At 43.3% G+C, this 144,179-nt stretch overlaps 2 protein-coding genes across 3 annotated transcripts; both read right to left on the reverse strand.

Moving 5' to 3' along the window:
* Positions 1-1,509: 1,509 nt before the first annotated feature.
* Positions 1,510-114,870, reverse strand: PIK3C2A (phosphatidylinositol-4-phosphate 3-kinase catalytic subunit type 2 alpha). Of its 2 annotated transcripts, none has more exons than XM_075928066.2 (33): positions 114,714-114,870; positions 96,002-97,178; positions 80,351-80,451; positions 78,632-78,789; positions 76,917-77,037; positions 74,768-74,879; positions 72,119-72,198; positions 71,936-71,999; positions 59,001-59,144; positions 55,645-55,687; positions 55,348-55,558; positions 55,137-55,259; positions 53,520-53,687; positions 45,761-45,872; positions 45,357-45,499; positions 44,584-44,772; positions 43,856-43,949; positions 41,968-42,062; positions 41,406-41,586; positions 40,762-40,866; positions 37,439-37,531; positions 24,271-24,400; positions 22,127-22,263; positions 20,749-20,918; positions 19,072-19,228; positions 18,438-18,547; positions 16,332-16,539; positions 11,550-11,674; positions 8,696-8,813; positions 8,522-8,603; positions 7,941-8,050; positions 7,585-7,710; positions 1,510-3,646 (listed from the first exon to the last, which is right to left on the reverse strand). In XM_075928066.2, the coding sequence occupies exons 2-33, from the start codon at positions 97,115-97,117 to the stop codon at positions 3,497-3,499; spliced, it is 5,076 nt and encodes a 1,691-aa protein (XP_075784181.1). In that variant the 5' UTR covers positions 97,118-97,178; positions 114,714-114,870; the 3' UTR covers positions 1,510-3,496. The 2 variants fall into 2 exon arrangements, with proteins under 2 accessions (XP_075784181.1, XP_075784180.1); XM_075928065.2 differs by lacking the exon at positions 1,510-3,646 and adding an exon at positions 6,712-6,930.
* LOC149524366 (uncharacterized) lies at positions 31,435-37,424 on the reverse strand. Its single transcript, XM_089778657.1, is given in 1 exon segment — positions 31,435-37,424. A coding segment is annotated over 1 exon segment (2,298 nt). The 5' UTR covers positions 36,278-37,424; the 3' UTR covers positions 31,435-33,979.
* Positions 114,871-144,179: the final 29,309 nt, after the last annotated feature.

The raw sequence follows: 144,179 nt of genomic DNA on the forward strand, positions 1-144,179 counted from the left end.
GGTGAGGAAAGGATGTTGGGTTGAGGCAGGAGCTCCAGGTGAAGAAAGGGGATGCTGGGTTGAGGCAGGAGCTCCAGTCTGGGGAGTGTTGGGGTCAGATGAAGGGTTGCAGTACTAAGCAGGCATTTGGGTTGGGGTCTGTGAGGGGCTCAGGGCAGGGGGTTTCAGCGTATGATAGGCTCAGGTCTAGAGTTTGGAGGAGTGTGACAATGCTGTGGCCAGATGGGGGGTTGGCCACAACTGGTATTTTTTTTGGCCAGCCTTCATTTTTAAATAAAATACTATGTTAAACACAAAAAGTTTCTACATTGTCTTTATTTATGAGAAGGGCAGGGAACCTGTTTTGGGCCAGGGGCTCACCGTCCCACAGAAAAGTCAGTTGGGAAAACACAGGAGATGCAAAAAAAAAAATAAAAAAAATAATAAATAAAAACTTCTCCCAAAAAGCTCCCAAGTCTCACTAATGTGGCCCCAACTGTGCTGGAGGGAGCAGGAGACATGGTACTGGGGAAGGGTGCTAGTGGGTGCTGGGGCAGGGGACAAGAATGCTGGGGTGGGAGCAGGGTTCTGCAGCTGGGGGGAGGGCAGAGGGTTCTGCAGCAGGGGACAGGGTGCCAGTGGGGGCAGGGAATCCCCACCCCCAGCCTCCTCTTAGGACTCTCCCCCACCCCACCCGGGAGAGGAGGAAAGCCCCCGCACATGCCTCCTCCAGGGCCAACTACCCAGCCTGCGGCGCAGAGAAGCCCCCGCACGCGCCCCCTCTGGGGCCAAATTCCCCCTCCCGTGGTGCAGGGAAGCCACCACGTGCCTCCTCCGGGGACTCCCCCCAGGCAAGTTCCCGGCCTGCCAAAGAACTTAGGGAAGGGAGCATTCAGCACACTTCCGGAACACCCAGAAGTGGCGTGAAGCTGCAGGACTTCCGTCCATCCCGCAGGAAGCCAGCATTACCTCCATTTTCGCTGGAGGTAGGTAGTGGGGCTTCTCGGGGTGAAGAGGTTATGGGGGTTTGAACACCTCACGATCGACTGATTGAGGCCTTGCGATCGACCAGTCGATCACGATTGACCGGTTGGTGACCACGGAGCTAGGGTAAGATGCAATAGTTGAGTAAACAGCCTACAAGAGAGGAATATCACAGCAAAAATGAGGTCATGTGCATATGTAACCTCTCTGCTCAAGAGTAGGCACAGGTGAGGGTACAGGTTTTTCTCACCTAATAAAAAGTAGCACAACTGTCCTAACCTGTGAAGCAATGTTTTCCTTACCATTAATGTATGTTCTAGAGCAGAGCAACTCAACACACAGCTCGCGGGTCGCATGAAGCCCATTTGGGGTTTACATGGGGCTTAACACATGGCCCACAGATGGGGTCCTTTGAACCACTGGGAACATGCTCTACAATGGCGAGTCAATAGAACAGTCTTCTGTTGATATGCGTTTTAGTAGTACAATTCCTGGAGTGTCATTGCTCATTAAAAGTACTGTCATATGGGTGGGAATCAGGTAACACTTGCATTTTATTAATATCAGCAGACTTAAATGGGGTCTGCGTGGTGTGTAGTCTTGCCTTAATCTTTGTATTGATGGCTGTCAGTGTGAAAAGCTATTTGCATATATATCTGCATGTTATATGCAACCACACTTCAGTTGCAGCCCTTCACATGTGCAGTGAGTATCATTGTGGCCTCCGGGGCTTTCAAGGTTGAGTACCCTGCTCTAGAGAAGTATCGCACATGCCTTGTTATTTGATGTATAAAAGTGGCTATTTTATCCTAAGATTTTGTCTAGGGATGTAAAAGCTTAACCAGTAATCCCTACCCTTAATGAGTGAGGCTTACTGGTTCCCATTAACCAATATGAGCTGGAGCAACTCCCCACTGACCCTGGAAGGAGTCTTCACTGCCAGCTCTGTAACATAAAGTTAAGCGTTATAGTGCAGAGTCCACAACGCAGGTAACCACTTAGTTACTTTTAAAAATTACTTTCTACATCCCTTATTTTGTCCTGGTGACATTGTTACAGGCATTGACTAAACTCTTTGAATCTTGATCCTTTCCAACAATTTGTAAGTTTCATATGCCGAAGGATAGAGTATGTGACATGGTTCATTTTTTCCTTGTAAGGCACTGAGCTTTGTCGTTAACAGTGCACTATCCTCATGACAGGAAGGAACCTTTTCCCATCAAATGCAGCATCAGATAGGCTATGCACAACTTACTCATGGTATTCCAGCAGGTGCTTTGCTCAGAACATCTCAGCATGTTCACCAGGTTGCAGTGCTCCATTTGGTATGGGTAGTTGAGACTGACAGCTGCATCTGTACTATCTTATTCCTATTATCCCCATCTAAAAAAGCATTGGCACTTTAAAAATTGTGTTATTGCAGTTCTAACTCCTGGAGATAAGTCCTTGAATAGTTTAATTTGTGTATCTGCTTGAAAATTGTACTTTAGTCCTACAACGTTAAGGTTGTATCCTAGGATACTAGGATTCTTTCAGAAAAAACTTGGTGCAAATGTGACTTTCAAAAGGAGGCACGTACTGAAAAAGATGAAGCCTTCAGAGGAAAGTCATTAATGCTACAAGCTAGACCTCCCAAAACCTGGACTCTGGTCCAGCAATGGACCATAGATGTTCCTGGACCAGGGAGTCCTGGCTGGGAGCCCCAGTGGCAAAAGGCCTGACAGCTGTGGCAGCACAGTCTAGCAGTGGGCTAGGGGGCCAGTGGAAGGGGACATCTCTGGCCTGGCAAATTCCGTTTTTGGGACCAGTCAGCTCCTGAGGGTGCCAGGTCAGAGAGGTCCAACCTGTAGTTATTTTCTTCATTATTTGCTGAATGTCTAATCTAGTAAGGATAAATCATAATTAACCACATTCCATTGATCTGAGTGGCTAATTGGATATGGGTTTAAAAAAACCTCTCCCTAAAAGCAAGCCTTAAAGCTAGGATTTCTTTAAGAGCGTTAGGTTGAAGGGAGAAGAAACATTAAGAATCACACTTTCATATGTAAAAAATGGAAAATTCATTCCTGAATTAAGTGATATTGATTATATGAGATATATAAATACACCATTTCTAACTATTTCTGTAGTCTCTGGTTTTTGCTAGTGATTGCCAGTGCATTATCTCAAGATTTAATAGCTGTGGCTAGAGTTTAGGTTTTTCAGTATCCTGAGGAAAGCTAATATTTTTGTTGACCACAAAGCTGCTACTTCAGCACTTTTCTATATTATCTTTTTCTTAAGGGCTTCTTCTAAGTATGATTCCAGCCCTGCCTCCATCTACAGCAGTAAGTGTTTTGGATTATACTTGGACACAAATATGATAATTTGATGGGATTATCATTGTGCTGATGTTTCAAAGTGAGGGAAGGAACTTTACCCCTCAATTTGACAGAATATGAATAGGGGAACCATAGGCCATGAAAAATATCTGGCTTAAATCCTATACATTGAAAGGATGTTTACAAAGTTCACTATTAGGCTTAAATACTAATCATATGCTGACTTTTAGCTTTATATTCAAACATGCATGATGCAGCACTGGAAATTTTGAATACTTAAGTTCTATCTTGACACACGTAGACTTTTCGGCTTTCAAATGAAGTTGTACACATCTTATGGTAGAGTTTGGCTTCAGAGATTTCTGTTTTGAGTAGAGGTGGAAGAGAAGAGAGACAGCAGAAGTTCTTTATCCCAGAATAGTATTTAATGTAATTGTAGGACAGTTATGGAGTCATGTTTAACCCATTAATTACAGGCAGGGTTTTGATGGCAATATTGTACATTTTTATTAGCTATCAGTATAATAATTGAAATATTTGGTTCTTACAGATGTGTGGACAGTGTGAGGCAAACAACCATATCTGCTCCCCATGAGCGTTACCATCTGAAATATTTACACTAGTTTGATCACAGTTTGAGAGTAAATACAAGGACATTAATTTCCCGTGGATTACAAGAATGGTGCAATATTGCTCAAACATTTTCCCCTTCTATGTAACATGCATATCCTGCAATACCAGAAATAAGATTAATTTGAAAAAAAATCATTAGAATCCTAGAAAGAGCAATTACTTTAAGGCAAAATACTGAGATATCAACACAACCTTTTTTAAAAATAGAGAAATGAGAACTTTTTATCAAAGATTGCACATGCCTCTGCATATAGGTACTCATAGATCATAAAAAGGCAGTAATAAAAACATCAGTGCAACCTAGGTTAGGTTATTTAGTAGAGAAAATGAGGTGGTAACTGTTCTTATAGCAAGCTGTTATTTTCAAATATCAAAACATATGCTCCTTAGAGACAATTCTATTTCTGGCTGCAGGCCACATATGTTGCATAAAATGCAATCTTTTTACTAGATCCAATAAGGTATAAAACTCTGTTGAGACTATATTTGTTTTGGAACACCAAATGAGTGTACTGGCAAATTTCCCAATTTTAATATGTTCCCCTTTCACACTTTTATTTCTCCTTTAATAAAAGATTAACAATTTATCAAAAATATTGACCACTGATTTTTTTATAACCCACCAAGAATAGTGCAAAGAGCTGCAAACTCAGTGCTGTTCCTCTTAATATTTTGGTGAGGACCCAAGACTAGATTTTACAGACAAAATTATGAGCCTAAAAAGCTTTAGCTGACGTGAGTTTTGTAAAAGGGAGCGAAAGGCACAGAAATCAGTTGAGCTATGAAGAACGCTATTAACCAGAGGTCAGGACAAATGCAATCATACAGTACGATATATTTTCTAATCAAAGACCAGACAACTGTTACAAAATCATTTAAAAAGAGCATTAGATTTCTACTTACATTTTGTGCTGTAAGACACTGTGCTGTAATAACACTGCAAAAAGGCAGTATGTATTGCTTTCAATTTATTTAACAATGGAACGTTTCACAAAAACAGTAGTCTACTTTCCTGTGTCTAAGTGACTTGTGGTTTTGATGATGGAATGGAATAAGTCTCAAAAGCATCAAGTGAGCAGGAAATAAAATCTAGTTAGTTATATATACTATGTTACTATTTACATGCTATATACCAAATGAAAAATTATGCACAGGATAGCTAATAAAACTGGGATTTTGGATTTTATTTTAACCAGCTCCCATTAGTCACAACTAAGTTTAACATTCAGAAAGACATTCTGAGATGTATTGTAATTTTGCCTAAGAAATTGGACAATGAATGTTTTAGGCACCAAAGATTTAAGTGTTATCTTTCAATTGTACTTTGCTCTTCTGGGTAAGAAAGAGGTGTGCTCATTCTACTTGTGTGCGTGTATGTGGGTGTGTGGAATCTAAAGAGCAAATAAAATAGATTGTCAGTTTTGTGTCCCATCTCTTCTTCACTGCATATTTTACTTTCCTTGCTAGTGACAATCAGTACTGTAGTTTATCACTATCAGCCTTCACTAAAAGTGTGTTTCTAAAATAGTGCTAAAAACTATATTGTGCGATTTACACAGTCTTCACACGGCTTTATTCAAAAAGAAATGACTATGGTCTTCATTAAACTGTTAGGTGAATCAGAAATCTATACATATATAATGCAGCCACACTCAGTAACTACTCTCATATACGAGATAGTCAATTGTATTTGTACCCTATGATATTTTACATACTGTATCATATACATGAATAAAAATTTATCAATAGAGCTATTTTTACAAGAGGTGAGGAACTGACAATACTAGTCTCAGCCAAGTATATCTGCAATGAAATAATTTCTGACCTGGAACGTATCTGCTGTTGCAGTCCTATGTTTTTCAAATAGGGGAAATCAATTACTGAAGTTGTAGGGTAGGGTATTTTCTCATGTGCAAATACCATTTGGGACCTGATAGTTGAATTCAAGTTGCTAGATTAATGGCTAATGCATTTGCTGACTGCACTGCTGAAATCCTTGATATTAAGAAGGGTTTTAAAATTCTGGAAGACCACACATACACATGCTACCAGAAGCAACCTGTCTTCAAAGTTTGTAAATCAATGACTTGCACAGAGGATTTCACTTAAACTGATTGACTAATCTTACTCAGATAGCTGGTATAAAACTCAAACTACATCTAGAAAACAAGAGCTTGTTAAACCTGGCTAACAGGTAAATATTTTTAAATTTCAGAAACGAGGTATAAGTAGTATTTGCATTAAAAGGTAAGGCACCACTATGTACAACTTCCATTATGGGCACTCATTCAGATAAATGTTTCAGAAGTATTTAACGAAACATTTTTCTAGTTGTTCTATCTAATTGCAAATCTGACAGTCTGTGCAACCACTGATATTTTACCGATCACTGCTGCACCAATGAATGGTGAATAGTCGGTATGTCACCATTACCCCCACAATCTTTCCTCTGACATTCTACAGCAACTTGCCATATATAATGTAACACAGATAACAAAAGAATAGTTGTACTACATCCACAGGGCAAGTGATTAAAATGTGGTTGAATTGATACAGTAAAGCCAGAATAAACTATCTGAATATTCCAGGCATGATTTAAAACTTAGTTACCCGCAAGTACTATGATTACAAAATTAATTTACATTAATGCTTGGATATTATCACATACGAATAAAACAGGTGGTTTCTAGAAATCCTGTGATTTCAGCTAGGTGAAGGTTGGTCCAACACATGTCTCATTTAAAAATGTTCCAGTTATTTTCAAGTAAGAAAAAATGCACAAAGCACAAGTGAACAGAGTTGTTTCACTTTGTTATTGTCTGCTGTAGAGGTTAAGATGTGGTACAGCCGTCAGCCGATACCAGTTAACAGTCTCCTTGCTCAAGTTAAAATCCTTTAGGGGCAGTGTAACTCCACCCAGGAAGACGTTCTCACGCAACGATTCTGCGCTGAGTACACTTAGCTGTAGGTCCTTCTGCTTTAATGACTCCTTACTGTATCCACTGTACACAAGCTATGAAAAACAATACATAGCCAATGAAAGCTCAGACAATTTGTTAAATGTCCAAACAAATCATAAGGACTGCTGGTTAAAGCAAGCAGATTTATAGATGGGCTCCTGGGTTGCTCTCCTGGATTTGCTACTAACTTTGTGAGACTAGGCAAGACTGCATCTTAGATATCCTCTGTAAGAAGGGGGTGGTTATATGCTAGACAGCTGTGGTATAACTGCTAAATCCAGTCAGTTCAGAGCAACCAGAAAGAGCAACAAGAGATACGGTTGATGGCCAATGTATTTTGTGAAATCAAATTAGAATATGCCAATCAATATTTGGTTCTATGATTCTCATCTCCCCTCCCCCCCCTGCCAAAAGTTAATGATCTTTTACTTTGAGAAATCTGTTTTACTACATTTAAGCTATTCCTTAATTGTAATGGCTTGATTACATATTCATCTTTATTGGATTATGAGGTAAGAAGCAGGGGAGAATATATCTGGAACAGGAGTGTTCAGATGTGTAATGTATAAAGCTTTTGGGAGGCACAATCAATTTACTATGATGTGTGTGAAAGGAATTATTTACCAGGCTTTCAAATAAACTATATCTACCAGCATGTTTTTAAGAAAAAGTTATGGAATCTTTACCAGTTAACGGATTTTTCTTACCATTTCATTGAATGTTGGGTTCCTTGTTTTTCGTGTGATTCTGGTTTTGCATTTAGATGTTTTGTTTGCATCTGGAAGCAAGTATGTTTTTACATAAGGATTTGGATCTGCACCATCTTCAGTAACCTGCAAACACCGCGTACAATTAGTCTTCATTCTATTTTAATGTGTTTATTTCAGTGTCTTTCCTTCCAAATAAATGGATTTAGTGTCTATTTTCACCTCAATTACCTACCAAGAGCAACTGCTGATAATCAGACTAATTGAATACAAAGTGTTTAAGGAGACCCCCATTCTGTCTCTCATATACACACACCAAAAACATACTGTGTCAGTCACTCACTTTCTTCACTCACCAGGTCTTTTATGTGCATCACCATGATAAACAGAGTGCCATTTCTATATGAGATACACAACTTTACTTCTCCTCCTACTTTGCCCGAGGTAGGACTTGATGGACTTGCATCTGAAAATATGCACACAATTTTCCATCAGTACCACTGTACTAATTAAATGTACCGAAAACTAACAAGACTTATGCCAACATCACTTCCTTTTTTTCTTTTCAGTTTTATCAATGTGCCAGGAAGTTTTTACCTCCAGAATTGGCAAGGTCTGGGATTAGAGAGCGAGAGCACTGCAGTATATTTGATCTGATTAATAAAAGCATTAAAAACCAGTCTCATTTATATGCACACCCTATTTTGATTGCTCTGAAGCTATATGGTGTGTAGGATTTTACCCCAAAGATATTTGCAAAGTAAAGACTTAAATTTGATATGAAGACTGATTTTTTCATGAAGGGAAAATGATTAAACTGGAATAAATTAAAAGATGGATTTTATACTGTGCAGTACTAATGTACTTTTAAGTTTTTCATGTTATATTACAGTCATCCAATTTAGCACTTTGCCCCCCCAAAAATGTGTGTTCCTACCAGTAGGCTTAGCTATTCCATCTATTCCTTCAGCTTTGTCATCACGGAGTAGAGGGTGAAAAAATGTATAAACAAGGTCACACTGCATTTGGGAAAAAGGTTACACATTAGTTTAACATGTACTAAAAAGATGAGAGTTTGAACTAGTTTTCTTTAAATGCTCTGAGCATTCACCTCAGACACCTCTGCTGAACTGTTCATCAAACTCTGTATGTAGCTGTTCAGCTCTACTTTTCTTCTAGCTGCTACATCCTTTATGTGGGTTCTTCCCAAAACCATCTTATTAGGAAAGCTGCAAGAGAATGACAAGATGCATTTTGTTGCTAATTTTACTGATTTAAGTTAAGACTTACATACAACTTAAATCCTACGTTGTGCTAAATGTATTATTGGCAAAGTCGTCATGATTTAAGACAGGGCACACTAGTGGATTTGCCTTATGATCGATCACACCATTACATTTGCTGTATTCAATATTACACACAAAAATACATTCAAACAACAAGGCTGCAAAGCCAGGCACTCTGCTGTGCCAGAATCAAGGCTGCCTTGTGAAAATTTCATTCAGGTCCTGTGGGTATACGAGTTGTGGTGCAGTCTTTGAAGTACAGGTTGAATCTCTCTAGTCCAGCACCCTCAGGATCTGACTGGTGCTGAACCAGAGAATTGCCGAGCCACTGGAGGTTAGTATTGTCTAGCACAGGGGTTCCCAATCTTTTTTTTAAGGCCGCAGATTGGCAAACCCATTCACAAACATTTGGTTGATCAGTAACATTATACAAATAATGAATATGCAAATAAAATGTTCCACATCTGCCTAGCCCCAACACAACCTCTTGCTCCCCAGTGACTAACACCCTTGGACCCCTCACTCCTAACCCCCATGCTCTTTGACCCTTTAACGTGTGACCCCTACAGCCCATGCCAACACCCTCTTGCCCTGTGATTCCACCATGCCCTCACCCATCATCACTTTGCCCCCATCACAATCCTGCATTCCCCAGAGCGAGGCTGCCTCCTCTAGGGAGCGTGGCCATTACCACCATGTGAGCAGGGAGAGTAGCCCTCCTCCTTTGTGCCCCCTCCTTCCCCAAGTACATCTTGCACACCCATGGGTGGAGGCGAGCACAGAGCCCTGACCCTCCACCATTACCAGGGGAGGGAGGCACCTCCTACTCCATCTCCTCCTGTCGCCACCTCAGCCCCAGCGCTGCCACTGACAAAAGTGGCCACCTGGGTGGCGGGGGAGGAGAAACACCTTCTGCTCCGCCGCCTCCTGCTGCTGGCAAAAGCGGCTGCACAGGCAGGGGGAGCAGCGGTTGTGGCACGTGCACCTCCCTCCTTCATGCCCCCTCCCTCCTCAAGCATGAAGTGGGGAGACGGGAGGGAGGCACTTCCTCCTGCTGCCTGCTGAGCCACCAGGGCTGCTGGAACTGCCAGGAAAAGCCAGCTTGAGTTCCAACATCCTAGCAGCCACATCCTAGCAGCACATCCTAGCAGCAAGCCGTGACCTGGCAGTTGGGAACTGCTGGTCTAGCAGCATTATCAACACTTTCTCTGTGTACTGGGCTCTTAAAAGACTTGTAGGGGCAAATTAGAGCTAAGCAGTAGCACAGAACACCAAGAGCCAGGACTGGTGGCTGTAAAACTTTATGGAACTGACAAACTTGGCCACACCCATGATAAGTGGACATCCGGCTACCAAACAATCATACCGGACCACGAATGTTGCCAGACCAGAGTGTGCAAGACTAGAGATTCAACCTGTATGTGATCACACTGTCTCAGATGTACCTTCCACACGACTCCTGATATAGAGGCAGCAGCGCAGGGCAGGCTGGTGACTCCATGGGAGCCATCTCTCCCTGCAGATAAACGTTTAACTGCTGAAATTTTCAGCGGTTACATGTTTACCTAAATAGACACATTTTACATCCCTAATGCATATACCCAAGCCAAGTTAAGGTTACCTAGTCCTCCTTAATTCTAACACAGCCTAACTTTGAATGCTTGACTTTGCAACTTTAACAGTTATACTCTGTAATACGTAGCCACCTATGTTTTTAAAAAAAGCTAACTGAAGACAGAAGTTCCATGATGTGTCATATCAACCCACAGACCATCAGCAGAGTTAGAACCTTGAGATCTCTCACACAAATCACTGTCACTTGAGCTAAGGAAGTAATTAACAGCAGGTTGACTGACAGGTTATCATCTTGTATGTGGACCAGCACCACAGTGGGATGAGACAGTGGCACATTGGGCTTCACAGATAGAGGTCTAGGGAGTTTACGTCAATTTACCACCCACATCTCTTTTCTCAAATCAAATGGCTTCTTCTTCCATGAGGCCTTATTCTAACAAGGGCATCAGAGCACAGGGGAGACAGGCTCCTTGCTCTCATAACCAGCCCTGGTACAGCCCATAGCAGCAATTGCAGCGGAAGTCCTGATCACTTACGGACTGGACAAAGTCTTTGGGGGAATTTAGCTGCCAAAATATAAGTAGTCTCCACTGACCATATACAAACTGATTTTTCAAAAGTTTATACCTTGGCCAAATTAGGGTGGATTTGTAACAGGCAGGGCTCGACAATTAACGTAATCTACTCGCCCGTGGTGAGTAGATTTTAGGCCGACGCAGCGTGGTCAGCGCATGTGCAGCGTGCGGTTCTGCGCAGCTGGTGAGCAGAGCTCGCTGCCACTTGGCGAGCCCTGGTAAGAGGGATGGAAAGAAGTACATCCTTTGCAAATTTTTATTCCAATTCTATCAGGGCATCCTGGAAATGGTTGACACCCAAATGGCAGTAACTCTTTGCAGCAAGCATGATATCTTCAAAGAGAGGGTGGCTATTTTTGCTATCATCCAGGATTAGATACGTTTCTGGATGTGAGCCCAAAAGAATGAAGGGTGATAGCTTCCCCTTTTAACACTTATGACAACACTGGAAAACTCAAGAGAAAGAAAATTTAATATAAAATTCCTTTATTTACATAAAGGACTGGAGGCATCTTAATTAGGAACGTACCCTGGTAACCTCCAAAGAGGAAAGCGAATACTGAGTTTGTTGTGAAGTTCCTGAAACTCATCAAATGTCCGGAAGACAAATGTTGGTTCAACTTGTCCCTCTCTCAAGACTCTGACCGCATAGATCTGCCAATAAAAATAAAATATTTAAAAGCCATTAATCAATAGCAGCTGTGTTTCCACCAAGATTTTTCTGTGCAATATTTACATTCTAAGGCTAATAGTTTTATTAGATATATATTTTAAATGTTCCTCATGTCTTTAAAGGACATTAAATGTGATCAGTTTGTAATATAAAATCTATATATGCTAGCACATACAGACAAAGAGAACAGCATCATTGTGACTCAGTAGTTACTGCACCCTTCTAGACAGGATTCAGATTCCACACCAGGACTTGCTTTGTACACTAAGCCAGTTTTAATATAGCTGTGAGTTTAGTCTTCTATCAGGTGGGCAAAATCTCTTGTATGCAGAGGTCCCGTGGCAGTTTTTAGCAGAATGAAACAAGACAACAGCAGAGTAAACAACACAGCTCAGATTCTCAATGAGTCAACATTTTAAAAACACGTAATTTGGCAAATCTGCAGATTTCCACAGAGCATGTTTTTGGATTGGATGCGAATACAAATTCTGAATCAGCACAGGGCTCTACAAAGGCAGTTTTATCAGTATGCAGCAATAAAACAAGCTAGAGAGTACGTTCTAAAGGAAACCATCATCCAGGCTATTGATGGCAGGAGACAAATCGCTTGATCATTGTCTTCGGTCAACCCTCTCTGGGGTACCTGGTGCTGGCCACTGTCGGTAGACAGGATACTGGGCTAGATAGACCTTTGGTCTGACCCAGTACGGCCGTTCTTATGTTCTTATGTTCATTATGTGAATGCTTATGATCATAAAAATGAAAGAAAGATTACAGGGAGACAAGATAAAAAACAATGAACAGAGACCAGTACAGAGAAAAACCAGTTATTAGATTGTATTAAAAGGATAGGCTACAGCACATGTAGAACAGGATATATAAATATACAAAAAAAACATTCATAACACCATGTGCAATATCATCATCAAGACATAGGATAACAAAGATGACAATAAATAGGTTGTCTAACAGGTTAAGAAAGTTACCTTACATGCTTGCGGAGAAGGGACAGGTAAGAGCAAAAAGAATGGCAGAATTAGGACTGGATTTGTCAATAGGAAGATGTTCATAGTGTCAAGGGTTTGCAGTTTGGAAATCTGGTTGTAATTTAGTAAACTAAAAGAAATAACTCCAAAAGTTTGTCTGGTTAGATCAAAGAATACCAAAAACCCTCACTAATCCAGCAAAATGCAGGACAATGTAGCACTTTAAAGACTAACAAGATGGTTTATTAGATGATGAGCTTTCGTGGGCCAGACCCACTTCCTCAGATCAAATAGTGGAAGAAAGTAGTCACAACCATATATACCAAAGGATACAATTAAAAAAATGAACAAATATGAAAAGGACAAATCACATTGCAGAACAGAAGGGGGATGCGGGGGGGTGGGAAGGGGGAGGAAGGAAGGTAAGTGTCTGTGAATTGCTGATATTAAAGGTAGGGAGAGTGGGATGTTTGTGAGTTAATGGTATTACAGGTGATAATTGGGGAAACTGTCTTGGTAATGGGTGAGAAAGTTCAAAGTCTTGTTAAGTCCCTGGTCGTAAGTGTCGAATTTTAACATGAATGACAGTTCAGAGGATTCCCTTTCAAGTGCAGATGTAAAAGGTCTTTGTAGCAGAATGCAGGTGGCTAAGTCATTTAGAGAGTGTCCTTTCTGGTTAAAGTGGCAAGAAACTGTTTTCTCTTTGTGATCTTGTCTGATATCTGTTTTGTGGGCATTAATCCTTTGGCGAAGTGTCTGAGATGTTTGTCCAATGTACATAGCAGACGGACACTTTCGGCATATGATAGCAGATTATATTTCTGGATGCGCAGGAATATGTGTTCTTGATCTTATAACTCACTTGGTTAGGTCCAATAATGGTATCAGCAGAATGAATATGTGGACAAAGCTGGCAACGGGGTTTGTTGCAAGGGAAGGTACCAGGGTTGGTATTAGTGTGGTATGTCCTGTGGTGGTTGGTAAGAATCATCTTGAGGTTAGGTGGTTGTCTATAGGAGACTATGGGTCTGTCTCCCAGAGCCTCTTTGAGTATGGTATCCTGTTCCAATATAGGCTGTAGTTTATTGATAATGTGTTGGACAGGTTTTAGTTGGGGGTTGTAGGTGATGACAAGTGGTGTTCTATTGTTGGTTTTCTTGGGTCTGTCTTGAAGTAGATGGTTTCTAGGTATTCGTCTGGCTCTTTCAATTTGCTTTTTTATTTCTCTGGGTGGGTAGTTGAGATTTATAAATGCTTGGTAGAGATCCTGAAGCTTCTGGTCTCTGTCAGTGGGGTTAGAGCAGATGCGGTTGTATCGAAGGGCTTGGCTATAGACGATGGATCGTGTGGTGTGTTCTGGATGGGAGCTGGATGCATGTAGGTAACTGTATGAGTCGGTGGGTTTTCTGTAGAGAGTGGTGTCTAATTTTCCATTGTTGATTTGTACGGTGGTGTCCAGGAAGTGGATCTCTCGTGTAGAATGGTCCAGGCTGAGGTTGATGGTGGGGTGTAGGTTGTTGAAATCTCTGTGGAATATCTCCAGTGTTTCTTGGCCATGTGTCCAGATCATAAAGATGTCATCGATGTACCGTAGGTAGAGGAGGGGTGAAAGGGGACGGGAGTTGAGGAAACGTTGTTCTAGGTCAGCCATAAAGATGTTAGCATACTGTGGGGCCATGCGTGTACCCATGGCTGTGCCGCTGATCTGGAGGTATAAGTTGTTCTCAAACTGGAAATAATTGTGGGTGAGAACAAAGTTACATAGGTCTGCTATCAGGTTGGCAGTAGTGTCCTCTGGGATAGTGTTTCTAATTGCTTGTAATCCATCTTCATGTGGGATGTTGGTATATAGAGCTTCTACATCCATGGTGGCAAGGATGGTATTATTGGGGAGGTTATCGATGTTTTGTAGTTTCCTTAGGAAGTCAGTAGTGTCACTAATCCAGCAATTTGATAATTCTTACTGAGACTCTGAAGTTTTACACCACTTTTTGAAGTTTTACTAGTAGTAAGATATACAACAGTGGCTTCATTAGTATATTATAAATGACAGTTTATTTAGACAGTGTGTGTCAAAGTGCTGCAAGATTGATGAAGTAAACTAATATTTTCTCACTTCTTTTCCTAGCTTGAATTAATCAGTCATAAATTAAGGAAGTTCTACTACAAATGAGCCTTTTCCCAGTAAGTTTATCTTTCTTCCTTTTTTGATTTCAGCACTAATCATACGCCGCATGTCACCGCCCCACCCCCTTCACCTCCTGCTGTGGCGCTTGGCTGACTTCTGCGCTGCTCAGCCGGGCCGCCGCAGGGGAGCAAGCGGCCCTCTGGGCCCCGCACTCCCCATGCAGCACGGGCCGCCCAGAGGGAACAGCCAGCATTTCAGCGTTACAGACTCTCAGACACTGGGCTACTATATATATACACATACAGAGACAGAGACTCCAGCCTCACCAGGGGCATATGAGGGGTTAGGTAAGATCCTGAAGGAAGCCACTCCATGAGGAATAGGCCAGAAAAAAGCTACTGGGGGAAAGAGGGGATATTGTACCCACTCCTAGCTTGCTGAAATCTAGAAAGGCCTCTAGTGGCTGGTGCCAAGCATTTTTAATTGCTTTGCTTGATTTGAATCCTTTTGTGATGATAAAGCCAGAAACAAGGTTAAGAGCTTTGCACCAAACCATAGAGTGGGCTTTATTTTATCTTCTCCAGCTGGTGAATCTGCCCCATGGCTTACAGAATAATTCATGTCATTTTGACTAGATGAAATATATGTATTTAGAGGAAATAATTAGGACAACAGCCTAGACCAGTATTCTAAACTAGAGTGCTATACAGAGGTACAAAAATGTAACATTAGCTTTAGAAAGTGAACAATTCTGATGTCAGATTTGCCTAGTTCTACTATTTTCAATTGAAAGTTGCAAATATAAACCTATTTTTTCAGATTGTGGGGTTCTTGACATCATAGCCTGCCCAACATGTTCAAAATCCGTGGCTTGAGTCCACCAATTTTGGAGTGGTAGATTCCAGTGCTTGTTGCCTTTAGACTCAGCCACAAGTGAAAGACTGAGCAGACTGGCAGAGCAGCTATATTCCAAGAGGAACACAGTGATTTTTTACGTATTTTACTATAAACTAGAAATTCAGAGTTAAACACATTAAGGTATGGAAAAGTAGCCAGGGCACTGCAGTACATAACTGTACACACTATCTAATGGTAACAATTTAATCTAATCTGGGTCCACAAATAATAAATGCCATTATCATACTGTTATTGTGAAGTGTTACTACAGCTACCCGGACAGTGACTAACTGTACTTTTTTTGGTTCAACACATTAAATCTTAACTCTTAGTTTCCTGGTGATAATGCTTGGCTAATTATGCATGCTATAATATTACATTTCTATGCTTGGTCGGTGAAGAGACAGCTGAAAGAAACAAATGAATTAAGCCCATTTAGAAATACAGATAAGTTCTGCCTTTTTTTTTTAAACACTTTTGGGGGCACAGACCGCTTGTCTGTTGATAAAAGATTAATTTATTTAGATGAGGGGAATATGGAAATAAAGGGAATGGTGGAGAGGAAGTATGAAGATGGCCGCAAGCCCAGTGAGTTTTTACAAACTGGAATAAAATCTACACACTTACATAATGTTTATCTGGGTTGTACCTCTTTTGGTACGTGAACACAGACACTTCCTTGATTCGACCATCTTGTCTAAGAGAATATGTTTTGGGAGAAAATGAGAGAATGGGCTCATCATTGGAAGGTAGGCCTGAAAAACGTAGGTGAGCCAGACTGTGAATGAAGAAATTAAACTTTGTGGCAACACTTCCCAAACTGGATTCAATCAGCCTATAAAAAAAGAAAGTAATTTCAAATGCTAGAGCACAATTCCATATTCGGCGCACACATTCCAATGTTATTATCCAGCTTAACTTCCAAGTTCTAAAACGTATCAAATCCTTACCAAGGCAAAAGGACACATGCTCACTGGTCCATTGACATAACCAGGGCTTGAAAAATCGCGGCAAAACCTACTTGCCAGCCCTGCACTGTGCATGCACAAAACCCGCATTGTGCATGCGCGCGTCGCCGGTGAACAGGACGACCGGCTGAAATCTACTCGCCCTGGGCGAGTAGATTCACTGATTTGCTGAGCCCTGGACATAACAATGTTTCTGCATTTACTGGGATATTTTGGGTGCTTCTACACTGCAAGGCTTAACTCGAAATAAGCTATGCAAGTTGAGTTGTGTCAACTGCGTAGCTTATTTCAAAATAGGGTGCGTCTACACAGCACTTATTTTGAAAGTAAAACCGCGGTCTAGATGCGGTTCTGTCGAAAACGGAATACAGGATCTTTCGAAAAAGCCTGCTGTTTGAGAGAACCGTGTCTAAACCACGGTTTTACTTTCGAAATGGTGCCTGCTCGAAAGAGCGCCATTATGGGATTATGCAAACGAAGCACGGGATATTTAAATCCCCGCTTCATTTGCAATTTCGAAGTGTGTAATTTACATCCCTCTGTCGAAAGAGGGATATAGTCTAGACACAGCCTTAGTTAATGAATCAATGAATGATACACTGTAAGAGACCGCATAGTTCAGGGATTCTCAATTTTTTTCCCCGAGCCTCATCCCCCCCCTCAATGCTATGAATACTCCACAGCCCAGTTGTACCACAAAAGCTGCTTATCAGAAATATAAAAGCCAGGGCCAGTGTTAGGGGATAACAAGCAAAGCAATTGCCTGCAACCCCCAGTGCCACAGCTACAGTGTTCAGGTTTTGGGTACAGCCTTGGGGGGCTTCAATTCCATGCAGTGGGGGGCTTAGGTTTTGTGCCCTGGGCCCCAGTGAGTGTTAAACTGGTCCTGCTTGCAGCCCATCAGAGGGCCCCAGGCCCCTGGTTGAGAACCACTGCAGTAGTTCACTTCATGAAAACTGTATACAGTAAAAATATTTATAATTAGATTTCTGAGCTGTTTCCAAAATACAAGAAACTGCAGTTCCACTGGAAGTTATTCTTTGAAGATGAGGCTTTACAACAAGAGGGTTCCTACTGTAAACAACTTTATAAGAGCCATATTCGCTATGAAATCAATTTAGGGAATTGTTTCCTGATGAATAAAGCTGTTAAGCTACCACTACACTACCAGCATTTTTTAAAATTTTCAGTGTTATTTAAAAAAAAATATCCAACAGGTTCAACATTTTAGCCCAACATTTAAGCATTTGAGAAACTGAAGTTATGTTCTGATTTCAATTAGTGATAGATAACACTAGCATTTTGCTTAATAAGGACTTGGCTTCACTGTCGTAGAGATTGAGGCTGCTGTGGTCAATCTTCCAGCGTTCGAGTTAGCGGGTCTATCGATTTAACTGCTAAATTCAACACTGATGGTTCCCCCGTCAATCATGGTACTCCTCACAGTCACAAGAAATAAGGGAAATTGATGGGAACGATTATCCCATTGGCCTCCTGCAGTGGGGCCATCCAAGGGGAAAAAAATTCAAAGTAAGGTACGGTCTACTACAGCTACACAATTAGCATAGTTGGCATTGTGAATCTTACATCAATTTTCTCCATCAGTGTAGACCTGACCTAATTAGAGAGGATATCTTCAAAAATACTGAACTTTTATAAGCCATAAATATTTCAGTGGCTCTGTTTTTTTAGTGCCATAGTCCAGAGCTTTCAATGGAAAAAAATGGTGAGTTTATGTATTTTCTTTGTTTCACTTGTCTAGTACCTTGTAAAGAAAATTGTAGCTTCTGCATCTGTAGTTTGGGGCTGAAGAGCATCTTGGACATATTTTAAGTCTTGAACTCCAGTAAGTTCTGGTAATCCGGAAGCAAGCATCTATAGCAGACACAAGTTATTTTCTTTCCAATGTAACAATAGCATCAAACATATTTCTACATTTCAATAATTAAAATACTAAGGCCCAAAATTTCAGCCCAAAATTTGATGGAGCATCTGGGTACTACTATTAAATATTAATACTATTAACAACTACTCCCACCACCACATTTTGTGTTAGTTAATATCAGAGTTGAAGAAAAATTAGTATTTGAATTCTTAATATTTAGCAGTTACTTTAGTTATAGCTCTGTAGTATGAGGAATTTTACACACAATTTTAATTTTCACAATGCAAAAATTAAGGGAAACATGTCAGTAGCAAATGCCCCCAGTATTTTCACAGGAACATTGCTAAATTTCTGGTTTGTAGCTGCACATATTTAGAAGAACTTTTAAAGTATATATGCCAACAATTTATATTTTTATATAAACTGGGTTTGTCACAAGCTGCAACTCCTAGGCATGAACTCACTAAAATGCACAGTTAAATCACAAGAACATTATATGCAATAAAACTATTACCAGTGAAAGCAGGTTAAGGAAAAGGTTTGCTTGTTTTCTGATCAAATTGTAAGCTTGGCAGCAGAGATCCACAAACAACTGAAAACGAATAGTAGATTTTTCACCACCATTAATGACATAGGCCATATCTGATGTTAGCACAAAAGGTGCTCGATCCCTGTTTAAAAAAAGCAAATTATACAGAGTTTATTCCCATGACTGTTTCTTGGACTTTCATGCACTTCCAGTTGCAATTTGCTAAATGCAATTACTACTCTAAAAACAGCATTTTTTCAAGAGCTAGAACTACGTATATTAATCACTGTACTTGCAGGAAGCAGGCCAGTTTCACTCACTGGGTATTAGCCATTTGTGCCAATACTAATGTAACTGTCAGTTTCAAAGGGGAGAATATTCTCTCCAAAGTAATCAAATCCAGTAGTTCATTAATACAAAGTTTTACTTTGACCAGGTAACAGCAGAAAATATTAATTCCCAGCCAAAAAGATCTTTAAACTAGAGTTGAAGTCGTAATTGTAAATCTACTATATTTAAAACATTCACAGGTCAGGGAATTAGAAATTTATTTTTATGGAACCTTAGTTACCAATTTTCAGACTTTCAAACTTAAATACTATCCTGATCAAAATACCACACTAGTATTTAATACCATCCAGCACATAAGAATGATCCATCCATCCATCCAAACATGAATTCTTTTCCCCTTCATCTCATCCATATGCTGACTGCCAGAAAGTTGGATGTTTCAACTCATCCTCTATATCCATTATAGGAAAAAGTTCTCATTCACCATTGGTCTGTGACCTAGACAGAGCCATTTACTTCTTCCATACTCCAAAATGTACAGCAGATAACACCCCTAAGTTCTCACCTTAACTCATTCAACTCCTGATAAAGTTTAAGGTACTCCATCATGCAATATAAAATTGTATGCCTTCCAGAACAGCACAGAGTAGCTATGCCACAAGTTATACAAAGATATTCCTTGGTAATCAGAACTATGATACAGTAGCTGGGGTCACAGTTGAAGTTTCCCAAACCATCTCAACAGTTAAAAGCTACTTTAACCTAATTTTAGAATTTCGTGGTTCCAAAATGTTTAGTGATATTCCTGAACGTATAGAAAGCAGAAAGCCCTGCAGAGAGTGCGGGGCCAGTGGGGGACTCACCTGATGGTCCTGCGCTCCCTGCAGGGCTTCCTTTTGAAATGTACAAGAGCCCACTAGGGCTATTGTATATTTCAAAGGCTTAGGCACAGTAGGGAGCCTGAGGCCAGTCCCCCGCTGGCCCCGCACTCCCTGCAGGGCTTCTGCTTTTGAACTGTAGCATGGCTCTTGATACAGTTCAAAGGTGAAGGCTCCCTTAACTAACTGAATAGTCGATGGAAATCCAACCGACTATCTGATTAGTTAATTAATCTGAATTTAACATCCCTACATGGAACTGGCAGTTTGGGTCACCCCACCCTTTATGCTCGTGTGGGGAAATAGGAGAGCCTGTCTGACCTCCTAGAAAGAACGCTCTGCATCCCACCTGAGAGATCCACACACCCAGGTGCTCGATGAAGACAATGCTAAGTTTGCATAAAGACTACTTATCAGAATGTTTATCAGAATGTGGGGAAAAATGCAAAAAGGAAGTTGCTTGCATTCTCAAATGCAAAGCTGTAGAAAATACCTTTTAAAACTACCAAACATCTGTGCATGGCCCAAAAACTTTCCAAAGTCAATATGAAACATATGTCCCGTGGTTCGAAGCATTATGTTATCATTGTGACGGTCACAGATTCCCAATATGTAAGTGGCTACACAGCATCCTGCACAAGAATAGATGAAGTTTTCTGAAGCCTGAAATCAGCAAAAATAATGATATCAGAACGAATCTACTAATGGGGGGAAAATGTACTTCAATTTATCATTCATTTGGGGTTCACTTCTTACAACAGGGATGTGGCTCTGGGCAGCTGACATCTCTTAAGCTTCCCTCAGACTACTTGAGAAGCTATTCATTTAGGCAACATTCTAATCTATAGGCTGTACTGCTAAGGGGAAAAGAAATTTGTTGGGGTTTTTTTTGGGAGAGGCGGGGTGAGAATAAGGAGGAAGATAAGGTAGAGAAAAGGTCATTCAGAGATAAACATTTTGTCCTTTTCTTCTGCTTTGTTTACCAAATCTGCATATCCCTGCCTGGTAAAACTGAAGTGTTGCTTCTCCTTCAGATGCAATATAAGGGGGCTGTATCTCCTAACCCATGATTAAACCCAAAACCAGGTCTACACTAAAGAGTTAGATCAACCTAATTATGTGAACATGTGCACTACAATGTGCCTCCTACTGGAGTCAGTCATAACTTCACTTCCATGGGAGGCGTGGTACTTACACTGAGGTAGTTAGGGTACTGCATTGTCCATGTAAACACTGCATTGCTTACATTGCCTGTTGGCTGTCAGCCCTATTCAGGGCTGACAGAGCCTTCCCCACACCTCCAGCTCTGACAAATGGAGCCATCAGCCAGGCATCAGGGTACAGCTGTGAATCCCATGCCAAGCTGCCAGTTTGAGCTGCCAGAGCTAGGGTAGTGAGGCCCCAGGAGTGCTGGGATCCAGCTGCCAGTGTCCCACAAAGCCCCACAGCAGTTGGTGGAAGCACTCCTTGTGAGGATGTGCCCCACCAAATCAAGGAGCAAGCATTGCTTTGATTATTGTTGTGGCTGTTTGTTGACTTGTCCACACTACACAATTAAGTCTAAACAAGTCCTGAATATCATGCTTTTCCCTATTTTTAATTTTGGAATGAAAGATTTATTACATTTTAGGAGATACTTCCATAGACATTTCTGAAATGAATTCTAAACATTAAACTCCTGTTTCTAAAAGACTCCTTTTACACTTCTACAGTCAATTTTGATTGTTTTCTGAAATACATACAGTACAGAAAATTCAACTTTCCAAACAGTATAAAACAAAGATTGTTAGAAAACTTAGTGGCAGAATAAGAGTTATATTCTCCTGTAACTTAAAATGTTAATCACGTTAAAAGAAGATTATGGAAATTACCTTTTCATATTCTTCTTCTGTAGGATTATACTTTCGCAGCCATTCTGCAAGTGGCTTGTCTTTAAAAGATCCTGTCACTCCATATTCCACTTGAATTTTCCTAAGAGTATCTGAAGCTGGAACAAGCTCCACCATTCCTTTATATAAAAATTAAATTATGTGTTATATATAGAGGGGGAGTGCACACATGAGAGAAAGAATGCTCTGGTTTACAGGTTTTTTTTACATTATATTCTCCACTACCTCATTTGATATTGAGTTTCTTGAAGACATTTGATTTTAAAATGTAGGATCCAATCCCAGTTACAAGCAGTAAAAAAAAACCTGTGAACTTTGTCACCTATCTCTCTGCAGGCAATTTTACAATGTATACTACAAAATATATATAGCCAAATTAGGCTTGTGTTATTATGATCATCAGTTAAAGTGTGGCAAATAGTTTTTGGAGTCACAATAGGAGTTACCTGCTATCAGCTGCAAATTATGCAATTTGTGTTAAACTAGCATTAGATATAATCATTATCTAATGACTGTATAACATCTCACTGCACCATAAGTAATTTAGGTGATTAGCTCTGTAGTATAAATCGAGTGCTTGAGTAGAAAAGGCTCCAAGTTGACTTATTTCTAAAGAAATACAAAGTTCCCAATGTGTGAAGCTACAAGGGGCTTTATTTAGTAGAAAATGACTATTAAAAAAATAAGAGCTCCTATAGCTAAACCACAAAGTGGGAAATAATCCCTATTTGAATAGCAGGTTGTTTTGTGGAGGAGAGGAAGCAGCAGGCATAAGTCAGTTACAGAGTTTCCATTTTTCTTTCAGGCTAGGTCTACACTACAGGCTTCTTGCGCAAGAAGCTTTTGGCGGAAGAGATCTTCCGCAAAAACTTCTTGCACAAGAGAGAGTCCACGCTGCATGGATACTCTCTCAAACGAAAGCGCTGATAGCTATCCACTGAATGGCTACCAGGGCACCTGTGCTTTTTCCTCTTTCCTGTTTCTGTGCAAAAAAAACCCCGTTACCCATCCACACACACCTTTCTGGGCAAGAACTCTTGCACAAAAAGGAGCCCCGGGTCAGCTGGGGAGTCCTCAGTGAACCCCAGTCTCCATGCAGTGTGCCAGCTTTGAAATGTACAAGTCCCCAGCAGGGGCTCTTGTGCATTTCAGAGCAGCAGTGCAGCATGTAGCCTGGGCTAGCGCAGGACTCGGTGTCTCCCGCTGACCCCAGGCTTTATGCAGGAGCTTCTGCTTTGAAAGGCACAAAAGCCCGTGTAGAGCCCGGGCTCCATGCAGCGTTCCAACTCTGAAATGCACAATGGGGTCTTGTACATTTCAAAGGCGGATCGCGGAAGTACTTATCGACTAGTTGAGTAGTCGATGGAAATTCCATTGACTACTAGACGAGTAAATTAATCGCTACTTAACATCCTGTATTTAAACATCAAGGCATTTACTGTATTGTGAATCGTGGCCAGTCAAAATAAGTGTAGAAGAAAAGGCTGCCTCATTCCTGGGTAAATGTAGTAGAGTATGTGGTGTAAAATTAAATGGATTTTTTTTTAAATCGCTTTTTTAAAAACAAAGTATTCATATAGGTACACAAGTATTGATTTTCATATTTCTTTCAGAGTTAAATTATTCCTTCTGAGGGACTGCCGTGATGACAGTGGCTACAAACATTTTAACAGATCAATTTTGACCTAAATACATCTCTGAAAGTATCAAATAGGGTACCAGAATTAGCATTGCTACTGCTTTCTATCATTTCTTCTCAATTATGTTTTTCTCCACTGTTTTTCCTGCCATAGTGAAGTATCTAATTTGTGTTTGTTTTATTTTGGTTTGTTTTTTGTTCCACTGATCTCTAACTGCAAGGACCACAAGGGACTCAGTGGTCAAGAGCAGAAGTGTATCTCTAGCAAGTGGGAGCAGATTATTCGTGATTTCAGTCAGTTTAGTTGCACAATACAATTAACACTGGTAAAGTAATCTTGCTCTAGTTTTTCTGGGTGCCTATTGCTCGCATTCTTACACATATCTGCCATCCACGAGCAACCTATGGGTTTGCCACTGTGCATAAATGTATCGTACTCCCTTTCTGCAGGGAAAAACACCGAGAAGTGTCTATCTGGCTACTGCACCTCTATCTTTTCCAGTTGAGAGACACTTGAAGAGAACCATCCGCAGGTCCAGTCCCCCCTGCAGCCAGATTTTGTCCATAATCTTTATCATCTGTAAAGCCAACATATCTTGTCGCAGATCTTCTCCAACCTTAAATAAAAGCAAGCAGAGAAAGGATATCATGAACAATGAACTAAAAAAGAAGTTACCCTGTGAAGTAACGATTGTTCTTTGAGATGTGCCCCATGGGTACTCCACTCTAGGTGTTGGGTCCCGTCCCGGCACCGCAGCTCGGAGAATTTTCATAGCCATGTCCCGCCAGCCCGCGCATGCGCGCTCCTTCAAAGCGCCGTTCGCGCCTTTGATCAGCCGCGCGCAGGCTGGCAACCGCCAGTTCCTCTCATCCGCTCATCTGAAAGAGAGAAGAAGAAAACCAGAGCGGGGAGGAAGGGCGGGTCATGGAGCACCCACGGGGCACATCTTGAAGAACAATCGTTACTTCACAGGGTGAGTAACTTCTTTTTCTTCTTTGAGTGGCCCCGTGGGTGCTCCACTCTTGGTGACTCTGGAGCAGTACCTAAAGAGAGTCCAGAGCGCTCCGAAATTAGGCTTTATGATCACGACTAAGTACTGCCGTAGCTACCGAAGAGTCCGAAGCAAACTGATCAACTATAGCATAATGTCTCATAAAAGTGACATTAGAGGACCATGTCGCTGCCCTGCAAATGTCCCGGAACGGAACTCCCTTCAGGAAGGCCGTAGTAGTGGAAACCGCTCTGGTGGAGTGGGCCTTTGGAGGGTTTGGCAGAGGTTTCCCTCGTATAGAATGGCACATAGATATGCATGAAACGATAAGTCTCGAAATACGTTGGGAGGTCAATGGTTGGCCTCTAGAACGGTTTGCCAATGACACTATTAAACGGTCCGTTTTCCTAAAGTCTCGCGTTCTATCGATGTAGAATGCCAAGGCTCTCCTTACATCCAGCGTATGCCATATTGCTTCTTGCACTGAGGCATGGGGTTTAGGGAAGAAGCATGGAAGAAAAGGAAGTTACTCACTTCGTGCAGTAACGATCGTTCTTCGAGGTGTGTCCCCGTGGGTGCTCCACTTCTGGTGTCGGGCTGGTCCCGGCGCCGCAAATCGGAGCTTTACAGAGCTGTGTGTGTGGTCGGGCAGCGCGCGTGCACTCTCGTTTCGCGCCTTTCATCTACCGCGCGCTGCCCGGCTCCCGCCAGTTCGTCTCACCGCCTATCTGAAAGACAGAAAGACAAGATTCCGAAGCAGGGAGGAGGGCGGGTCGTGGAGCACCCACGGGGACACACCTCGAAGAACGATCATTACTGCACGAAGTGAGTAACTTCCTTTTCTTCTTCGGGTAGTCCCCGTGGGTGCTCCACTTCTGGTGACTCCGAAGCAGTAATCTCGGCTAAACGTGTGTTTCGGAATCGGTATTCTGAGCAGCAGGCAACACTGCCAAGGCTACTGCTGAGTCAGAGGCGAAGTGCTGAACAATTGCATAATGTCTTGAGAAGGTAGAATTTGAAGACCAAGTCGCAGCACGGCAGATGTCACGAAGAGGGACACCTTTCACGAAAGCTGTAGACGCAGCAACTGCTCGTGTTGAGTGAGCTCTAGGTTGCGAGGTGAGAGACTTCTTACGAATAGTATAGCACGTCGTAATACAAGAGACAACCAGTTTGGAAATGCGCTGGGCGGATAAGAACTTGCCCCTAGAAGGCCCCGATGTTGAAATGAAGAGGCGGTCTGTCTTACGTAAAGCACGGGTTCTGTCTATATAGAAAGCCAGAGCTCTACGGACATCAAGCGTATGCAGGAGAGCGTCTCGCTGAGATGCATGCGGTTTTGGGTAGAAACATGGCAGAACGATTGGTTCGTTTATGTGAAATTCCGTACAGACTTTAGGTAGAAAGGCTGGATGAGACCTCAGTATCACTGATTCCGGGTTGAAGACTGTATAGGGAGGTGTTGACATTAGTGCGGATAACTCGCTCACCCTGCGTGCTGATGTTATGGCCAGAAGAAAGAGTACCTTCATTGTAAGCATCGGTAGTGGTACCGTGGCCAACGGTTCAAACGGTGGCCTAGTGAGGACATCAAGTACCAGGTCAAGACTCCATGCAGGTGGCGGAGGCCTCCGTGGTGGGTTGAGGTTAGCCAATCCTCTGAGAAATCTAGCCATCATGGGGTGAGAAAAAACTGACTTGCCTTCAACGGGGTAGTGAAAGGCAGCTATCGCCGCTATATGGACCTTAAGTGATGAAATGGCTAGTCCGGTTGCCTGCAGCTGGAGGACATAGTCCAATAATACATGCATCGGCGAAAGCAAGGGATCCAGGAGTTTAGGAGCACACCATCGTACAAATCTGGACCACTTTGACAGGTAAGTTTTCCTGGTGGAATCTCTCCTGCTGTGCAGGAGAACACGCTTCACCTGGTCCGAACAAAGATTCTCGGACTCGCTGAACCATGTACCATCCATGCAGTGAGGTGCAGAGTATCCAGCTTTGGGTGACGCAGGGAGCCTCTCTGTTGTGTCAGCAAGTCCGGTAGGCAAGGTAGTCGGCGCGGTGCTCGTACAGAGAGCTGCCGAAGGGTCGAGTACCATGGCTGCCTGGGCCATGCTGGGGCTATAAGTATCACTCGGGCCCTGTCCATCACAATCTTCTCGAGTACTCTGGGAATGAGTACCACAGGGGGGAATGCATACAAGAGTGATGTGCCCCAGTGAAGGAGGAATGCGTCTCCCAGAGAGTGAGGTCCCACTCCCGCTCTGGAACAGTAAGCTGTGCATTTCGCGTTGGCATGTGTTGCGAAGAGATCTATCACCGGAAACCCCCACTGATGGAAGAGAGTTAAGATGACATCTGTGCGGATCACCCACTCGTGGTCCTGGGGGAAATACCTGCTCAGTGCATCCGCTGTGGTATTGCTCACACCCGGTAAGTATGACGCGACTATAGAGATGTTGTTTCGAATGCACCATTTCCAGAGGCGGATCGCCTCTGCGCAAAGTGAACGGGATCGGGCACCCCCCTGTCTGTTTATGTAGTACATTGCCACTACATTGTCCGTGAGAATTCTGGTGACAGTACCTCTCATGTATACCTTGAAGTGTTTGCAGGCATGAAACACGGCCCGAAGCTCGAGAAGATTGATATGGAGCATCATCTCCATCGTGGACCAACGACCCTGAACTGTTTTTGTGCCCATGTGGGCACCCCAGCCGATGAGAGAAGCGTCTGTGGTTATCTCTCGTGACGGTTGTGGTGCATGGAAGGGGACTCCTGACAGCATGTTCTTGTGATTCGTCCACCATACTAGGGAGTCCTTGACATGTACTGGAAGTACCACAGTCTTGCGGATGCTGTGGTCCATAGGCTTGTAAACCGTGCTTAGCCAATGCTGCAGACACCTGAGGTGTAGCCTTGAATGGCGCACTATGATTGTTGTGGAAGCCATATGTCCCAGAAGCTGTAGACACACGCGTACCGGGAGCATTGGAGCTTGCAAGACTGTTTTTATCAGGTCTTGCATTACTTGAAAACGCTCGAGTGGAAGGTGGACTCTTTCCGACTGGGAGTCGAGACGCGCTCCTATGAAGTTTAAAATCTGTGTTGGTAGTGGGCGTGATTTTTGAGTGTTCACGATAAGGCCGAGGGAGTCGAACAACTCCTGAGTTGCGACTACCATGTGCTGAGCCTCTAACTGGGTGCGTGCCTTGATGAGGCAATCGTCGAGGTAGGGGAAGATAACGACTCCTATCCTTCGAAGATGGGCAGCCACTACCGCTAGTGTCTTGGAGAACACCCTTGGGGCCGAAATGAGGCCGAAAGGCAGGACCCTGTATTGAAAATGATCGTCGCCCACTACGAATCTGAGAAAACGCCTGTGCGCTATGTGAATCGTTACATGGAAATATGCGTCTTGCAAATCCAGGACTGCGAACCAATCTCCTTTGTTTAGAGCTGGCATGATTTTGGCCAGGGTGGTCATTTTGAAGCGCTGCTTTCGGATAAAACGGTTGAGACCCCTCAGATCGAGGATGGGTCTCCACCCGCCGGACTTTTTGGGAACCAGGAAATACCTGGAGTAGAACCCTTTGCCTCGAAATTCGTCGGGTACTCTCTCTATGGCTCCAATCTCGAGTAGGTGAAGAACCTCTTCTCGAAGAGCGGCCCCATGAGACGGGTCCCTGAGAAGGGATGGGGTGGGAGGAGTGGTAGGAGGGATTGATGCGAACGGGATTGTCAGGCCCGATGATATGACCTCTAGAACCCATCGGTCCGAGGTAATGGTGGCCCATTGATGAAGAAATGGCCTCAGGCGGTGGTGGAATAAGGTGGTGGTGGTGATTGCAGGCTTTAGAGTGTTGACCGGTGGAGATATGTTCGCGTCCTCTGCACGGAAGTCAAACCTGCTGCTTCTGGGAAGGCCGAGCAGCAGAGCGGTTCTGTTGTTGACGTTTGCGCTGAGGGCGCTGTCTGAATCTAGGCTGGTCGGATCCACGCTGCTGTTGCTGATGCTGCTGCTGCTGCTTATAGGGGAAAAAATCATATCTCCTCTGGAAGGGGTAGTATCGTCTGCGTTTAAAAGGTGACGTGTACATCCCCAGAGAACGGAGGGTCATACGAGAGTCCTTGCCAGAATGGAGGATCTCATCGGTAGTAGAAGCAAACAACTTCTGGCAATCAAAGGGTAAATCTTCCACTTTGGAGTTCAACTCCTTAGGGGCTCCCGCTGACAATAGCCAGGAAGCTCTCCTCATCGCAATGCCTGTTGCCATCGCTCGAGCGGCTGTGTCGGCAATGTCCGCGGCTATCTGAAGGGCTGTCCTACATGCGGTGAAACCTTCCTGGACAACCGATCTAAGGAGAGACTTCTTACTGTCAGGGAGGTGCTGCATAAGTTCCGGTAACTTAGAGTAATTATCAAAGTTATGGTTCGATAGCAGAGCAGCATAATTGGCGACCCTCAGTAGCAAGGTTGAGGAGGAGTAAGCTTTCCGACCAAAGTGGTCCAATTTCTTTGTCTCCCTATCCGGTAGGGAATTCTTAAATTGGGGCATTTTGTTCTTGTGACGAACCGCATCCACTATCAGGGAATTCGGCTGGGGGTGATTGAAAAGAAAATCCAGACCTTTGGATGAGACAAAATACTTCTTATCAATTTTCTTATTAGTGGGCGGTATCGACGTTGGCGTCTGCCAGATATCCTGTGCCACTTCTAAGATGGCTTCATCTACCGGGAGTGCAATCTTTCTCTGTTGTTTAGGGTGCAGATTCTTAAACAACTTATGCTGTTTAGCTTGAGATTCAGTGAGCTGCACTTCCTGGGATTGCGCCACACGTTTAAACAGGTCTTGGAATTCCCTAAGATCGTCCGGTGGTGACTTCTCGCTCATAGACAACGGTTCATCCCTAGAGGGCTGTGGTGAACTGGTATTAGGGGACATATCCGGATCAGCTTCCGAGAGTTGCCCTTCCTCTAGGTCTGACATTCGTGAACAATGCGTGGGGGAACGAGAAGATACAGGGCGTCGTAGCGGAGAACGTTTGGACATCTCCGAGCGGCCAGAGCGTGGACTAACTGACCTACAGGAACATGGAGACCTGCGATGAGATCGAGAGTGACTGCGATGAGATGATTCAATATAGTCCGGTCTATAACGATGGGTATAGTGCCGGCCAGACCTTGCAGGGGACAAGCGTCTAGAAGATCTAGTGCTGTCATACCTGACGTAATATGCACTTCTAGATGAATGAGTTGGTGATCGTGAGCGTCTCGCAGGAGAAGGAGATCTGGAATATCTCTGGTGTGAACAGCTACGCTCTCTATCATAATAGTGACGAGATGAGAGACTGCGGTGGTAATAACGCCCATGGTCTCTTGCGTGGTGCGTAGAGGCACAACGGTAAGGGGATGGCTCGTGGTGAGACCTTGGCGAGGTACTCTGAGAGATTCCCTGGGCATTTGATCTTTGTGTTGATGCTGCTGGCTGTGTAGAGCCTGGAGAGTGAAGGGTTAAGGGCTGTGAAGCAGACATCTGAGTATGGGCACGCTGATCCCCTGCCGGTGCTGAGGACAGCTCCCTGTGGGGGGCCGTGGTTAAAAGCCCTTCAGCAGCCGGCACCAACTGGAGCCGCTGCGTCTGTCTCTTTAAGAAGCCCCGGTGCCGGGTGAGGATCCCGAGCAGGGGGCTGACGAGACTCTGAAGTGCCGGCCGGCTTATTCACTGACGGAGCACGGGTTACCCTCGAACGAGAAGTGCCCGGCTTGTCACCTGCGCTTGCCCGCGACTGCGGAGCAGCTGGCAGGGAGTGAGCAGGAGAGGCTTTCCTCTTTTTTGATGAGGACAAAGCCTCAGAAGGAGCCTTCCGCTTATCAGTGGTGGGGTCCGAGGCAGAGGATCCTGAGGCAGTGGAAGGCATGAGAGCCTTATCAAACAGGATCTCCTTCAGGCGACGTTCCCGCTCCTTGCGGGCTCTAGTCGTTAGGCTGGCACAGTGGGAGCACTTCTGGGGGATGTGAGTCTCCCCAAGGCAGCGAATGCAAGCCGAGTGACCATCTGACACCGGCATTGGTTCAGCACAGCCTTCACATTTTTTGAAGCCGGGGGAGCCCGGCATTTTGAATTGTGGGGACTGAACGTTACCGCCGGCTAAGTGCAGCCGCTTGTATGCGTCCCCAGCTTCTCTGAGTTAGTTTCCTTCTGTTTACTTTATCCAAATTTTATTTCCTTTGTCTTTTTTTTTTTTTTTTTTTTTTGGTAACCGGAGCAGGCAACAGAAAAAAACGCCAACACTATATATGTAGCACTGCTCTTACTCGGTTTTTTCTTTCTCTTTTCCTTTTTTTTTTTTTTTTTTTAAACCGCGTCTGCCAACGGGGCTAGACGCGCTATGTATTTTAACATTTAAAACTATGAAATTTCCCCACGGCAAGCAGCCGAAGGGAAGAACGGGGAAATTTGAAGAGAAAGTGGGGAAGCTCCGTCTGCGACCCAAGGCGGATGAGAAGAACTGGCGGGAGCCGGGCAGCGCGCGGTAGATGAAAGGCGCGAAACGAGAGTGCACGCGCGCTGCCCGACCACACACACAGCTCTGTAAAGCTCCGATTTGCGGCGCCGGGACCAGCCCGACACCAGAAGTGGAGCACCCACGGGGACTACCCGAAGAAGAACCACTGGTTCATTAATGTGAAACACAGATGAAACCTTTGGAATAAACGCTGGGTGAGCTCTCAAAGTCTTTAGAAAAAACTGTATAGGGAGACGAAGCCATGAACACTGCTATCTCACTGACCCTACGAGCTGAAGTAAGGGCTAGGAGAAACAAAAGCTTGGTGGTAAGTACGTGTAACAGAATAGTGGCTAGAGGCTCAAAGGGAGGATGAGATAGAGCTTCCAATACTAAATCCAGATTACACGACGGTGGAGGGGGTCTGCGGGGTGGGTTGAGGTTCGCAAGCCCCTTTAGGAATCTTTTCGTAGTAGGGTGTGCGAATATAGAGAAGGAGTCGTCCATGTGATGAAAGGCATTAATCGCTGCCAAATGCACCCGTAGGGAAGCTATGGCCAGTCCATTATCCTGGAGTTGCAAAATGTACTCTAATATACGAGGTAAAGGTGTGGAATAGGGGTCCATGTTGTTAACCGCACACCATGCCTGGAATCTGGACCACTTAGCTATATAAATAGCTCGTGTAGAATCTTTCCTGCTATGTATCAACACCTTCTTGACCCGCTGGGAACAACACTGTTTGAAACTGCTAAACCAATGAGCATCCATGCTGTGAGGTGTAGAGTCTCGGGTTTCGGATGGCGCAGAGATCCGTTGTCCTGGGTCAAGAGATTTGGAAGGAGAGGTAGGGGGGTACGGTGCCCTTACCGACATCTGATGGAGCATTGAGAACCAAAGTTGATGAGCCCATGCTGGGGCTATAAGAGTTACTCGAGCCCCCTCTATGCTGATTTTCTCGAGAACCTTGGGTATTAGAACGACTGGGGGAAAAGCATAAAACAGCATCCGTCCCCCGTGGAGAAGGAAGGCGTCTCCTACTGACTGACGTCCTATTCCCGCTCTCGAACAATAGGTGGGGCATTTCATGTTGTTTTCTGTGGCAAACAAGTCTATTGTCAGAAACCCCCACCGCACAAATATATGGTTTAAAACCTCTGTGCAGAGTTCCCACTCGTGGTCGTGGGGAAAACGTCTGCTGAGTGAGTCCGCTACTAAGTTGTCGGTACCCAGAAGGTAGAATGCTACTAGGATGGTGTTGTTGTGAATACACCAATTCCATAACCGGACCACCTCCGCACATAGAGAACGAGATCGGGCACCTCCCTGCCTGTTGACATAGAACATAGTTGCCATGTTGTCCGTCATGATTCTGGTAGCTGTATCCCGTATGTGGGACTGAAAATGCTTGCAAGCATGTCGTACCGCCCGCAACTCGAGTATGTTTATGTGTAACATCATTTCTTGAGTTGACCAGCGACCCTGAATCGTCAGGTTGTCCATGTGCGCCCCCCAGCCTGTGAGGGAAGCATCTGTAGTTATCTGTCTTGTAGGCTGCGGACGATGAAATGGGATGCCCGTGAGGAGATTGCCCGGTTTGGCCAACCACTGAATAGACTCTTGAACATGTTGGGGTACCACCACCAGTCTGTGGATACTGCCTTTTGCCAGACTGTAAACCATGGCCAACCAATGCTGGAGGCAACGAAAATGTAACCTTGCGTTTTGTACGACTACGGTGGAAGCCACCATGTGGCCCATCAGTTGTCAACAGGCGCGTGTAGGAATTGTCGGAGTATGCGTGACAGTATGTACAAGGTCTTGAATCGCCACAAAACGCTCCAACGGTAGGTATGCCCGTGCCACAGTTGAGTCGAGCCGTGCACCTATAAAAACCAGGTCTTGGCACGGAATTAATAATGACTTTTTACATTTATGAGGAGGCCCAGGGATGCAAACTTGCTGGACACTGTCTGCACCATATGACATGCCTCCACATATGTTGAGCCCCTGATTAGACAGTCGTCCAAATAAGGGAATATTGTCACTCCCGTCCTGCGTAAATGAGCCACCACTATGGCTATAGTTTTGGTGAAGACCCGGGGGACGCACGCCAATCCAAACAGTAGAACCCGGTACTGAAAATGTTCGTTCCCTAATTGGAACCGAAGAAAACGTCTGTGAGCCACGTGAATAGCAACGTGGAAATAAGCATCCTCCAGGTCAAGGACTGCAAGCCCATCTCCCTTGTTCAATGACGGAATGATAGTTGATAAGGTCACCATCTTGAATCGGCATTTTCGAAGGTGGCGGTTTAACCTTCGAAGGTCTAAGATGGGTCTCCAGCCTCCCGATTTCTTCGGAGTGAGAAAATATCGGGAATAAAAACCTTTTCCCCAAAATTGTTTGGGTACTCTCTCTATTGCCCTGATTGCGAGTAAGCGAAGAACTTCTTGTTTCAGCAGTTGCTCGCGAGAAGGGTCCCTGAAAAGGGACGGGGTGGGTGGGGTGGAAGGGGGAATGGAGAGAAAAGGAATTGAGAGGTTGTACTTTACCACTTCTAGTACCCATCTGTCTGTGGTGATGTTGGACCACTGGTGGTGATATGATTTCAGTCGATGGTGGAAGACATGAGGAGTTTCGTTTTCTGCATTGACCAAGGGAAGCGTGCTTGCAACCTCGACGGGGGAGTCAAATCTGCTGTTTTGTTGAAGATTGATTGACTGCACGATTTTGTTGGGGCCGTTTCCGCTGAGGACGTTGCCTAGGACGCTGATTATCCGACATGCGTGTCTGTTGCCTGGGAAAATTAAAATCGTACCTTCTCTGATAAGGGTAATAGCGCCTAAGCTTAAAATTGGGCGTGTACATCCCCAATGTACGTAGGGTGGCACAAGAATACTTGCCTGAATGGAGGACTTCGTCAGTATTTGCTGCGAAAAGCTTAAGCTTATCAAAGGGGAGATCTTCAACTTTACTTTGCAGCTCCTTTGGTGCTGCCGCAGATGAAAGCCATGATGATCTCCTCATTGCGATACCCGTAGCTGTGGCCCGTGCTGCTGTGTCGGCCACGTCCATTGCAATCTGCAATGCCGTGCTACATGCTGCATATCCTTCCTGTACTATCACTTTTAGTAGAGGTTTCTTTGCGTCAGGAAGATGATGTAATAATTCCGCTAGCTTTGAATAATTATCAAAATTGTGGTTTGATAAATGAGCCGAGTAGTTTGCAATACGTAATAGAAGTGTGGCTGAAGAATAGACCTTCCTACCAAATATATCCAACTTCTTATTGTCTTTATCAGGGAGCGCATTTTTGTACTGTGGTGCTTTGGTCCTTCACTGTGCTGCGTCAACCACTAACGAATTGGGCTGAGGGTGATTGAATAGAAAATCTAACCCTTTTGCCGGCACAAAGTATTTCTTGTCGGCCTTTTTACTGGTAGGAGTAACTGAAGTTGGCGTTTGCCATATCTCGGCCGCCACTTCCATGATCGCTTCGTCAATTGGTAAGGCGATCCTTGCACGCTGCTGTGGACGGAGGTTCTTTAAGAGACGGTGTGTCTTCACCGGAACAACTGCCAGCTGTATTTCCTGCGTACCTGCTACTCGTTTAAACAGGTCTTGGAATTGTTTTAGATCGTCCGGTGGAGACAATTCACCTGGACAGACTGCCTCATCTGGTGAGGAAGATGCGCAGTCCGCTGGAGAGGTTTCTGGCTTGGGGTCCTCTGTGTCAGACAGCTGTCCTTCTTCCAGCTCGGAATGATCCTGTTGGACAGATTGGCTTGTCGATGGAGGAGGTGAGGTTAACTGTTGTGTGACTGGTGAGCGGCAGTTGCAGGATGATACCCTAAGTGAAGATAATATATGTTCATGGTGGGTACCGCCGTCGCACGAGCGATAGTAGTGCCCGTAGTAGTGCTCAGAACGTGACGGAGAAGAATGACGCGACAAACGTGCACTACTGTGTTGAATGTAATAGACGTGGCATGGAGAGCATCTAGAGGACCCATATCTAGATGACCGACCCGGTGAACGAGATTGTGAATGAGATCGCTTTGCTTCTAGATATACTGTGTCTCTATAATCACGCTGCCTGTATGCAACATGGATCGGAGAGACACTATAGTCTCGATACCGCGTACACCTTGGTGGCGCTGGAGATGGTCCTGGTGAGAAAACTGGGGAGGCAGATCTGTCCCTCCCATGAGTCTTTGATAGAGCTTTCCTAGGTATTGAGGCACTGTCAGTTTCCATGGCAACTGGGGAGCTCTGCACAGAGTGAAAACAGAGCGGTGCCGGGGAGATCAGCTGTAGCTGCTCTGCTGTCGGTGCTGATAGAGTGCTCGGTGCCGACGTCATTAAATTTGCCGGTGGCGCCATGTCAGGAATGTGCACGGCTGGGTCCGGTGCCGCCAACGCCGGTGCCGTCACAAGTGGTGCCGCTGGAGCCCGCACCGCTGACGTTGATGCCTCTGAACCCAGCACCGGCTGGCTTGTCAATTTCAGCATTAGTGCTGTACCGCCAGCCGGCGAAGCTGAAGCCGATGCCAGCACTGAAGCAGCCCGAGCCCTCGGCGTTTGCGATCCCCTATCACCGGGGTCAGTAGAGCAGCAGGACCCCGCGGGGGTCAATTTGGAGGCTGCCGAAACCCTTGAGGCTGCCGGAGGGAGGGAGCGAGCCAGGGATGGCTTTGCCCTCTTTGAAGTCACCGGTCTGGGAGAAGCCGCTCTCCTCTTAGACTCAGAAGTTTTTGCTGAGGCTGAAAAGGGTATCGGATCAGGTTGCAGCGCCTTGTCAAACGACATCATCCAGAGCTTTAATTCCCGCTCTCTGCGGGCTCTGGGCGTAAGCTTGCAGCAATGGGTGCACTTTTGAGGAACGTGCGATTCACCCAGGCACCTTATGCAAGCGTCATGGCCATCAGCCGCCGGCATAGCTTCGCGGCAAACTGAACATTTCTTAAAACCAGGGGATCCCGGCATTGTTAGGAGCCGAAGAGAGTGGCTGGATGCCGACCTAGGCAATCTCTGTCTTTTTGCTGTTTGTCAATTTCAGCTTTCTTTAGTGCTTAGCCGTAGTGCTAACGGAGTTGATCTGAAGAGAAAAACTTTTTTTTTTTTTTTTTTTTTTTAACAGAACTGTAGAACTTGAACATGACTAACCCTAAAAGTAACTATTTACACTGAGAAAAAACGAACTAATAATGCTAATGAGAAACATAGATCTAACAATAGAGGGAGCTCCGACCGCGACCTGAGGCAGTTGAGAGGAACTGGCGGTTGCCAGCCTGCGCGCGGCTGATCAACGGCGCGAACGGCGCTTTGAAGGAGCGCGCATGCGCGGGCTGGCGGGACACAGCTATGAAAATTCTCTGAGCCGCGGCGCCGGGACGGGACCCGAAACCTAGAGTGGAGCACCCACGGGGCCACTCGAAGAAGAATATACTTTTTCTTACACTGAGAATGACTTGTTTCATCTGCTATTAAGTGTAGAGAAAGGGTAAATGATGGGCCATAATGAAGCCCGCATACATAAAATACTGATATTCAGGTTATACAATATACCTCAAATATCTCAGTAAGCCCTTGAAAGATGATCACAGTATTTTTTTTTAATCTTACATTTTCACTTCAAGAATAGGTGGGGAAGAGGTAAGCTGGTCTAATGGTTAGCGTGCTAGACTTGGCCTTGGAAAAGGGTTTCAATGCCTAGCTCCACTATGGACAAGGTGTGATTGTGGGACAGTCAGTTTATCTAGATAGATTAGATTCGATTCCATAGAGACAGTGTATCTGCCTCAATTTCCCATCTGTAAAATGGTCTAACAGTATTATCCTAATTCACAGGGTGGTACTGTTGTGAAGATAAAATACATTAAAGATTGTAAAGCATTAAAATATGACCGCAAGGGGAGTTATGTAGTTACAAAAGTTTTCAGCCTTCTACAAATGTTAATCACTCCTGTGGCGTAAGCTATTTTCATTCATTCTTGTTACTTAAGTCAGTTTACTTTCTAAATATAAAGAGCAGATTCAAGATGTATCAAACAGCATAAAAATGTGACAAAGTGGGCTAGTTTTGTTAGTATCAGCTATCAAAACCCCATAGCTTTCCTCCAGTAGAACAGAAAAAAAAAGGCTTACTTTAAACATAACATTAATTTCTTCTCCCAGAGGATCTGCATTCACCAATGTAACTTTTAGTGGTACTGCATTAGAATTGAAGAAGGAACATGCCTGCAAGTACATTACAGTTTAATCATTAGCAGGATAGTGACTGATAACACTGTTGGCTTTCAAATCCGATAGAATACTAATAGTTTGCAGATGAGTTTTAAAATTGCTAGCATGCCTCAAAGTTTCTAATATTTGGAATGTTTGCCCATCCTATGAACAGTGCAGATTCTGAGATCAATGAATTGGCAATATATCACAGAGTAGAGTCTATAGTGTGCTTGATCTCAAACACCCATTCCTGAGAGCATCAGACAGCCAGTAACTAAATTTTGGTGCTTTTGTGAGTCTAAGATTTTTAAATTGTGATGACAATATTTAATCACTCATATCTGACCTATATATTTAAAAATTAAAATGTTTCATTCCTCCCTGATTCACCACTCTATAAGTCTAATACATTGGAATGGAGTTTAATCTTCCAAATACTTATCTATTGAATGCTCAGTTCTGACATGCCTGCTAATTAATAGTAATGACTACATTCCTCATTTTGGTCACTCGGCCTCTTCCCTAACAATGTCTTCTACAAATAATTACCATAACATTTTATTGGCATACATATTAAAATACGCCAGTAATATTTATATAGAACTTGAAATAAATTTAAAAAAAATTAAATAGATTGTTCTGCAGTTTGGAATCATGAAATGTTCAGCATTTTCCAGAAGTCTGCATTCTATTTCCCAATATATAGTTGCAGGGCTGCAGAGAGCTTTTGGGGGGCCCTTAAGTGGGGTGTCAGACTGCTTGCCCCATGCAAGCAACACTGGCTCCTGGTCCAGAGAGCTAGGCTCAGCTCCCTGCAACACTGGATCCTGGTCCAGAGAGCTAGGCTCAGCTTCCTGGCTCTAGGTGTTGCAACCTATCAGGCAGGGTCACAATGCCACACAAATACCAGTGCATGGTGCGGTGACTGTGTCAGGTTGCAATGCCACTTGCGCTGCTCTTTTTGCCCCTCCCTCTTGGTGGCCTTATATGATGGACACATCTATTATCCTGATTTTGGTGGGATAAACATGCCCCAAGGAAAACACACCCATGCCTCTCCCCAGATGCTTTCACAACATCTTGGATAGTCTGGGCCTTTAGACAAAAACTACTACATCTGAACATCTATGGACTAGAGAGACAGAGCAGTCTCCATTTGCACCAGGATTATGGGATTTACTCCCTTTACCATCAGTTTGACAACAAATGGCATAAAGTCCATGCAGGTATTCAGGCTTTCAGCAAGGAAATAGTGGGTAATACATCTGCTTACTGTGGCCAGGAACCCCTTAACTTTTTTTGTATACATGCCAGTATGGCAAGATAGGATATTTTCTAAAACGAAATAAATAAAAAAAGAGGGGATAGACAGTCTAACTGAAGCAGCTATTCCAAGTTGAATTTATTACTGCCCCTGAACTGTAAGTTTGAGATATGAAGAGAATACAAATTTAGAGTTTTCTCCTGTGTCAGCTTCCTACTTTCTACTGATTATGTAAATGTGGTTCCTTCAATACACCTTCTCCACCAGGTCCCTCGTAGAGATTAGGACCAACGTTCAGTACATGCAAGCATGCTTTGATATTAATTTATTCAACAGTTTTACAGCTTGCCATTTGTCTCCCCCACACTCACTAGAATCTTGTAACAGCAGCTTCCTCCCCCAAATTCTAGTTTGCTGGTTTTCTATTTAAGTGTCAGAAATGTTAAAGCTTATACAATTTCTGAGATCGGTCCTCTTTTCGCAGCATGCAATTCAGAACTTGAGTGTTTTCTTGTCCCAGCCAGCATTCTGCTTGCATTTATACTTTCAGCCTCATAAGGGAATGGAATTATAACCTATTTTACCACCTTAATATATAGTACGCAGTGTGTAAATGTTGTACTATTAAGCATGCAATATGGTGTATGCAATTTGTGCTTCAAAGGCTTTGAAGACTGTTGGACCTTGCACATATTTTGCTGTTGAGCATGTATCCCCTCCCTTCAACAACCCACTAACTAGCCTTCCCAGTTGCATAAAACCACCTTTGCCTCCCTACCATTGAGTATCTGAGGATCACATTGTCACACAGCTGCCTAGTTCCATCACAATATATCCTTCAAAATATTAACAGCCAGTCTTGTACATTGTTTTCCTTTGACCATAGCTGGTAGCAGTCTAACTGGTCGATTCACATGCTTTGAGTGCAGGGATAGGGTCCAGAGTGAGGATTGGGCCACATCTGATGAGGTTCAACAAGGACAAGTGCAGAGTCCTGCCCTTGGGATGGAAGAATCCCAAGCACTGTTACAGGCTGGGGACCAAATGGCTAAACAGTTCAGCAGAAAAGGACCTGGGCATTACAGTGGATGAGAAGCTGGATATGAGTCAACAGTGTGTCCTTGTAGCCAAGAAGGTTAATGGCATGCTGGGGTGCATCAGGAGAAGCATTGCCAGCAGACCTAGAGAAGTTATTATTCCCTTTTATTTGGCAGTGATGAGGCCACATCTGGAGTATTGTGTCCAGTTCTCGACCCCCGGACTATCGAAAGGATGTGGACACATTGGAGAGGGTCCAGCAGAGGGCAAACAAAATGATTAGGAAGCTGGAGCACATGACCTATGAGGAGAGGCAGAGGGATTGGGGCTATTCTCAGTAGTGACGGATGGCACAACGAGGAGCAATGGTCTCAAGTTACAGTGGGGGAGGTCTAGGTTGTGTATTAGGAAAAACTATTTCACTAGGAGGGTGGTGAAGTACTGGAATGGGTTACCTAAGGTGGTGGTGGAGGAATCTCCATCCCTACAGGTTTTAACAAAGCACTGGCTGGGATGATTTAGTTGGGGTTGGTCCTGCTTTGGGCAGGGGGCTGGACTCGAACTCCTGAGGTCTCTTCCAATCCTAGGATTCTATGAATTTTCTTCTGTTATTGCACAACGTTTTATGATTTTCATGTAGGACCAGGTCCCTGCTGCTAAATAACGAAAGCTCCACTGGGTTCTGATGAAGCAGAAAATTAGTAAAGGTCATCCTTAAGTCAGGCCTTGGTCTGGCTGTACACTAAATATTGCCATAACTGTCGTCTCTCTGCTCAATTAATTTTATTGTCTGGTTCTAAAGGCTCTTTTTTAATAAAAGTTTCCCCACCAATGTAACACTTCTCATATATATATATATGAAGTATTCCTTTCTACAGGTTGAGCATTTCCAGGAATTGCAAGCATGCAATGTTGATTTAAAAATCTTTCCATACTGTACCTTGACATTTAATTCTTTTGCTACAAGGCTGGGATTGAGGGGTAAACGGCATTTCTTCTTTATGAAAAAGGACTGTATACGTTCCATACCACTTTGCAGGACAACCTGAGAAGCAAAAATGCAAAACTGACACTCATCCATTAAAATATCTACAGGGAAATTTCTGACAAGCAAAGTAATTATGCAGAATAGCACAGCCAATGCCCTAATTCCTGAAGAGTACCATAGGATTTTAAATGATCACAGTAATCATTTCTATTTTATTTATTCAAAAAACATAACCACATCAATACAGCCCTAATACCATCCACGTGAAATTTGTCCATACTGATAAATGCTACCACCTCGGTCTATAAAATTATATAGAGCTAGCAAGGCCAAATGGGGCCAAATTCTGTAGAAATATCAATTTATTCCATTGCTATTTCCTCTCGCAACCACTCCTCCCACACAGCTCTGGTTAACAGTTGAAGACTAGTGATTACCAAAATGTGTTGATTTTTTAATAATTATTCTGTTGAAACACATCTTACTATACTTTTATACAGGGCTGTACTGAATTTCAAAGTAAATTTGCTCAGCTTTAAAATTTAAGTCAGATGTATCCCCCGTAACACATAATATTAAAAGTTAAGCTTACGCACCTGTCTAGAAGATCCACTTGTTTGTTTTACTTTTTCTGCTATCACTCCCAAAAGCTGTACCATTCTGGTCTGCTTCTCCAGCTCTTCCCTTAGCCCTTTCCCACAGACTGAGAGGAAGGCACCAAGAATATGCTCATACTTTACCCCAAACTTTGCATCATGTAGGGTATCCTTCAGAAGCCTGAAATAGCAGATATTTAAGTTACTATTTTGTAGGAAAAACTACTATTTCCTCTCTAAAGGGAACATTTTGGATGAGTTAAATAGCAAACCCTTTTTAAAAAGTCTGTTAAGTGACATTGCACAGCGCTGAGCATGCACACACATACATACAGTTACTGATTTACAGAAAGTAACACAATTTTGATATTTGTGTGTTTGATTCCTGTGGATTCATTTGGTCTCCTTAAAAGGAACACTATCTTTTGCACATAACCCCAACCTGATGTAACATTCATTGATCTATCACTCACGAAAGAAAATGTAGTATTTAGACAGCATATTACTTTGTTCTGAAGACATCAATATTACTGTACTTATATAATGAAAGAAATGTTCTTACCAATACATATAGTGTGCTATTCGAATATTTCCTAATGCCCGGGTCAAAATGAATCTGAATAAAGAGCTGTCTAGGTAGGTTTCATACTTCAATGCCTAAATGCAAGAAAATTAGTCAATTTTTAGATTAGATCAGTGGATTTCAAACTACAGGTTGTGACTCAGTACAGGGTCATGGAATGTCAGGCACTGGGTCACATTGCTGCAGGGTGATCAGGTGATCAGTGGAACTGCTAAAGGCAGGCTACTTGCCAGCCCTGGCACTGCAGACTGTGTTGTGCCCAAGAAGTGGCCAGCATGAGACCTGGCCCCTAGGTGGGGGAAGAGCATATAGTGCCTGCCTTAGCACCCCCTGCTGCACCAGTGACCGGGGGGCTGCTCACGGTAAGTCCCTCCTGTCCTCCCTAAGCTGCAGCCCCTTCCTACACCCCAAACTTTCATCCTCAGCCCCACCCTGAACCCACACTCTAATCAAATTACGGATCACTGACAACAATTTTCTTCAACTGGGTCATTAGAAAATTTTTTGACAACTACTGGATTGGATTAAACATTCCCTTTAGTTGTTTCGGGAGGGCGGGGAGAAGGGGGGATACCTATACAATTTAAAGTGCAGTGATGGCCAAAGGATCTTGAAGGGTCCAGAGCAGAATAAACCCATGAGATCTGAGTATTATTGAAAATAGGTAAAAGTTAGATGACTGAAAAACTAAATTTAACACAGACACCTGAAGGGTATGTTTCATAAATATGGACTATATATTACAATAAATTATCAAGGCTGTAAGATGACATTTTGTGCCCCCACCCCTACTCAGAAAACTTCAAACTGTCAAAATAAATATCTGCCCAAATGTACCTTGTCATTAACCTATTGCCTTTTAAGTTCACTCCTTTGCTTTCTGCTCAATAAATAAACTTATGCAATTTATATGGGATATAAGACTGCCTGGTTTGTCACACAAGACCCTTAAATTGTATCTCTATTGTTTAGCGTTTCCAATTCATCTTATTGTGGTGTTTCCCTCTCCAGTGGCTCTGTATACATATCTGTCTGGTTTGAGACAAAAGCAAACAAAACCAAACCCACCCCACTTGCCATTTCTACATTTTTGTGTTTTATATTGTAAGAGGCCATCATTACTCTCTTCTCATACTACTATGAGATGGCCTTGATCTGGAGGCACAGATTAACTCCACACTTAGATAATATGGATAGAAAAAGAATTAAAGATTGAAAAAGATACAAGGTGTAAAACTGATCTCCCTTGATTATATGATAAACAGCTACCAGTGTGTCTCAGTTCCTTCTTTCAGCAGCTATGCTCAAGAATTCATGCAAAGATAGGACAATTGGTCTGTTTCAACTCAATTCTAGAAACACATGTTAAGAAATAAAATTAACTTTGGAGGAATTACTTCAAGTGGTTTAACGCTTTACAGGACCCTCTCAGTCAAAGAAAAATGGGGGGAAAAACAACCTTAGTATTGCAACAGAAACCTGAAAGGTTGGCTGGCTTAATATGAAAGATAAAACAAGTTTAAGGCTCTACTGGTAACACATGGCAAATGCTGGAGATGCTAGTTTCATTATATGCGAATTTATATTTTGTTTCATTGTGTGTTTGCCTTTTATATAAAAAGTAAAAATAAAGTTGTACATAGATGTGTCACACGTATATAGAAAGTGCTAGTATAATTCTTTTTGTTTTACTTAAATTGCTTAGTTTACATACTGGGTTATTTAAAATTATATATAGCACCTCCCTGTATCTATGGTAACACTAATAAAAAGCACCCAACTGTATATTTTGGGTACTAAGCACCAAAAATAATTTTAAGAGTTCTAATATTGGAAAATGAACAAAAGGGTAAGCAATAAATGTCACCTGCACAAATTGGGGAAGAAAATCTGTCAACTCATCATCACTTATTGCCTCAATCCAGTTCACAGCTGTGGTTCGTACTTTCTGATCTGCAAACCTACAAAAGCATCACAAGTACATTACTTGTTTTTATCAGCAGAGACATGCATGAAACACCAAGTCTCAGGAGCTAACTTTTTTATTGTAATAGTTCTTGCATGCCCCCTAATATCAGGCCCTCTACATACAAAAGCATGTACATACTGAGGTGCAGGGATGCCCATCTCTAACTATTATTTTAGCACCTATCTTAAATAGCAAACCCTTAATCTCATATTAAAGGGATAGATTTGAGGTCAGTCTACTCTTGTAACATCACAGTAGGACATTGATTTGGCTGAGTTTAATCAGAAATTAAATCAGCTTTTGAAAGACAGACAAAAGCTGAGGAGGTTTTTGATATAAAAATGTAGGCTATATTTTACAAAACAAGAAAATTCAATCCTCCTATGAATCATCGTTCAGAAGTCTTCTATTGGTAACCAAACCTTTTATGTGCACTTTTTAAATGATAAATCTGTTTAATAGCTACTGCTAACCATGAGTGTCAAGGAGATAATTTAAATCAATGGAGACCATAGCTTGTAAAAAAATTACAGAATGCAGTGGAAATCATTTAAAATATATTTTTCAGTACCCTACAAAACCGGTAAATTGTGCTTTTCTTTCTATAATTCATAGAGTTCACTTACTTTGAATCTAGTAGTTCCAGTGCAGTCAAAGGAGGTAGTGGAGGCCACTGCTGAAGCAGTGAGTATATCTCAGGCAGACTTCCCCAGTCCCAGTGTGGGGCACTAGCTAATATTTTTGGAAGGCTGTTTTCATGTCCATGGCAATAATGTCGCTTCTCCCACAAAAACTCTTTATCTCCCTTTGATAGCCTGCAGATAGTCCAAACAACAGTTTAGTTTATAACAATTATTGTTACTCTGAAGAAAACCAAAGCAGTTGCCAAAGGGACATACCGGTAAGTCACTTCATCTACCTCTGAGACTGAATACAACCTAAACATTTCAAGAAGGTAGTCAGGAAGGTGCTGCAGAAATGGGAGATTGTTGCTCAAAGCAATTACAACTTTATTGCTTTAAGTTTCACCAGAAATTGAACAGGGCAATGTTCCAAATGCCATACTTCAATGTTAGTTCAGCACAGATGACAGGAAGACTGCCTCCTACAATATCCTAATTTCTCCCAGTGATTTTGAAACGTATTAACTGTTCTGTAAAAGTTAACTTACTAAATAAATAAAAATTTGGTCCCTTTTTGTCAGTTTTACTGAAACTTCAAAAATGAGAACTGCACACCTAAATCCAAGCACACAAGTCTCATTTGTGTAAAGGAAAGGGAGCATATTTGGCTGTAAACTGTCAGCCTTTAGTAAGGAGGACACATTATGTATTTATTTCCCTCTCCACAGAGTTGCTTACATGTAAAAAGATAAAATCACACAAATAGATGAACATACCCGAGGGTGCCATCTTTAGCAAGAATAGCAAGAAGACGCTCCTTTACATTTTTTTCCAAAGTTTCTACTGAACGATGTACCAAACCGGTTGCAGCTTGAGGCACTTTGTATACAATATCAAAAGCCAGAGAGGGAAAATCAACCTGAAAAATTAAAACAGAAGGCCATTTTAAAAAGCTTTCAGAAAGCTGAAAAGCTTCCTGAACACTGAACTACTGCATCAGGGGTCAATGATCACTGTTTTTATATTATTATTTTGGTTTGGCATCACCTACTATTGCCTGCAGAGTGAAGAGGCTTTCCCCCCGCCCTCAGCAATATCAATCTATTTCTGACGACAAAATTCTTGCTTACAGCATTCAAAACAAAACACTTAACTGAAAATCAGGAAAAAAAAATACTACCTGCAGTACTATTCTTTCCATGAGATTTCCTCTTTTATGGGTAGTTGCTGATGCAGGAATCACATGTGATGAAGTCCAAAGGTGTAACAACTTAGTTCCGCAAGTTAACAAACTAAGAAAACAAAGAGAAAAAAGCACACAATATTTCAGTCACTACATCTTGTGCCTACTCCTCAAAAAGTTAGTGAAAAACATCAAAATCTGGAAAACAGATCAAACACCTATGAGAAAATAATGGTAACTCACAAAATATGAAACATTAATTTGCTTTATCTGCATAATTTAAATGGACTATCAATAGGTTTACTATAATGGCAAAAATTTCGTCTCAGAATATAGATGGCCTGCTCTCACTTGAGAACAAGTAACAAATGATAACATTCCTTGAAAGAGAAAGCTTTTTTATTCCAGAGATATTCTATATTAAGCTTTCGGACTCAGACAATGTGGGAAAGCATGCCATTTGTAGGCAATTATGATTCTGAGCAGCCAAAACAATGAATATGATCACTACTAATAATTTTTTCTTCTGCATGTTCATTTATCTCCCATATTTATTTTCTAAGTTCTCAAAATACTTACATCTGCAAGCAACTCTAAGCCTGCAGAGGCAGTTCAGTACTGAAATAGTAGACTTGACTAAACTCCACCCCCCTCCCCCAGACAAATAACATGGAACACAGGTTGCCCATGTGGGGCGACTAAAGATTTCAGACAAAATCAATATATTCTACAAGCGGCAATCCTACACCAACAAGGGGGTAGGACTAGGGATTTTTCATCTCTAGAATCTATGATTTTATCAAACCACATACAATTGGTGTAACTGCAGATGCAAAATTTGCTAATAGCTTCACATTACTACTAACCAATTATAATTAGTATGCGTCACTGCAATTCTAGGTTTACATAAGAATTACATTACTAGGTCAAACCGAAGGTCCGTCTAGCCTAGTACCCTGTCCTCTGACAGTGATCAATGCCAGATGCCCGAGGGGGAATGAACATAACAGATATCATCAAGTGATTCACCCCCTCTTGCCTATTCCCAGCTTCTGAGAAACAGAGGCTAGGGACACCATTCCTGCACCACCTGGCTAATAGCCATTGATGGACCTGTCCTTCATGAATTCATCTTGTTCTTTTTTGAACCCTGTTAAAGTCCTGGTCTTCACTACATCCTTAGGCAAGGAGCTCCACAGGTTGACTATATGTTGTGTGAAGAAATACCTCCTTTTGTTGTGGGTTTGTTTGCTACCTATTAATGTCATTTGGTGACTCCTAAGTTCTTGTGTTACAAGAACAAATAAATAACCTTTCCTATTTGTTCCACATCAACCATGATTTTATAGGCCTCTATCATATCCCCCCCTTAGTCTTGTCTTTTCTAAGATGAACAGTCCTGTTTTATTAATCTCTCCTCATATGGCAGCCATTCCATACCCTTAATCATGTCCGTTGCCCTTTTCTTAACTTTTTCCAATTCCAAGATGTGTCTTTTGGGATGAGGCAGCTACATCTGCACACAGTATTCAAAATGTGTGTTACCATGGATTTTTATAGATGCAACAAGGTATTCTCTGTCTTATTCTCTAACCCTTCCTTAATGATTCCTAACATTGCTTTCTTTACTGACTGCTGCTGCACACTGAGTGGATGTTTTCAGAGAACTATCTACAATGACTCCAAGATCTCAGAGATCTGACAGTGTGTTGTGCATTGTACAGAACAGATCATTCCTGCCTCAAGTAGTCTAAAATAATTATTCAGTCAATCCAGTTTAATTTCATGAATTAAAAATTAATTAATTCAGGAGACCATCAAGCCTTCAGTATGTTGATGGAAAGCAGCTGGGACAAAGAACAGGAGGAGAAGAGGCAGTCTTTATTAATATAATGCTCATAATACAACAAAACAAAACCAGCAACAAAACCATGCATCTAATTATATGGTGCCACTGAAGAACAAATGAACACAGATCTAGTCCTTTTTAAAGAGTACACAGTATTCTTTGTAGTACCCTTATGTGGTAGCAAAAATGGGAGAGCTGTATCTATTCCAAACCCTCACTTCATCACAAGTGCTTCCAATCTGGCTTCAGAGTCTCACAGCACAGTAATGACCTTAGATTCTTCAGTGTTCTAGTTAGCAGCAATTTTTAGATCCCTTTGTTATTGATGTTATATGAAAATGCAGCTGGAGTATTTGGCTTGTGTCCTCAAGTACCCTGGCCTGCATTCAACTGTAGTAATCCACGGCTAGCAGAGACTGACATTTCTACATCCAGCGTATGCATGTTATTCACCCAAATTCGGCACAACATTCTTTCAGATCCTTGTGCTTCCGGGAGCTGAAATAGTTTTCACCAGTGAAGTATCCATCTCTGCTCTTTACATTGTTGATAGGATTCTCTCCAACTAGCACAACATTAAGATACAATTAAACTGACAACTTGATGTTCAGGTGTATACAAGTACTGTCCTATTTGGTAAAACTTCGATGCATGCTCACAGGACTCCAGCTCCTCAGCTGTTTAATGGCAGTTGTGTCCTTAACAATAAGGGCTCCTCAGGTAGCACACAATCACTCTAATGCATCGTCCCCTCATGAACGGTGCTGCAGTTTGAATTCCTGTGCTGCAGAGATTTCCAGCTGCTAGAATGGTATCAGAGTAGGTCTATGCTGTGATAAAACAGCTGCCACACCAAGTATCACAGTCCAGGTCAGCTGGTTTGAGCTCCGGAGCTAAAAAATGGCAGCGCAGCCAGAGTCCAATTGTCTATACTGCAATTTTATAGCCCAAACCCTGCAAGCCTGAGTCAGCTAACCCAGGACAGCCACAGGTGTTTTATTACAGTGTAGACATACACCTTTGTCAGCAACCTTAAGGGTAAGCTGAAGAAGTCAGCAAGCTGCTTCAAGCTGTGCCTGTAGACTAGTGTGGTGCAGGACAGCTCAGGATCAGCAGAGCACCAAGGTGACTGCATCCTCACTCATCAGCTTCCTCTAGGACAGTCTGGATCTGGGCCAATTTGTCAATGATGCAAAGCTTTTAAACATTTACCACTTTATCCTGACATGCCTTTAACTGCACTTCCTACACCCTGTATAAGTGATTTTAAATCCTATAACCCAGATTTGAATTAAGTCTGGTAAAGAATCTTTTGATTCTTCTTCCAGGACGCCTCTGAATATTCTCACCTCTGGAACTTCCTAGAGAGCACTATTGGCCACTTACCCTGCCCTCATGGAGGGTTCCAAGTGGCCCCAATTGCTTTCAACAGTTTCTGTTTAACAGCCAAAAGTTTAAAATTCAATGTTCAAAATGCTTCCCTTAGGTTTTTTAACTCTGCCCTTTCATACCTACTTTTGTTTATAGTTATATTTTAACTCAAAAGCAACAGTCTTAAAGAAAGGATTTATTTAAGGGAAAAAAATCACTGTCTGAATCAAAGACCATGAGGGTTGCCTCAAAAACCCTCCTCATGGTTAAGGGTCATCTAGTTGGTTAAAAACTGGCTCTGTGCAAGTCCAGTATTCATTTTTAGACTATAGCCCATGACTAAGACTATGGTAGCATTGCACTAGATATAGCTATGTCCTTCTTAGACAGTATCAGGTCCTTGAGCTTATCACTCAGTTCAGTGTCAAGTATCCAGATCAAGAACTAGGGACTGAAGATTTACTTGCTAAAGTAGTTTTGTGTCTAGTATTAACTGTACTAATGCCCTCAGATCTATACTGTCAAGTCCTTTGCAAGAAGAATTCAGCACTGTTGAACAGGCATGAATGTGCAGAGGGAACACGTTACTGGTACATAAGAACTGTCCTTTAAAAGCATACCCTAACAGTTTATACTTTCCTTTAAACCAACCTCAGATTATTTTACAGGAGGCCCCCAACTTGCGACCACTCGAGTTCCAACACTCCACACTTACAACCATTTTTGTAGTTGTGGAAGGGGCCAAAACCCCCCAACTTACGTCCTCGGCCTGCATTTACAATGGCACACAGCGCCTATCATAAATAAGGATTCGAGTTACGATGTCCCCAACTTGCGACGCTTCCCTGGGAACGGATTGCGTTGCAAGTCGGGGGACTCCTGTACTTAGGTCTCACAACTGTTTCACCGCCTACAACAGAGAAATCGCTGTTATGTGACTTTGAAACTGGAAAGCATTCAGTTAGTTTGTCTAATTGCCGAATGTAAATTAGTGAACCAGTAAACTTTTGCTAATGTGGAAAGGATAAGAACATAAGAACGGCCATACTGGGTCAGACCAAAGGTCCATCTAGCTCAGTATTCTGTCTACTGACAGTGGCCAATACCAGATATCCCAAAGGGAAGTAACTCAACAGGTAATCCTCATGTGATCCCTTCCCTGTCACCCATTTACAGATAAAGGCTAGGGACACCATTCCCACCCATCCTGGATAATAGCCAATGAAAAGTGATAAAAGTAATATTTGCTACTTGCAAACTATATGGGTATGTCTACACTACAGAGTTAGTTCGAACTAACTTAGTTCGAATTAGTTAATTCAAACTAAGCTAATTTGAACTAAAGCGTCTAGAACTAAAAACTAGTTCGAATTAGCGTTTTGCTAATTCAAACTAGCATGTCCACATTAAGTGGACCCTGAACAGGGCTTAAGGATGGCTGGAAGCAGTGCCGGCAGGGCATCAGAGGAGGACTTAGAGCGTGGAGCTGCTGTCTCAGGCTAGCCGAGGGCTGTGCTTAAAGGGACCCGACCCCCACCCCGGACAGACAGTTCTCGGGGTGCCCCGCTTGAAAACCAGTCCTGGCTTGGAGTGCCCGGAGTACCCACACTGGGCACATCACAGCACTCAGCCATCAGACTGGCTACACTTGCCGCAGGCTGCCATCTGGGGAGAGCGGGCAATTGGGGGGCTGCAGGAGAGCTTCCACCCCCAGAAGCCCGCAAAGCCAGCCTAGTCCTCCCCATCGGGGGCTCGTACCCCATTCCTCCCTCACCTCCTTCCACTTACCCTTCCCTAGCCCCCCTTCCTGATGTACAAAATAAAGGACAATTGTGTTAAAAATGGAATCTGTCTTTATTGAACAAAACTGGGGGAGACTGGGAAAAGGAGGTGGGAGAGGGGAAGAGAGAGGCTGGGAGAGGGGAGGGCAACTACAATGATCAGGGGTTGGGAACAGGTCCCATATGAAGAGAGGCTAAAGAGACTGGGACTTCTCAGCTTAAAAAAGAGGAGACCGAGGGGGGATAGGATAGAGGTCTCTAAAAGCAGGAGTTGGGTGGAGACGGTGCATCAAGAAAAGTTCTTCATTAGTTCCCATAAAGAAGGACTAGAGGACACCAAAGGAAAGGAATGGGTAGCAGGCTTCAAACTAACAACAGAAAGTTCTTCTTCACAAAGCAAAGAGTCAACCTGTGGAACTCCTTGCTGCAGGAGGCTGTGAAGGCTAGAACTAGAACAGAGTTTAAAGGGAAGTGAGATCAATTAATGGAAGTTGGGTCCATGGAGTGCTATTAGCCAGGGGGTAGGAGTGGAGTCCTTGCCCAAGGTTTGTGGAAGGCTGGAGAGGGATGGCACGAGACAAATGGCTTGGTCACTGTCTTTGGTCCATCCCCTCCAGGGTCCCTAGGGTTGGCCGCTGTTGGCAGACAGGCTACTGGGCTAGATGGACCTTTGGTCTGACCCAGGACGGCCATTCTAAGCTCAGGTCTCAGGGTCGGGGGTCTCAGTGGACCCCCTTGATTCTCTTGCACACCTGCTCCTGGGTGGCCAGGCTGGCAGCTCTCCTGCCCAAGCCGGCCACTTTCCTGTGCCTAGTGTGGAGATCGTGGACGAGGTCCACGATGTCCGCACTAGCCCAGGCGGGTGCCCGCCTCTTGCGGTCCGGGCAAGCTCCCGGGAGCCGCCAGCCTGGTCCCGGGAAGAGGGGAAGAGCTGGGGGGCATCGGGTGGCTGGCTCGAGCCGTGCCAGGTGCAGGGTCTGCTGGCTGGGTGCTGGCAGGCTTGCACCTGGCACGGGCACCGTAGCCAGCCCGTGCCCCTTTAAGGGGTCCAGGGCTGGGAGGGGGGCATAGAGTTTCCCTGGTGTTGGCCAGAGTGGCCACCAGGGAAACCTGGGGAGGACTAGCCCCCCACTAGTTCGAATTAAGGGTCTACACAGCCCTTAATTTGAACTAGCTAGTTCGAACTAGGCTTAATCCTCGTAAAATGAGGTTTACCTAGTTCGAACTAAGCGCTCCGCTAGTTCGAATTAAGTTCGAACTAGCGGAGCGCTAGTGTAGCGCCTATCAAAGTTAGTTCGAACTAACCTCCGTTAGTTCGAACTAGCTCTGTAGTGTAGACATACCCTATTTGTTTTGCTTAAGAGTTTTCATAATCATTGACAGCTGCATAAGCATCTTACAGAAATTAGTGTCCTGCATTAGTGTATTAATTAGTATGAATCAATTCTATCCATACAATTAATTTTTTTAGTAGAAATGAGTACAGACATTGTACTTGATTTTCTTAGCTCTAAGTTTGATTTGATTTATCTTTTTAAAATATGTATACCAGTGTAACTAGACCAGATGTTGCTATTATGTAAAGACTTGAGACTAGAAGAAACGTATTGCTTTCTAGGCTATTAAAAATAGAATTTCACAGAACGAATGTAAAAGAGTCCCAGATGCAAGAGCATCTCTCTTTTCCATCAATCTCCATTTAAGAGCACCGCAAGAACTGAGTTTCTCTTAATGACATACAGTTCCAAAAACTTCTTTAAAGAGCTCTTTAATTTTGAATCAACTCCTGCTGAGCAAGGCAATGGATTTTAGCTGCACTAAATTGAGAGAAATTATACTGAGAGATTGCAGGCCTGTGAGAAAGCAAAATGAAGTCCCCAAAACTAAAAATGTCTCATTGAGGGAGTCAGTCACTCTCACTCTCTCTCTCTCTCTCTCTCTCGACATGCTAAGCATTTGTTCAGAGAGGTTGCTGTTCTGTGGTATCTGTTTTACTGGCCTTGTAGCTCTTGCTTCTATGCTGTGCTGCATGGTGTAACTGGCACCATATGGTTGGACCAACGCTTGTGTGTGCATCCTTGTGAGAGCTCAATGAGCAAGTTGCTCTGCTCTCTTACCAAGTCTATTTAACACACATTGTTATACCTCAGCTACCTAACACATACCTAGTTAACTTGTCTGCCTTTCACACCTTCTAGTCAAATGCCTAGATACTGCTCACTAATTGCTGTTCTCTCCCCTCCTATCAAATGTACTCAACTAATGGAGAAAGAAGTATATGTCTGGACAGTAACACTTGGGAACACTTACATACATAGGCTGTGCACCAGATCCTATGCTGGATGTCAATGGACTACCTCAAGGATGCACTGCCACTATGCTACAAACTACTGCCACTCCACAATACTGCTATCTACCATGGTCTCTATTTGAGAAAACTACCATGCAAACTGGGTGAAATATGAACATTCCTTGATTATCAATATAATACAAACAGCCTATCATTCCAACCCTACTAGCTCATCAGTCTGTTAGCAGAAAGCAGAGCCCTTTGAATAGAAACATCTTATAAACAAATGTGAAGGATCAGCAGTATATAGAATTCTAATTAAGAGTAACTTCCCACGCAGCATGGTGTGCCAGTCTTACTTTTATCAGTCTACTAAAAAGTGGCAAAGAAGCAGCCTCTGCACTTGTGGGGATCATCTAAATTCCTTCATACACCCAAGTCATTAAACACATTTTGGCTACTTACCGTCTAAAATCGAAAAGAGGTAAAGAAACTTCACCCAACATCTCTGGTCCCTTTCTCTGTTTATTTGAATCAGGTGAACTTCCACTACTTTGATTTAATATTCCAAACAGAGTAAGACACAAGACAGATTCCAATGGCAACTGTGAAATCTGGATGGGGAAAATGATTCTGTAAAAGAAAAGAATATTTGTGAACAATCAACTAGTAAGAAAAGATAAAGGATTAGAATCTTTAAAGTTACAATATACGCTGACGCTTTTTGTTCCCAAAAGGATGTGAATTAGTGTTGAATGTTAATATGCACATCTCCTTCGTCAAGTCTCTAGTGTTAATCACAATTTCTGAAAGGTACAAGGCAACAATCCTGCATCATATCCAGCTTCAAAAGAACCTCTTAAAGGACAAGATTTCTTGTACAAATTTACATGGTCTTTTCAAGGAGCTGGACTAGTAAGTGTAATTCATTTTCCCACTTTTTCTGCTCATTTCAGGGGCCACAGAATTGATTTACCACCCTCTACTTTTCTAAGCTTAATATTAAAAACAAACTGTGAGACAATAGGTCCTTTCATCCAAATGAAGTGCTGTTTCATTAAAGCATTTACATATACTGAAATGGCACACAATGTAGAACCTTCAAATCTTGGCAAAAACTAATAAAATTCAATGGACAGAAAAAAAGTATTGAAGTATTCTCGCTACACTCGCCAACCCCCATCTTTGGGGTAAGCAAGCCCGACATTCCCCCCGGCAGCTGGGGGCCGTGCCAGCCCCAGCCTTCCCCCACACCCAGCCACAGCCCTGGCTTCTGGGTCCCCCCCCACACCAGGGCTCTTGCCCCAGCCCATCCCCAGCCGCAGCCAGCCCATCCCTCCCCCCAGCCTCTGGCACCCCCACTCTTCCTCTGGCCCCCACCCCAGTTGCATCCAGCCCTGGCCTCCCTCCCAGCTCCCCCAGCCTGTCAGCCCCCCACTGCCCTCCCTGGTTGTAGCCAGCCCTGGCCTCTTCATCCCCAGCTTATCTGCCCCCCAGCCTCTTGGCCCCCCTCCAGGCCACCTGAGTAGGGCCAGGGCTGACCTAGGGAGTGATGGGGGCAGCAGCTCCTTGCTGCGCTGGGGGCTCCGATGCTCCGGGACCCAGCGGGAGACCCAGTGAGAAAGCAAACTGGCAACCCCTAGGCTGCAGAAAGGCTTTCCAGAGTACTTACAACAGTGTAACAAGTTTCTCTCTCTAGATACTTGGATCATAATTGAAGCCTTTTCCCCAGTTTTTAGCTTTATACCTGCAAATTGTATTCACAAGGTAGGGTTCCTCCTCCTCCCCAATGTGAGACTCCCAGCAGTTTATAAATGTTAACAAATCAGCATTTAAGCGGAAAACAAATGTTCCTTCCCTCCCCCCGCCCCCACTCTCAAAATCAGCAGGATAAAGTGCTGCTCTAATATAGACAACATATGTCAGATATGATCACAGAAAGTTTAAATTTACAAAGGAGGGCAACAGAAAGTTACATAAGAGCTACTATTTCTATTCAATATCCAAGTATTGTTAGAAAATACTGTAATTAAAGATACAGAAATATTTTAATCAAGGAGCTGAAGTATTAAAATTACTCACAGTTCATCCCATTTAATCAGATAGAAGAAATTTTTGTATGTGCCAACCTTCTTCGATTGAACAGGTTTAAACAGATCTTTTCCATTATGGGTCAGCGAGCAAACCAAGTAATATTTTTCATAGCTACAAAGAAAGAGTGAGTATGTTGAACCAGGAAGAACAAGACAGATAACTGATTTGTAAAAAGACATTTGTTTAATAAAATACTCACTTTGACACCCAACCAGCATGAATTCCATGAGCAGCAAATATTGTGAACTGCAGGTGCTCTGTAGCAGTCCATGCTTCCTTAATGCTTCTGGTTTTTGTTGCAGAATTACTGCTACTGCAGCCTGAGTTTAAGTGGAGGTGAAGAAGGGCATAGACTGCTGCTGTCAACTGGTCTATGCTCACTTGCACAGGGTTTTCAGGCTGCAATGAACCTAGATTATAATACAGCTTTAATGAGCATGTTCCTAAAACAACTATTTGAAAGCAATTCTGAAATAAGATTAAATGCTTGACTTACCAGCTGAACTGGTGCTTGTATCATCACCAGGCTTTAAGGACACCTGCACAGTAAATTATGGCAAATTTCAGAAAAACATTAACAGCTTACATCCAAATAACCTTCACTTGCCATTTCTCTCAATCCCATGCTTTGTCGTTTTAAGCACTAAGGCTACATCTACATTGGCCCCTATTACGGAATAGGCATGCAAATGTAGCACTTTGGAAGAGGCAAATCCGCGGGGGATTTAAATATCCCCCGCGGCATTTGCATTTTCATAGCCACCGCTTTTTTCCGGCTTGGAGATAAGCCGGAGAAAAGCGTCCAGACTGAAAAGCCCTATTCCGGAGGATCTCTTATTCCTACTTGCCAGTCTGGACGCTTTTCTCCGGCTTATCTCCAAGCCGGAAAAAAGCGGCGGCCATGAAAATGCAAATGCCGCGGGGGATATTTAAATCCCCCACGGATTTGCCTCTTCCAAAGTGCTACATTTGCATGCCTATTCCGTAATAGGCGGCCAGTGTAGACACAGCCATTATGATTACCTGAACCACTGGGCCAGATTTTAGTTCTCATTTGAGACCCTTTGGCACTTCTCTAGCACAAAAATTCCGTAAAAGCGAACACGTGAATATTTGAGGACTCAATCAGTGGTCAAAACCAGAGCAAAAGTGTTTTGACAAGCCATAGTCAATTAGCCATCACAGGACCGTTTGAAGTTGGAATAAATCCGTAGTGCTGAGGATACCCTAATTTACACCAAGGGACTATGCAAACACAACGGTAGTATACAGATCAGTTACACAGAGGAACAGACTGTTATAGTCAATATTCCACGTCTGAAATAGCAAAGACATTAGATATCAGAATTCATTTCTCAAACTATGCAACAAATGTAGTGAGTGCTAAGCATGAGCTTATACATCTAGGAAGCACTAGGGATGTTAACTATTGGTTATTTTACTAGTCGAGGAATTTCCATCGACTACTCAACTATTTGATAGGCACTTCCTCATTCCTCCTTTGAAATGTACAAGAGCCCTAGTCGGGCTCAAGAGGAATGTGGAACTCTGCCTGCAGCCCAGGGACAGCAGAGAAGTCCCACTGACTCTAGGCTGCATGCCATATGCCAGCTTTGAAATGTACAAGAGTCCCCTGCTGACCTCGGGCTCCATGCTGCTCTACATTTGAAATGCCATGCGGAGCCCGGGGTCAGCTGATCCTGGGTTCTGCAGAAATGGTGCGCAGAGCGCAGGATCAACAGTGGGGTGCTGCCCTTTGAACAGCCTCTCACCCTTTGAGAAATGCAGCAGCGCCGCACAGCTGATCCCGGGATCAGCTGTGCAGCACTACTGCTTTGAAGTATCCCCTTCCTGCCTCTATCTGATAGAGGCAGGGGGAAAAGGAGAGAGGAGAAGAGAGAGAGAGATTGACTAGTCGACTAGTCTTTAACATCCTTAGGAAGCACCAAACTTTTTTAAAGTGTATCCTGTCAGAGGTATCTTTACCATACAGCTAGTATCTACACCAGTGGTCTCCAACCTTTACACACCCCAGATCATTTTTTGAATTTAAGGGCAACTCAGTCTACCAGGCCCCTTCCCCAAAGCCCTACCCACTCATGTTCACTCTCCCCCACTCTCACTCACTATCACCTGGCTGGGGCAGGAGGGGGCTCAAGGCTGGGGTGCAAGGAGGAGGTTCAGGTTCCAAGAAAGATTTTGGGTATAAGAGGAGGTGGACTGTGGAAGTAAGTTTGCATACAGGAGGGGGGCTCCAGGTTGGGGCAAAGAGTTTAGGTGCAGGAGTAAGGAGTGCAGGCTCCGCAAGAGCGTTTGTCTCTGCCTGAAGCCCCCTTCTGCACCCACGCTCTCTCCAGAGCTTATACCCCTCAGTCAGGGTTTTAAGAAATTGCTCCAGCAAGCTTTAGAACATTGAGGGTTCCCCCTCTGTATGGGGCTCAGACATTTTTAATGAAGATTTTCTGCATTTCCATGCCAAATTTTACTTTTACTTTTCAGAAGCAGTCTGAAGGGGACTGTCTGTGACTCTCTGGGTAGGCTGGTATAGTGTCTGAGAAGCTTATATTTGGTAACTGGCTGGTAAAATCTAAGCATAGATCTCAACCAATTTGGTTTTTGTGCCCTGCTTCCCAACCATCTTCCTTGAGATTGGCCAACAGGCTCCTGAGTCACTGCAGGCAGCTTTACAAATACTACCATCAACACAATGTGAACCAAGGAAATTAGGACATAGTATGATATTAGCATGGTGGGACAACAGAGGGCACACCGCTCTGTAAAAGTATGATTTTTATATTTATGGAAGTGTTTTATTCTTTTCTGACAAAAGGTTTCCTCTAATGAATATCACCTTTTGATATAGCTAAGTCAGACCTTGTGAAAAAGTTTACCATCTTCATTGAAACAAACTACGCAATTAAAGCAATTTTAGTATGAGAATTTGCCTAAAAACATAAGAATTCCCATACTAGGTCAGACCAATGGTTCACCTGGCCCAGTATCCTATCTTCCGACAGTGGCCAATGCCAGGTGCCTCAGAGGCAATGAACAGAACAGGTAATCATCAAGTGTTCCACCCTGTCACCCATACTCAGCTTCAGACAAACAGAGGCTAGGAACACCCTCCTTGCTCATCCTGGCTGATAGCCATTGATGGACTTATCACCCATGAATTTATTTAGCTCTTTTTTTGTGCCACGTTGAAGTCCTGGCCTATAGAGCATCCTCTGACAAGGCGTTCTATAGGCTGACTGTGTAACGTGTGAAAATACACAAATTAGCATAATTTAGGAGCACATTTGGATCTAGACTGAAGTCTCTGAATATTCAGATAAGACAGTTTAAGTGCAACAGGTAATTTACACATTACAGACAAAGACACTGATTATAGGCTTGTATGAAAGGAAGACAAGTTTCTATCACTGCAGTTCTTCGCAGAAGGGGCATGAACTAACCATTAAAGTTTCAGTTGAATTTAGTGTGCCCACTGTCAGGGACAAGTCAACACAGCACAATCTCAGGTTAGTACATAATATGTGCACAATATGTAAAGTTACCAAAGCTTGAAGTAATTTCAAAAGCTTTTTAAAAGCCAAGGCTACTTAAATAGGAAAAGATTCCAAGAGTTTACCATCAATTAAATATTACTTTGAATAGACTGAAAAAAGAATTTTTAAAATCACACCTTTCACAATGTTGAGGCACCCCTTTAAACTTTGTTTTTAAAAAACAATTCTAATTGAAACCTCATTTATAAATATTTTTGAAATGATACTTTTATCAGTATTTAGTATAAAGCTACACAATGCCATTTACACAGTCTGTTCAAGTTCACATGATAAACATGCTTACCTCAGTGCTTTTATGCCTTGGAAGATTAACAGCCCTCCTTAGCTTCTTTACAGAGTCTGTTATTGCTTGAGTTTCTACTCCATCCAATGTGTAACAGATTTTTCTTACAACCTTGATTACTTGATCTACTGCTTTATGTTGGTTCTAGTGAGAGAAGTACACAAAGAAAGAAAGGAAGATTTTTTATTTTGTTTACAGAAATTGAGATTGCTGCAGTCCAAAAAAAGATTAGAGGGACGAGTCAAAGGACAACAGATAACTGAAGATTGCTGACACACACAGAGACAGCGTTATGGTAATGCAGGCAATGTTAATGGTGCGATTTCCCAACTTCAGGAGTTTTTCTACTTTGCAGCCCTAAGGGTCTTTTGATGTAGCTTTTTATACAGCACAGGGTATTAAGAATTCCTGACAAGATACTTCAATACCTCCTTGCTTCAGAATAATTGTGTTTTTCAGGCTTGAGTCCTATTTTAAATCAAAGGATTTTTACATCAACAGAACATGGGAGGACAACATTAAATCTACAGTAAACTTCCGATAATCTGGCACCTTTAGGACCCAGGGGGTGCCAGATTATCAGATGTGCCGGACTATCAGAAGGGGGGGGGGGCTATGAGGGGTCTGGGGTGGGGGAGATGCCACAGTTTCAGCAGTGGCTGAATCGGGGGACTCATGGGGCAGAGCAGCTGGGGTGCTGCCGGATTGGTCCAGTAGCGCCGCCCTTCGGCGCTGCAAGACCAACCTGGCAGCACCCCAGCTGCTCTTGGGGACGCCTGGGACAGAGCAGCTGGGGTGCTGCTGGGTTGGTCCTGCAGTGCCGAGGGGCGGGCGCTATGGGACCAACCCGGCAGCACCTCAGCTGCTCTGCCCCAGGCGTCCCCAAGTCAGCTGCTGCTGAAACTGATCAGCGACTGACTCCAGGAAGCCCGGGGCAGAGTTGCTCTGCCCCCGGCTTCCAGGAATCAGCCGCTGGTCAGTTTCAGCAGCAGCTGAATCGGGAAAGACCGGCGCAGAGCAGCTCCAATTGTCTGGCAGCCAGAGCACTTCCGGGTTCCTGATGGTGCCGGACCATCAGGAGTGCCGAAGCATTGGATGCCGGACCAATGGAGTTTTACTGTATTTGGATAAGTTATTAACAGTTAAATAAAGGAAAAGTCCATAAACGCAAACCATAAATGAACAATTTAACAAACTGGTATGTTTTAGCATTTAAGAGCACTCAATTGAGTTTATTTGCAGGAGGGAAGTTAATTGTTAACAGGTGAGGATTACTGGTTACGGTTAACTGGCGGGGCTGCTCCAGCCCCATGCAGCCCACTGCTGGCAAAGCAGCCGCCGTCCATAGCTGGGGTTGGCTGCTCCAGCCCAACTAGTTAAACTTAATGTTTAACCAGTTACACAGGATTTTACATCTCTGATTTGCAGTACATCTTACTTCCAGAAGATGGGTAAAAGAAATATGAGAAGCCCTATGACATGTGGTGATGAGGAACTGAGAGCCAGGTACATAAGGGATGAACCTTAGTATTGGTGCAAAGTGATTATTCATAAGTTATAATTGCAGCTTATTAAAAATCCGCCTTTATAAGTTAAGAAATATCTATCACTACTTATACATGTTTTTGGGTGGTTTATTTTATTCAATGAAGTATTCAAGTTAAAGAAACACTTAGGAAAGCTGAGCTCTCCCTTGACTGACAGGCTCAACAGGTGTGAAGAACAATTATACCTCTCCATGGTCATAGGTATGTACTCATCATATTCATCACCTAGAAGCCTGATTGCCCAATCTTAGGAATACATAACATGTATAACTTCTATGCTGTGTTAGTGTTTTTTATTGATCATGTTTGAAAGTTAACTTATTGTGATTTTTGCCTTAAGTAGGAGTATTTGGTAGGAATCTATGGGTAAAGCTACTGAAGATTGTACTATGAGAACAGTTTGGTTAAAAGGCAAATAGCCAACAAGAGTATTTTGTCAAAGAGGAGACTTCTCCCGTTCTTGCCAAAGAAAGAAGGTTTTCTAACTCATTTCACAGTCACAAAAGCTATATTTTCTTTAAAGGGAAAAATATTCTTCAGGATGTGGGTGCAGACATGTAACCCACTCAGATGTGTGCACACCCAGCATGCTGAAGCTAGAGAACTTTGCCTAGCAGTACCCATCATGGCAACCCCCCCCCCCCCCTTTTTGATTCCTTATAGCCTCTTCCAGGAGTATTTCTGGGCAGTGCTGCCATGACTCCCCACAACTCATTCACACTGAAAGCCAAACCTTGAGTCTCTGATGCAGAGGGGGTGGAGGGTTGGTTTTGGAATACACATCTAACAGTGGTTTTTTCATCAGTAAGTCAGGAAGGACTGTAAGAAATCTGGGAGATTGAACAGAAACTGTGAAGGCTGGAAAGCCAAAATGGACTGAGCCAAATTGGTGCAATGAGTGTCAGTTTGACATCATCCAATTTCCATTTGAGAATAACCCAAGATAAAGGAGATTAGGAGAGGAAGGCCTACATTAGCACCACTCCCTACTTCAAATGTAAAGTGTTGCCTAAGGAGCCTGGAGCAAAATCTGCTCAAGAGCAAAACTGACTGAACTTCTTGTCTTTTGTGGCAAACCGATTGATCACTGGAGTACCCATCCTCTGAAGATGGACCTCTGAATGGTGCTCTTCAAGGACCATGCATGGTTCTCCAGAAATTCCTGCTGAGGTGATCAGACAACTGATTCCATGCATCCAATAAGTGTGTAGCTGGGGGAATTTCTTGCTAGATGAAAAAGTGCCAAAACTATTGCTGCATGACAGGTGTTTGGAGCAGGTGCGTCCCTACTTTTTCACTTAATACACTGCAATGGTAAGGTTGGTAAGTATGTGATCCTCTGTGACCTTGATCAAAGTCTGAATGGCCCACCACACAGTGTAAAGTGCTTGAAACTCCAATACACTGATAGGAAGGGAAACTTACTGTTCTGTTCATAAACAGGGAACTTCCAATGTGCCTAGATTCACAGCTCCAGCTCCAACTTATTGTGGAGAGAGAACTATAGTTCTGGTTGGTGGCAATTGGAGATAAGAATCACCTTCATTATACGTTGTTCTGATCTGTCCTCCATTATAGGACTGCAAGATCATCTGTGACATTTGGACAACTCTGTCCAGTAACAGAACTTGGGAGAGAGCCCAACTTCACCAGGATTGAAGAGGACAAAGTTGCATGCTGGGTTAAAAGAGTACAGGCATTCCCCAATTTACGAACAGGTTACATTCTGAATAGCTGGTCGTAACTCGATTTGTTTGTAAGTCGGAAATACCCCATACAAAGCACTAGAATCGTAACCAAGCACGAACAACACAGCAATCAAAGAAAAATAGAAACACACGAAAAAAACAACAACACTACTGCAGCAACAGCAAACTTTATTTAATAAAGATGAACATGAAATACAACACACAATGCAGTAATTTAAATCCAATTAATTCAATTCACATTACTGTATGAGGAATCGGAGGAATAAAAAAACTACAGTAAGAACATCATCAACAGATTCTATTTCAGCAGTTCCTTTGCTTGTAGAAGGCATTGGTTCAGCATGGGAGGCATCACTGCTGGGGGTTTTCTTTAAAAATATATCCATTTTGGACTGGACAATTTATTTTTTCTTCTCGTTATAAATTTCCTTATAGCAAGCCAGGGCATCCTGAATTAAACGATCCACCTTTGAGAATCTTGCAACATTAGGGTCCATTTTTTCAAACATTTGCATTCCTTCATTTATTTTGCTGAAAGCTGCAGCCATTTCTTTCATCACAAAGTTTTTGGGGGCTTCTTCTTCTTGGGCTGTTTGTCTCTCTTCCTCTGCTACCCTCTCCGCCTCAAGCTGCATTAAATCTTCATTGCTCAGCTCCTCCCCAACATCCTCAAGCAGTTGGTGTATGTCTTCATTATCCATTTCCAGAGCCACTTCTTTCGCCAGCTGTACAATGTTATTAGAAATGTCTTCCAGTGCCTTTTCTTTTTCAACCCCTTTGAAACAGTTCACAAATCTTTTTAGGATTTTCTTTCATATGCCATTCATACATTGTGGAGTAACTTCTTCCCACCCTGCAGCAATGTTCCTTATGCAATGCAGAATGTTGTAGTCCTTCCAAAATTCACATAATGTTTTGCCGTTTTTGTATTCTGTGGCAGCTAGATAAGTTCATGGAGGTTAGGTACATAAAAGGCCATTAGCCGGGGATAGAAATGGTGTCCCTGGCCTCTGTTCGTCAGAGGCTGGAGAAGGATGGCAGGAGACAAATTGCTTGATCATTGTCTTCGGTCCACCCACTCTGGGGCACCTGGTGCTGGCCACTGTTGGCAGACAGGCTACTGGGCTAGATGGACCTTTGGTCTGACCCAGTACGGCCATTTTTATGTTCTTATGTACTGCCTTTGCAAATGTGTTGCGAAGATAATATGCTTTGAAAGCAGCTATGGCCCCATGGTCCATGGGTTGGAGAATAGATGTGGTGTTGGGAGGCAGAAACACCACTTTCACGTCGGAATGTAAGTCATTGAGGTATTGAGTGACCTGGAGCATTATCCAAAATAAGCAAAATTTGGAAAGGAATTCCTTTCTCCAGAAAATATGACTTGACTTCAGGGATGAAGCAGTTCGTGAACCAATCATCAAAAAGTGCAAGAGTCATCCAGGCTTTCTTATTAGTGCGATAATGGACCGGTAAAGTAGCCTTGCTGATATTCTTGAAAGCTCTAGGGTTTTCAGAGCGATAAATCAAGAGGGGTTTCAATTTATACCCAGAAACATTGCCTCCTAACAAGACTGTTAAACAATCTTTGAAAGCCTTATAACCAGGCATAGTTTTTGCTTCTTTATGTATGTAGGTACGTTCGGGCATTTTCTTCCAAAAGAGACCTGTCTCATCAACATTAAAGACCTGTTCTGGAAAATAATTTCCTTCTTTTATCAGCTTATTCAATTCTTCTATGAAAGGTTCTGCTGCTTTCAAATCAGCACTGGCTGCCTCCCCACTTAATTTCACATTATGAAGATTTGCATGCATCTTGAAAGCGTTGAATCAACTGTGACTAGCATTGAAAGTTTAGTCATAGTCATACCCCTCCTTTTTCTTTAAGTCATCAAAAAGACTATGAGCCTTAGCTTGTATTGTCATGAGACTTAATGGTGTGCGTTTTTCAATTTGGTCTTCCATCCAAAGCACTAAGAGTTTTTCCATTTCCATATTGGGACCTGCTCTTTCCTTTGTTAGAATTTTTGATTTCATGGGAGCAGACCCTTTCACTGCTTCACAAATGCGATCGCTATCCTTTATAATGGTGCTGATAGTGGATTTTGATAGCCCTAACTTACGCGACATGAAGGACACTGTTTGACCCCCTTCATATTGACTCTCTATTGTTATTTTCTTTTCCAAATCAATAGTTTTTCTCTTTCTTTTCTCACCCCCCCTTATCACTAGCTCTTTTTCTTTTACTTGACATGATGGCCACAAGCAAACACTGAAAATACTGTGAGGGAATGAAACGTAAACACGCTGCCTGACCGCAGACACGCAAACACAACGTGCTGCCGCAAGGTTGGTCGTAAGTGTGGATGTTCGTAAGTCAAGGTGGTCGTAAGTCGGGGAACAACTGTACACAGCCATATGATCTAGTAATTTCAGGTATACAAGGATAGTTGTTGAAGGGTTAGAACAGAAGGACTGGGTAGGTGACAAATTGTTTGAAATGGTCTGTTAAATAGAAAAGGCCTCATATTTGGAGTTTAGCAGGGTCCAATGAACTGGATTCTTTGTGCTGGAATTAATATTGACCTTATGTTCAAAACCAGCCTTCCTGGACCAAAAAAAGACAGCATGAATGGGATATCATGGAGGACCTATACTTTGAATTTTCCCCTCAGTAATCAATTGTCCAGGTAAAGAAACAAGTGAATTATAGCCTCCTAAGATAGGCTGGTACTATCACCATGCATTTGATAAACACACAGAGTTGATGACAGACCAAAGGGGAGAACTGTGTACTGATGTTGACTAGGGAGGTAATGGGTTAACCTGTGGCCCGGCCAGATCTGCTGTGCCACACTTCAGGCAGGGGCTCCGGCATGGTCAGGCCTGTGGCGCAAACACTTTAACTTATAATGAACACCTTGTCTACCACCACAAATTTCAAACTTCTCAAGTTTAGATGAAGTCTAAATGTTTAGATTCAAGTTTATAAAAGAGAATTGGGTCTGGATGCGAAATAGACAACTGGAAATAGACAACTGGAAATAGACAACTGGAAATAGACAACTGGAAATAGACAACTGGAAATAGACAACTGGAAATAGGCATCCTGAAGACTGAGGGCAGCAAACCAGCCATTTTGCTCTGGCTCCAGCTATTTGCATGGAGAATTGCAGCTAAGATTAGCATACAGAATCTCATATTTCTGAAGGTCCAGCATCAGTCTCAAGCCCTCTCAGAAATAAACTAGAGCAGAATCCCTTATTTCACCAATGCTGAAGGGGAGAGTCTTCTGGGGCTCCCAAAATGCAAACAATCTGGATCTGCAATAGTAGAAATAACTCATGAGGGGGATCCCTGAAAAGTGAAAGAGAAGGACAGAAAGGAATTGGATATTGTAACCTCATCCTACAGTGCTTAGAATACATCTGCCTGTGGTTCTTTCGCAATCACTGTAAAGCGGGACTGTGTCTCCAAATGGCATGGATCTGGTCCACAAGTCGATACCTTAGGGGCGGGCAATAATTTTTTACCAGGGGCCACCTCAGAAATTTTTGAAGTGGCCCTGGGCTGCACTGGAAGGGGCTAGGCCTCAAGCGGAAGAGGTGGGGCCAGGACACTTCCCTCCTTCCCTACCCACAGACTATGGTTGGTCTGGCAGTGGGGAGCGAGTGAAGTCTTTGCCCCTTCCCAGAGGTTCCCCTAGGTACCGATGCCCCTGGCGGTGGGAGGAGACTTCACACGCTCCCCTTTTTGCCCCCAGGCCAATGAGGGCTTGAGGGTGGGGAAACACGCTAAGTCTCCTCCTGCTCTGCCAGTAGTACGCAGCACTTAGAAGTGCCACACGCTCCTGGTAGGGCAGGAGGAGACTTTGCTTGCTTCCTGGCCCCGAAGCCCTGATTGGCCTGGGGGCAGGGGAGTGGCAGGGCCTCTGCAGGCTGAATCAACCTGATTGGCGGGCTAGATCCAGCCCACAGAGCCCTTTTGTTCACCCCTGTGAAAACTGGTATATTGCACTCAACAGGATAGTCAAATCAACAGCCTACCCTCCATCAGCTTTGGTCATGCTAACTGAAGTTGAAACCAGGCCGTCTCCTGACGCTTTCTCTCTCTCTCTCTGTCTAACTGGGTATTTCTTGTTACCAGAATAAGCTGAATGCCAAAAATTACCACTGAGAACACTACCAGTATTGTGACTGTTGTTGATTGTAATAACTTATCGTATAACCAGAGTTCTTAAAATAAAAATCCAACAAAAGGCAAGTCCTCTGTGCCCCCACTGGACATTTGGAACTATGACCAAGTTCTAGAATAAAGTTCCTATTGTTGTAACTGTGGTGTCAGCCATATTCAGTGCAGATTGCAGTTATGTTGTGGCCACCACACAGCCTTCTGCAATTAAAGCCTTAAACTCATCCCTTGTCTGTAAATTTTAACAGCCTCTCAATTTACAGAGTCATATTTTAGTAACAGTTCCTGTTCAAACAAATGCACAATGGTAGATGACTGCTGAATAAGTTTTCCTTCCTGGTATAGATGAAGTCTAAATGTTTAGATTCAAGTTTATAAAAGAGAATTGGGTCTGGATGCGAGCAAAGGAAATTAAAACCCTGAAGAGGGATGCAATATCTCTCATCAAAATGCTTCACAGCAGGTAGTAAGGACACTGAGTTATGCCAAAAAGTCTTTTTGAATGCCAAAACCCCTTTATTTATAAACGAGAGCTTTCCTTTTCGGAGGAGATGACTGGAGAATATCTACCATCTTATGAATAGTCTCCTGAACTAACTCTGCCTAAATGCTTCCGGCTATAGTCTTTCACCTCAGGAGATCTTGATATGACGAAGTCCTCCAGCAGAGGACAAAAATACTGTGAAGATAAGGCAGCAGAGCCACAGGAGCCTGCTGTGACAATGCTTGCTACTGAAATCAGGCTCAGATTAGGTCAGCTTAGAGGCAGCAATCGCATTTTGCAGTTCAAGGGTCAGGCGGTGAGACAGCATGGGGGTTCAGTGACCATGCTCTAGAACAGGGGTTGGCAACATACAGCACGTGTGCCATAAATGACAAGCAAGAGGATTTTGAGTGGCACATGCTCGGCCCCACCCTTCTCCCACATGCAGCAGGGAGCCCACACTGCTGCCAGAGCCTTGCAGCCAGCAGGCAGACATGAGGCTGCAGCACACCAGCTCTGGGGAGGCAGGCGGGGAGGTTGTAGATTAGGCTGCATGGGGCTCATGGTACATGAGAGGCTGGTGCCTTCCCTCTATCCTGACAGCAGGTTAGGCTGGAGCATAGCAGCTGGGCACTTGGAGGCAGGCTGGAACCTAGGCTGGAGTGCGGTGGCCATGGGGAGAAGAGGGCTTGCTCAGGGCATTGTTTGCTGCTTCGGAAGAGGTCAGGGGGTACAGAACTACCTTCCAGCCCCTCTGCTGCCTTTGCCTGGAGTCTCATCCCCACTTCCTCCAGCCCACTGCTCTCCACCCTGGTGTGCAGCCTCAGCCCTGCAAGCCTCTGCACTCCTGGCTGTTCGCCTCCTTCTGACTCATGGTGCCCCCAACGGGTGGGTTAAAGACAGCGCTGAAGTCATGCCCAGCAGCCAGCACTGTCGCCACTGGGCCCCTGCTAGAGGGTGAGTGCTGCCTGGGCTGTGGCTCCAGGGCTGGGTGATGGCAGCTGAGGGGAGAGGAAAATGCGTGGAAGGTCCCCCTACCCCAAAGCCACGTTAGCCGCTGGACACCTGGGTCCCTGGCAGGAAGGTGTGAAAGTTCTCCTCAGCTGGGGGCGTGCGGAAGCCCATGTGTCCCCCCAGACCCCACCCCTTATTAACTTGCTCCTTGGCTGCCAGCTGCTGTACAGTCCTTGACCAAGTGCAGGGAGCTTTGTTCCTCTGAGCACTCCATCAACAGACCGAGGCAGCTGATTAATACAGCATTACACAGTCGAGTTGTACATGCAAGTAAGACTATTATTGACTTTAAAAAGTATCAATGGCACACAGACCCATAAATAGAAGTGAATAAGTTACATCTTGCTGACCCCTGCTCTAGAATGAACTGAGGATGATGGTGACCTTGAAGACGAAGAAACATCCCAAGGGGTCCAAGAAGCACTACATCCACTGAAGCTCCACTGCTATAGCACATCTGGTGAAGATGCTCTATGACAATGGGAGAGAGCTCTCCCACGGATCTAATCAGTCCAGCTCTGCAAGAGGTGGAAGCTGTGTCGGCGTTAAAATGTCTCCCACTGACATAGCATTGATACGGACAGTGCTTAAGTTTCTGTCATTTCCAACGCTCATTACAATCTTTGTACCTGGATAGGGAAGGACAGGCAGAATATCACTGAGCAAGAACATGAGGCCCCTTCCACACTGACAGAAGGGAGGAGCCACCCCAATGGAGCCATCGCATATTCTGACTCATCTGAAGCCCAGTACAGGTGCTGCATTGGAACCAACTATGGCACAGCAGATACTATGTGGAGTACCACCTGCATCAGAGGCAACATGTAACGCCAGAACACGTAGCACCAGAAAGGCTTGTACAGGCAGTCCCCGGGTTACATGGATCCGACTTACATCGAATCCCTACTGGCAAACGGGGTCAGGCAACCCCGCACTAGCTGCTTCCCCCCAGCAGACCAGGGAGACGCCAAGTGGCTTTTCTCAGCAGACACCTCAGCTTGAGAATAAAGGACTGAGGGAAGTGAGGTGTGGGAGAATAAAACTGAGCTCTGGAGAAACGTTTGGCTAGAGTTTCCCCTACAATATGTACCAGTTCCGACTTACATACAAATTCAACTTAAGAACAAACCTACAGTCCCTATCTTGTACGTAACCCGGGGACTGCCTGTACTGTATCTGCCTCATACTGGGCCTGCAGAAGCTAAAACTGCCTTCAAAGCCAAAGAGGGAACTGGCAACAACCACCGATTCCTCAGTGTTCATACAGATACCAGATCTAGAAACACCAGACTAGCTGAGCAGTCTGGTATCTAATCTGGAACAAAGAGTCAGATTTAATCTGCTACTGTTTGAAAAGCCTAATGGTGGGAAAGGGGGGGGGGGGGGGGGGGGTCAATATGATTGGTGTCTAAACTGATGTTGGTACCAGACTTAAAGGTTTGAAACTTGCGTAAACTTACTAAAGCAAAGTTTGACTTTGAAGCCAATCTACAGCTAAGAGTACTACTTTAAAAAGGGTACTATTTAAAAAATATCAAGCGAAAATTCGAACTAAAATTTGAGGTGAGATACCACATGGGATTCTCTGACTCAAGCTGCTGGCAATGAAAATGAACTGAGGGCATTGGGGAAGCTCTGTTCTTGAACAGCTATGCTTGAGACTATGTGCGCACCACCCTAGTGGGTACTGTAAAGCAAAATTTTCCAGCTCTGTGTTAGGTATGCATGCACCTGAGTGACATACATATCTGCAACAACCCAAAAATGACAGTTTTAAACACAAAGAGTTCTAGAAATGCTTACAGAAACGGATTTCTTTTATAAAGATTCTCAAATTTTCATTCTTTTTATCCTTAAGGAAATCATGTATAGCTAGGAAATGCTTTTGTTAGTTACTTATAAGCTCAAAGTCATTGTTTATTCCTTAAATATTTAAGAGCACAAACTTGTGAGAGTCATTTACAAATGTTTTGCATCTAAATTCAGAAAGTTAACGTAATAATTTCCTGATACTTTTACGTGAATAGTGAGATATTTTATGTACCAATATGGAATCCACTTACCATGCTATAAATAGATATAAAACAAGCTACTTGAACATAAAAATATTTACATTGGTGATGGAATTAATGATCTGGCAATGCCTAAAGCAATTTGTTCAAACTCAGGAAGACAAAAAGAACCATGCCAAATATTAATACCGTTTAAAGACTCTATGGCAGTATACGCACACTCGGTCCCAAGAAAGAGGTCACCAAGCCATGTGGACTAAGGCTGTTAATCAGTTAGCTTCACCTCACCACTTACTGTTAACCATTGAGAGCTGGAGTGGGCAGGGGGTGTTCCAGCCCAGGTGGAACTGCCCTTGTATGAGGCAGGCCTGGCCCAGGTGTCCCCCAGTTAATCTATTAACCAATTAAACTTAACATTTAACCAGTTAACCAATTAAATGGGATTTTACTTCTCTAATGTGGATACAGCTATTACAGCTCCTTATCTGTCAGTGACTTAAGTCAGTATGTCATCCCAAGGGAGCGCAGCCTAATGGCCAGTACCAAGGGAACCATCGCTACAAAGGTGGCAGCCCTGGTGTGGTGGGGGAGAGGGAGAAGCAATCCATGAGGTTTCTGGGTCCTCAGGCTCCATAGCATAAGCCACTCCCAGGGCTCTGCTAGCCCAGAAGACATGTTCCAGTTTCCTAGGTCTCTAGCTCCTGCTGTCAGGATTTGTGGTTAGTTTACCTGTGGAGCTCCTGCCACAGGTCCTCCCTCTCCATTCTTCAGCCCAGAATCAACTGAGTAGCTCCCTTTTATACAAGCTGCCCAGTAGGGCTGGGGGGGATGGGACTTTCTCCACTCACAGTGTATTAACCCCCTTCTGGACCAATGTGGCATATGCACACCCTGTCAGATTCTTAAAAACTGAGAGAACTAAAAGGATTTCAAAATGATGAAAATAGCAAAACTAAGTACAGCCTGTGGTTTTCTGTCAAATATAAAAGTAATATAACGAAGTTGAATAACTGCAGCCCTATTGCTTACACATTCCTGGATTTCATATTCTGAGCTGAAGATGCTACCAATGTTCTTACATATAACCCCACTGATTTCTTTACCGGCTCAATTATATTTGGATCCAGTCATGCTCCTGAAAAAGGTACTGCCACCCATAGTAAGGTTATGAAAGCCAAAAATTTGGATACTAGATCTTGATACTCTTCTTAGCTTCCTCTTGTTCACCTCATCTCACTCAAGTGAGCAAACTAAAGCAGCAACAAGACAGCTAAAACACAACCACACTGCATCAAGAAACAATATTCCAGTATAGCACTGCAACAATATCACTGAGAATTCAACATTAGCGATGAGCATATGTAAAAGCACTAGCAATAGATTAGAGTTACAACACTAAAATCATTAAGGTGATAGAGTAAGCACTATGGTAGATTAAGATTCTAACAAAGTTTCCTGTTAAGCAAAAGATTGTTTAGACTACGCATTCCTGGAGAAATACAAGCTAATCTTAGTAAACAAAAAGAAACTGTAGGATTTGAGTACAAAATTCTCAATTTTGATTAAGTTTCCTGTTTAAAGACTGCTACCTACAGAGAGTTTATAAGAAAAACATGACTCTTATACAAAAGAGTAATTCCTGAACTTATTCCTTTAGGATATACATTTTAGCATTTTCGAGGATAAAGTTAACTGGCACGCAATATCTCATTTACCTGTACAGTTAGATGATCCAAATATTTTAATTGTATCTGATGGGGAAGAAAGATAGAAAGATCTCTGAAACCCTAGAACTAGGGATCTGGTTTTAACAGGGAGAACTAAAAGATTCTCTTAGTTCTTACTTTTTGAAATGTCATTATTAGTGTTTTTGTAACTCTCAATAAAATAAGCTCAGTTCAGATGCACATGGAGACTACAAGGTCATTCTTAGAGCTGTACTAAATCTTGCTTAAGATGAAGATTAAAAAAATCTTACCTCATTTTTAAGAATCATGTCAGTGTGCATATGGTAAGATTTTAGGAGCTCCTCAACAGAATGCCTGGAATACAGGATTAATTACTGTACACGAGTGACGTTCATACTATACCACCTTCTCATTAAAGGCAAATACAGCAGATGAGCACTTGATCACAAAGGATGTAAATTACATATGGTTACCTTGAAATAATTTCTCTGAAAGGGTTTTCTATTTTGTGGAGGTGTTTTGTTAAATTTGTAGGAGTCCTATCATCTTCTTCCTAGTAATGAGAAAAACATGAGTAATTTCAATCAACTCCCCACTATCCTCCTTGATTCCTTTTACTGTAAAGCAACTCTCTGGCCTTATAACAGGAAACTAAGTTTCTCTTTGAACTAATGAGAGACTAATGGGGGGGAGGGGAAGGAGGGAGGAAAGGAGATAGTATCTGACATAAAAAAACACTTCTCTCAAATTATAAATGTTAACAAATTTTAGATACAGTATTTTGTTAAAAAAAAAAACAGGGCCCGAGATACTAAAAAATGGATACCTAAAGTTATGTTGCTAAATCCATATTTAAGCTAAGGATGAATACGTGCAGTCGAGTGAGCGGAGAACTCGACTACTCATTCCCCCCCTTGCTGCCTCTGTATGAGAGGCAGCAATGGCGGGGAGGGGACAGAAGTCGATGCTGTGAGGAGCTGGCTTAAAAGCTGGTTTCCCCTAGCACCATCTCTACCAAAGGTGGGGGAGAGGAAGAGAGAGGGGAATAGGAGAGGCTGTTCCAGCAGAAGCCCCTACCTGCAAACTGAGACCGAGCAGTGCTGGCTTGTGCTGGTCTGGGACCATTGCACGTCTACATTTTAAATGTAGTAAGAGCCATCTGACTCTTACTACATTTAAAATGCAAAGACGTAGCAGTCCCACAGCTGGTGTGAGCCGGGACTGCTCAGTCCAGCTCGAGCTAGGACTGCTCAGTCCTGGCTCACGCCAGCTCTGGGAGTCACCTGCACTGCAGCAGAGTCTCTACATTTAAAATGCAGAGCCATAATGCAGGTGGCTCCCGGAGCTGGAGCAAGCCAGGACTGAGCTGTCCCCACTCACACCAGCTTCAAATCACTGCATCTCTGCCATTTTAAATGCAGTAAGAGTCAGACTCTTATGACATTTAATACGTAAAGCTGCAGTGGTCCAGAGCCAGCATGAGCCGGGACTGCTCAGTCCCAGCTCATGCTGGCTTTGGGAGCTATCCCTGCTGTGGTTCTGCAGAGTGGCCCCCTTATTGACTAATCATGTCGATGATAAAAATTGTATCGACTAACAAGTATCCAAATAATCGCTCTTTAAGATCCTTAATTTAAGCCCCTAAGTAAGTGAACCAACGTGCACCTACGTAAGTGAACCACTCAATTCTCACTGATTGCAAAGTGTAGCTCCCACTACACAATATCTTCCATCTGAAGTCCTAAAGCACTCTGAAAACAAACTGAACCTTGACATCTTTTAAAGGAAGGAAACAGATTGACTCCTCTCTGTCTCCATTTTTTGAAGAGTCACACGAGAGCCCAGATCTCTCCTTTGTTGTATGCTTTAGCCAGAAAAGAGTTTTCCTTCTAGAAATATAAGCCAAAAATTGCAAGACATTCTGGAACAGATTTTCCATGAAACAATTGGATTTGAGGCCGTAGAATCTACTTTTCATGAAAGCGAGTTTAGTATTCATTTGTTCATGACCTGTCCAAAGTGGAATCCTACAAGTGGCTGCTGTTTGTGTAATTAGCTAATCTCTGCAATCATTAATCAGCCTAAGTCAATAGTACTGTACTGCTTTCTCGGAAGGAGCGAAGCGTCCCAACTCAGAGGGAAAGATAAGCCCCTTCTCTGCTCCCTTCCACACAAAACATCAATTCCCACCTGAAAAGGTAATTTAAAATGGAACAGTGATCCATATGCATTTTAATTTAGTTCCTTGATTCAGAGGAAAAAATGAGGAAGAATGGCTCTTGCGCAAGATGGGGCTTTTGCGCAAAAAGGAGCCGTCTACTCAGCTCCTTTTTGCACAAAAGCCTCTTGTGCAAAAGCAGCTGCTAATTAATTATGCAAAGGAAGCATGGCAATATTCCACCCCACACTTCATTTGCATAAGCTTTTCCGGAAGAAGGTTAGTGTAGCCCTAGCCACAGTGATGTGCATGAGCAAGCGACATTTAAATGCATGTATCTAATTAACTGTGTATCTGCTGAAATTTTTAGTGGTTACATTGTTACACATGGGGCAGCAGCCATCTCCCCAAGATCCAGTGGATGCTGGGAGCCAGCTCCCGGTGAGCACCAGCTTTAGCCTGCCACCCTGCTCCCAGAGAGCCGCTGAGCACAGGGAACTGGCTTTTAAGCTGACTCACTGCATGTAGCAGGTGATTCACTAGGAGCCAGACCAGGAGATGTGTCTAGCCACTGTAGGTAACCAATAAGCTCATGCATATCAGTTACCTGTTTAAATTACTACACTCTTACATCCCTAGAATAAACTGGTCTGTTACTCATGTGACAAAGTTATAATTCAATCAGTTCGCTAACACTGGCCAACACTTCCATCCCCTTTAATCATGTTAGCAAGCATATAAAGAGCATAAAACCATTACTATATTTTGTGATGCTTTCAAAGTCCAATTTAGAAGTTTAAGGAATTATATTAATTTGTATATCCTTTATGAAGTTTTTATCTATTTGACTGTATATTCCCCCTTGTTTGCCCTGCCAAAACAAAAAGTTACTTTCTCACACTCACACTCACACACCAATATAAAAATCAGGATTATTGTAATTGGGAGTATAATTTATACTTACTGTTCGTGCCAGATCTCTGCATACTACGCTATGGGTCAAGAGCTGCAGTTTAATCTCTGAATCCCATTTTCGACAGTTCTGAATGTATTCATGACTTCCTACACAGTGCTTACTGTTAAATAAATGAATGCTGTAGTTACCTGACATTTCAAAATATGCAATAAATGTTTTTTCAAACAGCACTCAAATATTCAAGATAGCCCAGTCTGGGTCCTCCTCATCCTTTAGAAACACTTTGAAAGTCCAAGATCTAAATTAGACAGTAATGTATTGATTCAGCATTGGTCCTGCAGAATGTGTCAGAATCACTATTCAGAATTTTCAGCCATTAAAGAGGATTAAAACTGGTTCTGCCACAGAAGCAAAGCAGTCTGAAAATTTAACACATTACAGAAACCCAGTAGAATGCATGGTCAATTGCCAATTCCAAATTAAGTATTTAAGAGTCCACCGTAATTCTAGTTTAAAAAAACATTAATTCCTTCTGTGCCTGCAGATTCATTTACCAGATTGCTGAGAGCTGAATAGCAGCTGAAAACTATGCTCTTCTTTCACTGTCGTCAAAGACCAGAGAAGCCTTTTCATTCAATACAGAATTTAAATGAGGGAAAGAGATTTCTAAGAAATTTTTCAAGTCATCTTGGTTCCCTTCACTTTCAAAGATAAGGGATCCCAGCATATGTGCACATGTTAAAACAGAAAACACATCCCCATATAAACAGAAGGGTTTTAAAAAATTCTTATCCAAAAAGAGAAATGGGATACTGCAGATGTGAAGACTCTGAAAGAATTTGCTTAATTTTTTTATCCATAAAGAATTTGAGAACCCCACTCATATCACTCAATGCCAGAGATTCTTTAACCCCCTAGTTTAATTTCCCCCTAGTTTTCTCCTGTGTAATGAGGGTTTTTCCAGCAACAGCCCAAATACTACTCATCTATGATAGATTAGAAAAATACTACATATGTTTTCCAAGTGTGTTCCACCTTATATTTGAAAGAGTATCCAGAAGAAAAAAGGTCAGGATGGGGAGAGAGGAGAGGAAAAACCCATACACCAGACTCAAGAGAGGAGAGAAGGCAATTTAGGAATAGGCCTAAATCCTGTTAAAGGCAGAACAGGAGAGGGGAGGAGACACCAACCAAATTTTCACAAGTGTCAGAAAATATACACAAATGACTAGAATTTACCATCAATAAAGCAAATGTGGCTTGAATTTTGAGAAGCATGCCTCCTAGCCCATAGTGCAATCCCACTCTCTACTTATTTTTAGTAGAAGGGGCTAAACCCCCAAAACAGCTGATGTAACATCACTTCAGTTTCTATACTAAGACCCAGCACATGAAAAGATTTGCAATTCATCAGAGTCTACCATTGTGATCACAGCCTTAGTGGAAACAGGATTACAATGCCATCTTCCAAATCCAGAAGTTAACTATTCCTGAACTTGAAGCAGTATCAGCTTTGGATAATCCCTTATGACAGCCTGTCTCTTAAATCAACACTTCATCCATCAACACCAATATCTAATGAAGAAAGCAAAGAAAATAGGAAGTTCAGATAAGAATGAATCTGTATGAGAAAACTAGCCCTACTGAAGTACAATGTGATTTATATAAAAGTTAAAAAGTGAATTCAGTGCAATGAAAAGCTCTCATACTGAGACCTAAAAATGAACAGGCAAAGATGTACCTAACAGTTTTGAAATGCAGAATGGTGGTACTCAAGCAGCTTTAAATTCTATTCACTATCACGTCCAATTCAGTCTCTCACCCAACAGCTAGTTTAACCAAGCTAGAAGAAGCTCAAAGACTACTGCAACTTTTGCAAGATTACTCTCATGAGGTAAGTGGAATTAACAGAAACAGGAACCCGATCATTGTATGGATTCAATAGAGCACAAATGCCTAATTAATACATGCCAGAAAAGAAAAGCCTGTTTTCAGATTAATGAATCTGCAGAGACATAGGACATATGCACATACTTCTTCCCCACTGCCCCCTACTATAAAGGAAAAAATATAATATTCAAAAAATAATATTCACTAAACTCAATTTTGCAGATTTACTTTTACACATGGAATGGATAGATTTTCTAGTAACCGTGTCCTGACTGACAATTAAACAATAAAAATTAAGTTTGCTTACTTCTGTAGAACTTCTTCTTGACCACAGACTTTCAAGATATAGCTGCTAATGTTCACTTCATTCAAGTCATCATGTACCCAGCAAAGTGCCTGCATTATTATAAGCTCAACAGGAGAGCTCACTGTTAAAAAAAACAAAAACAAAAAAAACCCCCACATCATCTAACAGTAAATATAAATTACTGTACATCTCTACTGACAGTTTTAATTGCTTACTCTACCTAGATTTTTTTTTATATAACAGAAGCAGGCAACATTCTCCTCTATATGTATGTGTGTGTACACACACACACACACACACACACACACACACACACACTGTATTTTATCTGAATGGGTCTGAAAGCACATTAACTACAGAGCTTTCTGTAATGCCCAAAGAAGCAGCAGTTGTGAGTGTTATTCATCGTATGTTGAATAATATCAAAGGCTTCTCTCGGTTCTTCATTTAGCTGCAAAAGCATCGTCTTGTACAGCCATTTATGTTCGCCTAGAGAAACATCATCCTCTTCAACAGCAGTTTCTTGTAAGGTAAGTGTAGTTGGTAAGCTGCAGCATTTCATAGAATAACCTTTTTCTAAGGGATTCTGAATGTACAGTAAGGCTTTGTGCTCTGTATCGTCCTCAGAGGACCACTTTGAATTTGTCTCATATAACGGGGGCATCAATCTCGGTGCCTCTGGCAGAAGATACACAAAATAACGACATAACTGTTTGGAAAGCATAGTACTGGTAGCGTTGTCCCTAACTTCTATCATTTCTTTTACAGAGGCAGTCAAACCACGTGCTTTGACTGCTTCCTGGAACGTGTGGGATACTTGCCCTTAGATAGTTCTCAGCTCTTCATAAGACTGGGCCCCTGCTATCTTTGTCAGTAGCAGCATCAAATGAAGACATTCAGTATCATGAGGAGAGACTGAGTTCAAATGGCATACGACTTATATTATTTGTCAGACTAGATCATCAAGGTGTGTTGGGAGACAACTAGCCCTCAGAGCAAAGAAGATTTTTAGCTGCTCAGATGTCTGAGATTTCCTTCCTTCCACATGCAATTCAGCATCTCCTACTTGTTCAGGTAAGGCAGATAAAAGCAGTTGTCACCTAACTTCTTTACCAAAGATTACTAGTAGGTAGTAGAACCTTTACAGGTGAGTTTTAATAAAGTGCACAGTCTTATCCCTGAAAAGAATATAACCTCTGCCTTGTTCTTCAAGACAGGTTAGAATTGAATTCCCAGAGCAGTATTTATGATTGAATTTTGCCGGTCTGCAAGGGACTTGCTTAATCCCATAATTTTGTGGACATTGTCATTGTGTGCTCCAGAATCTAAGCACTTGATTTAAATCAAACTCTCTACTGCTTATGGTCACAAAAAGTCTGAACAGAATATGAAATGATGCAAGGATCTCTCTGAAGCTGTAGATCATCTTTCAAAGCTGTTTCAGGAATCTGAATATCTTTGTTTCAGTGTTTACAAATATATTCAAATTAAAGCAAAATTTAATTCGCAACTAGGCTGAGAAAGGCTCAAAAGGCAAATTTTCCATGAGAAAGCTGCAACTACCAGAAAAGTAAATGCCTAGAATAAATGAGCCATCTCAATATTTATCATTAGTATTTTCAGAACTCATTCAGAATGCAAAGGGTTATTAATTTTTAACGAGTCAGCCTATTGAACTGCAAATGTGAACTGAACTATGAGATGAAAACACTTACCATCACATGTAAATATTACTGGCTGTTGAAATCCTTCAATTTCTATAGAAACCTTGATACTGGCATTCTCCCCATTTATATTTCTTTGCAGCATCACTGGACTCAGCACAAAGCCTGGATTTGTATCCTGGCTGTTATAGGGAAACTTGGTCCTCAATCTGCAAACAAAGAGGGTTTTCATTTATGCGTTTATTCTATGCTCAAGTCCTTCTTCTGTTTTGCACAGCAATGCAGTTTTGGATCATACCAAAACTCAACAAGCAGCTGAAAATGCTTTTATAGTCTTAAGATGTTGCTACAGAAACATCTGACATCCACTTTCTGCACTCCAAAACTTCCCATACTAAATAGATGAGCAACCAGTTCAAATTTAGAATGTAGGCTGGAGCAAAAGACAACTTTCACATGTTAAGCTCATCTATACATAGCTTGGTATTTTTACAATATTCTGAATTTCCATGTTTAACTTTAAGTTACAATAATCTGAGAGAGTAAGTTATACTGTAGCACCTACATAAGACAACTAATTTTAATTAATTAGTTAAATGCAATATTTTTTGGAATACAAATCTTCAACACACAATACATTATTTAGTCTTTGGAACTCCTGTTTTATCTGATGTGTACTGTTTAAATCCAATTATTTCAAACACTGAAATTTAAATAAATCAGCAATGAAAAGGAGATAAGCTAGGGACAAAATTTAAAATTTTTGCTTACATTATATACACACACACACACACACACGTTGTGTCTTCACTGAGTTTTTTCCATCAGAAAATATGCTAATGAGTCCCTCCTTAGCATATTTTCTACTGGGTGGGGGGAGACTCACAATGAAGACACAGCCATTAAGAATAGAAGAATTATATTGGTCTATAATGGTCCACATAGTTAAGCATCCGGTACCTCCTGACAGCAATTAACATGTGCTTGAAAGAAAAAGAAGATATCCCTTATATGGCAGCATAAAGGAGAGCTCTTAGTAGTTTAAGTTTTTAATCTGACATACAGATGCATATACAATTTTAAATGTAACTAATTCTGAAATGTTTGTATTCCTATCCAATATTCAATTTTGTCTCAGTACCTTGGTGCAGTGAGTTCTACAAGTTAATTGTGAGTTTTCAAAAGTATTTTATTGGTTTCAAAGTTACCTTTTTATTTCATTGGATATACCCCCTTTCTGCATTCTGAGAAAGTGAACAGCAGCCAACTGACAACCTCCCTCATTCATTATTTTTTGTGCATTTTAGATCTTAATTTCATTTCAATTAAATATTCCTAATATTTAAATATTCCTAATATTTTAATATATTTAAATACACAAACAAATCTTACATTGTTATAACATGCTAGGTGCTTTCCAATCTCAAAAGAAAGCTCTCCCTGGTCTGAAGAGTGGTATTCCATGCCTCTAGTTATTTTTATTATTTTTCTCTTGACCTTTTCTATGGTCTGCTTCAGCACTTTTGAGGTGGAACAACAAGAGTGAACAAAGTATTCAAATACTAGCTGGCTAATTGGATGCATTTTCAGACACATATACATCCCTAAAAATAATACAATATATTCAAGATCTTAAGTATAGTTTTAAAGCAAACCGTGACTCTGAGGTAATCCAGTCCACAAAAAACAAAATTACCTTACACATTTTGACTGCCGTATAGCTACAAAATTAATTATCTGAGAGTTAATTTACAATCAGTGACTTCTTACTTTGTAACTGCTTGACAAAAAGCTGCCAGCTCTTGATTCTGCCCTTCAGTATCTTGGAGAAGTACATTGTCTGTTGCCAGGCTAGTGGTCCCATTGTCTTGCTACAATTAAAGAATAAAACAGAACTTTAAACAGGTTGAAAACACACTCCTAAAAACTTTCAAATCACTAGTCAGATCTCAAAAGCAAAGTAATGTTTGACAACTATATTTCAGTTACATGACATGAGAATTTACAGTATTAGTATATATATGTAGTACAAAAATTAATATTTCCGGTTATGATCAAATTGGTTTCAATTACCAGAGCTGAAAAGGAAATACTCATCGAAGCATGGAATCCGGCTTAGACAGCTGTTTATATTCAAGATACGTGACAGCTAACTCTCCAATATAGCACCAAGTTCCCAGATCAAAAGATACTACACAATTATTGCCCGGCTTGTACTTTCTATCCCATTTTATTAAGGAAAGGGATGCCAAGACAGGACAACTTACATCAGGGTACAACTTCCACTTGGTCAGTCAGAGAGGCAAAATGGATATGAGTAAATGGTTGTAACAAGAATGGCAGTTCTCATAAATCAGTAACTTGCAGTACTCTGCATGAGCTTTAATGCAACCCTTGAACCCACAGCAATGATACAGCTGTGACTTGTGACTCCATAATGCAGTCTCTGATGGCAATCATGTTTGGAAAATTCTGATATATTTCCAGCAATTTTTAAATTAAAGTGCTTGATTCAACTGGTCACTTCTAAGATGGGGAGATGAAAGCCTCACTGCAGGCTAGGAATGTCATTGTGTGGACAACTACATGATTAACCAGTAAGCCCAGGCTTATTTTGTTGGCTACACACATTTCCCTCAGCTCCCAACTGTCCCACATTGCTGCCTCACATAAGCAGCAGCACAGCAAGCCTTTTCCGCGGGGGTCCGAACTCCCCACCAATAGAGGCTGCTCCGCAGCAGTAACCTCTGTCTGTGGGGAGTTCAGACCCCCTGCAGACTGAGGCTGCTGCCACCCTGCGCTGCTGCCTCTATATCAGAGGCTACAGCCAGGGCAGCAGGCAGCTAATCTGCACAGGGAGATGGTTTTTTAAACTCACTCCCTTCATGGGCCAGCCTTTGCCTGCCACCCTACGCTGCTGCATTGATACAGAGGCAGCAGCGTGGGATATCAGAGGGACTGGAGTGTGCTGGCTGCTAGCTTCGCCCCCGGGGACTATCAAATAGTCGTGTCACTGCTAAAATTTCATGCGGTTACATGACTATTCAATTATATGATATCAAACATCCCTTCTGCAGGCCAGATGCAAGCCAGAAGCTCTGAGTAACCAGGGTTGCCAGGTGTCTGGTATTCAACTGGACAGTCTGGTTTTTGCAGCCTCTGTCCAGTAAAAAATTAAGAAAATACTGGACATGTACAATGTCTGGTATTTTCTGCTTTTCCGGCTGGGCACCCAACGGAAGACTGGTGGGGGTTAAGGGAGTGGCTGGGGAGGCGGGGCCAAGGGAAGTGGCTGGAAGGTTCATGTAGTCAAAATATATGATATAGTCTGTTGATTGTTTATAATAAAGTTCCCATTCAGTATTAAGCATAGTTGTGATGGGTTGTTTGGTTTTTTTTTGGCTTGACAAATGTTTAGCACGTGTGTTTGATATTTATGCTTGTTGCGCTGTTTTGTTTTGTTTTTTGTTTTTTTAGTGTGTTCAATATTTTTTGGGAAACCATCTGGCAACCCTATGAGTAACTGCTGTCACTTCCCAGTTCAATAATTTTCATACTGGGCACATGTTAGGGATGATGGCTATTGAATTAACTGATAGGTAAGTAACCACATTCATTCCTATTGCTTACTTGACTATTCGATAGTCCAAGGGCAGAGCTGGCAGACACTCCGGGGAACCCCGTCACCCCGCACTGTTGCCTCTATCAGAGGCAGTAGTGTGGGGTGCTGTAGGGATGCAGAGCAGCCCCTGTCCATGAGGGGCTCGGACCCTCCCCACAGACAGGGCTGCTGTCACAGGCAGAGGCTTCCTTCAAGTAGCCTCCCCTGCTACCACCCCATGCTGCTGCCTCAGACAGAGGCAGCAGCACAGGTAGGGGAGCAGGTGGCACCGCAGACCCGGTGCTGGGGAGAACCGGCTATTAAACTTGCTTCCCCCAGCACTAGTTCCTCCCCCCACACCAGCTACCCATGAAACACAGGCAGCAAGGGGGGGAAATGCAAGGAGTTGAGATGATTAACTGGTAAGCCAGGCTTTGAGGAAAAAGAATAGCAACAGACCTGGTGGCTCCATTGCCTGCTCCCCCATGGCACTGTCCTAGAAAGAGCATGACAGAAGCTTGAGTTATATCTGAGCCTACTAAAAGCAACCTGAAGCAAAGAATGGTTTCTTTCCCACAGAGGCCTGAGGGAAGGAAGGGAGAACAAGCACATGGAAGAAGAAAGGAGCTTAGAATCCACCAATTAAAGATTTCTTATTCTCTGTTCCAGCAATCTGGGGGATGTTCTAAACTTGAACCAATGGAAAGCAGTCTACTCAGAAGGATAGTCTTTGGCTGTTCCCAACTAAAGAAATATGCTATAACTCTCCTTTACCTGAGATAGCCTTGATGCAGAAAGGTACGTTGGCCTTCCTAGCAGGAAATTTTAGGGTGATATATAAGTATTCTTTGTACTGGTTAAGCAGCATTAATAGAACCGAAAAAGGCAAGACATACTAATTTAGGCTTCTGAACCTTTTTGAAACAAGTTCAGCTCTCAAGCTAGCTACAATGGCATTACCACTTCCAGCCTGATGTGAGGTGAATATCTAAGTTATTAATACTAGTTCTTGATTATGTGATAGAAATGTTGGAAGATCGGGTGTAAAATAGGTCACTAGGAATTTAAGGACGGTACTAGTAAGACCAACTCTTAACCAGGCACACTCTCAAAAGTAAATAAGTACCATACTATTTATGGCAATACAAAAGACTGTTTGCTCATCACCTCCTCTCTCAATATTTCAGGCAACAGAATGGGAAGAAGTTGAATATCTATAGTTACTCTTAAAAAAGCTGAAACACTACTGTTTAATCCTTCATGGTAATCATAGATAGTTCTAATTTTATGATGTCTATCCTAACCTTTTAAGATCTAAACTACAAGTATCTTTTCGTGGTATTAAGTTCTGAATAAAATAACAGTGAGTTTATTTCAGAAATCAGTGCAATATTTTGTATTCATGTAATAACTTGCAAACATTTTGACAGCTGCTATTAGTTAACTTGATGTCCAAAAACCTGAAGTTTATCTCAGTAAAAATGTACATTTGCTGTGCCAGATAAAGCTATTTAAATACAATTCTATTTTATGTATAAATATATTATGTTGACATTACCCATTTTACTGGGATTACACATTTTTAGGTTTAGAGCTTTCTGCCATCATTAAAATAACTGGGTCAAATATGATAATCATACTTTTGCTTCCAATTTAAACCACAGGGTTTTGTCAGTCATGCCATAGCACTAGAATGTTTCACTCACTATAAACACTGTGTACATCTTGTGCACAATTGATATTCAATGGTGAATGTTACGTGCCAATAAATAGGCCAGTCCTGTTTAACTGACTAATCTATTGGGTTACTGTTATCAGTGTGTATAGGCATTGCCTGTGTAAGCATCTATGCTTCTGTGGATGCAATATGCTGTTCTATTATACAGCAAGGAATTTTTGCTCAACAGCTATCTCCACATGAAACACTTCTCATATTATTTAGTGTGTTAATCCCAAACTAAAACATCCAGAAGTTCCACTGCAAAGCCAAGCCATACTTGTAAACAAGTATTATTGTAGTGAGCACTGCAACATACACACATCTCCACTGGCTTTATTTTAATGGAGAATGCAGCTTTTCATATACACTTGAACCTCTTTAATCCAGCAACTCTGGAGAAAAAGGGTCTACAGGATTAAAGATTTTCCCAAGCCAGAGAAGGAGTGAGGAGGATTGAAGTATGGCAATCTACCTGGAGCCCCATGTCCCCAACTGCTCCCATATACCACACCCCCTTCCACTATGGGAGCAGTGGGGAATAGCATCCAGCAGAGCAAATCACTGTTCTGCCCTTCCCCTAGCTGAGAGGGACAGGGAGCAGCAGCGCACAGAGCTGCCTCCACCTTCACATGCCAGGGTCCACAGGTGTTTCTGAATTAGGGACACCCAGAGTAAAAAGTATGGTTATAGTATTTATTGTAGTAGCCATTACCACCTTGCTATCAGTTTTCAACAAGATGGGAGATTTGGTTCTCTGTATCAAGTACAGGTAGTCCCCGGGTTACATGGATCCGACTTACATCGGATCCCTACTTACAAACGGGGTGAGGCAACCCCGCACTGGCTGCTTCCCCCCAGCAGACCAGGGAGACGCGAAGCTAGCACCCCCCCCCCCCCCCACAGCAGACCAGGGAGACGCAGAGCGGCTTTTCTCAGCAGACACCTCAGCTTGAGAATAAAGGACTGAGGGAAGCGAGGTGTGGGAGAATAAAACTGAGCTCTGGAGAAATGTTTGGCTAGAGTTTCCCCTACAATATGTACATGTTCCGACATACATACAAATTCAACTTAAGAACAAACCTACAGTCCCTATCTTGGACGTAACCCGGGGACTGCCTGTACTGGTAATTTGATTTTGTGGTGTCACTTCCAATTACTGATCCTAATACTGTGTGTCAGCTGTCGATGCATTCAAAAGTTTTCCTTCATGATAGAGCATCTTCTGAATACAATGTGGTGCATAAAACAAGACTGCTACCCTTTTTCAGGATCCTTTCTGGTTTGAGTAACAGTGAGAAGCCTGTGGTGACTAGCTATGTTAAAGGGCATTGTGGGTGTCATTAAACTAGATCTCAGGGATGGAAAAAGTTCAAATGACTCATATGAAATCCGACCATAAATAATGGCTGACTGCAATCCTCAGCAATTCAGACTTCAACACTTTCTTCCATATTTGTTGGCATACTGTGGGAGCACAAGGGCCTCAATCTTCTTTAATATATGCAATTCCCATACCATGATGTTTTCAGCCACCCTCACCAACCAAACAATAAGATTTGCAAGGGTGGGAGGATTATTTGTGTCTGAGATCCCTTGAAGGGAATTTAATTCTCCAAATTCAAAGGACTTAACCAAAGAACTAGTTGGAAGTTTCACCTAACAAGATACTGTGGATCTTAGCCCAGGGTTTCTCAACACATTGATCAGAACTCCAGAATGTTTCAAAGGATCATGTGGCAGCTCCTGTCCTATGGGGCTGGCTGGGCTTACTTCCTTGATCCAGGCACTGCAATCTCCAGTGTTCCAGTGCTACTAAGATTTGGCCCAGCAATCATGACTAACTCCAAGAGCATGATCACAACTCCACTCACACATAGCTGGTCCAATTAGTGGGTCAGAGCCAAATCTTAGTGGCACTACAATCCTGGAGGTTACAATGCCCAGAGCAGACAATCAAGTCCAGCTAGTCTCACAATATTGGAACTCACTGTAGTGTGAGCAGTGGGCAGGATCCATCCAAAGCCACCCCACAGCCTCCACCCTCACATTTACTGTGTTGTGACAAGCCATACACATAGTGAGAACCACTGCCTTAAACAATGCCTTTCCCTTTCTAAAGTAAAAGTAGGCAAAAATCACATAAAGTGCCCAACTCGGAGCCTTCATTTAAATTTGAGGGGGCTCGAAACAGTGCACACAACGGAATTCCACAACCCAGGAACTCAGGACCAGACAGAGCACATTTGATTTTTCCATTCTATAAGTCTCATCTTTTTCAAGGCTTTTGAGGAAGAGATGCCTTATGAAAGAGGTGCAGGCAGGGAAGGTCACACCAGGGCAGCTAGTAACTTTTGTATATGTTTCAAGCATTGGAAAGGTACATCTAAAGAAATACTTGAACACACATTAAACTTCAGACATGTTACACTACCACTAAACATGGTAGTTTTCAAAGCTTTACCTGCTAGGATGGTTTTGAGGAGTCATTTATTTTTCCTTTGATACTTTTTTGCAAGATATTTATGTTACAGTTCCAATTAATTTTAAGCTGAAAACTGCTAAAGTACCTCAAAACATAGAGCCATCGTGTAGACTGTATCATTCTCCTATACACTACACATTGGACCTCCCTGGCCTGGCACCTTCAGGACCTGACTGGTCCAGGATGGGATATTTTGCTGGAGCAGGGGAGGTTATTTCTGGACCCCTGCCACTGGCCCGTCCACTGACCAGCTCCCCACTTCCTGCTGGCCCCACTGCCGTGCCAACCCCATTGGCTAGTCACATGTGCCATGCTGTGGCCCTGGGTCCTGCTGGGCAGCCATGCGCCAGGTCTCCCAACCCTGCTGCCGCGCACTGGGCAGCCCTGACATCAGCTCGCTGGGGGCAGCCCATTGCCCTGCCAACCCTGCAGGGATCCATGCCACTGGCCCCCTACTAGGAATCTCTGGACCTGCAACATCTTGCCAGACCATGGATGTTGCTAGACCATAGAATCCCGGTTAAGAGAGTTTCAACTTGTAATTAAAACAAATAAAGGAAAGGAACTAGAAGCAGTAACTTAACCTTTTCACTGCTAGATTGTTGGTTTGACAAACTTACCATCTGGTGGCTATTAAGACATACAAAGTTCATAGGAATATGCTGGACCAGCACAATTAAATACTAAGCGAATGTGTGTCTACAGCTCTCACGTATATCACAAGAGAGCAAACTTCACATTACCAAAAGGAGATATGGCCTGTAGAGGTATCTCTGACATGTCTGGATTGAGGCAGTCCTATCGGAGCTAGAAGTAATGACTAATACTCTTCAGTGAAATTTCAAACATTCCAGTTACCTTTCCACGGGACAGAAAAAGCGTACACATGATGCCAATCTTTCAGCTGTCTTACTGAATGCTTTGTCTGCTAGCTTTTAATTACTTACATTGATTATGTAATTTCCAAGCCATTTTTAAGCCTTTAGGATTGGGGCAAGGCAGATCTTTATAGAAAGCAGGTCAAGATATAAATGCATTCACATAACTAACAACTTAAAACTTTATATTGTCTTGATCCTGCAGTAGGTTTACGCTGGTATAGTTAAGGCCATCTTCACTCCAGGGAAAATCAACACTGCCACTATTGATTTCTGGAGTTTGATTTAGTGGATCCAAACCCCCATTGTCTTCCCATTCTCCTCGCAGGAGTACTGGCCACCAACGGGAGCATTTGCTCCTGTTAGCCTCCTGCTGCAGAAATGGTGAGGAAATTCAAATCAAGGTATGTCAACTGCAGCTACATACTTAATATAGCTGAAGTTGCATATCTTGTTTCAACTTTACTCATTAATGTAGACCTGGCCTAAGAGCTGCTCTAACTTAAACTTGACTGCAAACAACCCTAGAGGATTGAAATGCAGCCAAAAGTGGCAAGGGGCTATCCTAGCACCATCATCCTTCCTTCAAACACACCCAATTTTCTCTGTTATCATGAATGGGAAATAGTATAATCATTGTTATACAATTAGAAGATTACCCTGGCATTGGAGTAAGCATCTCTGGCCTAGTTATATCAGTCTTGGGTACAGTTTACACAGGCAGAGTATGAAGTCTTCATTGTATGTAGTATTGCTCATTTGAAAATGTGTCATGCTTCACATTGCATACTCAAGTTTTAAGATACCATGAAAAAGCCTGCAATACATGTAGAAACAGTTCAATTGCCTGTACTATGGACAATTTTAAGTTTATCTTCAGCAAGTCAATTTCATACTTATATTCAAATATTGCATCTTGAGTGAAATCACTCATTTCCAATTAATCTATTCAATTGGAAACAGCTGCTCATTCAATCCTGACTGAGCATATGAATTCATACTACACTGAAATGTGCAGCTTAACATATATACAGAGTAGAGATGCAGTGATCCAAACTTGCCTGATCTAACCCAAAAAGTTTCTAATGCTCCAAATTGTATGTCAAAATGCTTGCCTGTGTGGTGAAACAATGTGTACCAAAGGGTTATAATTTCTAAACATGTTATACACTATGTTAGTTTGCACTAGAGAACTTTTAGTTTACGATAACCGTGTCTATACATACAAACCAGTTATTTCTTACTCACTAGTGTGTTGGACACTCATGCCCCTCTAATTCATTTTGCTGTCCCATGTAGAGAAGCCCATAGCAGTTTTGTTTATATTTTTTTAATCAACAGTTTATTTTGTAAACTGAGTTTGGAAACATTTTATCACAAACTAAACTGTTTACCTACTACCTCAAAAAGGGACTATATAAACCAACAACTTCAGCTGAACTGGTTTTAAGCAGCTATAGTTACTAGAGACGAAAATAGACTGTAGCCCTTCAGCTAAATTAAACTGAACAAAAACAGAGGGGTAGCCGTGTTAGTCTGAATCTGCAAAAACAACGAAAAGTCCTGTGGCACCTTATAGACTAATAGTTGTATCAGAGCATAAGATTTCGTGGGCAAAGACCCACTTCATCAGATGCATGTCCACTACATGTTGACTACAAGTTAGGTGGTCAAGTCAACACCACACAACACCAAGCCATACACAATGAAACAGGAAGTCAGCATACTAAAAGGAAGGCTAACTCTTGATAAAGGCTCAATTTATATCACGCAAACTGCAAGACAGGAAACAGTTAAATTCAAGTCAAGGATATCACAGCATAGATTTAGAAGGTCAAGTGCTTCACTTAATCCTCCAAGAACAGAAGGAAATGTTATGAGAAACACTACCCAATAAGATTCTACCAGAACCAAAGTTTTTTAAAAAAGTATTCTTACATTTAGACAATACCTTTCAATTCAAGCTGTACTGTACACAGGAATCACTTCCAATATTGAAATACAGATATGCCTGTGATGCAACATTGCCACTTGTGTAACACTATACAAACTGTTTAAGGTAGCAAACAATACCTTACCCCCACTGGAGCTGTAGGGGGATGTTCTGTAGTGACAAGGGGAAGTTTGACTAGGATAAAAAGTCCATTTCTATGTAAAAAATATCACCAGTGATTAAAACATTCATTTTATGTATTCTCCAAAAGATGGCACCTCCTCCAGCAAAGCATTGCTAAAACTCTGAGTACTGGTTCAGTAATGGCTGAAAGAAAACTGCAAATAAAAGGAGTCAAACTTCCTGTAGCACCACAAGTTCTCTTAGGAGATTTTATATCAAAACACTGATCCAATTTACAAGTTGTGACGGCGCGTTGGGGTCCCCCGCCTCCTGCATCCCCGAAAGGGCACGAACAGACTCCACCATCCGGTAGAACAGAGGGAGTTTATTGCCTCTCCAGAATACAGCACAGCACAGATGTCACCAGGTTACAGGGCAGGCCTAGGATGCCTCAGCCCCCTTGATATGGGGGGGAGGGGTCCGGCTTCCAAATCCCCCAGCCTGTTGCTAAGGCTGCTTCCTCCATGCTCCCAGACAGAAACTAACTCTCCTCCAGCCCTGCCCCCCCCAGCCAGGACAGCATTCCACCTTCCTTTGTTCTTCTCCATGGGGGGTAGCTGGTCAGACAGGTTGAGATACCCTCTTTGCATAATGACTCATCGCCTGTCTTGCTTGGTGGTGCTACAGACAGTAGCCAGTGAGTTAGCAGTTCCCCCCACTACGTCACACAAGTACAACTGATTTATCACAGATCATAATAGCATGGCTGGAATGACATCTGATATAAGAATGTTAAAATGTGGTTAAATTGACTAGCTGACAATTGACTAGCAGAGAAACAATTGACTAGTAGTGTTTCTCAATCAGCGGTACAAGTACTCAAGAGAAGTCTGTGGGTAGGGGAATATGTCAACACAACTGAAATTTGGAGAAAACTGAACTTTTGTTTTGTTTTATGTTTTACAGCGTTTTATTATTTTTGCATCCAAAAATTTCAATCACCCGCCCGGCTATGGTTACGTTGTTTTAAACAAATGTGTTGCAATCGTAGAAAAAAAAAGTGTGTGTGTCTGAAAACTGTAGGTACTGGGGCTTTTTTTTAATCAACAGTTTATTTTGTAAACTGAGTTTGGAAACATTTTATCACAAACTAAACTGTTTACCTACTACCTCAAAAAGGGACTATATAAACCAACAACTTCAGCTGAACTGGTTTTAAGCAGCTATAGTTACTAGAGACGAAAATAGACTGTAGCCCTTCAGCTAAATTAATTCAGCTTTTTTTTTTTTTTTTTTTTAAAGGGTACTTTATTTAAAAAAAAAAAAAAAGAAAGGTCAAGAAACACTGGTCAATGGACTTCCGCATTCCTTCTTTAAAGTGTACAAGAGCCCTTACTGGGGCTCTTGTACATTTCAAAGGAGGAATGCGGAACTCCGTGTACCACCCAGGCTGCACACGGAGTGCCTTCTTTGAAATGCACAAGAGTCCACAGCAGGTTTCAAAACCTGTGCGGTGCTGCTGTTTGCAGTACCCCTTCTCCCTCCCCCCTGCTTTGCTGCCTCTATCTCAGAGACGGCAAAGGGGGGGGATATCAATTAGCTGATTAGTCAAAATATCCGATAAGCAAATGCTTAGATTTTATGGAGCATATTTAGAAATATATTTGCTTTATAATGATTATCTAAGCTGGTTCCCCACAAGTACCGACTCCCATGGAGTCACCCTCCCCCCCCCCCCCCCCCACACACACACACTTTGCTGTCTCCTTGATGAGCACAGGATCATCGGTTAACCATTTATTTGTTTACACTATTATGTCCTTACAAGACACCCCACAGTAGGCAGATGGGGTATGGGAAGTAGGTCTCATAAGAACAGCCATACTGGGTCAGACCAAAGATCCATCCAGCCCAGTATCCTGTCTGCTGACAGTAGCCAATGCCAGGTGTCCCAGAGGGAGTGAACCAAACAGGTAATGATCAAGCAATCTCTCCCCTGCCATCCATCTCCACCCGCTGACAAACAAAGGCAAGGTACACCATTCCTTACCCGTCCTGCCTAACAGCCATGAATGGACTTAACCTCCATGAATTTCTCTAAGCTCCTTTTAAAACCTTGTTATAGTCCTAGACATCACAGCCTCTTCAGGCAAGGAGTTCCACAGGATGACTGTGTGCTGTGTGAAGAAGAACTTCCTTTTATTTGTTTTAAAGCTGCTGCCCATTAATTTCATTTGGTGGCCTCTAGTTCTTATATTGTGGGAATAAGTAAATAACTTTTCCTTATTCAGTTTCGCCATACCGCTCATGATTTTATATACCTCTATCATATCCCCCCTTAGTCTCCTCTTTTCTAAGATGAAAAGTCCTAGTCTCTTTAATCTCTCTTCATATGGGACCTGTTCCAAAACCCTAATCATTTTAATTGCCCTTTTCTGAACTTTTTCTAATGCCAGTGTGTGTGTGTGTGTATATGTGTGTGTGTGTGTGTGTGTGTGTATGTATGTATATATATATATATATATATATATAGATGAGGAGACCATATTTGTATGCGGTATTCAAGATGCGGGTGTACCATGGATTTATATAAAGGCAATAAGATATTCTCCGTCTGATTCTCTATCCCTTTTTTTAAAGATTCCTAACATCCTGTTTGCCTTTTTTGACTGCTGCTGCACACTGCGTGGACGTCTTCAGAGAACTATTCACGATGACTCCAAGATCTCGCTTGTGAGTAGTTGTAGCTAAAGGAGTCCCCATCATATTGTATGTATAGTTGGGATTATTTTTCCCCAATGTGCATTACTTTACATTTATCCACACTAAATTTCATTTGACATTTTGTTGCCAAATCACTTAGTTTTGTGAGATCTTTCTGAAGTTCCTCACAGTCTGCTTTGGTCTTAACTATCTTGAGTAGTTTAGTATAATCTGCAAACTTTGCCACCTCACTATTTAACCCTTTCTCCAGATCATTTATGAATAAGTTGAATAGCATTGGTCCCAGGACTGACCCTTGGGGAACACCACTAGTTACTCCTCTCCATTCTGAAAATTTACTATTTATTCCTACCCTTTGTTTCCGGTCTTTTAACCAGTTTTCAATCCATGAAAGGATCTTCCCTCTTATCCCATGACAACTTAATTTACATAAGAGCCTTTGGTGAGGGACCTTGTCAAAGGCTTTCTGGAAATCTAAGTATACTATATCTACTGGATCCCCGTTGTCCACCATGTCTGTTGACCCTTTCAAAGAACTCTAATAGATTAGTAAGACATGATTTCCCTTTACAGAAACCATGTTGACTTTTGCCCAACAAATTATGTTCTTCTATGTGTCTGACAATTTTATTCTTTACTATTGTTTCAACTAATTTGCCCGGTTCTTATGTTAGATTAATTGGTCTGTAATGGCCAGTATCGCCTCTAGAGCCCTTTTTAAATATTGGTGTTACATTAGCTATCTTCCAGTCATTGGGTACAGAAGCTGATTTAAAGGACAGGTTACAAGCCATAGTTAGTTGTTCTGCAATTTCAATTTGAGTTGAACTCTTAGGTGAATGCCATCTGGCACCAGTGACTTGTTACTGTTAAGTTTATCAATTCCAAAACCTCCTCTAATGACACTTCAATCTGTGACAATTCTTCAGATTTGTCACCTACAAAGGACAGCTCGGATTTGGGAATCTAACATCCTCAGCCGTGTAGACTGAAGCAAATAATTCATTTAGTTTCTCCGCAATGACTTTATCGTCTTTAAGGGATCTTTTTGTATCTCAATCGTCCAGGGGCCCCACTGGTAGTTTACTACTTCTGAAGTACTTAAATATTTTATTACTTTGAGTTTTTGGCTAGCTGTTCTTCCAACTCCTTTTTGGCTTTTCTTATTACATGTTTACACTTAATTTGGCAGTGTTTATGCTCCTTTCTATTTTAGTCACTAGGATTTGACTTCCACTTTTTAAAAGATGCCTTTTTATCTCTCACTGCTTCTTACACATAATTGTTAAGCCACAGTGGTTCTTTTTTAGTTCTTTTACTGTGTTTTTTAATTTGGAGTATACATTTAAGTTGGGCCTCTATTATGGTGTCTTTGAAAAGTTTCCATGCAGCTTGCAGGGATTTTACTTTTGTCACTGTAGCTTTTAATTTCTGTTTAACCTCCTAATTTTTGCAGAGATCCCCTTTCTGAAATTAAATGCCACACTGTTGGGCTGCTGAGGTGTTCTTCCCACCACAGGAATGTTAAATGTTGTTATATTATGGTCACTATTTCCCAGCGGTCCTGTTATAGTTACCTCTTGGACCAGATCCTGCACTTCACTCAGGACTAAATCGAGAATTGCCTCTTCCCTTGTGGGTTCCTGTACCAGCTGCTTCAAGAAGCAGTATCGAGACATTTTATCTTTGCATTTCATCCTGAAGTGACATGTACCCAGTCAATATGGGGATAACTGAAATCCCCTACTATTATTGAGTTTTTTATTTTGATAGCCTCTCTAATCTCCCTTAGCATTTCATAGTCACTATAACTGTCCTGGTCAGGTGGCTGATAATCTATCTCTAGTGCTATATTCTTAGTAGAGCATGGAATTACTATCCATGGAGATTTTATGAAACGTTTTGATTCATTTAAGATTTTTACTTCATTTGATTCTACATTTTCTTTCACATATAGTGCCAATCCCCAACCCACACAACCTGTTCTGTCCTTCCCATATATTTTGTACTCCAGTACGATTGTCCCCCATTGATTGTCCTCGTTTCACCAGGTTTCTGTGATGCCTTTTATACTAATATCCTCCTTCAATACGAGGCACTCTAGTTCACCCATCTTATTATTTAGACTTCCAGCACTTGTGTCCAAACACTTTAAAAACTTGTCACTGATTATTTGTCTGCCCTTTTCTGATGTGTCATTCTTTTATATGTGAATGTTTCTCGTCTGATTTGGCCCATACTTTATCCTCTTCCATTCTCTCCTTCTGACTAAAACCTAGAGAATCTCTACCAATAGACTCTCCTCTAAGAGAAGTCTCTGTCCAATCCACGTGCTCCTCTGCACCAATCGGCTTTCCCCCATCTCTTAGTTTAAAAACTGCTCTGCAACCTTTTTAATGTTAAGTGCCAGCAGTCTGCATCCCCTTTGGTTTAGGTGCAGTCCATCCTTCCTGTATAGGCGCTCTCTATCCCAAAAGGTTCGCCAGTTCCTTATAAAACTAAACTCTTCCTCCCTATACCATCATCTCATCCACACATTAATGTCCTCCTCCCTACACCATTGTCTCATACACTGAGCACAATATATTAGGGATCATGATTAGGGATATTAAAAAGCAGTTAATTAGGTAACCATGAAAAATCTTAGCTGTTACATGGTGCAGGGTGGTAGCTGGCTCCCCAGGAGTGGGTCCAGGAGCCAGTGTGTAACCTTTACGGTAACCAATAAGATTATGCTTATCCGTTAACCATTTAAACTGTTACATCCCTGCTCATGATAATTCCTAACAAAACAGTTTTAAGGCTTGAAGCATAAGGTTTTCTATCATTTCCAATATTTTTCCAATATTTTTCTTTATATATTAACAACTTTGGTTGTTCTTGTCCCTGTAAACATTTGGTTCCTTCTAAATCTTGGGAAGATCTTGGTTTCAGCATCCTGTGATCATGAGTTCCATAGTCTAGTTATACAATGTAGGGAAACATTTGTCAGTTATGAATTTACCACCTTTCGGATGTTATAAGATAGGGCAAGGATAACAAAAGCTTCCTATACATGTTCTCTACACAATTCATTATTCTGTGTATCTGCATCCTGCCCTTTCTGAAAGATGAACAGCTTTTCAATTTCTTTGTATTGAAGTCATGTGCCTTCCTAATAGGGATGTAACAGTGTAGTCAATTAACTGATTAGCAAAAGCTTATCGGTTAATGCTATAGATTACATGCATTCCCCCCTTAACTCGGACAGTCATTTTTTTAGCAAGCTGGCCAGCAGCCTGGCTCAGCCCCAGATTGCACTGGGTCTGGAACCTTCCCCTGCTGCAGCTCTGCATTTAAAGTATCAGAGGCAGCAGCATGGGGAGAGAGGCAGCACCAGCTCTTGCTTCTTCCCCCCGCTGCCTCTGATACAGAGGTAGCAACAGGGGGAGGGAGGAAATGTGAATAGTCGATTACTCAAGTAGTTGCTTACAACTCACTTACATCCCTAATGTGTATTGTTAATATATAGAGTTAATAAAAATTAACATTTATATACCAGATGCCCCTCATATTAAATTAATCTTCATAAATGTATGGAATATTAAAAAATCCAAGGACTACAAGTCACCACAGATAAACTAACTTTTTCTTTAAACACCCAGAATCACGCTTTCTTTTACTGATGGGATCACAAAGTTAACAAATGCTTTTCACAGTTTTTTCAATGAACCAGGAATATTTCTCAGGAGATAGCACTTAAAATTGACTAGACTGAGTTAGTACTGCTCTTTAGAGTGATCCTGACTATTCCAAAATTCATCAAAATTATATACAACAATCCAGTGACTACTGTTTCATTTGAAGATTTATCCCTGCCGATAACAACATAGGTGCAAATTTATATTTAAATCTCTTGCAAGATATTATAATCAGTATTAGAAAGTTTAGCAATGCCATTTCAAGAATTATAGATTATACCTGTGGTGTTTGGCCCTGTAATTTTGCAAGCTGAGTTGCTCGAATGTTTAAAGAGTGGCTTCTTGTAACAGTTGCCCCAGAAGTGGATTTCCCATTCACTGTTCTTTCACAATGACATGTTACTAGCAATTTTTCTTCTAGAAGAACAGCCTCCCATGGATCTTCTGCAACTGTACTCAATGTCACCTTTGCATCATCTTCTGCATTACACAAGAACTCCACATTATCCACTTTTGGTTTACTTAGAGGATCCAAGTCCAGCCAATCAAATTTACTGATATCACTGGAGTTTTCTGAGGTTGACAGGTTAGGTACTACAGACTTAAAACCACTCATCTCTAAGTCAGTGCTGGATTTCCCATTTTTCAAGAATTCTGAGGTGCTGGCTATTTTGTCAAATACTTTTGCCATTTCTGGGGTCAGTGTTGGAGGATACATGGGCAGGCTTCCTCGTGGATGGAAAGGAATAGTAGTCACCAATGGGTATGAAATGTACTGGGACCGCCCTGGAAGACTAAGATAAACAGGTTCTGTAGATTGATAGGTGGACATGCTTAGGTGGAAGCCATTCTGAAATACGCCAGCTTGTTTACTATAAGAAGCTGATGGATAAGGAGGGGGTAAAGTGCAAGTCACAGGCCCAGGTAGCCCAGGTGTCCACAGTCCTCTTTGACCAGTAGGCCTAATATAAAACGGTGAAGAAAATGATGGGCTCAGAACAGGAGTTGCTGGTAATGCAGGTAAGTCACTAGATTCAAAACTTTCATCTAGCAGCAATTTCTCTAATTCAGCAGGAGTCATTTTGTCTACATCAACCGTGCTTAGTTTATCTTCCACCCTTTTTTTGGCAACAGACTCTGGAAATGCCATGAGATCATGGTCCAGTTTATTATGAGTTTGTGCTTTTTGTCTGGTGCTGCTTGAAGATTCAGAAGTTTGCTTATTACCAATTACCACTCTTTCCTTTTGCATTTTAGCTAATGCCTCAGCTTCCATCTGCAATGCCTCTTCTTTGTCCACATCTTTTGTCCTTGCAGTTCCCAAAGAAGGAGATGAGCGCTGTTTAAGTCCATTGCTACTGGATAGCTGAGCCATAACGTGAAAGCAGACGTACATTTAAAGATCCCTTCTTCCTAATGATCTTTGGCCCTTGACTTTGAGAATAGTTTCAGTAGACCTGAAAAGAGAACCCCAAAACATTAGATATGCACAAAATTATACAAAGTACATAAAAACAGTTTACACTATAAAATGTAAATTAAAAGATTTACATTTCAACAGACCATATTTTCTAGATTTCTAATCAGTTCTATGTTATGTTAAGAGCAGTCATGTTTTGACTGGAAGTCAATGCTATAGTTGAGTAGTTGGGCAAAAACTTAGACTGTGTTTCAAATCAGGAAATCCGAGATACTTTAGACAAGTCATATACTCTTTGTGCCTTCGTTTGCCATCTGTAAGATGGGGAAAAGTTCCCTGCCTCACAAGTGTACTGAGGGACCCTGTGTACCAAAAATAGATGGTGCTCCTGATGCACACTCCAAAAGAAACTCCTCCAGTTTACCACCAGTAAGTTTAACCAGGCAATAAGGACACATCAAATGGATGATCACAGGATACCATACGTCAGATATATCATCATTAGCAATGCTAAACTCATGAAAGATTTCACATCCTTTGGAAGAGTTTCATCTTACTTTTAAGCATTTAGAAAATGCTTTGTTACATATAGCAACATACCTAGTTACAAGATATATTTATATTCAATTCCTATAAGCGCAATATAAAATATGTAGACATTATTCCTCATTACATAAATGAAGGTAGATACACTAAATGACTGTCCAGGCCAAAGAGAATCAGTGGCATGGCAGTTTGATCCACAATCCCACGTCAAACTATTAGACACTGCTTCCCAGCACTAATTAATAAAATGAAAATTTTAAAAACATCATTATTGTACAGTAGACTGCCAAGAGGACGCTAGTCTTGTGTCTGAATTTTCAGTATTCAACATAATATACCTTATTCCTCCATGGCTGTTACACACGGGAAACTTGCTGCTGACTAAGAGCTAAAAACCTTTCACCAAGAGCTGCTGAGCTAGTATGCATGTTATATGGCAAGATAAAAATAATAAATAATGAGTTTCTGCAGACTGGTTATACAAAACATGAGTGAAGTTCATGTAAAACATGTCCTCTACATGAAGAGCAATAAGCACCTTAATAAACTATATAACAATCTGCAGAGAGAAACAAAAATTGGACTTTTCTTGTTTTGGTTCTTTATGATATACAAAGTTTACATGAATTTTTTTGTTTAAAAAAAAAAGTTAAATCAGTAGTCAATTTTCCATATAAGGGGAGTCCAGATGACAACTACTGCAATAAAATCATAAGCCAGAAGAGTGCATGCTGAGCCTTCTTCAGGTAATGGAGGAAACAGGAAGAGATTTTTAATGCAGTTGTTTACAACTCTGCTTTTGGCTTTTATTACATCTATGTATCCTCAATGACTAACATTCTGGAGAAAAGAAATCAAAGATTCTATATACCCTCAATCTTCAGTTAAGGACTGAGAACACGTATCATCTTTGGCTCCCAAGGCAGCACCCCTGGAAGACTAGTTTTGGTGAGGAACATCAATTATTTATAATTGCTGTAGAGTCTGCAAATGTATGGAAACATTGTACATACAAGGTTGTCCCTGACTCAGAACTTACAGTTGACTTACTTTTGAATTGAGATTAACATAAAAGAGTACTTCATAAATAAACAAGTATTGCAGACAACTTGCAAACACTACATACAAACACTACAAACTCCAATTGTCTGGCATCCAGTGGTCCGCTCTCCTGATAGTCCGGCACCAACTGGAACCCGGAAGTGCTCCAGCCAGCCAGACAATTGGGAGCTGCTCTGTCCCTGGCTTCCCCAAGTCCGCTGCTGCTGAAACTGACCAGTGGCTGACTTGGGGAAGCCGGGGGCAGAGCAGCTGGGGTGCTGCCGGGTTGGTCCCGCAGCGCCGCCCTCTCCCACGCTGCACAGTTCCCCGCCGACTCCACTCCCCACCAGACCCTTCATAGCCCCCCTTCCAGTACTCCGGCATATCTGATAATCCAGCACACACACACCCCCGATCCTAAAGGTGCCAGATTATTGGAAGTTTACTGTATAACATTTCCATTACTTGTCAATGAAAAGTCTGTAAATCAATAATTGGTTTCACATCTATATATTAACAGCTCTTTATGGGATTAATCTTCTTACATTCATAATTACTTCTGTGGAGGAAAGGAGAGTGATATAGAGCAAAAATCCATATGGAAAAAAAGAATGTCTTTCTTTATCTCCAACAAAGAATCTATGTTCTATAATCCTTGAAACCAATTTTCATTCCCCAAAACAAAGAAGTTAGTTATGCCTATCACTAATCATCTTAGTTTCATGCACATGTTAAAGCTTATAAACCTTATAAAAGCAAATTCATATCTTTTTAGTTGAAAAACTAAGTCATAACACATAGGCAAACCACATTTTAATAACTTTAACCCAAGCAAAGCATCGCTAAGCACAAATACCAGCTTGTTTATTGTAAGAGCTGATGGGTAAAGAGAAGAAAGTCCAAGTCACAGATGCAGATAGCCCAGGTGTCCAGTCCTCTTTGACCCTGTAGGCTTAATATAAAATGGTGGACAAAACGATAGGTTTTGCCACAGAAAGTGCAGGGGGCTTGACAACTGTTGACACGTAGTGCCTGGCTCCCACCCCAGTGATCCCTAAAGCCACATCCTTAGGGGACATGATGCCATGGGGGAGAGGGTAGCGCAATGGCAGGAAAGGACTTAGGGATGGTAACAGACAGCCTTCCTTCCCCCCATCCCCTCCCTCGCCAAGACTCTCAGGCCAAATTGTGGAATTGCTTCAGGTGAGAATGACCATGGCCCAAGAATTTTAGACCCTTACTCTATAAAAAACACATGCTACAAAAATACTTGGGTCAGTTCCCCACTGCTTTGCACCTTACATAGCTGTATATTCCAGTGGAAAGTGAGTGAAAAATGAATACAATATACTGCTATTCTGAAACAGTAGGGCTTCACATGCACTGTGCATAGATATGCAAGGTGCAGGTCAACAGATTAACATACTGAGCTGGGTTTAAACCACAATAGAATTGAAAGCCGAGATTTAAAATTTGTATTTGGCTGCCTCCAAACCTTATAGAACCTGTAGCTATTTCTTTCAGAGAGAGTTTAGGTTGAACTCAAAAACTAATTTGCCCTCAACACCCATTAATGTACTAGTGCAGGAATATTGTTCCTTTGTGTTCATTCCTATTCAGACCAAAGATGTTAAGAGGTGAGTAACTGGGTAATCATGTAGTCGATACAAATTGTATCAACCACACAATTAGTGAATAAGGGAAGCGGCTTAGAAGGAATTACCTCCACTGCAGCTCTGCAATTTAAATGTAGTAAGAGTCAGGCATGCAGGCAGCACAGCTACATTTACCTTCAGAGCTGCAGCGGGGGTAGCTCCTGGACACAGCACGAGCAAGGCTTGTGGGAAACTGAGACCCACCATGGATAGGGATGCTACTAAAGCAACCTCCTTTGACCCCTCCACACTGCTGCCTCTGATAGCGGGGGCAAAGCAGCACCACGGAGACAGTCCTGGGGGGAACAAGCTTTTAAGCTATCACCCCCCCAGCACCGGCTCCTGATTTATATTAGAGGCAACAGGGGGAAGGGAGAATGGCAAAAGGGAGGGGAAGAATGAGAGTACTTGACTCAACTACCTGATAAGCCTAGGTTTACTGGGTAGTTGACTACAGGCAGTCCCTGACTTACGTCGGATCCACAGTTACGAACGGGGCTCGCCCCGGAGGACACGGACTGCGGGACCTCGCGGTCCTGACGCCCATGTATTCCGGGGCTTTCTCCGCGTCTCCCTGGTCTGCAGACCAGGAAGACGTGGAGCAAAGCCGCGGAGGGGCTCGGGCAGCGGGGCAGCCCAGGCGTGCCTTGGCTGCCCTGCTGCCCGAGCTCCCCCGCGGCTTTGCAATGCCTCGGGGAAGCCGGTAGCTGCTCTACCCCAGGCATCGTCGGCGAGAAAAGCCTGGTCTGCTGGGAGGGGGGGGGGGGCGCGCACTAGCTGAGCCCCCCCCCCCCAGCAGACCAGGGAGACGCGGGTGGCGGGACCGCCGAGACGAGCCGCGGTCCCGCCCGCATCCTCCGCGGCTTTGCTCCGTGTCTCCCTGGTCTGCTGGAGGTGGGCTCCCCCCAGCAGACCAGGGAGATGGGGAGCAAAGCTGCGGAGCACGCGGGCAGCGTGACAGCCCAGACGCGCCACGGCTGTCCCGCTGCCAGCGTCCTCTGAGGCTTTGCTCCCTGTTTCCCTGGTCTGCTGGGGGGGGGGGGGGGCCTGTACTCGGGGACTGCTTGTACTTTCATTGACAGAAGACATCGGATAATCAAGGAAGGATCGGATTCAGTAGTTAGAAGTAGATTAGTGAAAATCAGTTTTTAGTTTTATTTTTACCAAGCAGACATTCTGTCATTGCACACATGCTCAGTTTGATCATAACATTTAAGGCTTGTCCTTAGAGCATTTAGAAAGCCAAGCCAAATGTCTAAATCTGTTCTCAGATTCTGTATCACTGGCTATAAATGGACTGCAATTTTATAATTGATTAAAAACAAATGCACTTGCTAGGACTGATATAGATATAACAGGACTTGATTTCATGTGCGCCAGCATTTTAATGTTAAAGACATGTGATTAATGTATCACAGCTAATGCTCTCAATTTCAGCTAATACAAAACAAGCTGTGTAATTTGGTTGTGAATGTGGACCGTACAACATCTGCCAAAATTTCTTAAATACCAGAGCAAAAATGCCTGAAACTGTAGTTTATCAAATTCAGAAGACAATTCAGAGTAACTAGTTAAACTTCTGCAACATTTGCAAAGCACAGCAGCATTACATTTAAATTCAAACCCTAGGGACAAGAGAAAGGAGAAATACACACATTGTTACTGATCTTGTGTTACAAATTCAGGAAAGATCTTTATGAGGACAGAAATTCATTGGAAGGTCTGGGCCCAGCGAATATCTAGGTGTAACTGGTTTCAATCGTGTCTCCGGAGTGCTGAAGTAACCTCGAAAGACTCAAAATCGTTGCTCTGATTTCAGCTATTGCAATATACTGCAGTCAACACCATTAAAATGTAGTTCTAAGCTAGGTAGTTCACCTGTTCGCCTTCAAGAGCATAATCCTCCATCCAAATACTTAAATGGCATAGGTCAAATACTTCCTGATTTTTTTTAATTTGCTTGTTTGCAATATTTTATTTGAAAAATATCTGACAATTACCCTTTTCCACTTTGCTAATTTTCCCCTGCAATCTGAAGTTGAACTACCTCTATCTATGTATTAGGGATGTTACTTAGTGGGTAATACAATAGCCATATGAATTCTTAGCAGTTGCTCAACTATTCTAAAGTTCCCACACATGAGGCCAACAGCCAGTGTGCTCCAGCCCCACTCCCTGGGAAACCCTTGCCTCCCTGCGCTGCCACGAAGCACCCTGTCTGCAGTGACCTGTGGACAGAAGCTGCTCCAACAGCAACCCCTGTCTGCAGGGGGTCCGAATTCCCTGTGGAGAGAGGCTGCTCTCCCCCCCCACCCGTGCTGCTGCCTTTTAAGCCTGCTACCTCCTCTTCCCCTCCTCCCCCACCAGCTCCTCCTTGCAGCATCTGAAACAGAGGCAGTAAGAGAGGAGGAAATGTGAGTAGTTGACAAAATTAACCAATAAGCCTAGGCTTACCAGTTAATCAGATCGTCAACTACTTCTTTACATCCTTTCTATATATTAGTATCAATTATGTCAACATATGTCTGGGTTGTATTTGATGTATCCTTCACAGGTGATGGGGATAATATAGAAATACAACCAATGGACAATGATACAGTTCTATTTACAAATCGCTATAACCATCAAGTCTGATTAAAAATACAAGACCAATACCTGACTGGTTTCTTTGTTTCCTTGCTCCACTTCCAGGAGTTATATCAGCTGCCATCCCACAACCCAGTTCTAACTTTTTATGGTCACCCCACTTCCAATCTTCCAAGGGGGGGGGGGAACCCACACACATTCCCACCCCAAAAAAAAGACAGTGAAGAAGTAGGAGCAGGGTCATCTGAGGGCAACTTCAGAGTTAAAAAGTATGATTTGGAAAGTGTGTAACTGCTGAAAATTTCACCAGTTACACACAAAGCAGCAGTGTATGCCAGGAGTCAACTATTAATCCAACTCCTGGGGCACACTGACTGCCATCCCATGCTGCTGTTTCTGTATCAGAGGCAGCAGCACAGGGTGGCAGCCACCTCCCACTTTGCTCCTGGGGAGTTGCCTGCTGCCCCACATTGTTTCCTCTGATACAGAGGCAGCAGCACAGAGTGGCAGGCTGCTCTTCTGCAGCCAGATGCCAGCTTTAAAGCTGGCTCTCACTGAGTACTAGCTCTCTGGTAGCTAGACTGGGAGCCACGTGTAACCATTTGGGTAACCCAAGCTTATAGGTTATCCATTTAAATGACTACACTCTCAGTTCCCTAATAACTGATGGGCTCAAACTATGGGCTGAAACTATGCCTCCTCTGACCCCAGTCTCCACCCACAAAATCTAAGTCAGGTGAACCACTCAGATAAGGATTTCTGTGGGGTCAGAGGAAGGATGGATCAAATGGATCCTCTACTTCAAGACTGCAGGTTTTTTGCTCCTTTCCACTCAAAAAGGAGAAAGGAATATTGAGCTGCATGTTACTATCTAAGAGGAAGGAACACAGAAGACCCAAATAATGTGTTTTGTTTCTGCTATAGCCCAAAGAGATGGAGAATGACTGTGGAGGCCCTATTCTCCATTAGGAGCCCAAAGGACAAAAAGACAGATATAGCCCAAAAACAGCATATGAAAGCACGTCACACTGAACGACATCCAAAAATTATATTGCTCTTTTTACTCCAGCTGACAGAGCTGAATTAATCTGTCTTTAGCAATCAAAGTGAATACATTTATTGACAGCAAGAGTGATGCTATTTGATTGGATTTAGTAGGCTATACATCTGCCAACTATTATGCAACCTTCATTTTCATGGCTCCAAACTGAGTATTCCTGCCAAGCAATACAAAACGCTTGCATCAGACATTAAGACACTTGTCTATTCAATATGATCTCCTAGTAAATCATTTTATTAAAATTATTAGAAAGTCATTTTAAAAGCTATATCAGTATTAAAGTTGTGAGGAAACTGTGAGGTAAGGTAACATTTCATCTGTTACACAAAAAGCAACAAGGCAGGAGCAACATATTCCCTAAGTTACAATTTTCTGGTTTTGATAGGCCTATAGAATATAATATGTTGTAACACAGCATACAACATTTAATAGCAATGTCACTAGTGCAAATATTAGGAGTGAATTTATAATTAAGGTTTAACATTTTGAAAAAATGCCACTTCTAAAATTGAAACAACTCCTCAAATCACAATTAATTTCTTATCTGGAACCACAAGGATGTTTTTCTACAGAGAAATCCTATTACTTCAAGCAGAGGAAATCAGACAATCTGCTCATGCTACACTTAGCATTCTTGATCTACTTAAGCACAGCTGGACAGCAATTTCCTGTCCCAAAATGAGGTATAGATCACAATTTCATTTAACCTGTTATTTATAGACATCCACTTCAGTGACGGTGCACAACAATATATTCAAGCACAGTGTACATTGTCATCTGACATTCTGTAAGATAAACTTTACAGCTATCAGCAATCTGAACACCTATTAGGTTCTAAATATTCCAGCACTAAACAGTGATGACAACACATAGGCCCATTTTCCAACTTTAAAGTAATGCCTTGATACACAAAATGCAAATTTCTTGAAGATAAATGTCAAATATGTTTTTGGAGGTTTGGGGATTAAAGTCTCTATGGTTGTTTTGTTCTTAATTATCATAGTGCCTAATAGGGATGTTAACGATCATGTTCCAAAACCTCCTCTAATGACACCTCAATCAGGGATAATTCTTTAGATTTGACATCTAAAAGAATGGCTCAGGCTTGGGAATCTCCCTAACATCTTCAGCTATGAAGAGCAAAGCATTCACTTAGTTTCTCTACAATGACACACACACGACCTGCACAGTGCTGTCTCCACTTAGCTTCAGACCTTCTTAGCACACCCATAAAAACAAGTGTCTGGGACTCAGATTCACAGAACTGCACCCTCTGGGGTGGGATAAATGGTGGCAGTGTAAATGACAGATAGATACGTTTCATTTATTTGTGTACTTTAATTGATTTTATTAATTTTATTCTGTTAAACCCTATTTTTTTAAGTGGTTAAATAAAGGTATGTTCATTCTAATTTATTCAATCATATGTATATTATTTATAATTGTTGTCTTGAAGTTAGGTCCAGATTATTACTGGAATAAGTTTATTCTTGGAGACTCCCAAGGCACACCATTGAGTATATACAGCGCTGTTAGAGAAAAGAAACTGCCCCCCCAATAAAAAAGTTTGACCAGGCCGCTCTTGCTATAGTGGGCTGCAGTACTCCTTGGGAGAAACCGGCCACACGCTTCCTGCATACCATTGCCTTTAGAAAAAGGGAAGGTGTGAAAAGGGGAAAAATAGCCTCAGACTCTCCCACCCATCACCTTGGCATGAGACCTGCGGGGCTTACCTGCAGAGTTTCAGCCCAACCCCTGGGACACAGACCCCCCCACTTGGTGACCATTGGGCCATATATGGTAATACGCAAGCACGGGAAAGCGATGTGCAGATTTGGGGATAAATACCCATCGCACAGTTCATTCTAGGAGGTCTTTGCAACACACGTACCACCGTGCGTGTGCCTTCTCGTATATTTCAAAGAGCTGCCGGCCTGATCAACCGACCAGCCACCTCCCCCGACTCTCGGGCATAACCAAGGCCTTCGCTCCTGAACCGATATCTGTGAAATGTTCCGTGTGCTGTGTAAGTTGGTATGTATGATTTGATTTTTTCTGGTTGTATAAGCTTAGTGTTGTAGTTGTTTTGGGTAGTACATAGAGTTTGTAGTTATCACTGTTATTTAATTAGTATAGCTGAATATTTAGACTAGAGACTATTCCCCTTGCCATTCCCATCCTTATATCTCTGACACGTTTAACTAGAAATCATAGAATAAATATAATAAATACTGTACAGGCAGTCCCCGACTTACGTCGGATCCGCACTTACGAACGGGGCTCTCTCGCCCCGGAGGTCGGGGCGAGAAAGCCCCGTTCGTAAGCTGCTCCGGTGCCCCTGGTCTGCTGGAGACCGTCTCCAGCAGACCAGGGGCATCGGGTGGGTTCCCGCGCTTCTGAGGCTTTGCCAGAGCAAAGCCTCAGAGGCGCAGCACCCCGCTGCCGCTGCGGCTCTGCTCCCCGTGTCCCTGGTCTGCTGTGGGGGGGGGGGCGCAGCTAGTGTGCTCCCCCCCCCCCCCAGCAGACCAGGCTTTTGTTTCGGACTCTGGGGCAGAGCAGCTGGGGCACTGCCGATTGGTCCTGCAGCGCCCGCTCTGGGCACTACTGGACCAACCCGGCAGCACCCCAGCTGCTCTGCCCCAGGTCCTGATTCAGCCACTGCTGGTCAGTTTCAGCAGCTGCTGAATCAGGACGCCTGGGGCAGAGCAGATGGGGTGCTGCTGGGTTGGTCCAGTAGCACCGGAGGAGCGGCGCTACTGGAGCAACCCAGCAGCACCCCAGCTGCTCTGCCCCAGGCGTCCCCAAGTCAGCTTCTGCTGAAACTGACCAGCGCTGACTACAGGAAGCCCCAGGCAGAGTTGCTCTGCCCCGGGCTTCCTGGAATCAGCTGCTGATCAGTTTCAGCAGCAGCTGACTTGGGGACGCCTGGGGTTCTTAAGTTGATTCTGTATGTAAGTCAGAACTGGCGGTCAGTTTCAGCAGTGTCTGAATCTGGACGCCAGTTCCGACTTACATACAGATTCAACTTAAGAACAAACCTACAGTCCCTATCTTGTACGTAACCCGGGGACTGCCTGTAAATTCATTATTAACACGGTCTATTAAAAATCTTAGAATAAATACTATAAATTCACCACTGTCATAAATAAATATTTTGTATTTGATAACACTGTCCACCTGGTTCTGTCCTTCCCCCCTTGGGTATGCATCATTGGACCTGTGATTCTCGTGACAAGCGCCAGCCAGGTGGAGGCACCACCACTGTGTATTCCTTTAGGAGCAAGGGGCTGCAGCAAAGGGGTGGATAGGGAACCCTGCAACTATACAACATCACCACTAGGTACTCAGGATATCCTTTATTATTAAAGGAAAAAAATCAGGCACACAGGTGAGTGTGGCCTGCTCCCGAGTAATCCAGGAAAGAAAGAGGGGGTTACATCAGCTCTGCTTGACAAACACAAATTTTAACTTTTTCTTTGGTTCCACACACTACTGCTCCTCTTGTGTTTCACTCACTCCCAGGCAGTGGGTGCTTCCTTGCCACCCTTATGATTGTAACACAGCATGTCACCCCCTCTCACTTAAAGGCCTTCTGAAAACCCATGTTCTACTAAGTATTATAAACAAAGTTCTCACTAGTCACCATTTCCTCCATTACATCCTCCCTCTGATGTACTATTCTAGAATCCCACACACTCTGCAGTTTCACAGTTGGAAAACTGATTTGAGAATCCATTCTTTGGAACAGAATTGTACTCAAGCATCCAAGCTTTCTGCAGTTAAATCTCTATTCTATTCAGATTCTTCTATCCAAGCTCCTCTCTAGCCTTTTTTATGGCCACAAAGAAAATGTTCTCAACAGTAATCTGACGCAATAATACATGCCTGGCCTTACTCATAACATTTTGGTCATCTGCTAATATTCCCCCCCCCCCCCCCCATTATTGTTGATTCAGAACCAATGGCAATAATGCTACAGACAAGGTGCTGGTGGCCATGTACTGAAGACCTGCTCCAAGTAGAACATGAATGACACTGTCCTGTCCACTCCAGTGGTCCCATTAATTCTACCACTAGTGGTGCTGGACTAGTGGTAACAGAATTGCATGAAATTTTAGCTAAAGAGAAATCCTTACATAGCAAAGGTCTTTAAAAATTCCATTTACAGTTTTTGAAGATTTTTTGACACCTTTAATCTGCACAAGTCTTGCTGCAGAGTACACTGGTCCTTGATTGTATCTACCTGTCCTTTTACATAGCAGTTCTGTTCTTCGACAGTACTGTGAGGCACCATGTATGTATATATTCCATCATAATATAAATACACTGAAAAGTCAGCAGGCTACACAACTTACAGACAATATTGTGAGCCAGTCCTGAATATATGTATAGCTTTGTGGTAGTGCACTGCCACCACGGTGGCCAAGGCAGATTCTGTTGTAATAGGCAAATTATTTCTACTTGCTCCAGAAGACAGCATCCCTCAGACAGAAATTTACACAGTGCTTCAACTGCAATTAGCAGATTCTACCCAGTGATTTGGTTCTGTATTTATCTAAGTGCCAAACAGTATTGTTGGTTACTAACTTCTGACAATTAAAACAAGTGCACTGTTGATGTACACAGATTGGTGTTAAATATTAAAAGATTAGCCTTATGAATGGTGCGGACTTTCAGTCCCTTTAGACAAAGATTTTTCTGCACTGGCACTATTTGTCACTGACAGATTTGTCAGCAGAAGCCTCAGAGCCTCGAGATTACCACTTCTACATCCGTATAGAGATCACTTTAAGGACAAGAGCAGGTAATTTATTATGTTTACCAGGCTTTGTACTTTGTCTGCCATTTCTCAACCAATCTTGAAACCTGTATGGTATGAACTCAAATTTACACCAGTTCAGTACTAACATCTGTATCTAAACAGAGGTCAGTATATCCTATTGCAAAATGCCCTAGGCCTCATAGTGCCTTCCCATTTGTAGTTTATGAAATCTGCACGGTATGATAAGCACTAGACTTTTTTTTTTAATGCCAAACACTGGCAATACCGACAGTTGTATGAAACATGCAAACAAACTTTCTTCATCCCCATCTATTTAGGATTTGAGATGAATTACAATATTAACAATTGATTACTTAGAACAACACAATACTGCATACCAGATGCTTCCAAGTTTTATAGCACTCCCTCCCTCCTTCCCCCCCTTATTATTAGGATATTGTGGATAAGCTTTCCCCACAAAAATTTCATTATGTGCACTTTGAAAAGCCAACATTTGATTCCAAATCATTTTCAGAATGTGCAGATTTCATCATTACATTTAGCTAATATTTCCTCCATTTCCTTGCCAAACGTAGAGTCCAGACTTCTGTGCTTTCGTGCAATAACTGATACCATAACCACCCTTTCTGATGTATAAAAAGGTACAAAGAGTGTTGTGTTAACTGGCTGATGTCATTGAGTAGTGAAGGATAAATAAATGCCTTGCCAAGTAGCTAAAAATCCATTTCCTCATTCTTTAATATGTCTGGTATCACTTTAAAGACTAACAAACATGTAGATGATATTATGAGCTTTCATGGGTACAGCCCACCAAAATGACCAGAGTGTTTCCTGTCATCCGAAGAAGTGGGCTATGCCCAAGAAAGCTCATGATACCATCTATATCCGTGGTCCCCAACCCGGTGCCCGCGGGCGCCATGGCACCCGCCGGGCTCTTTACATTCACCCGCGGAGCAATCTGGGCTGGCAGGTGCCAGCCCTGGGCGCATGGCCGGTCCCGGCCCCAGGTGCGCCATGTGTGCCAGTGCCGGCGCCAGCCTTGGCCCCGCCCCCTGGGGCGCCGCGCGTGTCCTGGCCCCGGCGCCGGCCCCGGCCTTTGCCCCGCGGCGCTTACGGGGGGAGCGCCGGCCCCGGGCCCCCTGGCGCCCGGCGGGCGAACGGCCCCGCCCCCTGGCGCCCGGCAACCTGAAAACTCAGCTACCCCTCCATTGTTTAATATAGGTACAGCAATTTGTTAAGTAGATCTACACATGCATACAGCATCTGATTTATATTCTTTAACAAGTTGTTTTAACTTTGCTGTACTTTCCCCAATAAAAGTTGAATACTAGTAAATTCTGCACCAATCATAGTTACTAAAAGATAGTCACTCAAAACTCAAATAAACTTCTCTTCCACTCCAGTAGGTTAAATTTTAAAACTAATGCATTTTACCGGGGGGGGGGGGGGGGGGTTGAAATACTAAAGAAAAGACAAACCTTACTACATCAAGATTTGTTAATTCTTTATAAGTGGTCCTTAAATATTTTCTAAAGGTTTATAGGTGCACACCCCTAAAAAACAGAGCTAATATTGCATTTCAAGGTACCTTTCTGACTGGTGTTCAGTGATATCATAGATTGCAGGACTTAGAGAATTTCAAATCTCAGTTTACTACATTCAGACAGCATTTAAAGGATCACACTGTCAGAATGGGGAACAGAAAAGGGACAGTAGAACAAAAAAAAAAAATCAATTGCACCAAGTTAGTTATTGATGGTAGATATCTATAGACCTGAAAATCTATAGTTGTGCTTCATATCTATTGATTGATAGATGCATCTATGAGCAGATCACGTATGTAGATCGTAGACACAGATACAAAGTTTGTAAGCACATGGGCTCAATAGATAGTATTTTAATTTTAACTATCTCCAACACGCGGTGTCAGCGTATGGGGGAGTCACCAGACCCTGCATCCCCATACGCAGCCAGATGTGACTCTCAGCCAGCAAGTAGAATAGGTTTATTTGCTGACAGGAACACAGTGTAATACAGACTTGTTACACTTATAGGAACCAGGAGTATTCAGTACAATCCATCTTGGGGATGGGAGCCCGGCCCGGCCCAGCCCCTGTGCCACCACGCCAGCTAGACTCCCTTCTCCCTAAACCACCCAGCAACTGGTCACAACCCTCTAGACAGCCCCACCCCCTCCTTTGTTCTGATTCCCAGACCCAAGCTCTTATCTGCTGTCACCCAGTCCTCAGGACGTGAGAGACATGAACATACTTCCACAATGAGTAATGCCCAGCCTTCCCCGTCTCATGCAAATAGTGTTGCAATGCCTAGGGAAACTGAGGCACGCACACACAGAGTTACTACGGAACAGCACAAGATAGTAGAATCACATACAACAAAACAGTGAAAATACAGAGATATAAGAATGAATACAGTCCCCACTATGTCACATGGGGTAAATCAATTTAAAGAAAAGAGTATGTTAAATGAAGTTTCAGACAGAGCTCAACAAATTGCTGTTTCTACTCGTCAATGGCGAGTAGATTTCAGCCGGTCGCCCCGTTCACTGGCAGTGCACGCATGAATAATGCAGGTCTTGCGCATGCACAGTGCGGGCCTGGCGAGTAGATTTCGCCGCCGTTTGTCAAGTCCTGGTTTCAGGTATTATGTCTGCTTCCAATGACTGCTGCCAATTTGAGGTTTTACAGCCACATTTTCCTACATAAGCTGTTTGCTTCTTGATTACTGTTAGAAGTCCCACACAAAAAGAGAAAATGACAGACTCTGCACCTACATTTTTGTTGATTTGTAGCAGATGAACCCTTATGCCTGGCTGAGCCCCATCAACAATGGTGCTCCCTAAGGACACAGAAATCATGGCAGACCAAGGTTTCTCAACCTTTTTTTTAAAAAAAAAATAAAGTACCCCTTTTTCAAAAAAAAAATTAGATAAATACACACATATACACACACACGGCTCGCCGAACCATGACGAGCCCTGCTCGTCAGCTGCGCTGTCTGGCGATCTACGCATACACAGATCACCCGAACCCAGCTCTTCCTGGTTGCAATCTACTTGCCATGGGTGAGTAGATTGCATTATTTGTCGAGCCGTGTGTGTGTGTGTGTGTGTGTGTGTGTGTGTGTGTGTGTGTGTGTGTATAAATAATAAATAAATAAATAAAATAAAGCACCTCCAATACCTACAGTTTTCAGACGCAAGCTTTTTCCCCCTACCATTGTAACACACTTGTTAAACCACTTAATCATAGCCAGACGGGTGATAAAATTTTTGGATGTAAAAAGTACAAAAATAATAAAGCTCTGTAAAACCAAACAAAAACTCCACATTTCTTCACATTTCAGTTGTGTTGATGTACCCCTCAGACTTCTCTCAGGGGTTCTGGTACCACAGATTGAGAAACACTGCCATAGGCAATCCATTAGCAAGATCAATAATTAATGAAACCACAACTGATCTAAAACTCACTATATAAAGCATTTCAAGTTCACAATGTAAGCCAACTGGGGGGAAAGAGTTTATTGTCTAATCTCTTTACTGTGATTTTTTTCCTTGGTGTTATTTACAATTGACAGCAGATTTTCGGAATGACATACAATTTTGGTGCTGATCATGCTCCTTTAAAAACTACCACCAACAAAATTTAAATCAACACAAAATTGATCAGTTCACCACTTTAAAAGCAAAGCACTGATTTTGTTGTTTCTCTGGGTCTAACTTTTCAGAGCTTTTTTTAAACCACTGCATTTTCCTTGCACCATCATTTCTTTATTCTTGCTTCCCCCCCCCCCCCGCGGTTAGTTTCAGTTTCTCCTGCCTAGGACTGCTCCTCTACCCTTCTCCATTTTATTGGAGAGAAGCTTAAACTGGTTTATCAGGTCATTTTCTCCCCAAAGCCATCACAGAAACCTCTCTTTCACATCTAATCTGCATCAGATAGAGTGATGAAGTATTACATAGAAAAGCAAACTGCCTCTGACAGAATGAGGAACTGAACTTGTACTAAGCATTACTAGTGGATCACAAAGTACTCCCCTTTTTGTAAGTTAATTTCTTCCCTTTGGTTCACCCTTCCCTTCCATTTTCTTTAGGATTTCGCTCATGACTGCTACACATGGTACATTCTGAAGAGGAGTTGCAGAAGTCTCCTTGGCAAATGTTAGGATTTCCAGTTATTTTCCTATACTGGAGGAGAAAATCATTGCAAGATATGCAACTCCAGCTACATGAACTACGTAGCTGAAGTCGATGTACCTTGCATCAATTTTCTAGGGCAGTCCCACAGCAGAAGTCAATGGGAGAAATTCTTTCCTGACTTTCCTTACTCCTAGCAACTATAAGTAGTTCTGGAGTGGCCAGTGGCACACTCAGAATTTGATTAGCCTCCAACGCATAGATCCTCAGTTTAGTATAGACATGGCCTCATTTGTTCTATTTTCAAGAAGCTGTCTCCTCAACCCAAGTACATTAGTTATTTTTACACCTTAAATCTGTAGTCAGCAAAACAGCATCACTTTCATTTCACTTTATTATGAGAGCACATTAAACACATTGTTTATTAACATTACTAAGATGATTTTTCATTTCTTCCACCTTCCATATCTTATTTCCCCCTTATGGGTATTTTCTTGCTATTGTCTTATGCACTCATCTCTCCTCCCCAAGACCTGCAGAGTCTTCAAAATGTTAATACTACCAAAACCCCCTCCAAAACCCAGATGCATGTTTTATATTTTCTTATTATGGCTTCAATAAAGAAAAAGACTTTACAATACATAATAGTACCTTCATCTAAGTCAAAGTGGAAAGTGATTACATGTAAAAAAAAACACTTTACAAAGAAATAAATTAGTGATTTAAGAATCAGAGTTGAAATGCTTAACTTAGCTGGAAGAACAGGGTCAAATATCAACAAGTGATCAGTTAAGCGCCTCAACCATCCAAGATAATAAACCAAGTTAAGTGCAGTTTAACTTTTGTGGGTATTATAAATGACAACTGAGATCACATATACCCTACACTAGCATTAGAGGGGGATGGCACTTTACATAAAGATACATATGTGAATCAGCAGACAGGGTCAAAGTTTTTCTTGACTTCACAGTTGTCCACTAAGGCACTATATACCTGTTGACACCTATAAGTTGACTCCACCCAAAGTGGAATCACTGGCGGCATATATATGCACTCTTTGAAATGCAACCAGATCCTTTGGCGTGAAGGGCACTATAGAAATGCAAAATTTTACACCACCTTTCAAATACAGTTTTTGAAATTAGAAGACTCGTTATTCCGCCGCTTGAAACAAAACCATTAAACAGGACTAAATTAGTAAACATTTTTACACGACAGTTGATGAACGGTCACCCCACGGCACCCCCAGGGCACATTTGAACCCAAAGTAGAGGAAAAGCAAGTTAGAGCGACGGCTGCAGACCTGGGACTAACTGGGCTAGGAAGCCCCGCAGCGCCCCCGGCCCAGCCCTCGCCGGCGAAGCGGAAAGCCACTCGACGGTGTCCCAGGATCTGCTCGACCCAGCGCCCCCGGGGACCGAGGGGCCCCAAGGGCGCAGAAGGCCCGAGCCTTGGGAGAGCTGCCGACATGGCCAGTCCCTGTCGCCTCGCAGGGACACGGGCTGGAGCGGAATCAAGGCTGCTCCCCGGCGCCCGCCCGTCCCCCGTCCTTAGCGCCGGACAAGGCGCCCGAGCAGTGGCCAGGGAGGGCGGCGATGCCGCGGCCAGGCCGGAGGGCGCAGGGGGGGGGTGAGGACAGAGCCCCCCATGGGAAGGGCGACCCCGGGCGCCCTGGATACTGGGAGAAGCAGCGGCGGCGCGGAGAGACCCGCCCAGCGCGCCCCGGCTGCCGGCCCCGCTCTCACCTCACGGCGCCGCTGCTCCGCGGGAGCAGCCATTTCCAGTCACTGCGCCGCCGCCGCTGCGGAGAATGTCACTGTGGAGCTGAGCCCGCCGCCGTGCGCTCACTTCCGGCTGAGGAGGGGGCCGGGTGCTGAGGAGCCGGGCAGGGGGCGGGGCTACTCTAAGACGGGTGATGAGCGCGGGGGCGGAGCGTGGCCTGTTGCGGAAAGCTGAGCTCATAGTCCGCGCCTACGTTGTTATTGTTACGTCACTGTGCGTGGCTGTGATTGGGAGGTGGGGGAGTGAGTCACTTGATCTTTGGCCCGTGGCTCCCAGCATTGCAGGGAAGTGAAAGGGCGGTCAGCCCCAACTTCCTCTTTTAGCCTAGACCCAGCCCAGTGGTGATTTAGGGAGGCGCCCCATTCCACCTTTCAGCTCAGCAGGGCCAGGTCTGGCTCGAGCCACACTAGGCAGCAACCTGTGTATTTTGTAGTGACAAAGATCTGGCCAGCGGCTACGTCTACACTGCAAGGTTTTTGTGCAAAACCTACAGCGGTCCACACCTCAAATGTGCTTTTGTGCAAGTAAATCAGCAGTAAAATGGCACAACAGAAGCCTTTTGCTGGTGTAGGTAAACCTCCTTCTATGAGGCATAACTCCCTTTTGTGTTACAGCTACTGTGCAAAAAGGCAAGTGTGAATGCTATGGGAAAATGCACAGGTGCTCTGATGGCCATTCTGTGAATGCCCATCAGAGCTTTCTTGCACAAGAGCGTCCATGCAGTGTGGACGCTCTCTTGCACAAAAGCATATCACTTTTACGATATGCTTTGAGGTGTGGATGTGCTCTTGCACAAGAAGTTTTTGTGCAAAAGGCTTCTGGCGCAATAAGCCTGCAGTGTAGACGTAGCCAAAATGTTTATCTCCCAACTATGCACACCTGAACTACTCTTGCTTTAAGGGTCATGTTAGCATCAACCAGGTTTGGCCCGCCAAGGAGATGTTGGGCCAAAGTTTATTAAGTAAAGTTTTGAAGCCATCTCATCAGTGCATTGCCAATGGACCAGCCCTGAGTGGCAGTGCAGCCCTGGACACCAGGTCACAATGCCACTCAGTTTGGGAGCCCTCTTAAAGGGGCCCTATCTGGGACAAAAGTCCTTTTCGTCACCAGCATGAATAATGTGTGAATGTGGGCACCGCTCAAGACTTGTGAGAATTTTAGTCTGACCCAACAATGAGCTGCACAGGCAGGAAAATGACTATTGTATTGCACAAACACCATGGATAGTCAGGATGTGTCAGTTCTAATGTGGAAGATATCATGAGGGAGATTTTAAATATTTGGTGGAAAAACACACTTCATCAATATGGACCTATTTTAAAGACTGCTTTCAATGCAATTTAATCTACAAATGTTTGACCAGGCTGTGTATATATATATATTATTTAAAAAGTTATATATTGCCATCAAAATGAATTGAGAGATTTGAGGGGGAGGTGCTACTCATCATAATTTCCTTTTCTTATTCTCTGATCTAAATAAGAATGTTCAGAATTACTGAAATCTTGCACAACAAACATCCTTCTCTGGGGCTGCAATTCAGTGCAAATACAGTGAACTTCCTTTATCACATGCTCTGGAGGAAGGGTACTGAGTGTGCTTTCTGAGAAAGAGAAAACAAAGCAAACAAAGGTTTGGAATGACGATAGTAAAGTAGAGTAGGACATAGCTTGCGATTTTTAATAGCAGAAGTAACTATTTCATCATTTGTCAATGAAAAAGGCTATAATGTAATCAGGGACATCTTTTATTAAATACATATTCAATTACTGTAATTTTACAATCTATATCATAACCCCCAAATAACCAACTTTTGGAATGCTGAACTGTCAAAAATGTTGTTTCAGTGATCTCTGAAAAGTACAAATTGTGTTTTGTATGTTAAAAAATATTACATATGGCATTTTACACACTGTTTAGGTAATTACAACATCTCATAATATCTAATAAATGAAATGAATTATATGTACTGTAACAAAAATATCATGTTTAGACTACAGTTTGTAAAAATTTACCAATAAAAAATGACACCAGGTTCTCGACATTCCAGGATTTGTCACTCACAATAAAACAACTCACTGTGACTATTGATATTTCATTCAGATAATGAAAAACTTTTGACATTTCTGGAGACCCCCAAAATAACAAAATATATAACCCAGGTCAGACAGCATATGAAAAACTGTCAGTAAATTGTTCAGTTCATGAAGAAATTACATATATTGCTTCCTGTAATAGACTTCTCTACGTTTTTATATTGGCATTCATCATGGCAATATCTGACTGTTTATTGTAAGGATTAATCAGCTAGGCTCTGTTCATACCATTAAAATCAATGGGACCTTTGCTATAAGATTAAGATCTTTAGGTTTGACAGTGAAAATGCTCTTCATTCATAACTACTTTTGGTGGCTTGCATGATTGGATTTTTAATTCCTATAGCTGTAAAACACTATTAAGGTGCTTTACCTAAAATATGACTCCCTGGGACTGGACCAAATATGAGTCATAGAAATGAGAGACAGAAAGGAACTAATTTGGTAATTTAGTCTATTTCACGGACCAATGCAGAATTATTATCTTCAGTCTATTATCATGTCTATTTCTAAGTCTAGTTTAAATGTCATAAGCAGTAGGGATTCTGTGACCTTTCTTGGGAAATTATTTCTGTCTAATGTATTGGTTCTTGCTGTCAGGAAAGTTTCCTGATTTTCAGCCTACATTTTTTTTTATCCCATATCTAGTTACCTGTCTACTATTCTATTTCCATGCATTCCTAAAGTGCCCATCATTATGGTATGTAAGTACTGATCACCTTTTATACTATAAAATAGCCCCTCCTTTCTTTTATTTGCTTGAAAAAAAACCTCTATAATAATAGCAATGTGTGATGGTTATAGTTTCTCAGTTACATCCACATTAAATTTGCACAATTTACACCCGCTGCCTTTGTACCATTTGAGATACTCTAAGGCTGTGTCTAGACTGGCCAGTTTTTCCGGAAAATCAGCCGCTTTTCCAGAAAAACTTGCCAGCTGGCCGCTTGAATTTCCGCAAAAGCACTGACTTCCTACTGTAAGAAATCAGTGCTTTTTGTGGAAATACTATGGTGCTCCAGTTCGGGCAAAAGTCCTTTTGCGCAAAAGGGCCAGTGTAGACAGCTAAGATTTGTTTTGCGCAAAAAAGCCCCGATTGCGAAAATGGCGATGGGGGCTTTTTTGCAATTGGCCACGGACGCTTTTCCGCAAAAAGTGCTTTTGTGGAAAAGCGTCCGTGCCAATTTAGACGCTCTTTTCCGAAAATGCTTTAAACAGAAAACTTTTCCATTAAAAGCATTTCCGGAAAATCATGCCAGTCTAGACGTAGCCTAATTGAACTCTCATCCAGCTTTTGGAACGAGTTTCCTATGCATTATTAGTCTAATTTGGGGTTCTCTTATACGTAAGATGTTATGACACCAATACATCTTTTTTGAATAGCCAAACTTTCACATGATGAGTGGACCCAAGCAAGTGGCTCTGCCTCTAGAATGGTAACTACTTGGTATAAACCCAGCTTTTAGGTAGGACAAAGTTATCCCAGACTTATTTGAGCTGATGAGAGGAATGTTGACACAGCTCTCAGCTTTGTTTATGAAGGCATAATTATAATTACCTCTCTGTGCCCTGGGTGAAAGAACGATGTCACCGTTAAAGTATTTATGATACAGGAAATCACTAAGGCGAATATTTAAATACTGTACACATGTACAACCAGTGTCACAATTTTGTCTCTGTACATGCTATCAGTGATACACTGATAAAGTATCTAAATTGCCCTGTACATTTTCAGAGATCCTTTTTCAAGCCTATGTTTTGTAAGGGTAGGTTTGTATGGCAGATAGATTGGAAATGAAGGTTTATCCTTTAGTAAACAAAAATTTAGAATTCACAACATATACTAACAAACTTCTGTAACTACAAACATTTTAATTAATTAATGGAGAAATTTTCATATCTCTGCCACTGCTACACTCATATCCTTGTCACTACAGGTTGGATCTCCCTCGTCCAGCACCCTTGGGACCTGACCAGTACTGAAGGATGGGATTTGCCAGAGCATGGGAGGTCCCTCCTCTCATGGCTAAATCACTGCTCTCCCCACCTCTTCCCCCGGCTATGGCTCTAGCCCAGCCCCCTGGAGCTCTCTAGCTGCTGCTATTTTCACTGCTGCTGAGGCCAGAGCTCCCTGGCTGCAGCCAGGGCTGCAGCTCCATGGCCAGAGCCTCAAACTAATTTCTCAGAAAAGTATATTAAGCTTATAGGGTATGCTCCAATGCCCACTAAATTGATGGAATACCTTCTTGGTATATGGCATTAGTTCTCTTGGATCTGGTTTACACTAAAGGGGAAAGCTGACGTAAGTTATGCAACTCCAGCTACATTAATTATATAGCTGCAGTCAAAGTATCTTAAATCGCCTTTTGGCGCCATCCACACAGTGGAAGGTTGATGGGAGCAAACGCTCCTGTTCACTTCACTTATTCCTCGTGAGGAGCTGGACTACTGGCACTGATGGGAGCACTCTCTCAGTTCGAATTAATGTAGCTGGAGTTGAATATCTTACACCAGCAGGGCTTCCTAGACCTGTGAATTTGAACCCCAGAAGATCGACTGCGGCAGTGTCGATCTTCTCCATAGTGTAGACAAGTCCTTGGTTAACAATACAAATGGTTCTAGCTCCAAATTCAGAGCTGTACTTTTAAAAACAAAACTGTCCAAATTCTAGGAGTGTTTTTATGTGGACCCCTCTTTTTTGTCCCTTATATATGTGGGAGTAGCTGTGAAATTCATACCAGGATCCAAGTTTGGTTTCCGATCTCTTCACGCCTATGTTTGGATCTGATAGTTTGGCTTACACCCATGGTTAGTTTAATATAGTTTCAGGGGGTATGTCTACACTACAGCGCTAATTCGAACTAATTTAGTTCGAATTAGTTAATTTTTTAAATTAACTAATTAAAAATTAGCTAATTCGAACTAGCATGTCCACATTAAGTGGACCCTGAACCGGGGTTAAGGATGGTCGGAAGCAGTGCCGGCAGGGCATCAGATGAGGACTTAGAGCGTGGAGCTGCTGCCTCAGGCTAGCCAAGGGCTGTGCTTTAAGGGACCCGACCCCCACCCCGGACAGACAGTTCTCAGGGGTGCCCCGCTTGCAAAGCAGTCCTGGCGTGGAGTGCCCTGAGTGCCCACACTGGGCACATCACAGCACTCGGCCATCAGACCGTTAGTTCAAATTAACTTTGTAGTGTAGACATACCCAGGGTTATTTCACTGCAGTGTTTTCAGAGAGGAATACCAGCATAAATGTTTTAAAAAGACAAATAACATTGTGCAACTATTTATGTGAATAGTGTAACGATTGGTAACTTTGGCAAATGTCTTTCTTCTTACAATATTAAAGATAAACAATAAAACTTTTATGAATGCCCAGTGCACGAAGACAAAATATGTATATAACAAAAATATTTTAAACTTATATGAAGATATTAAAATAGGGAACAAATACAACCTCTACAAAGTTACTCCTTACTGTCATTTAAACAGCTATTCACAACCTATTCAGGTAACTCTGTCAGTTTATCTGACCAACATCTTAGCTCTATTATTTGTATTGTGAGCTACCCTTCTATTAAAAGATGAAATTAAGTTCAAACACCATTGTGAGTTAAACTGTACTTTACCAAATAGGAAGTTGGTACTGGAAACACAGTGTGACGGGGCGGCCCCGCTCGCGGCGGAGGCCCCCGTCCCAGCCGCGCTGTATAGCGGGAGGCCATGCGCCGCCCACCGCTGCCCGCGCTGTTCGGCGGCAGCACAGGGAGCGCCGGCCCCAGGCGCCCCGGATGACGTCACCCGGGCGCCCGGGAGACAAGGACCACGTCGCCCCGGCAACGAGAGGACGCCCTGGCGCGAGGGGCGGGACTGCCACAGGACGCCAGGGCCGCGACCCCGGCGCCAACTTTAAAATGGCCCCGTAGCCCCGAGGAAAGGGGGAAGCGGAGGGGCCAAGAGGAGTGCCACGCCGAGTGGAGGAGCAACCCAACGGCAGCCCCACCCAGCCCGGTAAGCGGCCGGAACGGGCAGCGGGGCCAGGGAGCGCTGGAGCCGGAGGGGAAGGAAGCAGCCCAGGGCAGAGTCAGGAGTGACTGGTGGGCTGACGAGTTACGGGTTCGCACCTCGTCAGCCAGGTTTGGGACTATTGGGCCAGAACCCTTAGGGCCTTGGGCTGGGGCCCGTGAGAGTGGGTGGGCCCGGGCCCCCCTTCCCCTCCCGCCTTGCTAGGGAGAGGGAAAACGAAGATAAGCTCGCAAATAGTGGAAACTGAGGAACTTGGAGCCATAGAACAGTGGAAAGCCCTCGGGACAGACGTCGCTGAGCGGCGTGGGGCGTCACACACAGTAATCATTAAGGGCCTAAACCTTTTCCTACCAAAATCTGTAGGAATTTTACTATAATATAGGAATAGGCCTCTGATTAGCCTCAGGCTCAGCCTTCCCCTGTGTGACTCAGAAGGGGGCAGGCCTGACCTAGGCAAGCAGGCTTTAAAAAGCCAGAGCAGTGCGACCAGGGGACTGCAGACAGGGGAGTTGAAGAGGGAGTTGGGCAGAGGGAGTGACTGATGGTGATGAAGACCCGAAGCGCTTGTGCCAGTACTTCTCCTGTCTCCTCCACCTGTGCCTGTATCCAGACAGAGAACCTGAGCATGGATGCCTCTACCCAGGTCCTGGTGTGGTCTTGCTGTATTTGTGGCTTGCAATTCCCACTGAGTGATCTCCAGGCTGGGGAAGACAACCATTGTGAAAGGTGCCTGCTGGTGGAATCTCTCAGGCAGCAGGTGGGAGAGCTACAGGAGGAGGTGGCCAGGCTGAGGAGCATTTGAAGCCATGAGGAATTCCTGGACAGTATTCCTGTGGAGTCCACGGAGGTCACTGTCCTAGGATGTGGGATTGTTGACCAGCTACTTATGGAGGAGGCAGTGGTGCAGGGTGAGCACTGGCAGCTGGTTACTTCCGGCAGCAGGCAGTGTTCCACCCCTGCTCCTAACCCTCCCACTGTGTTGTTACATAACCGTTACACTTTACTTTCTGCAGGAGACAAGGAGTCACCCCCCACAGTGGAAGAGACCAGGCCTTGCACCACCAAGGTTGAGCAGTCTCCTGCCACCACTGCGAGGAGGAAACGTAGGGTAGTGGTGGTTGGAGACTCTCTTCTGAGGGGAACGGAGGCACCCATCTGTCGCCCTGACAGCTCATCTCGAGAGGTATGCTGTCTGCCAGGGGCCCGTATCCGAGATGTTACAGAGGCATTGTCGAGGATTATCCGGCCCTCTGACTACTACCCCATGCTACTCATCCACGTGGGCACAAATGATACTGCCAGGTGTGACACTGAGCGGATCAAGTGTGACTACAGGGCTTTGGGAGTACGGGTGAAAGAGTTTGGAGCGCAGGTGGTATTCTCTTCAATCCTTTCTGTCAAAGGTAGGGGCCCGGGCAGAGAGAGGTGCATCCTGGAGGTGAATGCCTGGCTGCGACGATGGTGTCGCCAGGAGGGATTCGGCTTCCTTGATCACGGGGTGCTCTTCCAGGAGGGACTGCTTGGCGGAGATGGAGTTCACCTTTCCAGGAGCGGGAAGGCCTTGTTTGGACACAGACTGTCTAACCTTGTGAGGAGGGCTTTAAACTAGGTTCGACGGGGGCAGGTGAGCAAAGCCCACAGGTAAGTGCTGCATGTGCGGGACTGGGAGATGGGTTGGAAATGGGGGGGACTACGGCCTATAATGGCAAGGAGAAAAGAGGGTCAGGGCACAACAGGGAGGCAAGATCAAATCAGTATCTTAGATGCCTATATACAAATGCGAAAAGTATGGGTAATAAGCAGGAAGAACTGGAATTGCTAACCAATAAATACAACTATGATATCATTGGTATTACAGAAACCTGGTGGGATGGGACGCATGATTGGAATGTTGGTATGGAAGGGTACGGCTTCCTCAGGAAGGACAGACAGGGAAAAAAGGGAGGAGGGGTTGCCTTGTATATTAAAAATGTACACACTTGGACTGAAGTGGAGATGAACGTAGGAGATAGCTGTGTAGAGAGTCTATGGGTTAAGCTAAAAGGGGTAAAAAACGAGGGTGATATCATGCTAGGAGTCTACTACAGGCCACCTAGCCAGGTGGAAGAGGTGGATGAGGCCTTTTTTAAACAATTAACAAAACTATCCAAAGCCCAAGATTTGGTGGTGATGGGGGACTTCAACTATCCAGACATATGTTGGGAAACTAACACAGCGAGGCACAGGCTATCCAATAAGTTTCTGGACTGCATTGGAGACAACTTTCTGTTTCAGAAGGTTGAAAAAGCTACCAGAGGAGAAGCTGTTCTGGATTTGGTTTTAACAAATAGGGAGGAACTAGTTGAGAACTTGAAAGTGGAAGACAGAATAGGGGACAGTGATCACGAAATAATAGAGTTCATGATCTTAAGGAAAGGTAGAAGGGAGACCAGCACAATTGAGGTTATGGATTTCAGGAAGGCAGATTTTGATAAGCTCAGAGAACTTGTAGGTAAGGTCCCATGGGAAGCAAGACTGAAGGGAAAAACAACTGAGGAGAGTTGGAAGTATTTCAAAGGGACGTTGTTAAGGGCCCAAAAGCAAACAATTCCGCTGTGTAGGAAAGATAGAAAATATGGCAAAAGACCAGCTTGGCTTAACAAGGAGATCTTGCATGATCTCAAAATAAAAAAGGAGTCTCATAAAAAATGGAAACTAGGACAACTAACAAAGGATGAATATAGGCAAGTAACACGGGAATGCAGGGGCAAGATTAGAAAGGCAAAGGCACAAAATGAGATCAAACTAGCTACAGGCATAAAGGGAAACAAGAAGACCTTTTATAAATACATTAAAAGCAAGAGGAAGACCAAGGACAGGGTAGGCCCACTGCTTAGTGAGGAGGGAGAAGCAGTAACAGGGAACTTGGAAATGGCGGAGATGCTCAATGACTTCTTTGTTTCGGTCTTCACCGAGAAGTCTGGAGGTGTGCCTAACGTAGTGAATACAAGCAGAGAGAGGGTAAGTTTAGAAGATAGGATACACAAAGAACAAGTTAAAAATCACTTAGGAAAGTTAGATGTCAGCAAGTCACCAGGTCCTGATGAAATGCATCCCAGGATACTCAAGGAGCTGATAGAGGAGGTATCTGAGCCTTTAGCTATGATCTTTGAAAAATCATGGCAGACAGGGGAGATTCCAGAAGACTGGAAAAGGGCAAATATTGTGCCCATCTATAAAAAGGGGAATAAGAACAACCCAGGAAACTACAGACCGGTCAGTTTAACGTCTGTCCCAGGGAAGATAATGGAGCAGGTAATTAAGGAAATCATATGCAAACACTTGGAAGGTAATAAAGTGATAGGGAATAGCCAGCATGGGTTTGTGAAGAACAAGTCATGCCAAACTAATCTGATAGCTTTCTTTGATAAGATAACGAGCCTTGTGGATAAGGGAGAAGCGGTGGATGTCATATACCTAGACTTTAGTAAGGCATTTGATACGGTCTCGCATGATATTCTTATTGATAAACTAGGCAAATATAACTTAGATAGGGCCACGATAAGGTGGGTGCATAATTGGCTGGATAACCGTAGTCAGAGAGTTGTTGTTAACGGTGCTAAATCCTGCTGGAAAGGGATAACAAGTGGAGTTCCGCAAGGGTCTGTTTTGGGACCCGTACTGTTCAATATCTTCATCAATGATGTAGATATTGGGATAGAGAGTACGCTTATTAAGTTTGCAGATGATACCAAACTGGGTGGGGTTGCTACTTCTTTGGAGGATAGGGACATAATTCAAAATGACCTTAGCAAGTTAGAGAAATGGTCAGAGGTAAACAGGATGAGGTTTAATAAAGAGAAATGCAAAGTGCTCCACTTAGGAAGGAACAATCAGTTCCATACATACAAGATGGGAAGCGACTGTCTAGGAAGGAGCATGGCGGAAAGGGATCTAGGGGTCATAGTGGACCACAAGTTGAATATGAGTCAACAGTGTGACGCTGTTGCAAAAAAAGCAAATATGATTCTAGGTTGTATCAACAGGTGTGTTGTAAGCAAAACTCGTGAAGTCATTCTGCCGCTCTACTCTGCACTAGTTAGGCCTCAGCTGGAGTACTGTGTCCAGTTCTGGGCGCCACATTTCAAGAAAGATGTGGAGAAATTGGAAAGGGTACAGAGAAGAGCGACAAGAATGATTAAAGGTTTAGAGAACATGACCTATGAAGCCAGGCTTCATGAACTGGGCTTGTTTAGTTTGGAAAAAAGAAGATTAAGGGGGGACATGATAGCGGTTTTCAAATATCTAAAAGGGTGTCACAAGGAGGAAGGCGAAAATTTGTTCCTCTTGGTTTCTGAGGACAGGACAAGGAGTAATGGGCTTAAAGTGCAGCAGGGGAGGTTTAGATTGGACATTAGGAAAAAATTCCTAACTGTCAGGGTGGTCAAATATTGGAATAAATTGCCAAGGGAGGTGGTGGAATCTCCCTCTCTGGAGATATTTAAGAACAGGTTAGATAGACATCTGTCAGGGATGGTGTAGACGGAGCTTGATCCTGCCTTCTATGATTCTATGATTCTATGATCTTAGCATGCCAGTCATAAAATCCTAAAACTAATATATGGAACAGTGGTTGGGAATAACTGCTTTAAAAATAGGGGTTAGATCCATAGAGCTATTCTGATTTGGAGCTGAGTAGCTGACCCGATACTGATTTTTTGAAGAATAAGGATTTGGTGCAATTTGGTTCTTAGTTTGTACTATATACACAGCATATGAAGAAGGAGAAAATCTTAATTTTCAATAACTAACTAAAATTTACTGTTTTACTTTTATCAACAGACTATTCATATGAGGAAAGTTACTCATCTGCATGCAGAATCAGGACCTTGTTCAGGGAAACTATAAGAGCCATTTACATTTGGGCTAATAGTTAAACATCTTCAACATATGTAAAGTTATTTTACCTTTGAGATAATTAGCTTTATAGATGATTGAATAATTGCATGTTAAGAAAAAACTTCAAAGGCACTTGACAATTATTAGCTAAAATGGCACAAGAGTTGCAATTAACTCTTTCTTATATTACTCTTGCTGGAACTATTCAAGAGTTTAATGTGAGCAGGATTAAAACTGATGTGGACACACTAGGCCCATGGGTTGCATCCAGCTCATAAAATCTTTTAATGTGACCCTAAGCTCCCACTCACAGCTCCCGGAAGTAGTGATATAGCTCTCCTCTGGCTCTTCCATGTAGGGACAGCTGATGAGGCGGTGGGGGAGGGGCCTCTGCATGCTGCCCCCACTCCAATTATTGGCCCTGCAGTTCCCATTGGCTGGGTACTGTGACCAATGGGAGCTGTGTGGGTAGCACCTGCAGACGGAGCAGCATGCAGAGCTACCTGGCCATTCCTCTGCATAGGAGCTGGAGGGGAGATATGTGCTGCTGCTTCTGGAAGCTGCTTGAGGTAAGTGCCACCCACACCTGCACTCTTGGCTCCTTCTTGTACCCCAGCCCCAGCCCCAGCCTTGACTCCCCTCCTACTACTTGGTTTCTGCCCATCAGGGCTAAATTAAGGATAGGATTGCAGCCACTAAAGGCCCTGTATGCTGCACATCCCGCCACCTCTGCCTAACTGGGAGGGAGGCAGCTCTGTGTGCTGCCATTCTTCCTTTTCCCCACCTTCTCGGAGTTACTTTGCCACAACGAGCCCACACCAGGAAGCTCTGTCCCAGCTCTGCATTGCCTGCAACCTTGGCCCCCAGAAGCTCCCATTGGCCCAATTCCCAACCAATGGGAGCTGTGCAGTGGGGTGTGTTCCTACAAGTGAGCATGGGCCATGCAGAGCCACCTGTTCCCCACCACCGCTAAACAGGAACTGCCCCAGGTAAGCACCTGTACCCCCACACCCTGCCCAGCTTCCTCCCATATTTGAACTCCCTCACTCCCAGCTGCCTTCTGCACCCAACCTCCTGTCTGAGCCCCCTCTTACACTCCAAATCCCTTAACTATAGCCTGTGTCCACTGCTCCCCAAATGCCTCCTCCTCATCCCCGTTGAAGCCTTCACTGCCTCCGATGCTGCACCCACCCTGCTGCTTCAACAAGAAGCCCACTCACACACACTGTTCTCCTAATTTTTGGCCCCACCCCAGAACTTATGGGACCCCACAAAAACTAGTAGCTCCAGACCCACAGAAGAGTTAGTCTGGCCTTACTGCCCAGAGCACCATTCTTCATCCCAAACTCCTTGTGCCTGGCCCCACCCCAGAGCAAACACCTCCAGGTAGAGCCCTCACCCTTTCCCATATCTCAGACCCTGCTCTAGCCTGGAGCCCCTCCCTCACTCTCAACTCCTCATTTCTGGCCCCACTCCAGAGCCTACACCCCCAGCTAGAACTGTCACCCCTAACCCCCAATTTCCTGAGCATTTGTGGCCTGCCATACCATTTCCATACTGATATGTGACCCTCACATCAAAAAGTTTGCTCATTCCTGATTTAAAACCTGTCTGCACATTTAATAAGATCTATTATAAAAGCTTCACTTATGATTTTTTTTAAGAACTCTTAAAACATTTTAATCTAATTCCACCAGGGGGAGACAAGTTCATTTTGGACTCCAGAAAATTGTATTACTTTATCAAAAATATGTCTGTATGACTTTCAGGATGTTTTCTTGGTTTATTGTCTCTGAATGCCTTTTCTTGAGTAATTTTTGCATTCTGAAACATGTGTGCTTGTCAGGTTTAAATGCTGGCCACTTACACCTACAAGTATTTATTCAAGAGAGTGCTGCTGTTACTATATTATTGTGGGGTTTTAGAGGGTGGTTTGCAGTTTTAATGCCATATTGCTTGTTGACCTGGAAGAGGAGATTAGGCTGAGATTACATCTTGTTACAGTCTCATTGCTATGCAACAAACGGTGTATCTTTTTCACTGTCAGTACAATCTGTCTCCAATGGTACTTATTCCATCAAAACTATAAAAATGAGGACTTGGGTTGGCCAATATAAAATATATACTATTGAGCAGAAAAACAGCATTCTGCTTATGCAATGAAGAGTGACAGTGAATTCAAATGAAGGTAGATTTAAAAGAATCCTTTTTTAAAGTATTCCTGTGGGTAAATCTTTTATTTGCTAAGTACATGCACATTCTTTATTCAACAATAAAGCACAGTATGGAAAGATAGGACGAACAGCAGATATTCAATATCGATTATACATATTTAACACAACAGTTAACTCAGAGGCTTAATAAACTGGCACTTAGTGATAAACAGAAATAATGGAATATATTATATTCATTTGTTTTACAACAACCTGTTAATTGGTATAGTTTGAATTATAATAATCCATACCATAAGGATTTTTACTTTATTTGCTTTTTCAGATAACTTTCATGCAACAAATAGTTAATAAAAATGCTAACCAGAGGAGTAATCAACTTTAGCAGATAACAACCACAGAGATTTACAAAGGTAGTCCTTACTTAAAGGCTCTTTAAGAATATAATTTCTACACTGGATGAAATTCCGAACACCACAATTCAACGTTGCAGGTATGAGGAACAACATCTTCCATGGTTTTTTTTCTGGAGAATTTCCTGGAAGTCTTAGAGTATGTGCATTGTATTTGTTATAAAATTATAGTCACTAAAATGAAACAGGTGTTAACAAGAACAGAGTTTTGAGCAATCTAATTAAAAATCCCTTCCCATCTCAGTTACACAGTTTCTGATTTCTTGGCTCTTCTGCTGTCTTATTTTCACTAGTTCTCCAGTCACCAGTGTCTCCAAGGGAAGACATGATCTCAATCACTATCGTAAAAGTGAGCAGAGGTTCAGGGTGGAGGTGTGTTTTTAAAACAATGAAGTAAAATAAATGTCTATTTTTTTTTAATTTGCAAAAGGAATTAACAATGATGGATTTTAAGATAAGGGACAAAGTAGTGACAGCAAGAGAATGAAGGAGGGAGAATAACTATTTAGCATAGTTAAAATGATTGTAACTACAGGCAGTCCCCGGGTTACGTACAAGATAGGGACTGTAGGTTTGTTCTTAAGTTGAATCTGTATGTAAGTCGGAACTGGCGTCCAGATTCAGACACTGCTGAAACTGACCGCCAGTTCTGACTTACATACAGAATCAACTTAAGAACCCCAGGCGTCCCCAAGTCAGCTGCTGCTGAAACTGATCAGCAGCTGATTCCAGGAAGCCCGGGGCAGAGCAACTCTGCCTGGGGCTTCCTGTAGTCAGCGCTGGTCAGTTTCAGCAGAAGCTGACTTGGGGACGCCTGGGGCAGAGCAGCTGGGGTGCTGCTGGGTTGCTCCAGTAGCTCCGCTCCTGGGTGCTACTGGACCAACCTAGCAGCACCCCATCTGCTCTGCCCCAGGGTCCTGATTCAGCCGCTGCTGAAACTGACCAGCAGGGCTGAATCAGGACCTGGGGCAGAGCAGCTGGGGTGCTGCCGGGTTGGTCCAGTAGTGCCCAGAGCGGGCGCTGCAGGACCAATCGGCAGCGCCCCAGCTGCTCTGCCCCAGAGTCCAAAACAAAAGCCTGGTCTGCTGGGGGGGGGGGAGCACACTAGCTGCGCCCCCCCCTCCCCAGCAGACCAGGGACACGGGGAGCAGAGCCTCTGAGGCTTTGCTCTGGCAAAGCCTCAGAGGGAGGGACCCTGCCCCTGCTGCCGCTTCAATCTGGGTGCCTGTGGTCTGCTGGGGACCGTCCCCAGCAGACCACAGGCTCCCGGACTGAAGCCGCAGCCGCGGAGGGGTCCCGCGCCTCTGAGGCTTTGCTCTGGCAAAGCCTCAGAGGCGCGGGACCCCCCCCCCCGCAGCTGCGGCTTCAGTCCGGGAGCCTGTGGTCTGCTGGGGACGGTCCCCAGCAGACCACAGGCACCCAGATTGAAGTGGCAGCAGCGGCGGTTCCCCCGCGCCTCTGAGGCTTTGCTCTGGCAAAGCCTCAGAAGCACGGGAACCCGCCCGGTGCCCCTGGTCTGCTGGAGACGGTCTCCAGCAGACCAGGGGAACCGGAGCAGCTTATGAACGGGGCTTTCTCGCCCCGACTTCCGGGGCGAGAAAGCCCCGTTCGTAAGTGCGGATCCGACGTAAGTCGGATCCGCGTAAGTCGGGGACTGCCTGTACCGGTAAGTGGAATGGTTGAAGTTAAAGAGACATTTCACTGTCAGTACATCTACACTCAGGGCCGGCCCTAGGTTTTTTGCTGCCCTAAGGAAAAAAAATTTTGGCCACTCCCCCTCACCCCCCCCCACACACACTTTTTTTGTTGGATTACATGTTTGCACTTTGCAATTTTTTTTTTAACCATTTAAAATTTTAAAAAATGAAAACAGAAAATTTGTAGTTAGTGAAATAAAACAATTTCCTACTAGTGTACTCATTTAATTTTAACAAAATCACAATTACAAACAATTTGGGTTCAACTATACATTGTAATGAAAAACATTAGTGTCTTCCGGTGCGCCCAGTTTCTCATAAATTAAAAGAATTTATACGAACTGAATTTTTCTGGTTTTTATGCTTGCATAGCCTTTTAATAATTCAGTAAAATCTAATTTTTTTGCAGTAGTACTTTCAACTGAAATTAATGCGAGTCCTGACAAATGATTTTGAGACATGGTGGACCTCAAGTAATTTTTTAGTAATTTCAGTTTTGAGAAACTGTGCTCACCAGAAGCCACTGATACTGATAATGTTAAAAGAATGCGTAATGCTATAGCAGTATTTGGAGTGAAAAATCATTTCTTGCTATGAATTCTAATACTTTCAGAGGAGAAGTTTTAGGACTTATTAGCTCAGATAAAGCTATTAATTCATCATACAATTCTACTCCATCAATGTCAGCAGCATTATCAGTACTGAACGCTAAATGTAGGTCCTGGCAGTGCTTCATGAGGTCTTCTTTAGAAAACTGATTTTTAATATTTCCAATATCGTATAAAAATTCAAAAGTTTCACAAAGACCATGCAACTGATAAAATCTTTCTTCAATGGAAGTTATAGCTACATCCAAAATACAATAGAAACATTCAACTTTAAACCTTTCTTTTGGATCAAGAATAGGATCATCATGAGCCTCATAACACAACTGTCTTGTTTTTTTTCAAGGACAAATGAATTGTTGAGGTGCGAACGTCGGCTCAAAATCAAAATCCTCTGCTATTGTTGCTTCTTTGACAGTTTCTTCAAATCCTTCATCGGAAAGGTATTTTTTAAAATATTTCAGCATTTTATTCAAAATCGTCTTTGCCTTGGATATGTCTATGGTTATGTTCTGCATAACTTTGCTGGCCAAATTAATTTGATTTAGAATATTATGCCAAATTGCCATGCAACATGAAAATTGAAACTGCATCATTTTCTGAGCCAATGTTTGAGCTTCATGTCGAAATGAAGGATCATACGACAAGTCCCGGCTTATTTCAAATAGTGCATCGTAAATCTCTCCTGATGAATATCGGAATGGTCTAATACCATCTATCCTGCTTTCCCATCTAGTTTGACTTAGAGTTTTTAGTGAGAGTTTTTGTTCAAGATGCTTCTTCAAGACTGCCCAACGGTGTGTGGAAGCACTAAAAAAGTTGTAAATTGCTTGCACTGTCGTAAAATATGAAACGGCATCTTTAGATGACTTGGCAGCATCACTGACAACCAGATTGAAGCCCTATACTAGTCACCTGGACCACAGCAAAGAACGTTTCAACGGCAGGCTCAGCAAGACCTGCATTATTGTGGATGGCTCCTTTGGCCACCTCAAAGTGAGGTTCCGTTGTCTCCTCACCTGGCTGGACCTCTGCAAGCAGAATGTTCCCCAAGTTGTGGCAGCCTGCTGTGTCCTGCACAATATATGTGAGACAAAAGGGAAGACATTCCTGGCAGGGAGGGGGCAGAGGCTGAGCAGCTCAAAAGGGCCTTCCAGCAGCTGCACATGGCTGCCATCCAGCAGGCCCATCAAGGGGCTGTGGGCATCTGGGAACCCTTGAGGGAGAGTTTCAGCCAGGACCAGTTATGACACTCTCCTTGGGCCTCCCCACAAGGGGTCTCTGCAGTACCTCTCTGTGCCTTTCCTCCACCACCTCTCCCATCCCCTCTCCTCTCCCACTCCCTTCTCCTGCAGAAACAATAAACCAGACTTTATGTTTTGGACCAAAAAACTGATTTTTTTTTTAAATTAGGGTAAATATAACTGGGGAAAGAACCTGGGAGGTGGAAGGAGGGAGTTGGAAGGGGGAGGAAGGGCTCAGGGATGGAGCTGGAACTGGTGCTTGCCTCGAGTGGTCCCACTGCCTCGTGTGCATGACCCACCATGGTCCTGGGGGAGCTAAGGGGAGAAGCCAGAGGGTGGGAGCAGGAGCGGGGAGGGGCAGCTACTGGACTGCTCAATGGTGGCCACCAGGCGGTCAATGGTAGCAATGTATGCCATGCACATGCTCCGGGCCTGCTGCGACAACTCCTGCCAGGTGGTGCAGCACGGCTCCAGCCCTGCCACTCCACAGACCACTTCTGGGCACATAGGCAATGTGCTCCCACTCAAGGTCTGCCCAGGGTCGCTGGCATCTGCAGTTCTCAAGGGGTCTGGAGGCTGATGCGGGAGCTCTGTCTTGAGCCCACTTTCAGCTGGTCCAGCTGTGAAAAAAAGTGAGAAGGGCAGTCAGCCCAGCAGACAGGGTGCCTGGAGCCTAGCCCTAGTGCGTGAGCCAACACTGAAAGGTCTTGGTTCAGAAAAAGGCGATGCGCTTTGAGAAAGGCCATCTGTGGCCTAGACATCGGGCACTTTCCTGCACGGGCACAGATGTCCCAGGGGAGCATTGCTACCCTCATGTCCCAGGGACAAGCAGGCATGAGAAGGTGCTGGCCAGGCCAGGAGCCCAGATGTGGGATTAAAGCAATGGGGCAGCCTACCTTCCCTCTGTGCCATACACACGCTGGGTCTGGCAGTGGCAGTGTCCCACAGGAGAGGACTTCTATCCCTGCCCTGTGGAGGAGGGAGAGGTGGATGTTGGGGGAGGTGTGTGTGACTGGCAGACGCCCCTTCCCGGAGAGGGTGGTACTGGGGTTTCCTCTTCTTTCTCTCTTCCAGCAGGCTCCCCTGGCAGGGGCTCTGTGTCCTCCACCTCGCTGCACTTGCCCAGGCATGGATGCTGCCTCAGTAGTGCAGGCATGAGCCTGTGCTGTGTATGGCACTGCTGTCTGTGTCCATGACCCCATCCTCCTTAGTGGTGGCTCAGGGTGGGAAGGTGTCTCATCCCAGGGTTGGGAGTAAGGCAGGCCTCTCCAGAAACCCTGTGAGCAGGAGCACAAGGTTGGTTCCTTTGTGGCAGCCTCACTGCGGCTGTATGCTCCAGTCTGGTGCTCTATGTGCCCCCACATGCGCAGGCTACTGTGTAATCACCAGACTGAGAAGGTTGAGCGAGGAGTTAACAGCCCCTCACCGCCCATCACCTCCTCCCTGTGTATGTCTAGGGGAAGTAATGGAACTCACCTGAAGGGCCTTCCCCAGCTTCGTCCGAGTCCTGAGTGACATCCTCGGAGGGGGGTACCGGCTCCAGGAACAGGCTGACTTGCTAGCTCCTTCGCCTCCTCTTCATCCACAGCCCTGCCCTCTGGGAGGCTGATGGCAGGCGTCTCCAGCTCAGAGTCCACAACAAGTTGGGGGAGGGGAAGGGAAGGGATTGACCCCATTCCCAGGATGCAGTGGAGCTGCTTGAAATATGAGCAGGAGGGGGGTGCTCCCCAGAACAGGAGCTCAGCTCCCTGGCCTTTGTGTAGGCCTGCCTCAGCACCTTTACTTTCATGCGCGCCTACTCCTGTGTGCTCATGTGGCCCTTCTGGCCCAGGCTCTTGGCCATCCAGCCATAAATGTCCACATTCCTGGAGATTCCTGGTGTGGAGATCCTGGAAGTTTGCCTCCTCTCCCCAGACCTCAATGAGATCCAGGATCTCCACACCTGACTAGGATGGGGCCCTTCTTTCACCCACGGGCAAGGGCTGCAGCTGTTATGGCAGCTATGGGGGACTCAGATGTAACGCTGTTGTCTGCCATGGCAGCAGGGATGACAGAGCAGAGTGTTGCTGTGTGGCACAGTGTTAGCAGGGCTCGTGTCATGCCACAAACTCTTTCCCCTGGAGTGGCACCTTTAAGGGCTGCAGGGGAAGGGGAACTATAGAGTGCTGATGAGCATGGACAGGGTGGCCACCAGGGCAGCCGTGAGAACCCCTGGAGACCACTTACTCTGAAATAACCACAGCTGCACTGTCTACACACACCCTATTTTGAAATAACTATTTTGAAAAAGACGTTATTCCTCGTGAAATGACGGTTACAGATTTCAGAATATGAAGCCTGTTACTTCGAAATTATTTCAAAATAATGCGCTTGCTGTGTAAACGCTCACCTTGTTACTTCAAAATAACACGAGTTATTTCCCTCGCCCTGCTGGGCAGCTGTGCACCAAAGCTCTCGGTTTTCCTGGGCAGCCACACACCGGAGCTCTTGACCCTCTTCAGCAGCTTTGCAACCACAACTCTGGGCCCCCCCGGGCAGCTACACACCGCTGGTCTGAGCCCTCCTGGGAAGCAGTGTGTCACTGCTTTGGACCCCACTGTGGCTCCTTTCAACTTATAACACCCCTTTTATGCAAGGATGTCAAAGAGTTTAAAAATGTAAGTATTATTATCCCTATTGTACAGATGGGGAATAAGAGACAACAGTGACGACCAACATTTTCAGACATGTCTCCTAATTTTGAATGCCCAGCTTGAGACAATGTTGGGCCAAGTTAGGCGATTGTCTCAGCAGAGTGGTCATGGAGCTGCTCTGTAACTGGCAGTGAGTATCTTTCTTCTCTATCCCACATTTCTGTCCAGATCCTACTTCAGCTACTTGGACTGGGCACAGGACTCTGGATTTGTCTTTGGCTAACAGGGAAATCATTGACTTTTTAATGTGCTGAAAAGTTAAAATGTTGGTCTCCATGTTGCTATGGATACAGTGTTCTTTTCCTAGCAGTTAAATCCTAGTACCATAATGAATGGGGGAAGTGAGGGGACATGCTTAACATTCCATTAGGTTTATAATCAACAGAATCACTAGGTTTCAATTCAGCACAGACACCAAATATTCTCTGCTTGACAACAACGAAGACAACACTTATAAGGATGGTGCTATGGCCTTCAGACCTCTGATACCCCTAGGAGCAGGATTCAGATAGCAAGCCACTGAAATGTCCATGCTTAGTCAACATTTTAAATTTCTCTGACTCGTTTTATATTAGAAAACAAAATATCCCAGAAGAAAAAGCACCTCCAGTTCTTTGTAATTTTGCTCACCAAGATTTAGTGCTCTGCTTAGTTGCTGTAAGTCAGGAAAATATAGGACTTTTCTCTTACCCCAACTATAGCACAAAACCACCTCGGAAAACATGCTACATCAGATAAAGGTACATATTTACTGACTATTTGAGAGCGTCTGTCTGTCTGTTCAAGAACTCCTAAACAGTAAGAGCTAGAAACACTAAATTCAGTATACACCTTCCTCTTATCATGCCTTAAAACAAGATCAGGATTTGGTTGTGCCAAGAAAATGGGATGTGCCCGGAATGGGATTGCTTCTCATAAAACCATCCAGAAAAGAGACAGAATCATCAGGCAGGTGTAAGGGGCTGACAGGTGGCACTCCCACCCCCGTCCAGGACTGCCTCAGTGCAGCCAGACAGACTCCCCCCTCCCCATCTCATCCATCTTATTTGCCTCTCTGAAGCATACAGGGCAGAGAAGGAGCAGTAAAATCAGCATAGTCTATGCTGGCTCATCTGATCCTGAGAAGCTGAAAAAACAGATATGTGGAGAGAGAGCGATTAAGTCAATAAGCTGGCCTCGAGGCTGCGAGAACTGCCCCCGGCTGGCACCCATGATGATTCGAACACACACACAGTCCCTGGGAGAGGAATTTCCCACTGAGAAAAGAATCCCCAGTACTTCCAATTTAATCATCTCAATTCTCTCTTACAAGTGTAAATTAAGTTCACAACTCCCTTGTAAGAACTGGTCTCACAAAAGACAGACCAGCCCCATTTGGCATGACAGATAAGAAAGAGAAAATACGTGACCCAATGGGTATATAAGATAGGTCCAGCACACACTCACTTTGAGTGTCATTCTACCCTCTACCTGCTGGTCGGGTTAGGTGTTTGACCTCCTGAGGTTCTATGGGGACGCCCACCTCGTATTTTCGTCTTTCCTAGGAATTGAGGGACCGGCCCTGGCCTGACATGCTGGAGTCGAGAGGCACAGAAGGGGGTAAAAATTGTACCTGGATGTGGTCCTCTGTCTTAAGTGTACACATAGAAAGAGTAAGCTGTTACTTGGTACCATTATTTCTATTTTTCTATCTTTATCTTCTTTGTAACCATTTTTAAGATCTATACTTTGCTAGTAGTTAAGAAATAGAGCAATAGCTATTGTAACCATATGATTTATAAGCTTCTTTAATAAACCTGTAACTGTTTAAGTTTTAACCTGACTCCTTCAGTTGCTGTAACAGAACCAGGCACAATTTAAAAGAACTTCAGCCGGTCTTAAGGGACAGATATAGGGAGCCCTGACCGTCGGCTGACACTCAGCCCCAAGTTTCCCCACCCCCCAGGCACCCTTCATGGATGGTGAGGGGGACTGAAGCTCCCTTCTCCCCTTCCCCGCCCTCCCCGATTCATACAGGAACATTGCTGGCTGTTCCTCTTCGTCAGGGAGCAAGGAGAAAGTGCAGTTTTCCGCATTCCTCACACTGGCTGGGGGAGCACAAGGAACAAGTGAACCTGGACTTGCCCCAGCTGGGGCACATGTACCCCTACCCTGGCTGTGCTCACTGGAGCTGCAGCAGCCATGGACAGGCGCGTCTCACTGGTCCCCAAGCTGCTGCAGTGAGAGAGGGCTGGAGTAGTCCTCTTTCACTGAGGCAGCCTGCAGAAAAACAATGATGAATTGAGTTAAGGACCCAAGCAATGCTAGGTAAATCTTCTAGGGTGGATATATAATAGAATACAGGATTATATTGCTTTGTTGCTTATATAGGTTAATTGTATTGAGAGCAGAGCCCTGTGGACCAGTGGATACCTATGTCTATCTGTGGGTAGACACTGGTATCCGCACAGGGCTGTAGCGTTGGGCCAAGGCAGGCAGAGAGTCTGCCTCGGCCTAGATGTGATGCCAACCTGGAGATACCAGTGGTAAGTGCCACCATTTGGGAGCCAGTGCCGCCCTGTGGGAGGCTGCACTGCAGCCCTGAGCCCCCTCCCAGAGACCCGCCCCCTTCTGTTCCCCTGCCCCAGCCCTAACCCACTGCATCCCCTCCTGAATTCCTCCCCACTCCTGCCACCTTCTAGAGTCAGCACCCTGCACTCCCTCCTGTACCCCAAGTCCTAGCCCTGAACCTGCTTGCAGAGCCAGCATTCCACACCCCTGCCCCTCCTACCAGAGCCAGGACCCCCAAACCCCACCTCAACTGAGAGCCCTCTCAGAGCCAGCACCCCATGCCCCTTCCTGCACCTCAACTCCCTGTCCCAACACTGACCCTCCTCCCAGAGCAAGCGCACATACCCCCTCCTGCACCCTAAATCAGGGGTGGGCAATATTTTTTGATGGGGGCCATTACAAGAATCTGGTAAGTGGTCAAGGGCTGCACTCTTCCATTATATTAATGAAAGAGGTACAGGAGTCTGGGATGGAGATTGGGAGCAGAAGGGAGCTTGGAGTAAGGGATTGGGATCTGGGAGGGAGTTTGGGTAAAGGAGGGGGTTGTGTCTTGGGGCAGTGAACTGGGTGGGCTGCAGGGTCTGGAAGGGGAGTGTGACCTGGGATAGGGGTACAGGGGCTTGGGTTGTGACCTGGGACAGAGGGATTGGGGTGCAGGGTCTGGGAGGGACATGGGTGCAGGAGAGGGGTATAGGAGGAGAGAGCGCAGGGTCTGGGAGGGAATCATAACCTGGGGCAGGAGTGCAGAAGGAGATGCAGGATCTGGGAGGGGATTGTAACCCGGGGAAGGTGTGCAGGAGGGGGTTCAGGGATTTGGGCTGTGACCAGGGATAGTGGATAGGGGTGCATGGTCTGGGATGGGGTTGTCACCTGAGGAGGGGTGTAGGAAGGGATGCTGTGTCTGGGATGGAACAAGAGTGCTGAAGGTTTGGGTTACATGGGGTAGGGCTACAGTGGGGGGCAGAGGGTTGGGGGAGGGAGAGGCTGGGGCTCCAGAGGCAGGCTCTGTCTGGTAGACCTTACCTGGGTGGGAGCTAATGGGGGCGGGAGCAGTGTGAGAAGCCTTTCACTCCCTGTCCCAGGCTTTCAGTATTAACAGAAGCACATGGCCCTGCAGCCAGCTTTCCTGAATGCTGAGCAGGGGAAGGGCAGGTAGAGAGCTGGCTGAGGCTCTCGTAGGCCAAATCTGGTGACTTAGCAAGGCCGATCCGGTCTGCAGGTCATATTTTGCCCAACCCTGCCCCAAATCCACTCCTGAACCCAAAGTACCTGTCCCTGCCCTGCCCACCTCTGAACCAACATCTCGTGTCCCAGCCCTGAGCCCCCTCCGAAGAGCTAGCACCCTACTCCCCCTACTGAACCCCAAGCCCTCATCTCCCTCCAGAGCCTGCACCCATATCCTCTTCTGCACCCTAATCCCCCTCTCAAAACCCAACCCCCTACCCTAACCCAGTAAAAGTGATTGAGGGTGGGGTAGACCAAGCAACAGATGTGGGGAGGATTTGGAGGGGACAGGGAAGGGATTTTGGATTGCCCTTAAATTCTTAAAGTAATCTTGGGTATAAAAAGGTCGGAAACCGCTGCCCTAAGATCACTGCTTTGTCCCAGAGTGACAAAATGGTGGTGTTAGTGGAAATTAGACTTTTCCAGTTTTCACCAAAATCAATAGGGTTTTGCACATTAGTGCCTAGATAGAACATTCCATGAAATCCTGGAACTGATCAGATGTAGTTTTTGAAAGATATCATCTACTAACAAAGAAATGTTACCCATGGGAGTACAAGACTTTACTTCTCTTTGCCAGTGACAGTGCTTTGCAGTTGTACTGCACTTTCCAACTGATGATTTCAAATGGCTTTACAAACTTTAATTAGTAAAGCCACACAGCACAAATGTGAAGTAAGCAATATTATTCTCAGTACAGAGTGAGGCCGAGAGAGGTTAATGGCCTGATTTCAGAACTGTGGATCACATGCTTCTGAAAAATCAGCTAATATACGATCTGTTCACGGTCACAGAATCAGCAATAGAATCCAAGTGTCATAGTTCACAATCTGCTCTCATGTTTGCTTTTCCTAAATACCCCCTTCACATTTACTGTCCCTGAATGACTTAATATATCCTCTAGATCTTTGAATCCCCTTTCAAATGTCAGGCTAGTTTGAAAATTATGTAAGCTTCTTGAGCATAATGACTATAAGGCCATTAATCCACTGGTGGATTTCTTGAACAAAGTGTTTCTTATATAAGCATTGACTTATTTTTCCACCTGGTATTACATCCTGCATCTAACTTGCCTCGTTTTTTCAGGGTCAACACAAAGCCTCTTAATACTATCAAACACCGTTACTCATGAGGAAACACTCATGCAGCAGTAAAAAAAGAATACTAAATTTTGCTTTGAATTGAATATGCATGGGGGAAAGGGGAGTGAAGAATGAGATATATGCTGACTGGAAAATGCTGAGAGGATGACTAATACCACCATTACAAGAGTACTGCTCACCTAATGGCAAAAGGCAGGCAGATACGCCAACTGAGGTAAAGCTATTAGTGAAAGCATGTTAGGAATCATCTTTAAACTGTGTGGCCATCTTTATCGTTATATGTATAGGGATGAATTCTTTGGACTGTTCTCACAGCTGGAGATTTGCAAAAATTAGATAAATATTCAATTTGAGTTTGCAACATCTCAAATGAATAAGTAACAAAATTATCAAAAATATGGCCTTCTTACCAACTTTACTGTTAGAGAAGACAGAATATTCTGATGTACATAAGAGAGAAGTTTCCTCATTTAGATGTAGTAATGAGACCAGTTCTGCAGTCCTTACTTCAAAGGGAGTTTTGCCTCAGACCTGGAGGTCTTATGGTTATATTTTATCTACTAAAAAGAGTGATAATCAACTGTGGATAATTTTTGCTGAGAAAGTTCTTTAAAACCTCAGAAAATAGTATTAAAGGAATATATGCAGCTAAATAACAATATTCATCCCCACCTCTGCAGGTACAGAGGATTATATAGAGTAATTCCTCATTTAACACTATAGATATGTTTCAGAAAATAATCGTGTTAAGTGAAAACGTGTTATGCGGGGTCAATTTTCCCATTGAAAATAATGGAAAAGGTGGGGATTGCGTTTCAAGCGGTGGTGTCTGTTGGGACTGGGACATAAGGTTGGGGGAGAAAGGGGACTGGGTTACAGCAGGGAGGGGAGGTGTTTGGCTCTGGGGAAGGGAGGGGAGAAGAGGGAAAGGGGATTGGGTTGGGAGGATGCAGCTCAAATTACATAAGTAAACACTGCTATTCAGTTAGTACACTCAGCTTATTTTTCAGGGACAAAGTAATAACATTTACAGCAAAAGACACAATGTGTTTTTTCCAAACACTATTTCCTCTATCCTTGGTTATACAAAAACCCACGAATATATCTTCCAATCTCTTATTCTTGGTGAGCACATCTATTGAAAGCAACTATGAACAGCAATTTATGAATGATTTTCAATATCAACTTTCAAAGTAAACATTTCCAACAAACATATTGGATGGCACATTAAACAAAACAAGGTACTTGTGTAATATACTATGTCTGGAAAAGCTCTGTAAGGGGCTTCTTGATGTGAAATGCATGCTTTCCCTTGTTTGAATTGATCTAAAATGGATACTTGTCAATGAGCTGAAGCTATACATGAAGGAATTAGTTCCCCGCCTAGGATAATTTCTACACGGTACAAAATTAAAAGACCACACTTTCGGCAGGGGCACCATTTCAGATTTTGGTGGTGAGGGGGCAGCTTTAACTATAATTCCATTCCAGAGGCTACTTAGATACCTGAAAACTCTTGGTGATTGTTTTTTTTTGTTTGTTTTTTGCAGGAGATAATGTAGAAATTAACTGACAGAAACAGTGTTCCTTAATTCTTACATAAAGAAAAATTTAACAAACACCAATTAAAGCCATATTTTCAGTTTATTTGTAAATTTAGAACAATCAACAGCAAGATATTTTCAATTCCAAATCCTGAGCTGTCAGTTTTGGAGCTTTAACACAAGTTTGATAGTTTGTACACTATCTTTAGTACAGATTAATAAAATCCGCTTAGCCTTGCAATTATTGTTATTTTTAAAATATCTTATGGTACAAATTCTGAAGAGGAGAATGAGTTGTTTTTTTCCAGTAATGTTTAAAAGTTAATGAGTTACTGAAAAAACAAACAACAGTGAAGATATGAGGCTAAAGCAATGAATAATGCCATGGGCTCATCTGGGCTGGGAAAAATGAGCAAAAATAGAATTGCCAGATTTCTACTGAATCAATAGTCCACAGTCAATTAAATAAAAAACAGTAGCCCAATCTATTTATTTAGACAATTTCTTTATTATCACATTGATCAATATCTGCTTTGACATGACCAAAACATAAAGGATTGGTAGGAGATTCCTAGTGTGTTGCTCTAAGGATTTGAGAGTATAAACATCACCTCCATGATATTCACTAATGATACTCAACTTTGTGAGATCCTGCCATCCTCAGAAATATTAAAGTATAAGTAAACAGAAGTTAAAAATTAGGATGTTTCGAAAAAGGGTTTTTTTCCCCACAAATGGCCGCGTCTACATGGGCTTTTTAGCAGCAAAACCTCTTCTGCAAGAAGAATTGGCAGAAGATATGCAAATGAGAGCATGATTTGCATATCTTCTGCCAAATCCGCCCCCCCCAGCAGTGTAGACATAGCCTTTATGAGCCCTCCTTAGTAACCTGACCCAAAGCCCATTGTAGTCAAAGGAAAGACTCTCACAGACAAGTGAGACTAAATGGAAGAATAGATGGCCACCGGCGTATTACCATTCACCCAAAAATTGGAGAGCTGAAAAAGAATGGGAAATTATAAGAAATGTTTGTGGTGTGACACCTCATGTTTGTTTCTTGACAACAAGGAAAGACCACAGGTGGTCATTTGTTAGCTCACCTGCTCTTGTAGTGTAGCATTGAAACATCCAGGCTACATCTACACTGGCCAGTCTTGTGCAAGAACATATGCAAATGAGGTGCAGCGATGAATATTGCCACACCTCATTTGCATACTGAATGAGCCGCCATTTTGCGCTAAAACTCCCTTTTGCGCAAGAGCCATTCTGCCACTTATTTTCAGGTAGAACGGCTCTTGCGCAAGAGGGAGATTTTTTGCACAAGGAGCAGTGTAGACTGCTCCTTGCGCAAAAGCCCCTTGCGCAAATGGTGGCTTATTAAGTATGCAAATGAGGCAGTGATATTCATTGCCACGCCTCATTTGCATATGTTCTTATGCAAGACTGGCCAGTGTAGACGTAGCCCCAGAGCCAGGCTAACTTGAATGTGCATGAGGCAGCAGCCCCTTCCGCTGCATGAGAAGCTTGATGTCTATTAGAATCAACTGGGGCTTGTTCCTCCCAGCTTTGTAACATAGCAATGTTATCCTGTGAGAAAGAGGTCAGATAATAAGGAAATCTGCAGCAATTATTTTCTGAACTTCCTTCCCTACCCTCTACTCCCTTAGTCTGTACGTCCCAGTGAATTTGAAAAAAATGTTGCAGAAGGTCCCCGCCCTGCTATTGGGCATGCCAGATACACCTTTGCATTTCTGTTGGTAGAGCAAAGAATAGCCAGCCCTGTGGGAATGGGGGAGAGAAGTGAAATGCATTATCTATCAGTGTGACTGAACCTGTGGGAGTATGGGAGAGCCCAGAGAGGAACAGCAGCATACACAGCTTTTGTCTGGCTAGTGAGGGGGAGAAGAGTAAGCCAAGGAAGGTGACTGCTCACATTTGTGTTTTGCATTTGCTGCTGCAGTTCTCGTCTTTCCAAAATGAACCAGTATCTCAGGAGCTCTGATTCTAACCTAGCCGCTCTTGATTTCAGCCAGGAGCTAGGAACGTTAGCATATAGTTGTGTAAACGATTAACCAATAAGCCTGGGCTTATCTACTGCTTCCTCCTTATTCATAAGATTTGTTATCTTATCAAAGGAGGATATCAAGTTGGTTTGACAGGATTTATTCTTTACAAATCCATGCTGTTACTTATCACATTATCTTATGGATGTTTGGAAATGGATTACTTAATTATATGATCCATTATTTTTCCTGGTAAAGAAGTTAAGCTCACTCGTCTGTAATTCCTCTGTTTGTCCTTATCTCCTTTTTTATAGATGGGCACTATATCTGCCCTTTTCCAGGCTTCTGGAATCTCTCTTGCATTTTATCACTTTTCCAAGATAATAGCTGTTGGCTCAGATATCTCTTCTGTCAGCTCCTTGAGAATTCTAGGATGCATTTCATCAGGTCCTGGTAACTGACAGACATCTAACTTGTCTAAGTAATTTTTAACTTGCTCTTTTCCTACATTAGCTTCTGAACGTACCCAATATTAACTGGCATTCACTCTGTTAGGTGTCCACTCACCATCAACATCCTTGGTGAAAACTGAAACAAAGCAGTCATTAAGCACCTCTGCCATTTCTACATTTTCTGTTACTGTTTTTCCCTCTTCATTGAGTAATGGGCCTAGCCCATCCTTGGTCTTATTCTTGCCTATAGTGTATTTGTAGAATGTTTTCTTGTTACCCTTTGTCTCTACTTAGTTTCAGCTCGTTTTGTGTGATGGCCTTTCTAATTTTGCTCCTATATTCTTGTGTTGCTTATATTCATCCTTTGCAATTTGACCTAGTTTCTACTTTTTGTAGGACTCCTTTTTTTATTTTTAGCTCATTTAATATCGCCTGGTTAAGTCAGAGTGGTCTCTTGTCATATTTTCTATGCAGTGGAATAGTTTGGTTTTGTGCCCTTACCAATGTCTTTTTGAAAAAATGCCAACTGTTTACAATTCTTTTTCCTCTTGGACTTCCCTGGAGACTTCAGGCCAATTCTGGAGTTTTGGCAACCCTACCACAACCCATTTTAGAAGAAAGTGCTGCACCTTTTAAAATATGCACAGTAGATTTTTGGTTTTAGTTAAATCTATAATTATGATAGCAATGTATCCCTAGCCTGATGTTCAGGTACCATCCAATTCCTTTA

This window comes from Pelodiscus sinensis, chromosome 5 (assembly GCF_052426305.1).
Source record: "Pelodiscus sinensis isolate ZL-2025 chromosome 5, ASM5242630v1, whole genome shotgun sequence".
Taxonomy (NCBI): Eukaryota; Metazoa; Chordata; order Testudines; family Trionychidae; genus Pelodiscus; species Pelodiscus sinensis.

Excerpts from the sequence above, each read along its gene's own strand:
- PIK3C2A (XM_075928065.2), bottom strand. The coding sequence starts at position 97,117 with ATGTACGTCTGCTTTCACGTTATGGCTCAGCTATCCAGTAGCAATGGA. Across the intron at positions 41,587-41,967 it reads ATAGCACACTATATGTATTG|GCTTCTGAAGGATACCCTAC; the intron begins GTAAGAACATTT and ends CTGCTATTTCAG. Across the intron at positions 19,229-20,748 it reads ATGTTTGGTAGTTTTAAAAG|GGATCGAGCACCTTTTGTGC; the intron begins GTATTTTCTACA and ends TTTTTTAAACAG.